The following is a 102,881-nucleotide window of genomic DNA, read 5'->3' as shown; positions in this document are numbered from 1 at the left end:
ACCCACAGGAGTAGGAAAATCAGGACACATCCTGATCCCCTCTTGCTCAGCAATCAGTTCCAGGATCTCCCAATAGATACTGATTCTGGACCACTGGAACAAGGGCTATCCCCCCAAAGCGTGAAAGAAATTTCTCAGGCTCCCGCTCATGAGAGGACTCGATTTTCCGCTCCACAATTAAGGAAGAGGCGTGTTCTTGTAATTGGGGATTCCCTACTGAGAGGGGTTGAGTCTAAAGTATGCCGACTGGACTTGTTGTCTTGAGAGGTCTGCTGTTTACCAGATGCACGCATCAAGGATGTGACGGAAAGGGTAAGAAGACTCATCAAGCCCACAAATTATTACCCTTTCTTGCTCGTTCATGTGGGAACAAATGATATTGCCCAGCAAAGCCCAGAACATATTAAAAGAGGCTACATGGCTCTGGGTGAGAAGCTGAAGAACCTGGGGGCGCAGGTTGTGTTTTCATCAGTTCTGCCTGTTGAAGGTCATGGCTTAGGAGGAGAAAGACGAATACTACAAATTAATGCCGGGATACGTAGGTGGTGTCGCCAGGAAAGGTTTGGATTTCTGGACCATGGCTTACACTTTCGAGAAGAAGCTCTTCTATCGGGGGGTGGTTTACACCTCACGAGAGTAGGAAATAATGTGTTTGGTGAGAGCCTTGCAAACCTGATCTGGAGGGCTTTAAACTAAATCCTATGGGGGAGCAAGACAACAACTTAAAGCCTTGTATGCTAACAATACCTGGAGATGAGAACAATAAAGATTTGCAGGGAGTGCCATGTATTCGAGGAAACATGAACTCACAGATACTATAAGTACAGAAACAAAAACCACAGGGCACATAAACCACAGATTCCGATGTCTGTACACTAATGTGCAGACTATGGGAAACAAGAAGGAAGAACACGAAGCCCTAATACAGGAAGGGGATTTTGACCTAATAGGCATTACTGAAACTTGGTGGGATGTCACTCATGATTGCAATATTAGGATTGAGGGGTACAACTTGTTGACAAAGTTGGGGCCAGAAGATTGAAGCATTCCTCGAGACCTTCAGATGGACACCCAAGACAGCAGGATGGCCCAAAGAAAGATGGACCTTTGTGCTGGGTCCCTATCTGAAAAGCCTGGCATGTGGCCTTCAAGGCCTTGCCCAAAGCAGAAGCGACAGATTACGAGCAGTCAACAGATTCTCGAGCATTTTGAAATATCTGAGGAGACTTATCACCAGATGTTCTGTAACAAGGCTTGGCTGAAATCAGAGCAGCACTGGGCCTTTGTCACTGCACTACAGGACATGGCATATTAGTGGCTGGGGCCATCGTCCACAGAAGCCAAGAAGGTGGCTGACAAAGTAGAAGAAAAAGGAGGAGTTAATTTTTATATGCTGACTTTCTCTACTACTTAAGGAAGGTTCAAACTGGCTTACAATCACCTTCCCTTCCCTTCCCCACAACAGACACCCTGTGAGGTAGGTCGGGCTGAGAGAGCTCTAAGAGAGCTGTGACTAGCCCAAGGTCACCCAGCTGGCTTCATGTGCAGGAGGGAAATCCCTCGGTCCATGGTCACTAAAGCTCCCTGGAAGGAGGGTACAATAAGACTGAAATGAGGGGGTCAGCCCCTGCTATACTTGCAGTCAGTTGGGCCACTTCCAGAGCGAATGCCCCCTCATGGAATGCGACCTGGGGTGGGAAGATGCCCTCCAAGTACAAGGGAGCCCAAGGGGGCTTGCAAGCCAGTGCAACCCTCCCTCCCTTAACTGAGGCCAAGGAAGTCCAGCCTGCAGGGGCAATATGGAGGCAGGGGGGCTTGTCACCAGAAAGGGGTGCCCTGGAAGAGTGCCACAACTGTTTCCCAACAGTAAGTCAAGGCACCTTACTGTACCTGGTGCAGAGGGAACAGTGGAGATAAAGGGCGGTGCCACTGTTACGCCAAGCACAGGGGGTCTCCTTTGATTGGGGAAATTAGCTGGAGACTAGGTAGAGCTATGCTAGAGGCTGGCGAGGGGACCTTTTAACCAATTCTGCCCCAAGGTGAGCTAGCCAGATGGAGAGCAACCTAATAATGAGGAGGCTTTTATGAATTTTAAGGGTTTTATTAAAAGTAATCAAATAGGGTAAAAACACACACAGAGAGAGAGAGAGAGAGACAAACAATTTACAACACTCACAGAGCTAAGAAAGTAAAGGTTTGAGATTCCCAAGCAGTTCATAGTCACCTTTCCTGCAGAACGAGGTTCCAGAAAGGCAGCTGCAAGAGGGGAAGGGGAAAAGGACTGCACACCAGGTGTAGGACTCACATCTTGTGTACATGGCAGCCAGCTACTGTGGCAAAATGAAGATATTTTATACCCAAGGAGAGGAGGAGGAGGAGGTATGGTCTCCCTGCAGTTGGCAATGCCTGGTGATTGCTGAGGTACTTGAGAGTTAAGTGTAGAGCATAGGATTAGAGATTTGAGGTGGGGTTCAGAAGGTGAGTCACTGAGGGCTTGGCTAGAGAAATGATGAGATTAGGAGTAAATTACAATAGCATTGATGGGATCTGGCAGGATGCCTGCCATCTACTGCAGGAAAAGTATAGAAATGCTAAATGCTTATCCATTGTCTCTTTGTCTTCTTCGGAGAGCTGCAACATTCCTTTCCGGGGAGGGTATGGCTCACCTTTTGCTGTTTTCAGCCCTGTCAGCTCGCTTCAGCCTTGCACAACCAAGATGGATGCCAGAAGACTCCTTGTTGTCTCTGGCTACATAGCATTGCTCCATCCTTGCACACTAGCTTTTGTCCTGTACCCCATGTAGGGGTGTCCCTGGATTGCCCAGAATCTGGTCTGATGTCATAACACCACATCCTTAGTTGTTGGTCTTGACTATGGATACCATGGTGTTATCTGGAAGGTCCACTTAAGAAATTTCAAGGATAATACTCATATGCTAGCTGTGCCACCAAGGTTGCTGGTAATGGGCACAAATAGTGACTCCTGCACTGCTTCCTGCTTTAACCTTTCTTCCCTGGTGATCCCCAACTGGCAGCTTGGGGATTGCACGGTCAGCAGTCAGGCTGTCAACACCATTTGTCATTCCCTGCCTAGGTTACACCAAATCGAAGGAATTTGTGTTCAACAAGTTTGTGTCCTTGCTTTATTCAAACTAAACACATGCACCCATGATTGTTTCCCCAGGCTGGTTCTTGCTGCAGGTGTAATGTAATTTCCATCCTGATAAAAGTGCTTCATTACTAAGACAGTGCCAGCACAACATGCAACCCAGTGTGCAAACATTATCACCTCACTAATTTCCTGGAACTGGTATTTCTGTATTTCTACTGGGAAGGTCTATTATCATATTTTTCTTTGACACATTACAGCAGAGGTGAACCTGAACATTTTATCTTCATTTGGGGAATGCACATCTCCTGCTGTGTTTGCCCTTGTGCCAGCTCTACTAATTAAATAACACAGAAATGCATCCACCAGTTTGGCACAGTGAATTCAGTGCATGCACTCATCTGATAAAACTTTCAACTTAATTACTATAATGTCTCCAATTTTAATTTTAACTTTTAAATTGGCTATTCAGATAAATAAGGATTGCACTGACAAGGAAATAATGTCTCTGCCATGTGTAAATGGCAGTTGTATAATAAAGATGCCAAGCTCGGTGGCAATGCAAGAGCATCACTGAAGTTATGTGACGTATATATTAAAAATGAAAGTTCTCAAGTCGTAAATGGCATGGACATATGTGGACTGAAAATTAAATTCTATACATTTGTTTACAATAGAAGACCCCTACTACAGTCTTTAAAAAGATAAATTAGGAAGCAAGAGGTACACCAAGACTGAACAGTCCACAATAGTTTGTACCACAAAACCTAATTCAGTACTCTCTGCTTAGTTTTTGCAAAGCTGTCTTATTTTCTAAACATGCAGTTTACAAAGGAAAACTGCAAGAGCCCAGCCTAGGATGTGGAAGGGCAGGGTATAATTGAATAAAATAAAAAAATACCAATGATTGTGCTCCTGAATTGCTCCAAAAGCCTCTTCAAATGCCCATATAGTAGGAGTCTCCACCACAATGCCCGTGGGTGCCATGGCACCTGCTGACACCTTTCCTGGCACCTGCCAAGTGTTTTTAGGAAGAGGGTGGGGCCAGGTAGGGATTTTGCCAAACAAGGCTTCTGAATGGCTGGGCAGATTTTTTAAAATGTTGCTTTGGCAGCAACTGCTACCACAGCACAAGGATCTACACTGTGTTACTGAAGTTAAGCTGTGGCAATCATTTTGTGGCTGGCTCCGCTGCCTATGGCAGTTATTTTGTGGCAGTCATTTTGTTGTCCAAAGTTCCCACAGGCTCAGAAAGATTGGGGACCCCTGCCATATAGGATCATGTTTAGGCCTATTTCCTCCCCACCACTGCTTTTCAGTTCCTTTATTTGTCATGCACCCTGTGTAAGGGATTATTAACAAACAGCAACTCTAATGACAGCTGCTACTCCACAGGCTCTAGAGTTTGTCCACAGATTAGTATAGCTGGGCATAACCATGAATCCACCTAATCCAACCTTAAGGTATCAGTCAGTGCCATCTACCTATTACTCCCCACTTTTTCTTCCTCCTAGATCAAAACCACAATGAGCCACAATGTGATAATAAGATACATCCATAAAATGTCAGGGGGATGAATAGTTCCAGATGACTTAAGCAACAGGAGCACAATAATCTAGACAAACCACAACGAGAAAACACTAATGTCATACTAACTCAGGGGTCCTCAACCTTTTTGAACCTGTGGGCACCTTCAGAATTCTGACTCAGCATGGTGGGCACAGCCACAAAATGTCTGCTGCAGCTTATTAGAGTCACACAGTAAAGATCGTTGTGTTGTGGTGGCAGCTGCTGCCAAAGCAATGTTTTTAAAATCTGCTCAGCCAATCAAAAGCTTTGCTGGGCAAAAGCCCCACCTGGCCCTGCCTGTTACCTAAAAACACTTGGTGGACAGCAGGAAAGGTGTCAGTGGGAACCATGGTGCCCACAGGCACCACACTGGGGACCCCTGTACTCAACTATATTGTCTAAAAGCATATGATCTCACAGATGAAATCTTTGATCTCTGTCATATTACCAATGCTAAGCATCAAAAAAAATTCTAAGGAACAAAATGGCTCCCAATAACATTGATATGAAACATGTAAGGTACATTAGAAGAGAATGCTTTATATTTCCATATGTTGTTATTCACTGATATAAGGGAATCCTATGGTGTTCATTGTATTTAGTATAGCTGTTGTAAATATCAAGTCTTTACAGATGCAACCTTCACATAATTTGATTGTAAGCAAAGTAAAATATCCCTCTGAAATTTAAAAAAAAGCCTCCCAAAGTGTGAACAGGTACTAGAAATCCTGATACTTTAGTGACAAGCACCTGATTTTCTGCTAGTTGCCAGCCAATTAGGGGTCTAGTCTGCCCAGCAAAAGACTGCAGTCTTCCCTAATGGGAAAAACCTCTAAACACCAACAATGAAACAGGCTACAGATATTAATAACACAACAATCTAGTGCTGGATTGTTTAGTCTGATAACATTTTATCCCAAATTAAGTTATGAATAACATAATTAATGATTCACTTATAGAAGCTGAAATCATTTTGATAAATATTACTTTATGGAAAATGGTTTATCAAACAATACTTGATTGTTGCAATCTGGCTAATTTTGCAAACTGGTTTTCCTTTTTGATTTTTACAATGCACTCTACAGTACTGCATAAGTTGCTTTTACAGCTATGTAATAGTTCATAGCAGTTATCTATTAGTTAGGTTTTAACTAAGGTTGCCAACTATGGGTTAGGAAATTCCTGGAGATTTTGGGGGTGGAGACTGGGGAAGGACCTCCGTGAGGCATAATGGCATATAGCAGGGGTCCCCAACCTTTTCAAGCCTACGGCCACCTTTGGAATTCTGAGAGAGGGTTGTGGGCACAACCACAAAATGGCTGCCGTAGGAGGTGGAGCCAACCACAAAATGTCAGGGTGTCAGGTTATGTATAACTCTAACAGTAACTCTTCAACATTCCAGGCAGAAGCTCTGTTTCCTTTCCTTTCCTTTCCTTCTATCCCTTAGAAGCTCCTTGATCAATTGATCTTGAGCAGCATATATCTAGTGTTAAAGGGATATAAGGACTGAAACAAATCTTGCCACTGACAATGTAGCCTTGGGGTCCCTATCACTTAGTAAAAATGGCATTATGTCAGTCACAGAGGCATTGGATTTGTATATTCAAAGGGGGGGAATATAGTGCGATCGAAGTTCCTCGTAAAAGCGGCATTCCAAAAGGGCATGGGCTAATGAGTCAATAGAGCCAGAAGAGCAAGGGCAGATCCTGTCTGAGTATGGTATATTCAGAATTCTGCCCTGCATTACCATAGAAGGGTTAGCATTCAATCTAGCCAAGCAAAAAGCTCTACAGAGACGAGGAGTTGTTAGATAATATGTATAGGCAGGCAGACCACGTGGAGGGGGTATTCCGAAGAACTGGGATGAACAGTCACGACGAGCACGAAAAGTAGTGCTGTTATAATCGAGCTCTTTAATGCGCTTTTTAATTTTGGCAAAAGCTTCAGTTTTCCCAAGATCTGATAACATATCCTGCGAGAAGCCCAACAACGCCAGTTTCTCATCTAAGATTTTTTGCCATGAGGATTTAAAAGGGTCATGCTTCAGAGAAGCTAGGAACCCCTCAGTGCTAAAGCACAGTTTAAGGTGTAGTTTAAAGGTGGCCAACCACGCCCTAGCTTCAAGTGACATTTGGCCAAACTCGGAACGAAGAGTAACGCCAGCAACACATCGAGGGGCATTTAGGAGTTTTCGTAAGAACTGAAGCAGTGGACGATCTATAGATTCATTGATGACTGTAATACAGATGGCAACACCAAAGAGGATAATTGGGGTAATTTTCAGGTTAAAAACCTGAATAGCCCCTGGAATATATTTGCCACCTTTGGTGTGAAAAAAATTGACAATAGCACCAACCCCAGGTTTAATTTTGTTGGACACTGCTTTTTGATGGGCATTCCAATTTAGGTTATGAGAAAACAGAATGCCAAGGTAAACAAACTCCTTGACTTGGTCAACCTCAAAGCCATCTAATACCCAGCGAAAAAGAGGCATTTTTCTCCTCTTAGTGAAGATCATAATCTTAGATTTATGATGGTTTATTTTAAGACCTTCCCTAGAGCAGTACTCAGAAAAAGTTTGCAAAGATCTTTTCAAACCAATTCTTGTGCGGAACAGGAGAACTGCATCGTCAGCATAGAGTAGAATCGGGGTGGGATGACTTGCAAGCTTTGGGGGGTGGCAAAACTCTGAGAAATTGGTTGCCATATCATTCAGGTATAAATTAAACAAGAGAGGAGCAAGGAGGCAACCTTGTCTAACTCCCTTGACCAGCTCAAAGGGCTCGGTTAGTTCTCCTTGGTTGCCACAGTGAACCTGAGCTGTGAGGTCGGTATGAAATTGCTGAATAAGCCATAGTAACCTCCTATCCATAGTAGAATGTGATAGTTTCAACCATAGCCTCTCCCTCGGGATGGTATCAAAAGCTCCCTTAAGATCCATAAAACCCGCATAAAGGGTGCCATTTCTGGGGGAGGAATATTTCTCGGCTAGATGGGAGAGCACTAAACAGTGGTCTGTGACAAACCAACCCCTTCTAAAGCCAATCTGTTCCCAGCCAAGGATGTCATTACTCTCAACCCATTCCAACAGCCTCTTTAATAAGTAGAAGGGATACAATTTGCCTAAGCAAGACAAAAGGCTGATTGGACGATAACAGCTTGGGTCAGAGCGCTGACCCTTTTTAAAGATTGATGAAGCTCTGTTTAACAGAATGCCTTTTAATCTGCACAGCCAGTCAGAAGTCCTGCCAGGCTAAAGCTGCATCTGGCCCTGCCCACATTCTAAAAGCACTTGGTGGGCACCAGAAAAGGTGTTGGTGGGCACCATTGAAGCAGTGTTTCATATGACTAGGCACTTATAATTGACCCCTTCCTGAGAAGAACTATGTTATCTTATTCAGCCAGTCACCTACTAAGCAGGACTCAACTGCTTTCTTACCGAAGTAAGCTTTTTATTGAATTGCTTCAAAAATATGTGTATGTATGTACAGTATTAACATAATGTAGTATATATGTATGTAGATGGTTACAAAGTCTTAAATGTTACAGAAGTTCAGACATTAAAAGTCTTAAACATATTCATGTTGCAAGCAATCTAAACAATCTCCATTTTACCTCTATATGAGAGTTTCAAACCTTAAACAGTAATATTATTTCATCTAGAAAATACAACAGTTACAGAAATCTTGTAAAATTGGTTAGTTCAATGAATAAGACCTGATTTAGTTAAAAGCATTTTAATTCAAAGTATCTAGAATATCATAAGATTAATAGGCATACGTTGCCCAGTTATGCCATTTGTGAAACTCTCCAGTCCATCAGGACTAAAGAGATCTGAGAGTCCCCAGTCCATGCTAAGGATGGGTAGACCTCTACGACCCTCCATTTATTATTGGAGTCTCTGATATTATGCAAAGATCAGAGGAATCTGTGTGTGAACCCCTAGTTCAGGCAAGTACTAGAAAGTTCCATGAACCTTTAATCCATGCAAAGATTAAAGAGTTCTGTGTGAAACATTAGTCTAAGGGAAGTCTAAGAACCTCCATGTCTACACAAAGACTTGGAAAGATCTTAGCTCCTCCAGTCCATGAGGACTGGAAGGCTTTAAGAGCCTTAATCCATGCAAGGATTAAGGTCTAAGAATCTACATCCCACACAAGGGATGGAGAGATCCATTTAGGCCAGAGGGTTCTAACCTGTTAGGAACTCTAACTCTAGGCTAGAAAGCTTCTTCTTTTATATCTTTCAAGATCAGATTTTTCCAACTTTATCTGATCTGATCCATGAAATACACTTCGAGGTTGTGCACAACTATCGTATGTTCTCCCAGGATGTTACCAAATAAGGAGTTCCTCTTTCATCAGGTCACCTGCTGTTCATTACCACATATGTTAAACAGTTAGTTTGTAGCTTTGTTATACCTCTATACTGGTTGGTTTTACTAGCATTCTCATCTCCTAAAGAATACGATAAAAATGAATATGTTCTTAACTTTTTACTATAATTCTTTCATATAAAACCTTAAACCCCAACATAACATTAGATCACTTATGTAATACCATTATATAATGTTCTAGACAGCTGTTGCTGACTAGTCATTGTTATATAACAGTTTGTAAAAATACAACTGGATAGATACCAAAGTGTAGAAATCCATAAGTGTAAGCACATCTACACCTGTTTGAGATAAATATCTAAAAGCTGGAAAAATCCAAGTACAAAGGAGTAGATATCTAAAAAGTGTAATTTTTCAAGGGCAAAGATATCCCAAAGCAGAAATATCCAAGAAAGTCCTCGACAAGAGTCTCTTGGCAAAACATGTCTAGGCTTGTCTGATTTTAAATGAAAGACAAGCCTCTAAAAGCATTTTATTAATTTCCAATAGGAAAACTACAAATCCATCTATTCCATGTATTTCTATAAACTTCTTTATGGCATATTTGTCTTAGCCCATGACACCATGATGCCCATGGGTGCCATGTTGGGGACCCATGCAATAAAGTCTACTCTCCAAAGCAGCCATTTGCTGAATGGGAACTGATCTCTGTGGAGATCAGTTGTAATTCCAGAAGACCTCCAGGCCCCTCTTGAGGCTGGCACCCTAAAGCAAAGACAATAAATGTTAATATTTAAACACAATGTTCAGTATTTACAACTTCTCACCTGAAAAAAGGCATTCTGTAGCAAAAAGATAACAGGCAAAAATAGAGATAATGAAAATGAAAGGTTGGGTAGCAAAAATCTGTGTTAGGTCATGGAGACTGTACCTTGGCTAGGGTTGCCAGTAGGGTTGCCAGGTCCCTCTTCTCCTCCAACAAGAGGCTTTTGCGTTTAAGTGCGTGTGCGTGAGCATGCACGCGCCGACGCACGCATGTCACTTCCGGTTTAGAACCAGAAGTGCCGCCTCACAAGGGGCCTTATACCTCTTAGGCCTTATACCTCTTTACCACATATTTTCAAAGTGATGTTAGGAAAATGATATTTAATGTATTTGGTCTCCTTTATAATTAATGCCCGATAAGAGAAATTTCAAAAATGTAATGAATCTAATATATGTATATTGTAGTGATGCCTGATGAAGACGAAGGGTCGAAACAGGGTGATACCTGGATCCCTGTAGGTATTACACACCTGGAGGTAGGCAACCCTAACCGTGGCAAACAATTTATCTGAAATGATCTGGATGACTGAATTTAGTGTTATCACAAAAAATGGATGTTGGGATCTTGCAATGAATATTAATAGTTGAATAGAATTTAAGAAATGAGTTACAGCTTTGACAGAGACAGATATATTTACTGTACTATTTCAATAACTAAATATTAGTGGGGGAAAATCAAACTAAAATGTTTAGAAAAGCTATGAGAATAATCTGAAGACTACAGGAGAAAAATGTGAAACTGTAAGAAACTAGTCCTCCATTTTCCACTATGTTGCTGCAATAGAAGCCTACCAACTATCCCCAGCAAAGGGAATGGCTAAGCAAGCCAATATAACCAACTCTGTTTTCCAATCAGACCTAGAGCTAACAACAGTCAGGAAGGGGGTATTGCTTATTTTTAGGTTTACAGTAGTTTGTGGTTTTTTTGTAGTCTATAAATCACTTTAAAAAGCATTATTTCTGGAAAAGTGGTACAGATGTGCCTTAAATAAACTTTGTTGTGAAGATATGTTCTCAGAATACATTATGTCAGAATATTAATGCCTCTACATAATAGAAAAGTGTATACCAAGACTCTATGACTGCAGTGTAAAGTAGGGCAAACAGAAAATTAAAAAGGCTCTTTTTTCCTCAGGGGGAGGGGGAGCCAAGACAGGTGGTGAGGTTCCAATACTTATTAACTAATATGAGGCTCCTCTGGAAAGTGAAATGGTTTGTAGCCTTGATAACCTAATAATAGGTCAAGAGTATGGCTATTCAAAAGTATGATTCAGAAAATATCTAGTACCCCTTCTGACCTTAATGTGAATGAATCAGATTATTTTAGAATGAAGTTAAAATATTCTCATAATACATAAAAATGATTCCAGATTTTGCCCAATTGTGAAATAGCTTGAATATATAAATAACAAGAACAATATTTTAAATTACTAACTGTGAAAATCTGAAATTGACAATTAGCATTAGGGTTTTTAGTAAGACAATTCAAATCCACGTGAATTTCCAGGTACTGGCAGAAGCATTTGAACAGTCTGCCAACTAGGTATCTGCCCCTGTACAGGACTCTGGCCAGAGGCTACATAATTCTCAAGAATATATAAAGATTTTGCAGCATTTTCTTGCAATATTCATAAATTATTTTTAACCCAACTCTCCTCAATGATGCTTTTTTGAGCACAGAAGCAAAACCAGGATTCAACAAAAAAAAAATGGATATCAGGTAAGAAAAAGAACAAATATTATATTAATGCTCAGAGCTCTACATATATAAGTTTCAGTAATGCACTCTCATTAAACTTTAAAAAATGAATACATTTCTTCAATTAGTATTATCATTACAAAATATAATTCTCTTGCCCTCAAGCTCACTGCTAGGTTTTAAGGCGACAAGAATTAACTGTGACTAAAATAAATGAATAACTCAAATGAAATGGGTTGGAAGAGAGGTGGGAGTATATGCATAAAGCACTAAAAAGAATGGAAATCACAGCATATTTAACTTAACCTAAATAGAGCACAAAACATTCGTTACCACCTGGAAGATCTCTTCGGTTTCTTTCAATTCTGCAACCAGGCATTTACCTCAGGTGTCATTTCGGGTGGGTTTTGTATGATCGATGGTATATAAATCTTTTCCTTGTTTCCACAGATGGTGTCTGGCAGGCTGGAATTTCTTCACAAAGACATCCATTGATATTGTTACCATGTCTTTCCTACAGGTACACTGGGGAAGACAGGAAATGGATATGTTTAAATAAATTTCTATGCAACAGGAAAATGCAAAACCAACCACCAAAGAACTCCATGCACCATTCACCCAAACTACCAAATTGACTTTGAAGTTTGCCAGGGCTCACTACAGATAGGAGAGGCTCAGTAAGATGCCGTTCAGTGGACTTTCTCTTTTCCTCCTGTGGTAATAGCTCACATATAAGATGTAAAGAATGCAAGGATGTACAGCAGCCACTATTATTGCCCATAGGGAAAGAACAAGTGAATAAGCAGCCGTTGCTACTCCTAACTAGAATAACCAATCACCTGCCTGCTTAAGCTGGGTGAGGGAGTGATCAGTGGTAGTAAGAAGGTTCTAGTCCATGTGTTCTCTCCCTCTCTGTAGTGTTGACAGCTAAGTTTACTTCTTTTAGAAGTCATTGCTGCTTGCCCACTCAGATGGACAAGTGAGCAAATATAACTGGTGGCAAACAGCAAACACTATCTGCTGTTGGCCTCTGTCAACATGTTTATTATCTTGTGTTTTAATGGATGTTAGCCACTCTGAGCCTGGCTTTGGCCAGGATAGAGAGTGGGATAAAACTCTATAAATAAATAAATAAATAAATAAATAAATAAATAAATAAATAAATAAATAAATGGAGAGGGAGAAAGAAACACTAGAAGCTTTGTAAACTTTGCACCAAGAAAGAAGAGGGTCCAATCTTCTAAGTGGCCCAATCATGCCACTATCCAGAAAGAGAGGGCAGTCAACAATGGCTGTTCCTGTGTGGCAATGGATTTGGGATTAGCAGTAAGCCCTCTTGTGGTTTTAGGCCTTGGCAGCTGCCTAATAATGCTCAACCATGGCACCTACTCTGGAACTTACAAAGATGTAGGTCACAAATAACCTGCTGCCTCCCTGAGAAATAGGACCTGATGCTTAATTTCCCCCCCCCCTCAAAAAAAAAACATCAAGTAACTCAGACCTGTTGAATTTATCTCTGGGTGGACCCACAAAGACCTGCCGGGGGCATCTCATTTTCCCTTCCCTGCTATTTCCTCTTTCCCCTTCCCAAAAGCCCCCATAGCCTCTCCCCATTTCCTGGTTCCTTTTCTCCAATCTAAGTTTTTCTGCCCCTATGACTTGAGCTATATTTATTATTTATTTATATTTATGCTTGAAGGATAGCATGACTGTAGTGGTTGCCGAGGAACATCCAAAATGGAAGCTGAGAGGGCATCAATTTCTTAAAGCTACAGGCTACAACTACATTTCTTAAATGTAAAAGCTATGAGAGGGAGATTTCAGGTTTTTCTGGGTCTTTTTCAGGTTTGTAGAAAGATCTGCTTTGACTGTTCATGGCTTCAATCTCTGGATTTAAGTATCCACAGATTTGGCCACATGTACAATTAAACATATTGACAACAAGTGGGGGACTCACATTTTCCCTTCCCCACTATTTCCTGGGAGGGAAGGCAGTATGGTATAGCTCGATCTTGTCAGACTTTGGAAGTTAAGCAGGGTCAATACTTGGAAGGAAGACCACCAAGGAAGGCTCTGCAGAGGAAGGCAATGACAAACTGCCTCTGCTTCTCACTTGCCTTGAAAGCCTCTTGCTGGGGTTGCCATAACCCGGATGTGATTTGACAGCACTTTACACAAACACACATACTATTCCCTTCTTCCCTCCCCGGAAAGCCCCCATAGCAGGAGTGGGGAATGTCAGGCCCGGGCGCCGTTTAAGGCCCACAAAATCATTTGGTCTGGCCCTTCGTGGGTCCTGACAGATCTCTAGTACAGAAGGATCTAAGACTGGCGATCCGCCCCCTCCCCTGGACAGAAATAGCCTCTATTCAAGGCAGATGTGAGTTTATTTTGCCAAGAAAATGAACTTTTTCCCCCCCTTGCAGAAGAGTCGTTAGCTACGGAGCTACTAGGACCGCCCAAGAAACTGAGTTAACCCTTTCCCACCCGGGCCATGGAGGAACTTATTGGTCGGCTAATTTTTAAGTTGATAATTTTGTATGTCCCGCGAATTATGTTATAAATCTCCAAATGGCCCTTGGGTGAAAAACGGTTCCCCACCGCTGCCCCATAGCCACTCATCTTTTCATGCTTCTTGCTCTCATTTCACCCAGCAGCTAGCCTACCTTTTTCTGTGCCCTGTCTTCAGCTTTCCCTTCTTCCCTCCATGTGGCAGCCTCTCCCTAGAAAAACTCTGGCCAAGTTACATAGTTCCAGTTACTTTTTTAAAAAGCCTTTTTGCTTTACACTGACCATATTAACTTTCTTCTGAAAGAAACTAAATGATGTTTAGCAATTTCTCTAAGGCAAAGATGATGCTTCCCAACACTAAACATTTGGCTCTCATTTCTTATTCCAATATATCTTTTTACAAAGGAAGGCAAACACTGAATTCCTGCTCTCCTCTAATCCCATGTTTGCAACCAAATTCTCCTTCAATCAATCAATCAATCAATCAATCAATAATTTATTTGCCTTTTTCCTTTTATCCCTTATAATTGATCTTGAGCAGCATATATCTAGTGTTGGATGGATATAAGGATTGAAACAAATCTTGCCACTGACAATGTAGCCTTGGGGTCCCTGTCGCTTAGTTAAAAAGGCATTATGTCAGTCACAGAGGCATTGGATTTGTATATTCAAAGGGGGGGAATATAGTGCGATCGAAGTTCCTCGTAAAAGCGGCATTCCAAAAGGGCATGGGCTAATGAGTCAATAGAGCCAGAAAAGCAAGGGCAGATCCTGTCTGAGTATGGTATATTCAGAATTCTGCCCTGCATTACCATAGAAGGGTTAGCATTCAATCTAGCCAACAAAAAGCTCTACAGAGACGAGGAGTTGTCAGATAATATGTATAGGCAGGCAGACCACGTGGAGGGGGTATTCCGAAGAACTGGGATGAACAGACGCGACGAGCACGAAAAGTAGTGCTGTTATAATCGAGCTCTTTAATGCGCTTATTAATTTTGGTAAAAGTTCAGTTTTCCCAAGATCTAATAACATATCCTGCGAGTAGCCCAACAACGACAGTTTCTCATCTAAGATTTTTTGCCATGAGGATTTAAAAGGGTCATGCTTCAGAGAAGCTAGGAACCCCTCAGTGCTAAAGCACAGTTTAAGGTGTAGTTTAAAGGCGGCCAATAATTTATTTGCAGTCATAGACCATCAAATAAGACACATTAATAGCATAGGTCTCTTTCAATTCAAACTGTGGTAGGCAAGCATGAAACACATTTTTTTTGTTTTTTGCTTTTTGTTTTTATCAACTATCCAAAAGAATTGTTTAAACTCTACATTTCTAGTTAAGCTATAGTTGGCTGCTAGTGTAACTCCAAGTTTTATGCTATTACACCTTTTAAGTATGCATATGTTGGAGTGGATGTTGGTTTTTACAGAAAAGTTTTATAGTAAGTATGTTCATAAACTACCTTGAGCCTGCACTTTGTGTAGGGAAAGGCAACCTAGACTATTTTAAAAAATGAATTAATACACACAAGATTCTATGGTTATATACTACTTGAAATGTGCCTTTTGGGTTGGGGCAATAGGACACACAACACAAGTACATTTGGGAAAGAATTTCACAAAAACCACATTCCAATATAGCAAATATAAATTTTTGGGTATATGAACTTGAGGAAATTTAGAAAGATGTATACATTTAAAACGAATTATGTTTCACTTTCAGCCAATGTACTCCTCTGATTTTAGCAATTTTTGGCATCTCCCCTTTTTTGTGAATTTGTAGTACACCTTGTTAATTCAGCTATTCATTTAAATTGCCCTTACTTGTCTACAACAACATTCTCACATACCCAAAGCACACTGGCTATGTAGCATTATGACATCATCCTATTCACTACATGTTCATCCAACTGCCTAATCTAAAGAAGCAGCAGCAGCAGCAGCCAACAGCAGAAACACTGGCACTGGGGGAAATAAAAAGGTGGGTGAACATTTGTATAGTCTAAGAGGGTTTGGGAGAAATGTTCACCTCACTGAAATGGTTAGTTTTCAGCATAGTCCTACAATGCCACAACTTCTGAAAGTGCTTTTTTAATACATGGATGTCATCCTTATAAAACGAGTCTCCAAGCAAATATTCCATGCATATTCTGTCAGGGCTGATGTCCTAAAGAAAGGATGTCATGGAAGAAATGAGTTTAGCAATACCTGAGTAGCTTGTAGTTTAGCCATGATATTATTTATGGGTGCCTATACATACACACCAGAGCATCAACATTTCATGTGATTTGTACTTGCTATCATAATTTGCTGGTTTACATTCTATCTTCTACTACTATTTCTCCCATGCCTTTCTAAACTACCCTGCTTTTTCCAATTGCTTACATTTTGAACTTTTGATTCAAAATTTCCCCTCCCCATTATTTTTTTCTAGATTATGTTTTGTTCATTTATAGCCAATCTGGAATTACGTTTCCTGCTTTCAAGAGTTGTGCTTCCAAAGCTGCTCCACTAGAACTCTGGTGAGCATACAATAATCATGCAAATCATTTGAAACCATTGAATAAAGCCACATGTAGGATCACCAACACAAGAACTAGGAGCTTCCGGCTCTGTGTGACACTTGCCAAATAATTTTTATTCTAGTGTGATAATAGACTACCTTCTTGATGATATTTATTTCAACTTTATGCTTCTCATGTAAAAAGCATTCTATTTTTCTAGAACCTAGATTATAAATTTTGGGAGCAATTTTGAGCAGGTCTACTCAGAAATAAGTCCTAATTTATGGAGGCTTATTACCAGGAAAGCCTTTTTTTTAATTGCAGCCATTTAATATCACCTAAAACTAAATGCAGACCTGGCATTTTTCTTACAGAGGCTGGGTTCCACAGATTCATATGTATACACTTCCAGACATCTAGGGGGTTCTACAATTTTCTCCTGCAACAGTAGTTCCTTTTGTTGCCTTAAATGCCACCCCATACGATATTCTTTAAAGAACACCATTTTGGGTGCCAAGACGCATTCCAGCTTGAAAGAAAGCCTAAAATGTTTTGGCATGGGCATAGAAGGTCTCTATATGTCCCTCTGGCTCAGATTTCCCACAATTTATGTTTGATAGAACTGCATATGAATTTGCAAAAACATCCCTGAAGTAGCCTGGAGTGAAACTATATTAAAATGCAGAAGTTGTATGAAAAAGTTTGTAACAAATATTATTAGAGGAGGTGCCATTAACTATTGAAGGTCAGCATTTTTAATCTGGACAAATTACATAATTTAGGTTTCTTACAGTACTGTCACAGTTTTGGTTCAAAATATATTTTGAAATATAATCCTCTCTCAGGCAGGCAGGCAGACAAATTCAAAGTAAAATATTTTCCATTTGTTTTTTGGTATGCAGTAAAAAATATCAGCATGAGAATCCATGAATAATAACTCCTCTGAAGTTCTATTCATACAATTAATCTTCATTCTCCTCTGGAGAAATAATGGTAAATGTTCAGTTAGATGTATGTTAAACATTGATATATGTTAAACATTGATGTGTGGAAAAGAAAGATCTGTGGAATTTGTATATGATGCAGACCACTCAAAATACATATCATAAAACAGGGCTAAAGGAGATTTTGGCAATAAAAATCTAATTCTCAGTTAACTAATGAATCAAAGCTTTTACTGAAGAATAAAAGTTAGACGTCGTACTCAATTATTTGTAAAGCTGCAAGGAGGCTGTTCTGCTAAAGATTCCTTCATTTATAGCCACCTAGTGTTTCACAATAACCAAGGAAGTACAAAAGATATACTTCTTGTTACAGCGGCTGTAACAGAGAGACTGTTACACTTCCCATATTACCTACAGAAAGAACATTTGACAGACACTGCTTGTACGTGGCAAGGATTTAGAGCATGCTGTTGCAATAGCCACTTCCTTAGAATCGGGAAGTGATATTTTTACACCAACCTTCTGGCAACTTGTAGGCAATGCTGCAGAAGCCTTTAATATCACTTATCCATTTGTACAAGCTTCAATAAAACAAGTGTTCCTTTGGTACAAAATCTTGAAAACTACACTGTTAGTTGACACAGCCAGTCACACACAAAAAGAAAGAAAAATATTCAGCTAGCCACTTATTCTTAGGATTTCCCCCTAAGATGTGAAAGATTAGGTTTGTTTCAGGGAAACAAATGCTAATATGCTACATTGAAATAGTGGTGCACAGAATAAATTTTTAAAATGAGGTTGTCAACATAATATTTTATGTTTCTATAATCAATCAGGGGAGACCAGAAGCAGATACATCTTCCATTTACTAATGAATATTTACTAATTCAATCCTTCTACAATATTGGTTTTTCATGAAGATTCCCTGAAGAAAAAGACAAGACCATTAAGTGAAATTATGCATTCTTGGTGGTGGCTATAGGGATTAGGGCTGTTGAAAAAAAAAATTCGGTAAAATTCGGATTCGGCAAAATTCAGCCTGTTTTTATTTGGGAAATGCTGAAGTCCGAACTCCCCACTTCGGGTCCGTGTAATTCGGCATGAGATCCGGAGTTCGGGGAAAAATTTGGCCGAATAAAGCCATTAATAACACAATCACGCCTTTCCGCGGCTCCAGGGGGGCATTTTTGGGGGTAGTCGTCCGAAACTTTCAGCATAGCTTCAGAGGACCCTTCTTGCAAGAACCCCCAAGTTTTGTAAAGATTGGGTCAGGGGGCTGAGATATGGGCCCCGAAAGGGGTCCCCCCTCCTTAATGTGCATCTCTGACAATGGGAGTTTGCAATTAGCAGAGCTTGCCACCCACGCCCAAAGCTCCCAGCCCCGACAAACAGCTGAGCTGCAGGGAGCAAGGGTGGATGTCTATTCATATAGAACTTTTTCAATATGCAGTAACTGCCACAAGAATTATGTAAGCAACCTACTGGAAATCAAAGAAACCTCCAGAGCTAGCAGAGTGGATTGCTAAACTGTTTGAGTTTGCCACAATGTCAAGACAATAACAAATTTGGTTCGAAGAAAGCCAATCAACTGATTTAAGCAGAGGTGGCAGCCATTTTCGATAAATATGCATGACTTAATAATTATCTTCTAAGAATGTCAGTGATGACTGGTATTTTAATGACAAATTTAGACAACAGATGTATACAAGATCACAGAAATCTTTGTTAGTTCACGTTTAGTTTAGTATAGATGTATTAGATATTATTTCATCATGACAAAATAGGTATAGTAACCAATCAAGGCTTATGTTTATAATAGGGCTTTAGATTAGATTTATGCTAATAGATTTATTATTAATAGTCTATGGATTATTCACTAAAATTTGAGTTTAATACAGGAGAGGTTATCAAATGAGTTATAAAATGGATGGATTGAACAAGCTTGGGCATAGAAAAATTATGAATTGTATAATCTGTTACTTTCCCCATCTGTTCCCCCCATTCTTTTTTCTGTATCCTCACTTAAAAATGAATTTTTTTAAAAAAATGAAGTATCGGGAAAAAATTGGTGCACTCCCCTAATGTCTACATAGCCATGTTATACAATGGAAAAAATGTATATCTGGATCCGAAACAGATGAAAACCCACTTGGAAAACCTTTATCAAAACAGTAAATATAGTTCCGGTTCACTTTGGAGTTTGCTTTGGTTTTCTAGCAAAAAGTACATGTTGTATTTTCAAAAGGTGAAAGCTATGCTTGTTATGCCCTTAAAACACACAGCCTCAACAATTAAAACAATCTTGCATTGTAAATGCTGGCTCATGGATGCTGTCTGATTAGTTCAAACTCTTTCCACTTGAAATTCTCTGAGCACAAAACAAGCTACAAATTACATTAAAGATAACTAGACATAAATGCCTTCAGGTAGAAAAGTATACTTTACCACAAGGCTCTCTATTGTTGTAGATATGGAATTCTGGATGCAAACACGAAATAATAAAAAGAATATTCATGAAACAAACAAGGTGACTCTGACACATATCTCCTCTCAACACATCCTTTCAAATTCTGGCATTAACCAGTATAGGCCAATTTCTTGTTAAGTGCACTGCAAGTGCAATTTCAATCACAAACACCTTTCCAGTGTCATAGCTGAGAAGGTGTTTGAACGGTTGTACTTCCTGTGAGTAAAAAAAGGGATAACCTGTGAACAGGAGCAGGCATCTCAGGGTTTTGCCACTTCCCTCTTTCAACCTGTATATCAAATCCTGTTTGCTTCTTCCTGTTTGAGCTCCCCATCCACACTTTGGCAGACTGGCCACTTCATTTGGTTGCTTGGTTCTAGTGTGTGCCACATTTCCCTAATCAAACATTTGTTCAGCACTGGAAAAGCACATTTTAAGGTTTTTCACACTGATTTTTAAATCTTTTCAGACAGCAGAGTAAGTAACTTTGCAACTGACACAAGGACTAGCCAGTGCTGAGTACAATCCAACTCTGACAAGGGAGAGGGGATGTTTCACGCTTAACACATGGGCAATCAGCATTATGCAAACATGAGCTGCTGAAAGCTGGAAGACCAAAGATTAGATTCTAAGAAAAAGCATGCACAAGGAATTGATGGAGCACATCTTCCATTCTTTCCCCTTCTTCCAGCAGTGCCCACATGCCCTGAAGGTTTTTTGTGAGGGTTGGAGCTCTCTCATGAACAAAATGTACTATCACATTATTTGTTTCATTTATACCTCACCCTTTCCCAATAAGGGGAAGGGAGATATGATTGCAGTGAGAATGAACAGTATAGCAAAATCTCTTCCTCTTCTCTCCTCCACTGGCAGAATAGAAGAGGAAACATTTTTTATTTTTTTTATTTATACCCTGATTTTCTCATAGTGGCTGGCAACATTGTTCTCCCCTCCTCCATCTTACCCTCATAATAACCATCCTGTGAATTAAGTTGGGCTGGGAGTGACAGGCCAAAGCTTCCATGGCAGAGTGGGGAATTGAACACATGTCACCTGGTCTGATGCTCTAGCCACTATCTATGGTTGAGACCATGAACATCCCATGGCTTCAAACATCAGTATGAGTGTGCTAGAATGTGCTAGGATGGCTACATTTTCAGTATCAATTGCAGAAGACAATCTAACCCAGCAATTCACTAAGAAGTGCCAGTTCGCTTGTCAAATCTGACATTATTAAAACAAAACAACAACAACAATAACAGAAATTCTAAAATAAGTCCTGCTGCATTTTTATATGAATGCTCACGAGGACATCTATGTTTCATTCATTCAGCAACATTTCTATAGCTTCGCTGTTATAGCACACTAATATAACTTTCTTTTTTTTAGTTATCCATTACTGAAATAGTAATTCCACCTAATAAATGATCTTCTTAGCCATTCTAAAGTCATAGAACAGAAATAATCTTGTGCCACACACCAGACACTCCTACAGTTTCAGGTGGAAGCTGTTGTTGCTACTACTACTACACACAAGTAGGGGACCTGCAGGGACTTAGCAAGGGCAGCTCATTTTCACCTGCTCCCCATCCCCCAGTATTTCTTCCTTCCCTTCTCTGGGCAATCCCCAAATTCTCTCCACTTTCCATGACCAGCCAACTGCCTTTTAACTGCCCCATCTTCAGCTATATTTATTGCTTATATAATTCATGTATACCCTGCTTTTCTCTTCAGTGGTGCCCAAATCAGCTTACTTTGTTCAGTTGTCCCCTCCTTTTTATCATCACAATAACCCTGTGAGGTAGGTTAGGCAGGGAGTGTGTGACTGGCCCAAGATTACCCATTGAGCTTCCATGGCAGAGTGTGGATATGAACCTGTCTCCCATATCCTAGTCTGAAATGCTAACTACTACACCATACTGCCTTTCATGAAGCAGCTGCCTTTGAATAGTAGCAAGCAGCTGGGCCTACCAGTGACTGTCTCTGGCCCTGGCCCCAATAAGTCTCCCTTCAAACCCCAAAGCAGGCCTGGGAAGGACCCTGACTTTCTCCCTACTGTGAGGGTTTCTTCTGCTCTGAGGTAAGGAGGGCATCTTGGAATGTTGGGTGATTCCCATTGCATGCTCAGGGAGGCAGGATCAAACCTCCACTTCCTGTCTCTTGGGCAGGAATCACCTGGCTAGCTCAGTTTCAAACTTTCTGAGCTAAAAAGGGCAAGAGTCCAGTAGCACCTTAAAGACTAACAAAAATATTTTCTGGTAGGGTATGAGCTTTTGTGAGCCACAGCTCACTTCTTCAGATACAGCTAGAATGTGAATCCCTTGGTCTTTAAGTAGAGGAACAGTATGTAAATGTGAATAGCAGGCTTGATTGGATTAGGTGTGATATGCAAAAGAGTCTGTGATGTCCAGGGGAGAGATTAGTGTGGAGAAATCAGCATTGCTAATGGGCCATGAATGCAAGGTCTTTATTCAGCCCAGGTAAATGCATTGACTTTAGTTTGAATATCAACTGTAATTCAGCAGTTTCTCTTTCCAATCTCCCTTTACAAAGGAATTTTAAAGGTTCACTCTGCTTGAGCCAATGTATGGATTTTGGGGTACTGGGGAAAGAGCTGAAGGCCAACTAAATAACCCTTGAGCTCTTTTCTGAAACACATCTTACTTCATCATTTCAGATTTGGAAATCAGTGACGTGTTCAGTTTGTACAGCAAACTGTAATTTCTGCAGCCATTTTCATTCTGAACAAATAGATGTATTATTATTTTCAGAGGATTTGAAGAAGACCTCTGGAAAGTTTAGCCTTCTCTCTTTTCTAAATATACTCATGTTCTTGTTTCTGCAGAAGAAAGGGTGGGAAGTGACTGTGTATTTTTAATGCAATGCTATTTGACAATGATCTATTTTTAAAAAACAATTTTATCTAAGTATTTCTAGTACTTTCCTGAAGCCTATTTAGCTATTTGTTCAGAAATATGAACTCCATTTTAAGAAATGTCAGATTTTCAAAACATTCATTTGATGACCAAAGAAATATCAGAAACGACAGAGCCTAAAAAACCATTTGTTTCCTACTGATCAGCATTCTTGGTGCTTCAAACTGACTGGCCCCCTCAAAATAGACAAAATGCAGACAAATTTGTGGTTGTCTAAAATAATAGAGTTGCACTTACCTGTAACTGCTGTTCATCTAAGTCTTCAGTGCAGGCACACATGGGGAATGCACTTGTGCAGACCAACCACTGGAGAATTTTAAAGCTTTTAATCACTGGGGGCACCATGTGCCAGAATGTGCAGGCATGGCCTCAGAGGCCACATGTAACTGGCATGCTGCACCCCCTCTCCCTCAGTTCCCCCTGAGCCACCAGAGTCAGGTTCCCAAAGGAGCTCACAGCGGGGCAAGAGGGAGGGATGTGTGCCTGTTGTGAAGTTGTGAAGATACCTTATCTAAAATTAAAAGGTTCCACACCTTCTCATATACAGTAGAAGGCATCTTTGCTTTTTTCCAGTACGAGGCAATCAGAAATTTTGCTGTCAGTAGCAGTATTGAAATCATTTCCCTTTTTTGGGTAGAGAGTTGTTGTATATCAAAATTTTCTAGTAGGACAATTAAGGCATCATGAGGGACTCTGTATTGCATGATTAATTCTATATCTTGCAAGATCTTGTCTCAAAATGAACGAACTTTTGGGCATGTCCACCAGCAGTGTAGAAAATGAGCTGAGTTGCCACAGCCTTTCCAGCATAAACCTGAGTGCCCTGGTATGATATGATGAAGGCGAGAGGGTGTGAGATACCACTGGCTCATGATTTTATAAGCTAGATCTTTAATGTTGGTAGAAGCTGATTTAAGAAGATACATCTTCCAAATAGATGTCCAGTCATTCTCAGAGATATTAGAATTGATTTCTCTCTGCCACTTCTTAGTATATGAAGGAATCAAAGGAGAGTTATCTTTAAAAGTTTTGTATAAAATTGAAATAATACCTTTACAATAACTTTGTCTATTCAGTATCAGTGTCTCAAATTTTGTCATTGGTCTTGTAATACTTGGTTGGATAGCTGGTGTTTGAAACAAATGCAATAATTGCAAATATTTAAACAAATGAATTTTACTTTCACCCATGGTATCTGGTAGTGATGACCTACTTTTTAATGCACCTTTTTCAGACAAGTCTTTTAATCTATAGATGTTTCTTTTTTTCCAAGTGTTATAGAGGCCTGCCTTCTGTCCAGGTGGAGAAAAGGTTTGGCTAGTTATTGTAGAAGCCAGTGAAATCTCTAGAGCCCAGACTTTCCTTCTATTATCCCAAATTTGTAGTGTAGTTGTAAGGAAGGGGTTCTGCTTTATTCCTTTTGGTCTTGCTGAGTCTTTTTTCCACACCAGGTCTTCTAGGGGGACTTCAGGGCTATCGCTTTGTTCTATCTGAAGCCATGGTGAACTATCGCTAGGTCCTAAATAATGTAGTATAGTACGTATTTGGGCTACCTCATAATAAAGATTAAGATCAGGTACATTTAGCCCTCCTTTGTTTGCTGGCAGCATGATAATATGAGAAGGGATTCTAGCTTTCTTATTATTCCAACATCTCCTTCTTTTTAAGGTTTAGTGAGTAATCAAAAATAACTGTCAAAGGAGCTTTGTCTGGTACCACATTATTGTCTTTACATCATTCTGAAAAAATTTCCCGCTTAAAACCATAGAACCTCTTAGTGGATGGTCTACAAGCCTGGAGAAGAATATCCTCCACCCCCTCTGAGAACTCTACCACTCTGGTTGGTGTGTGGATGGTGTAATCTCCCCATGGTCAGGTGTCAACTCAGGGGTCTGTGCCTAGCATCCCATAAACCAAACACGCTCAGGCAGGTGTTCCTTAAGCATGCTAATTTATTAAGAGCAAAAGACAGATCTACAGAAGGTGACTGCCTCCTGGGCAGAGAAGGGATCTAATAGAGTCAGTGCAGGTAGGATACAAAGAAAAAGGATTTTTAGGCAAAAAGCAAGACACAGTGAAACTATAGCAATGACCTGATAAGCTGCTGGTGAAACCATAGGAACCAGATAAGGATTCTCTCTCAGAGACTCCAAGTCAAAACACAAAGGCAGGCATGAGAACCTAACCTTGACAAGGAGCCAGCTGCCGGCCTTGAAAGGAAGCCAGCTCCTGGGCTGCAATTACCAGACAGATGCAACAGAAGCAAAAGGCCTGTCTTGTAGCACAGGCCTGACCTGTTACAGTAGCAAAGGCCTGACATCAGGAGATCCCTTTTCAAGTTTATTAATACTGTCGACTGACCAATCACGTGCCAACACATCAAAATTTCCAGACACAATAGTTTTGCACCACAGAATCACAGACTGCCCATACATGTAAAGGTGTAAGGTCAATAGAAGCAAACCCTGGTTAAAATTATCACATTAAAATTGATAAAATTGTAAAATATTCTAACAATCATTTTCTAATAAAGCTCTGAGTATTTTAATAGCAACAGTGCAGAACTTGGCAGTTTGAAGCATAAGATGAGGGTCTTCTCCTAATAGGAGCTTCTTTGCCAAAAGCTCAACTGACTCATCAGGGAATTTACCAAGTAGGGGGGAAATAAGCTTTGGACTAACTTCATGGTAGAATGGGCGACATCAGTGTATGTTCGATGGTTTCAATGTCCCCTGTTCCATGGTCAGGAGATCTGGACATTCTGGAAGAGGGATATACTGGCTCCTTGACATGTCCATGAGAGTTGTGAACCATATCTGCCTCGGCCACAAGGGAGCAATCACTATATAATCTGTGCCATCCACCCTCATCTTCCCCAACATTCTTGTGATTAATGGAATTGGGGGGAAGGCGTAGAACAGGGCTCCTTGCCAGGTGATCTGGAAAGCGTCACCCAATGACCCTGTGTACCTGCCCACCAGGGAACAGAACTTGGGAGCCTTGGTATTTTCTCTGGAAGCAAAAAGATCCACAGCTGATATTCCCCTGATTGCAAAAATCTGTGGCAGATAAGTGTTGTTCACAGACCATTTGTGATTGGGTGTGAATGATTGACTGAGAGCATCTGCCCTCATATTGTGTACACCAGCAATGTGGACTACCTGAATCATTGCCCAGTATTTTATAACCCACTGTCAAACAACCGTGGCCTCCTGGCATAGCCATCTGGGCCCCGTTCCACCCTGTTTGTTCAAATAAAACACTGCTGTGACATTGTCTGTGAAAATGAGGATGGAACAACCTGAGAGGATATCTGTAAATGAATTTAGGGCATAACAAATAGCTCTGAGTTCTAGCACATTAATATGCATTCTTGCCTCTATTCATGACCATCTGTCCTGCACTGCGTATTCCCCACATGTAGCCCCCCCCCAACCCATCAGGGAGACATCTGTGGTCAGAACCAACTCATATCCTGACACTCTAAAATCTATCCCTTGAGACAGATTAAGAGGATTCAACCACCAATCCAATGTGGTGAGAATAGGACAGGGAATGGAAAACCTCTTCTTCAATGTAATCTTTGCCTGTAGTGAGACAAAAACCAGAACTGAAAAAGGTCTCATATGTAATCTTGCCCACGGGAGGACAGCAGTGGTGGATGCCATTAGCCTTAGCAACCTCAGCACCATAATGACGGACTGAAAAGTATCGCACTTTAGTGTGCTCACCAGATTATGAATCTTTTGCTTTCTCTCATCCAGTAGAAACCCTTCCCTTCTCGAGAATCCAGCACTGACTCAATAAAATGAATCAACATACTGGGGGACAATCTAGACTTCTCCCAATTAACTACTAACCCCAGATGATGCCAAATTGCCAGAGTGAGTTGTGAAAGCAGAGCACATAATGAGATGACGCTACAAGTAGCCAAAAATCCGAGTAAGGGTATATGGTACATCCCTGTAATCTCAAGTAGGCTACCATTGGTGCCACGCACTTAGTAAAAACCCTGGGCATTGTAGAAAGCCCAAAGGGCAGTACCCTATACTGGTAGACCTCTGTTTCATAACAAAACCTCAGCAATTTTCTGTGTGATTGAAAAACGGACACATGAAAGTATGTGTCTTTCAGGTCTAATACTATGAACCATGATTGTGGGGGCAACAGTTGTAAAACTGATGAGAGATTGACCATATGGAATTTCTGGTCCTTCCAAGTGCCGATTTAATTTGCGGAGGTCAAAGTAGGCCTCTTGCCTCCATCTTTTTTATCAACTGAAAAGAAACGAGAATTAAAACCAGGCAACACTTCAGGGAGGTAAACTTTCTCAACTGCTCCTTTACTAAGCAACTTTTGCAACTCAGGAGCCAACTCGGGAATAGTATTTTGTACTGCATCAATGTAACTAACACAAGCAGGTGTTCCTCTAAATTCTAACTCATAACCTTGAGCCACAATGGCCAAAACCCATGCATCGGAGGTAATCTCCTTCCATGCTGAAATAAATTGGGACAAACGGTCCCCGAAAACCCCTAATTGGGTATGCTCTACTAGTCAGAATTGCTTCTGAACAGTTTATGGCTGATTCCCTGCAGGTTGCTCTGGTTGTCCTTGTCTAGGCCTAGAGGAGTTACGTCTCCTTGAATAACCCTGTTGTTGATGCTGGTAGGGCTGTCAAGGAGGAAACTACTGACGTGGCACATATCTCTGATCCCAATTATATGGTGTCCACTGTCTGGCATATGGACGTTGTTTGAATTGGGGAGAAACCGACATAATCCCCAGAGATTTGGTGGTTCGCCGATTCTTCTTAATCTGGGCAAGGGCCTCATCTCTCTTTTAGGAAAAGAAGGCATTACCCTTGAACAGAAGATCTTTGACACTTTGGCGTGTGTCTCAGGGAATGGCTGTAGATCTGGTCCACACGTGTCCTCTAAGCACCACAGATGTGGCCATATTATGTGCCACAGCATTCACACAATGTTTACTAGCATTGATTTGCTGCTTAGAAAGATGAATTGCCTCTGTTTGGAGCAACCTAAGCAATGGTCTCTTATCCTCAGGGAGGAAATCCGGGTAGGCAGTTATCTTTTCCCAAAGGAACAACTGGTACCCAGACATGATAGCCTATGTGGGACTGCACTAGAAGACTGCAGATGAATAACCCATTAATAAATTCATTTTAAATAACTGAGCCAACTGTAAAATTCTTTCCAACAAAACTTCTGTTGAGTTTACAGTCCTAAATTATTTTACTCACTACTTTATTCACGGACCTGAACACTTACACATAAAAAGATTGCCATTGTTACAATTTATATTTTTATATCCACTAAATATTTGATTCAGCTTCCTGATACTACTTCATTGCTTCATATTCAGTTGCAAAATCTAGATAAACTTCTGCCTATGTTAAATCCTAGATAATGCACACACACTATTGTTCAGCATAGCAGTTCTGTGTGAATCTCAGCACTGGCTCTCAAAGTTGCACTATATCTTAACATGAAGGTAACTGATAAGATTGGGCAAAGTGTTTTGTATGGTATGCCAGCTATTTTTAGTCTTTAAATGGTCATTAATCACTCAAGATGACAAAAAAGTTTTTTAAAAAAAAATACCAATGGTGTAAAATGCATCCTATTTCAGCTATGCATTCATTTCTCAGGCTCACAGATTTCTAAGGGGATATTTTAATACATATTTGCTCTTATCTGAAATCAGCCATAAATAAACTAGCTGATATCAGTTCAGTATTTTGGCAAGCAGTAAAGACCATTCTAAGACAATTCTGTCTCCCTCTGTGCAATTGGATTTCTGATGCCAAAAGAGACATCAGTACACAATACACAATAACAAAAAAGGCTATTAATATAGATGTGTAAAAAAGAAATCATGATGTGACAGCCTTTTATGTACATCTTGAAAAGTGGCTGCCTATTGTGGTCTATTCACTGTCAAGAGAGAAATATAAATATGTCCTGCATTCAGAATAAGAAATTCGAGAAAGTAGGCATTTAAAAAATGTACACTGACAGTGTGCCCTTAAACCAAATCTTACTTCCCCAAAGAAAACAAAGCATGAGTCTAAATATGTCTTGTAACCTAGTCGCAGGAGATAGTACGTTGTTGTTTTGCTTCCTAAAAGCTTTCCCATATATACACATGGCAAGCAGCTCTTATACTTCTTATACCCTTCCTGCTTGTTAAAGGAAGAAGCTGAGTGGGAACACTGCTTATGGTAAGGGGAAAACTAGTAGTAGCAGAGATTCCTCTGCTACATGCTCATCTTAGCCCATTACTCTTTGATCCCCCTCCTCACTGCAACATGAGCAAAGTGGCCCAGTCTCAGTAAACTGATTTCTGAAGACGGCATTCAAGGATATCTCTGCTCTGCAGGTGAGGATACAAAAGGACTGCTAAGGTCTGTGGAAATTTGGACAAAGTTGCAATGAATAAATTGTACTTACTCCTCACATCACAGTGCCTACCACGATTCATCCCTTCTTCATTCTCCCTCAGTTGTGAGGCACCTATTAATCTTCAAGTCTGTAGTGGCAAACCAAGACAGTGGTCAATGGAAACCTGGGAGAAGGATTTGTTTGGTCAAGGCAGGCCAAGCAAAGCATGAGAAGATGTATTATTTCTTCACTCTGGTACTGATACTTTGATATTAACACTCCAGCCTTTGGGAGAAGCTGGTGACAACAGATTATGGAGGTCAGAAGATTCATACCCACTCTTGGGCTCTTTGTGGTATAGAGTTGCCAGGCCTTGCAACCAGTGGGAGACAGGGTGGAGCAGTGATATGGAGAGTGGCCGTCAGCAACAGTTAATGTCACTTGCAGGAAAACTCAGACATGACACCATGCCTCTATGGAAATCACCAGAAACTCTATGGTAAAATCAGAGTTTTCAGCAATTCCTAGAAAGGAGTGATGTCATTTCCAAGTTTTCCCACAAGTGACATGATACAGTCACGGACAGTGAATTTTTCATTTTTTTTCTCCTGCTGTCCATTGAGAGTACTCACATTCCCTGAGACCTAACAGGCAGAGTATGCATTCATTGGTCTGTGGGAGTTTTGCACCACAGTCAGTGCACTTTTTAAACACACTTTTCTGGACCATTCTGATCCAACCTAGAACCACAGCACTTATAGTAGTGGATAGGGATGCATGACGACTCTAATCTCCCAAAAAAACACAGAAGGCCTTTCAGCCCGAAGTTCCCATTGACGAAAGACAGAGCAGCAGTATAAGCTTCTTTCTACGATGGCAGCAAAGAAAGAACTGAGGTGAGAGAGCACAGCAGCGTCAGGACATGTGACTGCCCTGGGCAGGAACGGATGTATGGCACCAACACACTGCACCCCCTAGTGGTAGAGCTGGAAAAAAAACTCTAGTATGCAGGCCTACACATATGCAGTCCCAATGGGGGACTGCACAGAATACCGAAAATGAATAGTGACATTTCTCAGCAATTGTAGATATCCTTCTCAATGCACCTTAGTTGCTGTGGTCAAACAGCCCACCAGGACTTGGAGAAAGTATCACCTCACCTCTTGACTGAAGGGAATGGGCAAGGGGGGTGCACACATGTGCAATGAAAATACAATTCCCACGTGGTTTGCCTGCTTATATTTATCTGACAACTCCTCGTCTTTCTAGAGCCTTCTGTTTAGCTAGACTGAATGCTAACCCCTCTATTGTTATGCAGGGCAGAATTTTGAATATACCATACTCAGACAGGACCTGTCCTTGCTCTTCTGGTTCTATTGATTCATTAGTTCATGCTCTCTTGGAATGCTGCTTTTATGAGGAACTTCGATCACATTATATCTCTCCCCTTTTAACATATAAATCTAATGCCTCTGTGTCTGACATAGTGCCTTTTTTACTAAGTGACAGGGATCCCAAGGCTACATTGTCAGTAGCAAGATTTGTTTCAGTCCTTATATCCCTCAAACATTAGATATATGCTGCTCAAGATCAATGGATCAACAAGCTTCTAAGGGAGAAAGGAAAGGAAAGGAAAGGAAAGGAAAGGAAAGGAAAGGAAAGGAAAGGAAAGGAAAGGAAAGGAAAGGAAAGGAAAGGAAAGGAAAGGAAAATACAGTTCGGATACTGCAGAGACAGAAGCAGACAGACTCCACTTGGAATTGGCAGAAGCACCTTGGGAATTGGCAGAAGCATCTCTTTGGGAATCTGATGTGGGATTGGAGACCTGCTGCCCTGTAGGAGTGCTTTCATGCCTCTACCTGTATAACTATAAATAAGAAAATCCTATGCAAAACATCATAAGTTTCCAGGGGTCTCTCCTCCAAAGGGAGCCTACCTAGGTAAGCCCCTGGAACTTTTCAACTCTTGGAAACGTGAGGTGTACATAACGCTATAAGCACAGCAAAAACATTTTAGCCTCTACTAGGTAAACATTCATCCACCATCTCATCAGTCGCTATCAAAAATCAGCTAAGTGATAATACTCATTATAAGATAAATGACAGGAAGGCAGAATTAAGGCTTACTTATGCTAAACATAAAATGTAGCTTAATAAAATATTCCAATTAAAGAGTATGAAAGGAAAGGAAAAGGGAGAATAGTTTACAGGCATGGGAAACTATGTCTCATGAACACAGATAATTTACTTGCAAGCCAAACTATTCAGATAGTTCAAAATAGATGTTTTTACATTCTTATCATTTACTTTAACTTGGGGAGGGCACCAGTCTTTGAATGTTTCACCCAAAACTGTCTGAAAGGCAATGATATATCCTAGAACAGGAGTCCACAACCTATACAAGCACCTTTGGAATTCTGACACAGAGTGGTGGGCACAACCACAAAATGGCTTCCACATGGGGGGCGGGGCATCGAGCTATGTAGAAGACATCCAATCGCAACTCTCTGCACCAATCTTCTTAAAAATCGCCGCAGTTAAATCCTAGCTAAGCCAAAAATATCCAAAAAGCTATGGGAAAATCGGGGGGGGGGCAGAAACAGGAAAAGCAACTTGAAATCGCCGAATTTGAAGCCTTTTCTGCGTAGAGGGCCTTCAGAGCCTTTGGAGTTCCTAGGCAGCCAGGCAGGCAAAATGGCCACCGAACAAGTTGTTGGAAGAAAAGTGCGAAGAACAAGCTCCAGAAGCCTTGGAAAATCAAATAACGACTGCCCTTCGCCAACTTGAGCACAAAATCGTAAGTAGGATGGAAGAATTACTCCAACCTATTTCTTCTTCTCTTCTAGAGCTCCAAAATAACTTAAAGCAAACAGATAAAACTGCAGAAACAGCATTAGAGCTGGGGATAACTGCTCAAGAAGAGATCAGAGCTTTGCAGTCAAATGAGGTCATCTTGAAAGAAAAAATAATCATTATGGAGAATAAACTGCGTCAAGATAATTTGAAACTTAGAGGCTTCCCTGTGAAGGTGGAACAATCCGAACCTCTGGAAATATTCATAGCTAATTGGTTAGCTAATATATTTAACTTGGAGGATGGGGTAGCTCCCTATATTGCTCAAGCATATAGATCAGGCCCCATTCCTAAACCAGACTCATCATTAAGGAGAGACATTATAGGGAAAATATCAGACAACCGAACCAAAAACAAGATTTACAGAGGCCAGAGCTAAAGGTTTTCTTCTTTTTAAACAGTCGAAAATCAAAGTTTTCCCAGATCTTGCACCGGAATCTCTTGCTAAAAGAAGAATCCTGAAACCCATCACATCCTCTCTTTCAGCAGCATCTACAAGATACAAATGGCTGCCTAATTCAAATATTTTTGTATGAAAAAACGGCCATATCTTCACAGCTGAAGACCTGGACTCAGGTTACAAACTCCTTCAAGACTTACAGATAGACATAAAGGAAACCTTGAATGAAGATCTGGCGAAAACTCAATCAACTAAAGGCTCCACAGAACTGAAAAAGCATTTCACACCAAAAAAATGATAACAAAACCCCAGACTGTTGAGCATACTTTAAAACTTAATTTGCGGCTTTTGCATATAATAACAAGCTTATGTGGTGCAGTTCAGGGTAGTTTGATCTTCTCCCTCCTTATTATAACCCCCCCCCGGCTACAGGTGTCATTATTGACCCTGTATTTTAATAGGCTAGATATCGAATTAAGTGCTTTCTACTGTTAAATAACAAGGGTGAGTTTAATACACCTATTTAATTTCTGTGTGTGTATGTTTGGGTATAGCCTTTTCCGGAGGGGCTTAGTTTAGTTTAGTTTAGTTTAGTTTAATAAGTAAATTGAAATTTAGATAAGTCTTTAAAGTTATAGAGTTATAATTTTGTAAGTTGTTATTGATGTCGCACAAAATAATCTCCCTCAACTGTAGAGGTTTAAATAATCGGATCAAGGCCAAGCGTATCCAGTCTGTGATTCGAAAAGAACACCCGGATATAGTTTTCCTCCAGGAAACTCACTTAAAAAATTCTAAAAAACAACCATTCCAATCAAAGAGATGGGCTGAGACATTATATGCTTATGGCACATCCAAATCAAGAGGAGCTGACATCTTAATTTCCAGTAATGTTAATTTTACCCTACAAAAAACTAGTAAAGACTATAATAGTAGGTATATCTTTGTTTCAGGCTTATTAAATGGCGTCAAAATTACTTTGGCACCAGTATATGTCCCAAACACCAATCAAACTCAATTCATTGAGAATGTTCTTATGAAATTAGAAAACTTCAAAGAGGGTGAAGTTATTATGGGAGCAGATCTCAATATTATTAACAACCCTCATTTAGATAGGTCTAAAATCACAAACAAAAAATATAGTTCCCCATCTGAGCTGGGAAACAATACATCAAAATTAGCCATAACACTTCAAACATTTAATATGATTGATTTGTGGAGAGTCCACAGTCCCAATTGCAGAGATTACACTTATTATTCCTCACAATTTGAGACATACACTAGAATCGATTATATCTTGATTTTTAAAAAAACATTACCTCTATTCAACTCGACAAAGATAGGACTAAAGTTATGGACTGATCACCACTGGGTTGAGACCACAATAAAAAATCCCAAAACCAATATAAAAAATTACAATTGGTCTCTCAACAGAAATTTGCTGACAGATGGCTCTATTGCAAAAGAAATCGAACTTGAAATAAAAAATTATCTAGACCTCAATTGGAATTGTGGAGTAGCTCTGCCAATAACTTGGGATGCCCTTAAAGCTGTATGAGGGGAAAATTCATTGCCATGGCCTCAGCAGTTAAAAAGAAAAAAATCAGATTAGACAAAACATCACAACTACTATTACTAATATAGAACATCTTCATAAGCAAACGGGAAGTAAAACTATTTATAAAAAATTATTAACAGAAAGGAAAAAACTCAAACTCTTGGAATCCTCCCAAATTCAAAAACACATATTATTTATGAAGCAGCGCTATTGGCACTCTGGCCCTAAATCATTAAAAATTTTGGCCTGGAGAACTCGACAGAAATTAAACAAAAGATTGGTGAGTTCCATCAAGGATGAAAAGGGCCATACCCATATGGATTCTAACTCTATTATAAAATTATTACACACATTCTATTCAAAATTATACTCTTCCCATAGACCAAACACTCAACAAATTGAGAACTATCTAAATACAATAGATTACACCAATCGCTTATCAGCTTACCACCAAAAACTCTTAGATCAACCCATAACCCCCCAAGAAGTTTTAGATAATATTAAAAAAATAAAAATTAACAAGGCGCCTGGAAATAACGGCTTTCCATCAGAATTTTATTTTAAAAATTCTCATTTACTCGCTTCTCCTTTTACAGAAGCTTGCAATATGGTAATGGAAAGGGCAATAACTCCCCCCTCCTGGTTGGAATCTGCCACAATTTTAATACCAAAGCCAGGAAAAGACCTCTCAAATCCATCCTCATACAGGCCCATTTCTCTTTTAAACCAAGATTCAAAAAATTTTGCATCAATTTTAGCGGCCAGACTGAACAGGTTTATAGGCAACTATATCAATACAGACCAATCAGGCTTCATTCCCCAGAGACAGTTAATAAACAATATCAGGAAAACCTTGAATATCATTAAATATTGCATAAATATTCGTGGATGAAACTATTGGGCATTTTGCCAGTATTTCAGGTTTAAAAAATAACTTCAGTGTTACTCCTCTGAAGATGCCTGCCACAGCTGCTGGCAAAACATCAGGAAAGAAAATACCAAGACCACGGTCACACAGCCCGGATAACCTTCAAGAACCAATTTACCCTATACATTTTTCACCTAAATCCTTCTCAACAATCAAAGAGAATTTTGACTACAAGTAGGTGTCTACAATTTGGAACCACCTAGGTTTGTCAATCGCTGTCAATATTGCTGATCTAGAAAAAATCAATATAACTAAAATAAACCAGAAACTCAACCAGTTATACTTGGAATGGCAAAGAATACAACTTTCCCTATTTGAAAGAATTAACCTTATTAAAAGTTTAATTCTTTCCCACTTTATATTCTTATTTAGATCTCTCCCATCAATGTTTTCTTACTCCTGTTGGAAGTATTGGCAAAATAAGATCCAAAGGTTCATTTGGAATAATCACAAACCAAGAATCTCACTAAATACACTTCGGTCTCCATCTGCGAAAGGAGGCCTAGATGTCCCGGATATCCGCCTCTACCATGAGGCTATTCACCTCAAAAATATAATAGTACTAATGAAAGATAAGCCTGCCCCAGACTGGTTAGACTTGGAATTCTCTGGCGGAACACAAATCTCAGTATTTGAATTCCTCTGGAATAATCCCACTGATAAACCAAATAGAACAACTCAGAATTCCTTTCTTAATTTGAGTATAAAGATCTGGGACAAATATCAACAAACTTCAGCACCCCATCCATCTAGAATATCCCCCTTTACAGGACAAAAATGGTTTAAGCCAGCTTTTAGCACTAATGACTTTTCTTGGTGGAGGACAAATGGGAAAATTACTTTTGAAGACATCATCAATGCAGGACATCTTTTAGATAAATCTAGGATTGAAGCTGGTACTAGCTCTAAGTTACCCTGGTTTCAATATTTCCAATTAAAATATTGATGTAATAATAAACAATTTGTACAAGCTTTTAAAAAAACCCTAACTGATTTTGAAACTCTGGTTAAATTACACACCAATAGACAAAAAGGCCTAATCTCAAAACATTATCATATTTTACTGGGGAAAACATTAGAAAAGGGAGTTATTACCTACTTAACTAAGTGGAACAAAGATTGTGGAAAAATTATTTTAGACAAACATTGGTCACAAACCTGGAAATCATACAGCTATACATCAAGAATAGTTTCTGTCAAGATGCAAATGGTGAAACTGTTGACAAGGTGGTATCTAACTCCTGTGAAATTAAACCATATTAATAACTCCTTCTCTCCAAAGTGTTGGAAAAAATTGTGGTAGTCTGGGTACCTACCTACATTGTTGGTGGTCATGCAAACACATTAATTCTTTTTGAGACGATATTCTAAGAGAAATCCTTTTACTCACAGGTTATTCCATACCAAAACAACCAGAACTCATATTACTAAATCAAGGATATGATCCCAACATTCCCAAGACTAGAATCCAGCTCATACAAATTCTTATTTCTATAGCAAAAATAATAATAGTATCACAATGGAGAAACAAAAATCCTCCCACAGTTTCTATGTGGCTGAATTGTATTAAAGACTTCCTGATTATGGAAAAAATACCAGAAAAAATACAGCAAATGGAAAACCCCAACCACGAGTCACTTTTCTTAGAAACATGGTTTCCAATCCTAGAAAAATTTGATATGTTGGCTTTTCCCGATTTTAAATACCTGTTTTAACTACTCAATACGTTCCAATGGGTAAAGGTTTAACCTACTATTCTTAAAGTCATTACCTCTTGATCCAATTTATCGTAATTTGTGATGTTGAATAGTTACGAATTGTATTGTATTTGTTTGTTTGTATGTGCGAGTTAAAAAAAATAAAAAACTACAAATTAAAAAAATGGCTGCCACATGATGTGGAGTCAACCACACAATGTCAGAGGGTGAGGTTATGCATAACAAATAGTAACTCACTCTTCCACATTCCTGACAGAATCTTTGTTTAACAGGATGCCTTTTTAAATGAACACACACAGTAATGCAGTGAAGATCCTTGTGCTGTGGTGATGTCTGTTGCTGAACCAACTTTATCTCCATAGCCTATCAAAAGCCCTGCTGGGCATAACCCCCACTTGACCCCAACCACTTTCTTAAAACACTTGGTAGGCACCACATTTGAGACCCCTAGCCTAGAATGTGTTTCCCATTTAAACCAGCGGGAAATATACATGGATATTTTTAACAAGTAACCCCCACTCACACACACATTTGTACATCTGTACAAAAAGTGAGGCTCAGCAACATAGTTTAGCATCCTTCTGTGATATGTACAGACCATTTCAAAGCATAGGTAGATAATCAAACATTTGAAAAGACTAACTAGAACCTGACATGCTAATTTTGTATCCATGCAGCAGATTTCTGAATTGGGAGATCATTCAAATATGCAATTATCCACCCACAGTCTTCTGTGGTTCAGCCTAGTAACAGATACATAACATGCAGCTGCTGACAATGTACAGCAATCCTTAGTTTTCAGCCTTCATTTCTCTTCCATATTAAAATCTTCATCATCATTTTGGCCTGCATACAGAAGCAGATACACTAACAGTGCATACCTGAGATTCGGCGTGCATGGACGGCAGGGAGGAGACGCTGCTGCGCCGCCTCCTAAAGCTGTTCCCTGCACACTGAAACACACCAAAAAAGCCTAACGCTGTGAGTATCTAATTAATGCTAAAGTCAGGAAGCAAGGTCTGGAAAGGAGAGTGACCCAAAAGAAGAAGAGCAATAGGAAAGGGCCAGAAAGAATTTCAAGGGATAATCAAGACTGGCTTCAATTGCAGCCTTGGATTGCCCATATGCCACTTTTGCGGCATGCTCAGTCATCATCTCTACTATGATGAGTATCGAATCAACCCTGGCGATCAATGGGGTGACAGATGTCGCAGCCAGATCGCCCTCACATCCATACGATGAGTATCAATGTTCAACTGCCTATAAAGAGAATAACATCCATGTTCCATTTAGAAAAAATTATACTGTCTTAATAGGAGCAGGAGTGACTCAAAGAGAGAGAAAATTATTATACCTCATCAAAAGCATGTTGAGTAGTTAGAGAGATACATGGTGAATACTCAAAGAAACAGCTTAAGAATTCATTCTAAACTTTTAAAAGGAATTTATTTATATGTTTGGAACGAATTCAGTCCTAACTAAGTTAATTCTCATCTAAAACCCAAAGACAATACAAGCACCTCCTCCAGTATAAGAATCACATAGCTGTAGACTTGTCAACATCCAGGTACTAACTGGAGATCTCCCGCCATTACAACTGATCTCCAGCCAATAGGGATCAGTTCACCTGGAGAAAATGGCTACTTTGGCAATTGGACTCTTTGGCATTGAAGTCCCTGTCTCCTCATAACCTGCGCTCCTCAGGCTCTGCCCCAAAAACCTCCTGCCAGTGGCAAAGAAGGACCTGGCAACCCTACATAGCTGGTAGTATAAATACAGAGGCCAAATTTCTTCCTTGTTCCTCCAGTAACAGAACAGAAGAACATGGCAAAGGCTGTCTAGTCTTTTAAATAAATTATTTGAATCCTACTGTCCTGTTATCCATTGCCTTAGTTCTGACCAAATGTAGGGCAGGCTCATTGCTTCAGTTTTCACTTTATTATCAATATCCATTTGTTGGTTTGTTTTAGCTCACACAGCTGCTTGAAACAATTCCAATACACAAAAATAGCATAACTGTCACCTAGAGCAGCAATACCCACATGCTCTAGCACTGGGTTGCAGGAGCAGCTGGCTGCAAGCATTGGTTGTGGGGAAGAATCCTACAGCTCTAATGCTTAAGTAGGTGCATTTGACAGCCTGACTCTACACAGAGAAGGCAGCCCCTGAACAAAATCCTATTGATAGTTCTTTTTCATAATATTTAAAATATGCTGACACATGAGTATGTAAGATTCTTGTCATATAATCATATATTGCTATAACTTAACATTTGTCATACATCTCCCCTTCAAATCCAGGTACTGCATGACAATGTTAGGTTACAGCAAAATATATGATTACCCAACAAGACTCCTATACGTTCAGCACAATAGCATGTGTTGGCATATACTGAATGTACATCTTAGTTGATTTGCTCAATAGTATATAACTGACAAAAAGGACAAAGTCAGTAACAGTGAAATCCTATAGCTAGGACTGTATGGTAGATGTATTAGATATGTTCATAGAAGCTGAATATCTAGTCATCTCACAACAGCATAAAGGTGAACAGGATGAACAATTCCAACCTTCTTACTAGAGACTAATGGCATTAGACTCTAACACAAATGTATTCTTCCCCCAAGTTGTCTTTATTGTTTAAGAAACAAAAAAGATTTGACTATACCATTTTACTTTGCTTTTTTTTAACAAGATTTCTGGGGTTTCATTCTAAGGTTACTTGCATTTCTAAATAGGTTGAGTAAAAAAAATGTTTCCACTTTTATTTTGTTGTTGTGATTTCACCTCTCTCTACCAAGTTTCAATTATTTACAGTCAAGTCTGATAAAAACAAAGTTGGCACTACCAGCTACCAGCACGACAAGTAAGGAACTTGCGGGGGTGGGGAGGCTGGGGGAGGGTGCAAGTGAGCCTCACACAACCACACACAATAAAAGAAACACTCGTCAAACCTTGTTTGATGATAGCTGTCGAAGAAGTTTTAGGGATGGAAGCCAACAAGAAAATACAAGAAATACTTCTATCGAACAACACGGTAAAAGCTCGAATTGAAATTATGTCAAATGACATCGAGGAGCAGCTTGTTTCGAAAATAAAAAATTCGCCATGTTTCGCTTTGCAGTGTGATGAATCGACAGACGTTTCTAATTGCAGTCAGTTGCTCGTATTTTTCCGCTTTTTAGACTACAACAACACTATTAAAGAGGAATTATTGATTTCGCAGAAATTGGAAAAGATGTCAAAAGGTATCGACGTCATGAATATAATAGCGGAGTATTTTGAGAAACATAGCATTATGTGGGAAAAGCTCGCTGGCTTCTGTACGGATGGCGCTCCAGCCATGTTAGGATCACGCTCCAGTCTAGCAACATTAATAAAACAGAAGAATCCTTCAGCAATAACAACTCATTGTATCATGCATCGTCAGGCATTAGCTTCCAAGACTCTTCCTAAAAGCCTTGTTAATACCATGGAAATGGCCATAAAAGTGGTCAATGTTATTAAAAGCAGCTCCTTAAATACACGTCTTTTTAAAAAACTGTGCACTGAAATGGACTCCAATCATGAGACTCTTCCACACCGAAGTTCGTTGGCTATCGAAAGGCAATATGCTGGGAAGGTTATTTGAACTAAGAAAAGAGGTTGAGCTGTTTCTAGCCGAGAAGAAAATTAAAGATTTACTAGAGCTGTTTTCTGATTCGAAAAGTCAGATGCATTTGGCTTATCTTGTGGATATTTTTCTCACATTTGAATAAACTAAACTTACAGTTGCAAGGTTCTGGAAACATAAATTTAGCAGGTGTGGGAAACATTTTTATATTTGAAGACAAACTGCGTCCTTTATTTGCAAACTTCAATTATGGGTAGGCGAAAACAATTATTCTGTGTTTGTGACATTAAAAGCACTGGTCGATGATAGTAAAGATGACATGATCACCGCGAATATATAAGACAACATCAGAAGTCATCTGCAAATGCTGGTCGATGAATTCCACCATTACTTCCCGGAATATAACCAGACAGAATCAAAAGATACCCAAAAGTTGATTCGCAATCCTTTTAATATTGCTGTTGAAGAAGTTGCAGAAGAAATCCAGGAAGAGCTCATTGAATTCCAAAATGATAGGCACTTGTAAGGATGCGTTTGAATCAGTTTCTCTTGAAGAGTTCTGATGTAAAAAAGCAATTTCATATCCTACAGTTCGGGGATTCACCTTGCGATATCTTATACTTTTCTCCACAACTTATTTATGCGAACAAGGGTTTTCTGCTTTGCTTATGATTAAGAACAAGACCAGAAATCGATTGGAAGCAAGTGATGATATTCATGTAGCTCTGAGCAACAGTATTAGCCCCAGAATTGTCCAGCTTGTAAAAAGGATGCAAGCTCAAAAATCACATTGATTTACAATTAAAAGTTCTCTATTATAAAAAATATATTCAAATATTACCGTATTCTAAGTTTAATATTTAACTAACAGTTATGATTAAAGTTTATTTTCAAATTCTCTGAATTTTTATTTTGAACCTTGGGGTCCCTGCACCGAACAAAAAAGTCTAGTGGTCCCTGGTCAAAAAAAGGTTGGGAACCACTGATCTAGAGGGAAGGATTCTCTCTGGGCTCCATTTGTTTAGGATTTAAGATCTTTTTAGTACTTACGAGTAGTATGTGCCATATAGAACATCTTGATAGTCTTCAAGTTAAATTTTTCAGAAACGTGCTGGGTATTCTGCGATGCATCCCCTCCTCCACTCTATGGCTAGAATTGGTGCTCCCAAACCTATCATCTATTACATATCAATCTGTTATTAAATTTTGGTACTCCCTCTTTGAGCCATCAACAGCTCCTGATATGTTTCAGTTGTTAATCTCAGATATATCTGTGTCCACCTAGACTAGTAGGTTAGACAAAAGATTTTCCCTTCCAATAGAGTGACTGAAAGCTGCAAGGAATAGTATTCGGAAAGCAAGCTGTAAACAATTACAAAATAAAATCTTAAATGAGGATTGGTCCTTATTGTTTAAGAAAGCAAATCATAAATGTTCACCTCACTTCTTCAAGATACCTTTTCACAGAACTTTCTCCTTGCCAGACTATTTCTGTTGGTTAGAAATCCATAAACTTAGACGAGCTTTCTTATTGGTGAAATGTAATGACTTAGACTCAGCGAAGACAAAAGGGTGATACAATAAAATTATTGCGGAGAATTCAAATGCTCCTTTTGTCCAGATAAAGTAGACCCCCTAGTCCACATTGTTTATCATGTCCACAAAATAATACTGCACAAAATCAATATATCACTCCCTGGATAAAACAGCTAAAGACACTTTCTGAGAAGGGGATACTGTGTTATCTGTTGTCAAGTAGATCGGTCAATTGTGTGAGAAATGTGGCAACTTTATATTGTCGATTAAAAATTAAATTTCATTCCCCCACCTTTTTAACTGTGAGATAGTAGATGAATAGTCAATGACTGTTAAATCTAGGAAAAGGAAAGAGTAGTATGTAATCTCACATTTAACAAAAAGGGAAAAATACAAAATGTAATATTTTGATACCACCATGTCACCACCTTTTTACTGGTGATTCTGTACAAATTTATTATTTTTAAAATTAAAATTAAAAATTTAATATGTTTTAATAAATAAATAATTTTCACTTGGTTCAAGGTAGCTTACAATAAAAATTAAAACATCCCCAGCTAAAACCAAAGATAAAATAAAAAGCACCCAAGCCCTCCCCCCTTAAAAAAATCCCTGCTGTTCAAACCTGCTCAAATGCCCTAGCAAACAAGCAGGCCTAACAGTGCCTCCTGAAGATCTCCAAGGAAGAGACCCCTCTCACCTATTCATGGAGCCCATTCCATAGAGCAGGAGCCATGATGGAAAAAGCCCAGAATCTGGTCAATGTCAGACAGTGCACCCTAACAGCCAGTGTGGTGTAGTGGTTAACAGTGTCGGATCAGTATCTGGGAGACCTGGGTTGGAATCCCCACTTGTGCCATGGAAGCTCACTGGGTGACCTTGGGCCAGTCACACTTCTGTAACCTCATTGTTGGACTTCTGCAATGCACTCTATGTGGGGATTTCCTTGAAGACAACCCGGAAACTACAACTGGTCCAGAATGTGACAGCCAGACTTCTGTTGGGGATAGCCACCAGGACCCAACAAGGCAGCCTCAGCATATATGTTGAAATCCCCAAGGACAGTCATCCTTGGAGTTCTCAGTACCAAATCTGTCACCACCTCTGACAGTTCATCCAGAGATCTGCTGGTAAACTAGGCAGACGGTACACCAGCAGGATCCCTAATCTGTCACTGATGCCCAACACAAGATACATACAATCAAAATTGGCCTCTGTCTGCACTGGGCACCTAATAATGGAACAGAAATGCTACCCACCCAGCTATCATTCTGTTCAAGGTTGGTGAAGGACTTTATACGCAGCCAATGTAAGCTGTGTCAGAGTGACTACAGAGTCATCCAAGCTTCATCAGGTAAATTTCCTCCACAAGTTTTAGACACTAGGTGAAGAATATCCTGTTCACTAGTTCTTAGATACTTCATTGAATATTGGGATGTTCCACTCTAAGCTATATTGATTTTATTATTTATTTTTGTTGGTATTAGTTGGCATACCACCTTGGGCAGAAAGACAATCATTTGTTTTAAAATGTCTAAACGTCATTTGCTGCTATTAGAGCGCATGCCTATCTAATTTGTTCACTTTAAGAATATTTAGCTTACATGTTATAACAGGTATCTTTCACTGACAAAATATTTTGATTCATGTCATTCCAGGAGCAACCATTTATTCAATAACACAAAGAGAAGGTATAATATTGCAAAACCACAACTGGGCTCTGTAACCAACTATTGTGGTGGAGGCTCTTCGCTTCACTGGTGCGCTCCTGTTCAGGACTTCACTCTGCCTGGAGCAGAAGCCTTATGGTGCTATGCAGTGGTTTTCTTCGGGGCTCTGAGGGGGGAAGACAACAAAATCCTTTCTGTAGTGAATTATATAGAGGGATTCCTCACCCCCACCCTCCAAAACCTGTGCTAGTACATAAAGTCTCAGGGCTGATTGACAGTCACAACCTGAATACAGTATATGCTTAATTTAGCACAGTGTTGGACAGTAGGAAAGAAAAAAGATGTCCTTTCTATTAGGGATTGATCGGGGCCCCAGTTCCTGTAAAGGGAACCCCGATACTTAATTTTCTGCTACCAAATCAGAGGGATTGGATCGTTCCTCTTGAACTATGAGAATTGAGATCACACACACGCACAAAAGAGGCAAGACGCATTTGTCTTGAAGTAAAACAATCTTTACTCTAACTCAGGGTAGGGAAAAATATCACTGGGATACAAAACAAATAATTCTGTCTACATTCTATCTTCCCTATACTTGCCAAAACCTTTGGCAAGGCACTAAGCTTACTTATGAGTAAGCACCCTTAGCAAAAGGAGAGCCTCCATCCTGCCTGGTTGGCAGTCAAGCAAAAAGTGTGCAACTACTTTCTCTTCTAACAAAGAAATCGAAAGCAGTTGAACATGCAAAATAGTTGTATACGTGACCCTCGGGCACGATTGCAATGGCCACCACAAACTGGCCATTTGGTCAGTTACAATATTAACCCCTTAACTGTCTGAGATGTAACAAAGCTCGCTCTCTAATACCCAACACTTTCATCCCTCCTGAAACCTCCCTTTCTGCACTAAATTGCCCAGGTCCAGAGCTGGCTGAACAGCTAGCCCCAAAGTAGCATACCTAGAAGAATGGGATATTTAAAATCCCTTTCCCTGTGCTGTATGGCAACAACTCCAGGTGAAATCTGGACAAATCACACTTCCCCTATAGTTTGCAGCTTGAAGGCATGTATCCCATGACCCTTCTTCTACCCTCCCCCAGGATTTTTTTAAACTGCTAGGCATATTTTTTCTTCAGAACCTAAAAAACCCTGAGGGCAGGAAAGGGGGGCATCAATTAGAATCCTGAGATCTTAATTAATCTCCCCAAAAGACTATTTAAGATGTAAAAAAAACCACACATTCCTAACAGGCTTCTGGAGAGACAGGGTATGGAGATGGGTTTCTTTTCAATTGAATGGCCCCTGAGCAGTCTGAATATTCTATGCAAAGTACTCTGGCACACTGGGGTAGGGTATTAAGGGAATCATGGAGAAATCAGCATATTTCTGAATAGGCGTTCCCCTGTGTATGAAGAAACTACTCTATTAACTGTTAGTGGCCTTGTTTTGACACCCTATTTATTATCACGGGGTTACCCATTTTGCTAACTAAGTTGATGGTAATTGCTTGACATCCATAAAGTTATATATGTTGGATTTAACAAAAAAACAAGAACTGTACTTGTCTAGTCCAGTGTACATTTCGAATCTTACAGTCAAGGAAATAAAGAAGTCATTGCCTGCCACCTAGAAATGTATGTGGCAGGATGCACATGTGTAAGAATTTATTGTGGGGAGGGGATTTATAGCATCTCCTGAAACATGGATGATGGGATATAAGAAACAGCATAGAGAATTCTGTCTCAGAAATAAAATAAATGAATTCGGTCTTAGAAATAAAAGCTAGAATCCCTGCTGTGTAGAAAAGTCTGGAAAAGACATCTATATTACTGCGAGTGCATATAACCAACAGAATCTGGATCTGGGTCACTATCTTAAATAGATTTTCAAATGTCATTAGTACAGCCTGTTTTAGAAGCAGCTTGTATTTAAAGCAATAGGAGGTGTCGTGGTGAAAAACTTCAAAGAAATTTCCAGCTGTTCATGGTTCATGCAGCTATACAGACAGACAATTTTGGACTTAAACTCTAACCGAACCTATTAATCATTACACAAACCAGTGAAATACTTCTCATTATGGCTAGCAAAGGCACAATGTGGTTTTGTATATATTATATGTGGGACTGGAGGCAACTGCGTGGTCCCTGGGGCTCACTCCGAGTCAATCCAACCCTTCGCTGGTTGAGCAGCCTCGGCCTTGGATCACTCAGAGGGAGAACTTTCCTCCTCCGAGGTTGCCAGGGTGGTTGCCTTTTATGCCACTCGACAGCCGGCAGCCTCCTCATGGGCCTCCACTCACCAGCTTTAATAGGGAGGCCCCCATCCAGCCCCACCCCCTGCCTGGTCCCAGCCCTGCCCCTTCCAAGGCCATATAAGGCCCCTTTCCCCTCAGGCTCTCTTCCTTCAGAGAACCCATGTGTGGGCCACCTTGCCTGGTGCTGCTCCGCCTGAGCCCGGGTGCCTGTCAGCTGTTTGGCAGTGGGCTGGTTGAGTGCATGGGAGGATCGCCAGGGTTTGCCTCCAGCTGCAGGAGAAAATGGGAAGGCCTCCCATGCCTCTCCTGGAGGCTGGCAGGCAGGCCCACTTGTTGTCGAGATGGGGGCGCTGGCCTCTGCATTGCTCTGTCTACATCCTTGCTGACACACCATAGCTCCTGCCTGCCTGGCCATCACTTGCCTAGGTCTCTTTCCTCCCCCTGGAGTCAGCTGTCAGGTAAGCACCAAGAATGGGGGGTGGAGGTGCCACAAGTCCTGGCCAACTTGGCACCCCCCACACGCACACACACTTTCTGTGTGCTTGGAATCACCCTCTGGAACTTTGAAGTTTTGAGACATATAGTCAGCAGTGACATGCTGAGACCCCGGTCAGTGGCGGACTGTGAAACTGATGGGAAGCAGAGACACATACCACCTTAGGACCTGGTCATTATGGTCATTCATCCTATTCAGCCAGAGAAGGGGGGCATGGTCTGTGACCAGAGTGAAGGAGTTGTTGGTTACGTAATACTAGAGGGCACCTATGGCACAGTTTACAGCTAGGGCCTCCTTCTCTATGGTCACATAGTTTCGTTCTGCTGGTTGAAGCTTTCTGCTAAGGAACAGGATGGGATGTTCCTGTCCCTCCGCTTCCTGAGCAAGGACTGCCCCCAGACTGAAGTTAGATGTGTCAGAATGAACTATAAACAGCCAGTTAATTCAATTCAATTTATTAAAGTAATTGACCCGCAAAGCAAATATTCAAAGGAATTAACATTGCTGAGACTATTGATAATTTTCCAACATGGCCACCAATCGAACAATCAGAGATAAGAAACCTCATAGGATCCTTGAGGTTAGAGAAGGCACCAGGAATAGATTTAATACCTTCAGATTTAATCAATAGAAACACTGATTGGTGGGCTCTGGATTTGACTACCTTGTTTACAACAATATATAAAACTGGAAGAATCCCGAAATGGTGGGATGTAGCAATAGTAACTCCCATATATAAGAAGGGTAATAAAAACGATCCACCTAACTATAGTCCGATAAGTTTATTAAATACAGTAAGTAAGCTGTATGCGAAACACCTGCAGTGGAAGCTTAAGGAATGGTTGGAACAAGGTAAATATTTAGCAGAAGAGCAAGGAGGGTTTAAGAGGGGAGATCGACCATAGTGTAATATTATATCATCTAATAGCTAAATATACTTCTCACTTCACCATATCCTTGTATGCTGCCTTTATAGATTTCAAATCTGCTTTTGACTCAATCTCACGACCTATACTTTGGGAAAAACTAAAGAAGTAATGTATAGATAAACAACTCCTTTTCCTTATCCATGCTCTGTATGAAAATACAATCATTAGGGTAAAGTAACTCACAGGGTCATCTTACGTACCCCATAAAAATAGAGAAGGGGTCAAACCTATAGTAGCACCTCAATTCTTTAATTTTTATATTAATGACATAACATCTTGGGAATTTAGATTTTCACCCCCCAAAATTAGCGGACAAACACATTTCTTTGCTGCTGTATGCAGATGACCTAGGCCTCTTTTCAAGGATCCTACTGAATTAACAAGGGCATTGCATTCCTTAGTGGATTATTGTTGTGAAAATCAGCTAGAAATTAATCACACGAAAACAAAAGTAATGGTCTTCAGAAAAAAAAACCTTAGAAATATACTTGGTATCTCTCCTGCTACCAAGTATGTTTCTAAGGTTTGTTTCTGTAGACCATTACATTAGCCAGAGAGAGAGAGCAAGTTAATCGACTACTGGAAGTGACAAAACCGTTTGTTTCTCCAGAGACATTATTAGAAATAACCCAAGAAGGAAGAAGACAAGCTGAAATACTTGCACTCGGTGGAATACCATTAGAAGAAGAAGAATTACCAGAAGAGCTGAAATTAGATCAAGCAACCAGTTCAAGCTAATATGGAGAATTTGAAGATAGTTTCAGTTAATGTAAATGGACTAAATTTGCCTGCAAACAGAAAAAAAGATATTTCATAAATTAATTAAAGAATCAAGTGATTTAGTTTGCATCCAAAAAACACACATCATCATCATAATTCCGATAGATAGATAGATAGATAGATAGATAGATAGATAGATAGATAGATAATTTATTTGCGGCCCTTAGCCAGATAAAACAAGATAAAACAGGAAACATGGACTAAAATACTCTTACAAGCAAAAAATTACAGTCTGAGTCTTATACACATAAAAGGAAAAAATTACAACTGAGACACATCTGTCATTTGGGCTAAGAGACTGTTCTATGGCATCGAATTTTTATTGCTGCCGTGCAAAATTTCGCAACCTGAAGAGTGATTGAAGGATTATCCCCTTGTAGGAGTGCCTCAGTCCTTTCTCCTGTCCTGTCAGGTCCCAAACTCGATAAGAGGGGCTCAATTAACTTCAAACGGGGAGTAAGACAAGAGGGTGGAGAATCGAGTTGTGTTCCATATAGCATTTGTGCTAGCGTTTTCGCCTGATAAAGTTTACGTGCTGCTGGAATATAATGTGTCCCTTTGGTCCGGAGAAATTGATTATTAATCGAGCTGATCTTTCCCCCAAATTGGCTACATGGGTATTATGGGCCAACTTGGAACCAGATGCCTGGATTGTCATTCTGAGATATTCCTTTATTGGCATAAAAACACAATACAAAAAGGGTACAAAAGGAATGGAGATATTAAAATGTGCCCTTTATGGCATAGTTAAAAGACAGTTACATCAAATAGCGCTTTTTGTAGATACTGCCATCTAATTAACTATTTGACAGGCTTTTAGAACAAAGTTTAAAAACTGTGCCACCGTCTCCAATATATGAGGCAAACGATTGTTCAATAAATAGGAAACATTAAAAGAATCTGAGACTTTCTGTCTATTAACCAACAGGGGGCTTAAAAGTTCGATACGAGTTTCTGTGTAGAAACTACAATAAAATAAGACATGAGCAACTGTTTCAATACAATTGTTGCCACAAGGGCAAAGCCTGTCAGACAGAGGAATTTTCCAAAATCAAGTAGCGCAGATGGCAAAACATTAAATCTGGCCAGAGAAATGGCTCTACGCTGAGAAGGATCACACAGGTGAGACAAGTATGGGAGGGCTGATAAACATCAAAAGGTACCCCTAAATTTAATGGGGAGCATGTTTCATTAGCAGCGCTGTTTAAGTCTTGACGTCCTGTATCTAAGAGTCTGCATTTTATCCTTTGAAAAGCTTCTGCCTCAGTAAGCATAAGCAAGAAGTCAAGGTTAAAGCCAATAGTTACTATCACCCAATTAGTCTTTTAGACAAAGCAGCAAAAATATATGGAAAATATATTTTTCAGAAACTAAAGGACTGGGTTTCTGAGAATCAGATTCTACATCCCCACCAAGCAGGCTTCAGGAAAGGTCAAGGTACTTTAGATAATTGTCAAATGCTTCATCAGTTAGCCCACTCAGGTATGCATGGGCCAACAGGAGCACTATATATGGCCTTTGCTGAGTTAGCAAAGGCCTTCAATTCCATCAATAGAGATCAATTATGGGAGAAATTGGCAAAAACGAACATAGACAAAAGACTGTTGCTTCTCCTAAGAGAGCTTCATTTGGACACATTCAAAAATTAGAGTGGGCACCTTGGGCTCACTAACAAATGAAATCTCATCTGGGAAGGGAGTAAAACAAGGGTGTGTTTTAGTACCCCTTCTCTTCAAGCTAATGGGTCCAACTTTTGCCGCCCAGTCTGTTGGCCAACAAAAGCTATCAATATTGTTGTATGCAGATGACATGGCTTTAATATCTCTAACTAGAGTTGGTTTAAAAAGGCTCCTTAATAGCCTGGGTGGGTGCTGTAAAGAAGAAAAACTTTCAATTAACTACACAAAAACTAAAGTAGTGGTTTTTAGGAAAAGACCAAAAAAGTTTCCTTGGTATATGCAAGGCACCCTGATTGAGCAATGTAAAACCTTTAAATACTTGGCCATAACCTTTAGCAAAACCTTGAATTGGAATGCCCACCTCTCAATCATTAAGTCCTCAGCCTTAAAGATTATAGGATCTATCATGAGATTTTATCATACCAGGCAAAGATTTCTCATAGATCTGGCACTTAACCTCTATCCCAGCAAAGTCATTCCTCATCTAATGTATGGCGTCGAAGTTTGGGGGTGGAAAGAGCAAATTTTAACTAACTTGGAAGCTACTCAAAATACATTCCTGTGGCACATTTTGGCACTACCAAAAGGAACACCTGCGGCCTTGATGGGGGCAGAACTTAATATTCCCTCGATTAAAGCCCGGGCTCAGTTTATCATTTCAAAGATACTGAAAAAGTATAATTTAAATAACATCAATTCACTCAGCTCTAGGCTTGTCACCTTCTCAGTTGCCCTTTGCCTATGATGTACCCTAAATATCATAATTTGCGGAACCCTAGGTGGCTTTTATTTAGATTGGCCTTTAACCCGGCGTCCTGAAGCACTCTCAGGATGTTCTCCAGGTGTTGTAAGTGGATCTCCCAATCGGGGCTATAGACGAGGATGTCGTCAATATATGTCAACATGTACCCCTGGCACTAGGCCAAGAACTGGTCTATGAGCCGCTGGAATGTTGCAGCTCCTCAGTGCAGGCCAAAAGGTATCACCGTGAATTGGAAGAGGCCTCAGGGGGTCGCAAAGGTGGTCTTCTCTTTTTCCTCAGGGCACATAGGTATCTCTGCGCATATACCTACAGCTGCTGCCTCTGTCCCCCGCCAGCCGAGAGGTAGCTGTTCTGAACCGGCAAAGATGCCAGCAGCTGCTCAGGGCCCAGCCCAGCCAGCAGGGGCTGCTGGCAGCTGCCTGGAGATTGGGACTGTATGTGGGGGGTTGCTGCCTCAGCTGACCAGCCCAGAGTGGGCTCTGTCACTGAGATTGAGAGAAAGGGGGTGGCTGCCTGTGCTGGTGAGCCTGGAGTGGGCTCTCCTGCCAAGATTGGGCGTGGGGGGAGGCAGCCTCAGCAATGGAGGGGGAAGGAATTCCACCTCCACAAATTTCACAGGCTCCCACTTGTATCTTCTGTTTGCAACAGCAATAGATGTTCATGTTTTAAACAATAAAAATTGAATATGCTACAAGGAACTAGTGGACTGGCTTCCGTCTTAAGGTGGGTCAGATTTCCTCATATTTTTATTGCTAAAACAGCTCTAGATTTGCAAGGAAGAGTTGCCTCTATATATTATTGTAATAGAATAAAAGGCTGTCTGTTTTCGTGCAACTATTTTCTTCCTCAGTGAATGCAATGATTTGATTAAAAAATGTCAGGGAACCCAGCAGAGTTGAGATTTTCTCCATTAAGACAGCAAAAGAAGGGGAAAGGAATGACACCAGACTATAGCCTCAGAGAAAATGCATCAAATAATATTTCCTTAACATGCTCTAATAGATTCGAACAGAGAAGAGAATTTGAATTGGAAATTAATCTTTATCAGCTGTCACAAATTTCCAACACCATTAAAATTAAAATCTTTGATGTACATGATACAACCTATTCTTATCCTTCTACATAAAGTTTAGTATGAAACAAAATTCAATATTATATTACTTAAATTATCTTGTGGTAAAGGTTTAATAAATCCTTTTAATGCCAGTTATAGTACTGCTGATGGGGGTGGGAAAATTACTTCCTTTATACCCCGTCTTTCTCCCCAGTGGGGACCCAAAGTGGTTTAAATTGTTTTCCTCACCTCCATTTTTCCTCAAAACAACCCTTTGAGTTAGGTTAGGCTGAGAGCATGCCACTGGCCCAAGGTCACCCAGTAAGTTTCTGTGGCAGAGCGGGGAATCAAATCTCTCAGATTCTAGTCCATTACTCCAGCCACTACACCATACTGGCTCTCTGCAGAGCTGCAGAGTACTGGATCCTGTCCAGAATAAGCAGCCCAACCTCATCTGCCAGGAAGGACCTAAGCCAAAAGCCTTTGAGATGGTACCCCAAAGACAGCACCCCTGAGACTTCACCATCACTTGCACCACCAAGAGATGTATGATCTCCCGTCACTCCTTGCCTGTAAGGCATTCCATTCTGCAGAAAGGGCATCGAATAGGGGGAGGGGTCAGTTGGACCTGGGATGTTCTCAGAACAAGATCTCTATGTTCTGTCCAGGGTTACTAATATGCCTGTCTCTGACCAAATCTTCTTTTTGTATGATCAGCTCTTGGCTGACCCAGGACTGGGCCTTATTAACCAACTGCTCTTTTAGCCAAATTTGAACTTTAGCTGGGTCTGTCTCACTTAACCTTCTATCTGCTTGGCTCCAGTACTGGGCAGTATTACACACCATGCTACCATAATTTATATTTGAATGTGACAGACACTTTTCTACGTGGCCTTCTTGCTGATAGCCGAAGATTGTTCTGCAGTTTTTAAAAAAATATTTTTTTATTATTTTCTTCATTTAATATATTAACATAAACATCAACATCTATTTACTAAAACAATTGATAAAGTGGTAAAAGACAACAAAAATAGTAGTAATTTAAACTAAAACTTAGAAGGACTTCCCCCTCACTCTTTTCCATCTAAAAATAAATTGTATATACTTTTGCTAACAAAATTAATCCCCACATTGTTTAATTAAAATATACTTATCTTATCTTGTTAAAAGTTGTAATTTCAATACCTTAACGTAACCATCATACAAAGTATAAGAAAGAGATTAAACCAAAGAATATCCTTTAAACGGTCCCATTAAAAATTGGTTTTCACAGTAAATTCTCCACACCTCCCATTCCCCCCAAAATTGTTCATTATTGTTCTGATTTATCAAAGCTGTAAGTTTCACCATCTCTGTCAATTCCAGCATCTTATTGATCCAGTCATTTTTGGTCGGTATCTCGCCGGACTTCCATTTAGCTGCATATATCACACGTGCAGCGGTGGTGGCATATATCAAGAAAGTTCGATGAGTAAAAACAGTATCTGGTATCATACTTAACAGCATCATTTCAGGTGTTTTAGAAATATTTTGTTGTAAAATCTTCCTTATCTCATTGCATATCATCTCCCAAAATTTCTGATTGTTCTGCAGTTTTTTTTTTTTTTATAATTTTTTTTATTAAATTTTACAATATAAAAAAAAGAAAAGAAAAAAGAAACAAGAAAAAAAAATACATATATAGATATAAAAGGGTATTCACATAACATATTGAATACATTTCATTTTTTAATACATTCATCAAAAGAAAAATACCCTTTCCCCCCACCCACCAAAAGTGACCCATCACCATGACTTCCATAGAAGTGTCCGGTAGCTTTATTTATTTATCTAAATTCTAATATTGCTTAAAGAATAATTTTCTATAGCTCACTAAATAACAAAGTAAAATCCATTTTTGCCAACTTATCCCAATATGAGGTAGCCTTAAACCATGTTAACTTAAATTCTTCCAAATCATTTCCATGCAGAATTTCTGTTAATCTAGCCATCCTCATATATAACCACACTTTCTCTCTCCATTCTGTAATTGAGGGTTTACTTGTTTGTTTCCATACTCTCGCTATCACAATCCTTGCAGCAGCAAAACTATATTGACAAATAATCCTATCCCGATCATGAATATCGTTTGTGGGTATTCCCAATAAACAAAATAATGGTTTTCTTTTCACTTTACTATTAATCAAATTATTTGTTTCTTTTATTATTTTTTTCCAAAATTTTTTGATTTTTTTACAAGTCCACCAGACATGCATATAAGTTCCTCTTTCTTTTCCACATTTCCAACAGATTCCTTTATCTTGACTGTTCATTTTAGATATCATAAATGGGGTTATATGCCATCTATAAAACATTTTATAGAGATTTTCTCTAATTTCATTAGTTATTGTAAATTTAAACTCCCTCTTCCATAAATTTTCCCATTTATCCAAGTCTATATTGAATCCTAAATCCTGCATCCATTTGATCATGACTGGTTTAATTCTTTCTTGTTCTAAATTAATAGTCATCAATAATTTATACATCCTACCAATCAATCCTTTATTTCCTTTATCTAATATCTTTTCTAACTCGGATTTATTTTTACTGAATCCAAGTTTACTATCTTTATTAAAAATATCTTGTAGTTTATAATATAAAAACCAGTCTTTTATATTTAATTCTTCCCTGCTTTTTAAAGCCCATTTACTCTCCTTCCATTCAATAATACCCCTATATATCTCTATATCTAAGTTTAATTGTTTTCCCCTCTTCATATAAGCTTCTATTGGATTAATCCACCCCGGGGTCGTATTTTCTAAAGTCTTCTTATATTTTGTCCAAATTTGAAATAACCCAGCTCTAATAATATGAATTTTAAAATCTCTGTTTACCTTTTCCTTTTCATACCACAGATATGCATGCCAGCCATATCGAAGATTATACCCTTCTAACTCTAATAATCGATAATTTTCTAATTTAATCCAGGTTTTTAACCAGAGAAAGCAGGAAGCCTCATAATATTGTTGCAAGTCAGGTAAACCTAATCCTCCTGTTTCTCTTAATTGAATCAAATTTTTATACGCTATTCTATGTTTTCCTTTTCCCCACAAAAATTTTTGAATATCCTTCTTCCAAATTTTAAAAACTTTGAACCCCTTAATAATCGGTAAATTTTGAAATAAAAAAAGCATCCTGGGTAATACCATCATTTTAATCACCGATACTCTACCCCACAATGATAAGGGTATTTTTTCCCAATTTGTCAAATCGGTATTTATTTGTTGCCATGTTTTTTCATAATTATTTTTAAATAGGTTAAAATTGTTAGGAGTTAACCATATTCCCAGATATTTTACTTTATGTTCTATACCAAAACCTGTTACTCTCGCTAATTCCTGCTGCTGCAAGAGTGTAATATTTTTAACCAATATTTTAGTTTTATTTTTGTTTATTTTAAAGCCTGCAAGTTTTCCGTAAACCTCAATCATTTTGCTCCATTCAGCTATCTGAGTAATAGGATCAGTTAAAAAACACACTAAATCATCTGCATATGCCTTAACTTTATAATGATTTCTCCCTATTTTATAACCTACAATCTCTGCATTCATTCTAATTTTTCTCATCAATACCTCTAAAATAATAATAAACAACAGTGGTGAAAGGGGGCACCCTTGTCTGGTGCCCTTTTGTATTTCAAATTGTGATGATAATTCTCCATTAATTATTAGCTTAGCAGTTTGACAAGTATAAATATTTCCAATAACCTTTTGAAATTTATCACCAAAACCCATATATTCTAACACTTTCCTCATAAAATTCCAATTTACATTGTCAAACGCTTTTTCTGCATCTAAAAATATCATTGCAAAAGGTGTATTATCAAATTCTGCATATTCTAGTAAGTCTAACACAACTCTAACATTTTGATTGATTAACCTCCCCGGAAGGAATCCTGCTTGGTCTTCATGTATAATACTATTAAGAATTTTCTTCAATCTATTCGCTAAAATCATCACAAACATTTTATAATCATTGTTTAATAATGATATTGGTCTATAGTTTTTAACTTCCATTAAATCAGCGTTTGGTTTAGGTATTAAAACTATATTTGCTTTCTTCCAGGTATTTGGAATGGATCCTCCCTGTATACAATTATTCATAACTCTCAATAAATTTGGTGATAGTTGATCCATAAAAGTTTTGTAATAAAGATTTGTGAAGCCATCTTCTCCTGGTGCTTTGTTTAATTTACTTTTCTTTATTACTGATTTTAACTCCTCTAATGTTATTTCTGCATCTAATAATTCTTTCTGTTCCTGTGAGATTTTATCCCATACAAATTGTGTTAAATATTTTTCTATCTCTTTTTCTAAAACTATTCCCTGTGTATAAAGATTAGAATAATAATCTATAAAAGTTTCTGTAATTTTTTGTTTATCTAATAAAATTTTTCCATCCTTCCTTATTTTCAATATTGGCTTTCTCCTCTCTTTATGTTTAAGTTGCCATGCTAACATTTTGCCTGGTTTATTTGAATGTTCAAAAAATCTTTGTCTATTATATAATATTTTTCTTTCTATATCGGTAGTTAATAAAATCTCATATTGTTGTTGCCAAGTTTTTATTTTATCAATCTGTTCTTGTTTAAGTAATTTGGTTTGTGCTTTTCTTAACTGTATTTCCGCCTGTTTAATTTCCTCCAGTATTTTTTTCTTTTTTGACTCTCTTTCTCTAAACCACCGCGAGTTTTGTTGTATTAAAATGCCTCTTATCACTGCTTTCCCCGCATCCCAGACAACATCTTCAGATGTGCCTTTATTTATGTTATCTTGAAAATAATGTTGTATTTCTACTTTTATTTTGTCTGTAATTTTCTTATTTTTTAATAAATATTCATTAATATGCCAAGATTTGTTTTTCTTAATTCCCAAATTCATTTGCAACAACAGTGCATTATGATCTGAAAGAACCTTCGGTAAAATTTCAAGGTCATCTAGTTTGCATATAATATCTTTAGATAGCCAAATCATATCTATTCTAGAGTGAGAGTTATGTCTTGAAGAGTAAAAAGTATATCCCTTTTTATTACCTTTTTTCATTCTCCACGCATCAAACATTTCCCATTGTTCTGTTAAATGATCAAAAATACCAGGTATTTTACCTTCAAATTTCCCCTGTTTTTTTTTTGCTGATCTATCTAAACGAGGATCTGTTACTCCATTGAAATCACCCATCCATAACAGTTTTTAAGCTAAAGGATAACATGATTAGAGGAGTTAATGAGGTGTTACTGTGCCTAATAAGAAAGAATTTTCATACATATAGTGTAGTTACCTAGTTGTACTGCACCTCACACTGCAACATCTCATGAAGCTTTGACGGTTTTCTAACTTTCAGAAGTGGCTTCTGGATGGCTATGAAGGGATGAAGCAGCAGGTGCTAGAAAATCCTTTATATGTATATAGCACTTTAGATCCCAGCTGTTTCACTGACACTATGGCGTTTATTATGAGGGATTTACAAAGACATTATTACATAGTAACCTGTTATTGTAAAGGGGCAAATATTGCTGGCATGCAGGAGTCTGTAGCAGAAGGGGAGAAAGGGGGAAGTTGCCCCCATCCTCCACCATTGGAAGTCCCTTCCTTTAGCGAAAAATAAGAATTGGACCCCAAGCCATTTTTTACAAAAAATACTGGATTTTCCATGACCTGCTTGGTAGCAATGCAACAAAAATTGTCCACAGTTATCATATAAACTAGCATCTAGTATGGATGATCATTATAGGATGTCTGGACCCCCTTCTAGAGCCATCTCTGGATTACCTAAAAGGGGGGAAAAAGGAGAAAAGAAGACAGGAGGGAACTATTTTATGTGCATCCTAAGGCTCTTTAGTAAAAAGAATAAAGATCTATGTCATACTAAAAACAGTTATCTTGTCATACTGCACAATTTGCAAGTATTTATACACCCACTCCAGTCTGATAACCTAAAGAGAAAGGACTAGAGACAGACTTTACCAAGAGAAAATTAAATTCTGCCAGTAACTTTGCATAACAGTGCCATACTCTGTATTCTATCATTAATTTTACTTCAATTTTTCTCACTACAGATCAAATGTTAAAAAATCTTAAAGTACATTGAATCCAGTCCTCAGACATTAACATCAAAGAGTTTTACCATGGCAGAACTTCAGACAAAAAAATTAGGTCATTTTTACACATTCATGAATTTTTTCTGAACCATCTATATATCTAATTCCCAAATGTACTCCCCGTCTGCAGATACCTAAATCCACAGATCATGGCAACACTTATTCCAAACAGATCTTTCTGCACTCGAGGGACCCCTATATCTGCAGAAAAATCGGGGGGGGGGGAATGTAAAAGCATTGGGTGGGTTTACTTTTTCCCCAAATTAAATAAAGCACCTGTGCATGCACAGGCAACACACTTACTGGTGAGGAGAAGAGGGGCCCTTCTATGGTGGCATCGGAGCCCGGGAGCCGCTCCACTGGACCCCTTTTTGACACACACCTTAACCTGGTGAGGGGCTGTGTATGTGTCAGAGAAGTTGAAAGAAATACTAGCAGAATCACTCAAGGTGGAATGGTCACAGCTGAGACACTGGATTAAGATGCATTCACCTCCTTTAGAAATCAATGACCACATAAGCAGGAGAGAACATATAGTTCCTATAGTGATGGGGGAGGAGGAATCCTGAACGGTTGCTACTGGGCAACAGCAGTAGTGGAAGGTGACACTGGCAGAGGATCCATCATAGACAATGGCAGTGCCACTTCAGCTAACCCTGGTTAGTACTGTGCAGAAGATGTCCCACCGCCCTCCCACCGCCCCCCCCCCCTTGCCGAGCTGGGAGGAAACCTCAGTATTCAGGCTAAATTGCCGTGTTGGCACTTTGCGATAAATAAGTGGGTTTGGGGTTGAAGTTTGGGCACTCGGTCTCTAAAAGGTTCGCCATCACTGTCTTAGGGGGAACCTATGATGGAATGATTTGAAAACTCGAAACAACCAACCTATGCTAACTTGAAACCTCTTGTGGAACTGGTATTGTATGCTCTTGAATGCCTTACCAAACTTGCCTAAGCTGAATGTGTAGTTAGAATAAGCTTTGTTATTTTTGTTTACTTGCCTCACTGAACCTTTGCTGTAAAACTGCACTCTTCTTAATAAACCTGTTAGCCTTTAAATTGGCATTTGTGACTTCTTGCTTTTTGGTGGTTCCAAGCTAAATCTATGTGCCTGAAACCTTTGGCTTGTTACTGTATTTTGTAATCTCTTTTGGAAGTAACCCACCCACCCCTGCTGGGTCTCTACCTTGCGGGGCGAGTTTGCTATTGTGGTGCTAAATAGCTGGCAGAAGCTTTGCCCTTAGGCTCTGCTAAGTGTAATACTTTTGAAGGGCTGGTGGCAGATCTACCTGCTAAACTCAGAGAGGAAGCTCTCTGAGTGCAGCGCTTTGTGTGAGCAGCGACTTTTGTCTATTTGCCTAATTGGGACCCTTTGCCTGGCGGAGGCTGACAAGGTGTCCTGCAAGTGGCAAGGTTGTCCGCATTCTGACCCAGATAGGAGACTCCCACTCCTTGGAGCTAGGCACTGAGGGGTGGAACTCCTTGACAATATTTAAGAGTGAAACTGTTCACCCATTTATAGAGGGAATAGGAAGGAAGCACAAATCTCACACTGAACTGGTTTATTGAAGTTGTTATGCAGCTGTTTCTGATTTACCACACTGATACCCTGATCCTCAATTGACTAGGACTGTATAGTCAGAAAGAAGTTGATTTTAAAAACAAACCCTGAGAAGCAGAATGTGGGAACAAGCAATCATGAGAGGCAGCAATTATAGACAAACAAGGTGAACAAGGTCTACAAAAGATCTACAAAAGAGGTTCTACAAAAGGTCTGGAATTTATGCCCTATGAGGAGAGACTTAGGGAGTTGGGTTTGTTTAGTTTGGAGAAGAGAAGGTTGAGGGGAGACAATATAGCCATGTTTAAATATTTGAAGGGATGTCATGTTGATGCGGGAACTAGCTTGTTCTCTGTTGCTCCAGAGACTAGGACACGGAGTAATGGATTTAAACTAATAGAAAAGCGATTCCACCTAAACATTAGGAAGAACTTTCTGATGGTGAGGGCTGTTCGACAGTGGAATGCGCTGCCTCGGAGGGTGGTGGAGTCCCCATCTTTGGAGGTCTTTAAGCAGAGGCTAAATGGCCATCTGTCGGGAGTGCTTTGATTGTGGGATCCTGCATGGCGGGGGGAGGGTTGGGGTCACTGGGGATGTGGGGAGAGGTAGTTGTTTATTTTCTGCATTGTCCAGGGGGTTGGACTAGATAACCCTGGTGGTCCCTTCCAACTCTATGATTCTATAATACTGATGATATTCGTACAAATTCAGTACAGTTCTAGTTCCTAGTGTGAAATATATTTCACATTCCTAAATCATAAAAGAAGGTGTAAATACTCCAGGCATTTACTTGATAAATTTCGTACTTGGCTGGAGCAAGAAGAGATGATAGCGCCGGAACAAACAGGTTTTAGAGAAGGCAAATCTACAAATGACCACTGCCTGCATTTGCAGTACTTAAGTGAAAAATACTTAAGTACTTAAGTGAAAAATACACCTCGAAGGGCCATGTATGCAGTTTTTATTGACTTAAAAGCAGCCTTTGATTCAATTTCAAGGCCTAAACTTTGGCAAAAGCTAGAAACAACAAATATTGATAGAAGGCTTCTGGCTCTCATTCGTGTGATGCACAACCATTCATATCTTAGAGTTAGGTGTAGCACAAAAGGTCATCTTACAGATCCAATTAGGACAAGGAAAGGAGTTAGACAGGGCTGTCTTCTAGCCCCCATGTTGTTTATTTACTATATAAACAATATGGTTAATTATCTAAATGGCAGGAACTTTCATTCCCCAAAACTGGCCCATTGACATATTTCGGTGCTATTATATGCAGACTTTGCAGTGTTGCTAATTAGAACCCCAACAGGACTCAGGAGAGCATTAAATAGATTTTCCGAATATTGTCAAATCCAGCATCTCCAAATAAACTATTCTAAAACCAAAATAATGTCCTTCGGGAAGCGCCCAAAGACTTGGAAATGGAAATTAGACGGAAATGACATCCAGCAAGTAAACTCCTTTAAATATCTGGGAGTGGTAATACAGGCCTCAGGATCCAATGTTTCTCACTACAACTATATTGCGGACCGAGTGGAGAGTTCTGCCTGGGCTATAATTAAATTCTTCCATTCAAAGGGTGGTCAATACATTCTGGCCGCCTTAAAGCTGTACCAGGCAAAGGTTTTGGCGCAATTAACGTATGGAACGCACTTAGGGCCAATAGGCCCAGGCATGAAGGTTTTGGAAAAGGTGCAGTCCAAATTTTTATGTGCAATTCTGCAAGTACCGAGGTTCGTCCCAAATGCTTTGATTTGATTGGAGACAGGTATGATGAGAATTGAAGCCAAAATCCACCTCATGTCCTTTAATATGTGGGCTAAGCTAAATGAACAAAAATCTGGACTCCTTGCATTGATTAGTCAAGACACATATCAATCCAAATGGTTCGAGGAAGTGCAACTAAACTTAAGGAAACTAGGGTTCTCACCCCAGGATTTATTGAAAATGAGTGAAGAGCAGTTTAAAAAAATAGTTAGGCAAAGAGTAGAAGACACTGAGAGGCAGCATGACCTTGCAAGAACGCCTGGTTTTATAGCCTCACAGGAATCCAAGCATTTGATGAGGGCAGCCCCATATCTGATGACATTGGAGGTGAATAAATTTAGAAGAGCTTTCACGTTAGCCAGGTGTGGAGCTTTGCCATCGGCTGTCGTAGAAGGCAGATATAGGAAAATCCCCTTCTCCAAAAGAACTTGCCTGTGTAATGGTGAAGAAATTGAGACCCGTGAGCATACCTTACTGTATTGTCCTCTCCATCATGAGATAAGAGTCAAGACTATCTAATTTTTAAAAACAATATGGGTCTTCGGTTCTTGTAGGTTATCTGGGCTGTGTGACAGTGGTCTTGGTATTTTCTTTCCTGACGTTTTGCCAGCAGCTGTGGCAGGCATCTTCAGAGGAGTAACACTGAAGGACAGTGTCTCTCAGTGTCAAGTGTGTAGGAAGAGTAATATATAGTCAGAAGGGAGTTAAACTCTCTTCTGTTAAAGTTGTAAGAATGAATAAGGCTTGGCTTCCTGTCCTGAAAACCTCCAGACTAACAAAGACTACAGTCCACAATAGCCATGCGGATTAGCTTTGGATTCCACATGTTAACAGATCACTTCAGGATACAATGGTTCCACATTAACATACCACACCCTCATTAGCACATTATCTTGATACTTACAGGACAATGATTAGTACATTACCTTTAATACTTTGCAGGACAATGACTCAGCTCCAACCTAACTCCCTTCTGACTATATATTACTCTGCTGGCGAAACATCAGGTAAGAAAATACCAAGACCACAGTCACACAGCCCGGATAACCTACAAGAACCAATGAACTCTGACCGTGAAAGCCTTTGACAATAATATGGGTCTGTCTGATGAAATTCGTACTCATTGACTTTTGGAAGATAGTAACCCATTAATCTCAAGATGTGTGGCTGAACTTTGTGCCACTATATATAAGGCATGGAAAGATGTAAGTCATAAATAGTAAGTGCTATTAGATAAACCTTTTAGAAGTTAGAATATGGTCCATTTCAGAAATGGGATTTTATTGGGATCGTGTCGATAATTTTTATTTATGGATTTGTTGAGCAATTAATATTGTTTTATGGTGATCGTATGTTATTTTGATTTGGTCAAATGACTGTAAATTAACGACTGATTGACTGGTTTAGTTCCTAGTGTCTACAACAGGGGTCTCCAGCATGATACCTATGAGTACCATGACATCCATCAAGTGTTTTTTGAAAGTGTATAGCATCAGAAGAGGCTCCTGCACAGCAGGTTTTCCGATTGGTTGTGTAAATTAAAATAACATTTTGACAGCAGATGCCACTACAGTGTAGGTTTTAGTATCTCTCTCCTCTTCCCCGGTGCATTTTTTTTAAATTACTCCTCTTGTACCCTGTACTTTGGGGGGAGGGTATGTGTCTCCCAATCTCCAATTGTGCCCATTTTGTAGTTGCACCCACTATCCTGTGTCAAAATTCAAAAGGTGCCCACAGGTTCAAAAAATCAAGTTAAAAGAACCTTTTCTTTTAGTTACAGACAGAGAATATTTGGAAAATTATTTATTGAATTTATGTTCTGCCTTTATAACAGCAGGCAATGCACAAACAATTCAACTGCATAAAATGTTGTTAAATACAACATTGCAGCCCACAGGAATTAACTAGAATATCAAAACAGATGCCCAACACACATCTGACTGATTAATGAACATAAAGAATAATGTAGAATACATGAAAGAACTGGTTACAATTTGCACTTCCAAACAGTGATAAATTTCTGTATTTATACATTAAAGTCTGGGCAGAAGCTGCCAGTTTTTCAGTTAACTTAAACCACATATTTCACAGACAAGACTGTCATAAAGCTTCACTGTACCATTAAATAGTACTAATTGTGTTACCCTGAAAGCGCAATGCTTTTTCATCATCTCATTTGCATGCTATATTCTGTGCATATATTTACACAATGTCCTTATAGTTTAAAGTTCTATCCAATGGTAAAGAACCTTTATTGCCTACAAATCCATGAAGTTATATTGCCCTCTGCTGATGAATGGGTAAAATTTGATATGAAAGCAGAATACAGACCCTAATAGACTTGTTCAGAATAACTCTTCTTAAATGTGGCATTATGAGGATATTCAAGTATCTGCTCCTCTAATGTATTTCTAACAGACAGCAAGTGTCAGTTCTGTTTTAGAAGGGAAAATCACAAGATATAGTAAACAAAGTAGATCTGAAGAGAAGGAAACATGTAATTTGAGACTTTTCTGCTTCGAGATTTAGAAAATATACTGATCAAATTTAATTCTAAAATATAGATCCTTCTTGAAACAACAAAGAAGTACTGAATTATTTACTGCAGGGATTTCCCCCTTAAAGCTGTATGCTCATTTTGCAGTGTTAGTAGAGTTGGAAGGAGATACATAAATATATTGTTTAAAAGAGTAGGCTTGAAAAGGCTTAGGACAAATGTGTGTGGTGGGGGCGAGGTTACATAAGAACATAAGAAAGGCCCTACTGGATCAGACCAAGGCCCATCAAGTCCAGCAGTCTGTTCACACAATGGCCAACCAGGTGCCTCTAGGAAGCCTCAAACAGGACGACTGCAGCAGCACCATCCTGTCTGTGTTCCACAGCTCCTAATATAATAGGCATGCTCCTCTGATACTAGAGAGAATAGGTATGCAGCATGACTAGTATCCATTTTAATTAATAGCCATGAATACCCCTTTCCTCCATGAATATGTCCACTCCCCTCTTAAAGCCTTCCAAGTTTGCACTTATCTATAACTGTAATTGATCAAGTGTCTTCTGTGCAGGCACTCATGGGACTCTGCACGCCAGCCTGCGCACACATAGTCCCAATGTGTGCCCACAGAAGCCATGCTGATGAAAACTGGGTTGCACTTACCTGTAACTGTTGTTCATCAAGTGGTCCTCTGCACAGGCACACACTGGGACTGAGTGTGCACAGGTGGGCCTGTGTAGTCCCATGTGGGACTGCACTGAAGACACAATGAACATTTAGTTATTCATACAAATTATTACTATGCAGAAGACCATTATCATATTGCACAAATAATTTTTAAGAATCACCAGCTTTATTATGATTGCATGTAGCACTGATGTAGCTTTTATATCTAAATAAGACTGGGCCTTCTTTATAATAGGACTTTCCCACTCATTTACCTTATTATGTAATAAATAATAATAAATGCAGTGAAGGTCAGCAAGTGGAAATCTCTAAAGGAGGGGGGTAATTGGCTCCCCCTGTACTCTCCTTCAGGTGTCAAGCTAACACTTCTGTGCCTTTTGCCTAGGCAGGAATTTTTCTAGTTATTTTTATTATACTTTGTCATTTTTCTTTTGGGTCTTTTTGTTGCTAGTCTATAATATTGTTTTGAGTGGTTTACTTTTCATTTTACTTTTTTATCAGCTGATTCCCTCTCAATGTAGCTAACAATCTGGAAAGATAGGTGCAATCAAATATTTAGGTTACTATTTATAGTGTACAATCCATTATTATTATTACTTCTCAAGCTGGGCAATTCATTTAGTACTTTATTCACATGAGTATTCCGTAGATTCCCCAAGTAATCATGGAAGAGTATACAGAAATATCTGTAATTGTGTATTCTGTTCTGGCCTCAAGGCATTGAACAAAATCTTGGGGGGCGGGTGGGGGGAGACTGACTTTGAATACAAGTTACCAAATAGCAAGAAGCAACCCCAAACTTAAGCAGGGCTGCTTTCGCGGCTGATGAACTGGAGACAGGTGAGGGGAGGAGGATGCTTCCCATCTCCATTGGCAGAATTTGCTTTCAACTGGGCACCAATAGGTGGTGGTGACCCTGGAAGCCCAGGCCTTCATTTGGGTTCACTCCCTGGTACTTAGGGGGCTGCTGCTGGAGAACTTATAGTCTTCCCTCCCTCCCACTTACTTGTCTCATGCTCCATCTGGCTCCATCTGGCTCTCTCTCTCTCTCATCCTTCCTTCTTTCCCTCTTGCAGCTTTTGTATTCTTCCTGTTTTCATGACTCCTTCCAGTTCCCATTTCTCCATTCCACCCCATATTTCTCTCCTTTTTCCCTTTCATACTCTGCCCTTCCTTCTTGCCTCTCTTGCATGCTCATTCCTCCTTTTCCCAATTCACCTTCAATGCTGAAGTGAAGATGCAGCTGCCATTTGGGATTACCAAAGTTGCCTAGGCAATCAAAAATGGCTGCCAATATCGCATGATGATATCTTGTGAGATGTCAGCATTTTAAAACAATTTAAAATTTACTCTGCTCCTGTTTGTTTTACATTGTAAGATTTTTCTGCAAACATGGGGATTTCCCCAAGTTTGTAGAAAGATCTCTTTCTCTGTACATAGCCCTAATCTGCAGCTTTGATTATCTATACCTATATTCAGCACTGGATAGTCTAAAATTAAAATATAAAAGCACCAACAAACGCTCCTTATATGCATACATTGCTTATTATATGTTAATTTTCAGAGAGCTGGATCTTGGATTTAGGGTAACAACTGTGCCCTTGAAAACAGATCCTTTCCCTGGACTGGAGCACAAGCACAAGAGACACAAGTTATATTTTTCACTGTAATATACCCAAATTCTAATTTAATTAACATGAATTCTTTGCATGTTCATTTATGGAATAACTCTGGAAAGTAAAACAAGATGATCAGAAACTAATTAAAAATAAAAGCACAGCTCTTTCACAGCAATATAAACAATCCAAATTACATGATTTAAATACAGCCAGTTTTAATTAAAGAGATCACATTAAATTTGTTTCCTTTGAATTCCAGCAAACACAAACTTTAAATGTTTTGTAAAATGTTCAGAGTGACACAACAGTGAAGTATAATTCTGGATTATTTGTAATGAGCAATTATACCTCATCCATACTATCTGAACGTAACAGCATATTGATTCTACTCCCTGTAGGAGTTCAACTGCAGTACATTCACTAGTAAACATCCAACATAGTTTAGTCTCAGTGCTGATTCTGCATAAATGCACAATCTCATCCATAGACTCATTACTAAGAACCATATTATTCAAAGAAATTAATTGCCTCTCTTTAGAGGTACCACTGCTTTCAGTTTCAAAAATACTCCTGGTATTGCTCTGAATCTGTGAGTTATTCAGCTTTCCTGGATGAGCATTTACTGTACAACACTATGCAAGGCCAGAAGTGGAAAAGAACTGAGAATTTATCACACATACTGAATAAAGTAATATATGTGAGCCCTATAAAAATGAGATTTAAATACAACATTCTAATAGTTTTCATTATTGATTTTAGAATAGTAGGTAATACATAGTGCAGTTCTAATTTTGCCCAATTGTAATGCAAGGATGAACATAAACTCCTACAATTAGGCCCCTCTTGCTGGTCCTATTCAATTCAATCTTTTTATTTAAAAATTACAATTTGATACACTGATTTTTACTGAGAATGCAGACATCATCACACTATATGTATTCTTTCATTTATTCTTGCATGTCTGTTCCGTAGTGCTCAGGTCATGATGGGGCTCCTGCAGTGGCCTAGAAAATTATATACAGAAAACTCCCACAAAAATTAGTACATACTACACACACATATAAAAAGCAGCCAGCAGGCTCAATTTTTCTAAAAATGAGTCAAAAGCAAAGACCTCATATTCTTCTACAAATGAAATGCCTTTCTTTGTCTGTGGAAGCATTCAAGGGAATTAGTCATGTGTACTTCTCTGAAGAGAAAGATCCAGAAGAAGGGCATCACTACAGTCCATGGGCATGCTCCAAATAGATATTTTAGACATGATCATTGGGATTTGTTTACTTTCTCTCCTTTGCTCATACAGACCTCCAAGCCTGATTTTCTGTCTTCTCTACAGTTTGACTTTGCTACTGGCTCTCCTCATCTAGGATCGACCCAATTGTATCCTATATAAACAGCTGGCCCTTGCCGCTTCCTCCTTTGTTTTCCAGACCCAGAAAGAACATACCTTTCCTTTCTGATCCCGGCCTGTTTGTTCTACACTAGGAGATTAAAGCATTCCCCAAACACACTTTTGCCTGCCCTAAAACTACACAAGTCATGTGAGTTGCTGAACCACCACATGACACATGACATGTAGTCCTGCATTTCTCCTGTTGGGTTTAGGCCTGTTGATTCAGTAAAAACCGAACCAAAAAAATACTGAATAAATGCCAATTCGGTAAATTTCTGGTTCAGGTTTACCAAATCAGCAAAATCCGGGAGGTTGGCAAAGCCGAATTTGCCATTCCCGAATATCCGGCTTTTTTAGCAATGTTTTTCGGCAGCTCCTGCAAGGGCATTTTTGCCTGTAGAGGTTCCAAATGTTCAGGGTAGCTAGAAGGGACTCTCCTCGCAAGAACCCCCAAGTTTGGTAAAGATTGGGTCAGGAAATCGGGAGTTATGGGGTCTGGAAGGGGTTGCCTCATCTTCCTCCATTTAAAAGCAATGAGTGGCTGTAGGCAGATTCTTTAGAGCGATCTATGCATCACAATGAAACAGTAGGGCTTTAAACAGGGGGGGGATTCGCCCAGTTCCTCAATAAAGATACAATGTATCTTTAATGGAGGAAGCTATTTCCTGTGTTTTTGCAAGGAGAAAGCTCTCTTTGGTGCAACCTACCTTGCCTGGACAGCTGAACAAGGGGGAGGGAGGGGGGAATTTAACTCCCAGATAGTGGCTAGCCCTGAGAGAAGAGTGTTCTTTGGCCAATCACAGAAACTGGATTCTTTTCTGTGTTTTGGCCAAAGGCTATACTACCTAGTGCAGCTGTTGCTCACACACAGAGAGAGTTTGTTGTGGTGCAAAAACCTTGGCTTTTGCTCCTGCTGCCTCATCCTGAGCGGACCTGGTGGATTACACCATGCTTCCATGGGATTATTTCCTGCCTCCTACATGGAGGAGAACTTGAAGAGAAGACATCTAACAGACCCTATCATTTTATTTCATTTGGGGATTCCCCCCCCCTAAACTTGGCTGCATGCAAGCAAGGGGAGGGGTTTCTGGGACGGAATTCACATTGGTTTCAACACTTTGTAGTTGTTATTGTTCATAACTGCTTAAATTCCTGCTTAATTCCTTTTTGATTCCTCTTTAAAAGTGTTAAAGGTTGGTTTGGCTTGTTTAAGTGTTGCCTGTTTCTTTCTGTGTGGGGGGGAGCCATTTTACTTGGCTGCTGGTGGGTTTGTGTATCATTCTAAAACTATTCTTTTCCAAAATGATCCTTTGTAAAGATAATATTTATTACAAGGTACAATTACCCTCCATATCAACACCATTATTTTATCACTGAAGATTTTACACACATAAAGACAGCATTACGATGACTGAAAAGTAGGTTTTGAAAAAGAAAGCCATATTTCACAATGAATTACTACTGTGAAACATGTTAACACTTCTGAAATACAGCACAATACAATCCACAAGACATGAAATGATGAGGAAAAGCAAATTCATCACTCAAACACACTGCGAGGACTTGATGTCTGTGCCTGAAGTGCACAAGAGTGAATCTCCCTCTTCTATTTTAACTTAATTGCAACATTCAGTTGGAAATTAGTGCTGAAATAATCAGTGGGACTTGCTTCAAAGTAATGATTTAGAACAGAGTGCAATCTCATGGGGACACCATATGATAGCACTACCATATGAAAGCTGCTTAAAATTTCTCTACATGATAGTACCTTCATGTATGTTTCCCTTCATGTATGTTCTTTAAGTCCTACATATTTGTGATTGTGAGTTATGTGCATGTTTAAGGATGAGTCTCTCATAGCATATTTTTGCTGTGTAAAACACCAGAGTATTGTTACCCCCAGCAAATCCCTGGGGCTTCTGCAGCAAATAGCACAGATAGATTGATCAAACCAGAGAATGATAGAAATAAAATGCAATAAAATCCTCTTGTGATGAGACCGCCAGGTAATCATAAGAAACAGACACATCCCTTCATCAATAGCTTGTCATGTGACTCCATGACAACTCACCACACCCAGAACAAACTGAATGGCCAGTGCTTGTGGGATAATAACCTAACATTCCATTCCACCCAAGGATTGTCAGATGAATGAATCAAGTCCTCAGTCAACAGCAAAAGACCATTTTTTAGATCAGGGGTCCCCCAACATGGTGTCCATGGGCATCATGGTGCTCGCCAACACCTTTTCTGGCACTGAAGTGTTTTTAGGAAGTGGGTGGGGTCAGGTATGGTTTTTGCCCAGCAAGGCTTCTGTTTTTTTAAAAAAGTTTATTTGGATCTGCACAGTTACTGATGTTAAGCTTTGGCAATCATTTTGTGGCTGGCTCCACTTCCTACAGCAGGCATTTTGTGGCAGCCATTTTGTGGCTGTGCCCACCATGCTGTGTAAGAATTCCAACTATGCCTGCAGGCTCAAAAAGGTTGGGGACCCCTGATTTAGAAAACGTGTATGTCATTTATCTAGAGACTGGCTTGATGTGTTTTACATCTAAAACAATAATACCATTAACACACAACCATTAAAAACAAAGCAATTAAACATGCCACAAAAACAAGTTGACACCAATCAAACAAGCCACTAAAATATAAGTCAAAGCCATTAAAAGAAGCCAGAATATAACAGCAGCCTAAAATGTACATAAAGTGATCCTCAGGCCAGAAAAGGACAATAAAATATTTTAAAAATAAAAATCCTTAGTTAAAAGCCTCAAGTAAAAAGGAGTACTTAGGATTGTACTGTTACTTAGATGAATTGAGTTACTCTCAAGTGCATGAGTTTGAACCCAAGACGGAACTATTTTTAAAAAATTAAAAAAGTTACAAGTGGCTTCATAACCCCCAACAAGTTTAGCATTGTGGAAATACTATCTGGCTGTTAAACCAGGACTCAAATTGCCATAGTGCCTAGAAATTCTATTGCAGCACCTAATATTTTCAGCAATGATTTTATTGTAATGTCTTAGCAATTCTCAGGGGGATTACAAAGCTTGTTTGTTTTCACATCAGAATGTTTTGTTGAATGACAAAAATAAGTGTGTGAAGTTGTCATTGCTTGTTCATATGTAAATTTAATTTTATGCCATGCATGTATTGATTTCTTAATCAGTTGCTTTCTATACTGACTGCAATATTCATTTAAATGGGGTTTTAGACCACTAATGGAATTATTATTTTAAGCTTTGAATAGGCCATAAAAATTAGAACCTATAATTTTTATTCACATATATTTTGCAACAGTTTACAAATATGATTTCCTGTTTTTTATTCATGCATACAGTTTATACACTTTATGGCACAACATACATGGACACATCTAAATTGTCTATATATTCAAACACCTTTATTCCCTTAAGTTAAAAAAGTTTTCAAATATTCAGCTACACAAAAAATAAGACCCTGTAAAGGTAAAGATAGTCCCCTGTGCCAGTACCAGGTCATTATTGACCCATGGGGTGTCTTCACATCATGACATTCACTAGGCTGACTACATTTATGGGGTGATTTGCCATTGCCTTACCCAGTCATCTACACTTTACCCCACCTGAATTCAACAAATTAATTCTGGATGTAAAGATAGAGGTTACCTTGACCTATAGTAAGGAGAGCAACTCCCCCCCTCCCAAAAACTAACACTGGGAAGTCAGTAGATACAAAACATACGTGAATGCAAAAGTTTTCTTTTCCATAAAAAAACAGACTTCATGCATTATGAACATAGAAACATACAATAATTAAAAATAGACATTTTGTTTTTCTCCCATGTTTAACATCATTAGAAATTGAAACATATATTGTATCTTATGCATTCTTATTACAAATATGTTCGTATTTTATGATTCAGCAGCCTTGATTTGTGGGGTGACTTTTCCGCTCCATTTAAATTTGTAAAAGGTTTTGAAAGCACTCTTGACTATGCCTTGAAGAATTAGAAAAATACTGATTTCCAGGATTTGATAGTTTGTCACCTTATCACATAGGGGTAGTATGACATGTACTACCATGGCTGAAGTTACCTTTAACATGCTTTCTACATACAAAACAGAAGTGTGCCTCAGTCTACTGCAGATATGAAATAGACCAGCTCCCTCAAAGTTCTGCTCAATTTCTCAGATGTTTGAAAAAATAGACTTGTCTTTATGAAAATCACCATATGTGGTCACTCTATAGGATGTACATGATAACTAACTGGTAATGAACAAGCACATTCTGTGCTTGTAATGCCACATTGGTGCCAAGATCTAGATTGGTGATAGTAATATCTTTCATTATCAAGGCAGACAGCTATTTAGACTGTCCAGGAAGAAAACAGTTGCACGTGGAACTGCGTCTGAGCAGGCCTGCCTTCAGTAGAATTTTTCTAGCCTCATAGCAACAGCAGGATATGGCCACGGCTTAGATTCTATTGGATGATTTTCCCACCCAAATCATCCTATGACCCAAAGGGGGGCACCCCCTCTCCCCTCAGTTCCTGGATGCAGCTGTGGGTTTCTGCAAAACAGATAAAGACAGTAAGAGAGCCCACAGTGGGGCAGGATGGGAGGAATGTGTGTCTGCACTGAAGACTTCAATGAACAACCATTACAGGTAAGTGCAACTCTGTTTTCATCTTCAGTCATTCAGTGCAGCCCCACATATGGGATTTTAGCAAGCTACTCACTGTGGGGGGTGGGAGCCAATCCTACTGGAACAAGGATTGCAGGACCGCTTTCCCCACGTCAGCCTCCTTTCTTGCCTGCAGGTCCATAGTGCTTTCCGAAGGTATCCGCAGATGACCAGGTTGCAGCTCTGCAGATGTCTACCAATGAGACTTTGCAATGATACACCGCTGAAGGCTCACATAGAATGCACCCTGACCTGCAAAAGACAGCTCTTTCAGGCGGCTTTGTAGGCGGACCAGATGGCCGAGACAACCCACCTAGCAATTGTCTGTGCCCATTTCCCCTTCTTGGGACCAGCATAGCAAATAAATAAACCCTTATCTAACTGAAAGGATTCTGTTATTTTAAGGTAATATAACGGAGCCCTCTTAACATCGTGGGCATGCAGGGCCTTCTCGGATTCGTTAGAAGGCTCAGGGAAGAATATAGATAAAGTGATACTTTGGGAAAGATGAAATTTAGAAACCACTTTGAGAAGTAACTCAAAACTAGGGTGTAAAACTACTCTTTCAGGGAATATTTGCAAAAAAAGGCAAATCAGAATGCAGAGCAGCTAGTTCACTCACATGTCTGGCTGAAGTTATTGCCACTAAGAGAGCAACCTTCTGGGAGCAATCCCTTAAAGGTTCAAATGGGGAACCTATAAGCTTGGCCAGCACTAAGGAAAGGGACCATTGAGGGACCAATATAGGGTGGGGTGGAAACATGTTCAAAAGACCCTTCATGAACCTCTTGGACAATGGGTAAGAAAAAATTGAAACTCCCCCAATCTGGTCATGGTCTGCAGAAATAGCTGCCAAATGGACCACAGAGGATAGGCCCTCCTGTGCCAAATGTAGCAGGTACTCCAAAATAACAGATAATGGGCATGTGAAAAGAGACCCACAATGGTTCCTAGATTAACCCTCAAACGCACTCCACTTCGATGAATAAGAGTAGCGAGTTGTAGGCTTTTGTGTCTGTAGCAGGACCTCTTGTACACCCCGGGAAAGCAGCCCTTATAGATACAGCTCTATCCTTAGGAAGAAAGGCTTTAGCAGAGGTGGAGTCCAATATGGCCCCAACAAAGGCTACTCTCTGGGAAGGAACCAGATGGGACTTCTCCCAATTAATCAACAACTCAAGCCTAGTGCAGGTGGTCACCACTAAGTGTATATGCTGTTCCAGGATGTCCCGAGATCTGGCTGTGATATGCCAATAGTCCAAGTATGGGAATACAGAACAGCCTAATATTCTGAGGTGGGCCATGACCATGGCAACACACTTAGTAAATACCCTAGGAGCTATGGAGATGGTAGAGGGCAGAGAAGTATATTGGTAGATGTCAGGCCACCTCCCGAACCTCAGGAATTGCCTGCGGCTCAGGTGGATAGAGATATGGAAATATGAGTCTTTCAGGTCCATAACACTGAACCACACATCTGGTGGTAGCAATTCCATAATAGAAGGGAGAGAAAGCATTCTGAATTTCTTAACCATCAAAAAAAATATTTAAACTACACATGTCAAGTATAGGCCAACAGCCCCCATCTTTTTTATCCTCTAGGAAAAACCTAGAGTAGAAGCCCCAATCATCATTGGAAGAATGGACCCTTTGGACAGCTCGTTTCTGGAGGAGCTCCTGTAACTGGTCCAACAATTCAGCCATGGGGTGAAACAGCAAACGTTGAGGGAAAACACGGGGCTAACTGAGTGAACTCTAAAGAGTAACCAGAACATATAATGCGTAACACTCAAAAATCATCACATATTTGTTCCCACTCCCGATAAAACAGGCTAATCTGTTACGGAAAAAGGGAGAAGATTCTTGAGCACAGGCGGACAGTCAGAACTTTCTCCTTTGTTGGTGCTGGTCCTTGTGCACATTCTGAGAGAGAGCAGACCCAGGTCTAGGCCTATTAGGGGGGCTACACTTGTTTCCCTGAAGCTGACAGTGGTTAAACTGTCTAGGATACGGTTGTGATTGCTGAGGTTGGTATTCCTGCGCTTGATAAGATGGGGTGGCAAAAACTTGATGTTTTGGTTGGCATCTTTCCCTTTATGTATTAGGCTGTGGGAAGACCCCATAGGACCTTGCCATCTGTCTATCCATTTTTTTCTCTTTTAGGAACTCATTAGTTCCAGACGTAAAAAGGGTGGAGCCCTCAAAGGGCAGGTCCTCAATTCTGGCCCTCGTCTCAATAGGGAGGGAGGTAGTCCTCAGCCAGGAATATCTTCTAAGGATGACAGAAGAAGCTAACAACCTAGTGGCCATATCTGCAGCATGTTTCCCTGCAGCAATCTCTTGGAGGGAGAGCTTAAGAGCCTCTGATTGGAACTACTGGATGGCTGTCTTAGCCTCCTCAGGTTTACCATCAAAATGGAGGGCCAGCTTCTCCCACAAGAAATGTTGGTAGGCCCTATAATTGTCTGGTAATTGACAATGCAGAAACTTAAGGCCGCAGAAGAGTACAATTCAGCCAACTGTATCCAACTGCCTACTCTCTTTGTCTGAAGGAGCGGAGTGTTGTCCAGAACTCTGCTTGTCCAGACCTCTGCAATTCCTTCGTAACGATGGAGGAAGGAGATGGGTGAAGGATCAAGTAGGAACAAGATTCTCAATATTCATCATGGTTGCTGGTTTTGACACTGGCTTGGACAGAATGGGGACAGTAATGTCCTGTAAGCCCTCTAAAATAGGAAAGACAACAATCTCAGGCAAATCTGCACTTAACAAACCCAGAGACAAGATTCTGAGTAGGTTACCTATTATATCGATATCCAAGGCTTTTGCCATGCATATCATCTGCTCAACGTGTAGGTGAGCATCCTCACTCGGTGAAATAGGCTCTGGATCATGTTCATCAGGGAAGGTCCCAGAGGCAGTTTCAGAACTGAGAGCTATCAGATCCTCCTCATAGGCCTCAGACTTAGCATATGAGGATGTTTTGGCAAAGAAGTGGTGATATGTTTGTGATTGCTGTGGGACACTCTGAAAAGGTCTCCCTGTGAAATCCAAGCCCCTCTGGTGGCAGAATTCCATCCGGCAGATCCGAGGCAGTCGAAACCAAGATTGTTGGAACTGAATACTGAAGTGCTCTGACGGTAGTAGATGGAACTGATGGAACTGAGGCTGCCGGGCCCACCAGAACCAAGCCCCCCCCCCGAAACTGATGAAAACAGAACCACTTCAGTGACTGTAGAGTAGGCCATGGAGGCTGGTGAGGCAGAAGCAATCTCAGTGGACACTTAGGTGAGTGCACCGGGGTCAATCAGGACGAGGCGGGTCATTGTGGAGTTCTCTCGACATCCCCACTCGTGCGGTAACTATCATGAGGGCTTTCTCTCACAGTGCTGCTTTGATGCGAAAAGCCCTATCAGAGCATGCCTTTGGGGTAAATGTTTGGCAAATCGCACAGGCCTGCACATTGTGTGCTTTGCCTAGACATAGCAAGCACTCCTGGTGTTCATCAGATTGCAGCATTTTCATCATGCAGCGGGGGCACTTTTTGAACAGAGCCTTGGAGGCCATTTTCACTGATCAAATGAAGGTTGGAGAAATGACTCACAGGTAGGTCAGCACAAGCTAACTCATCACCGAGATCCAAACACTCATAAGAACATAAGGAAGGCCCTGCTGGATCAGACCAAGCCCCATCAAGTCCAGCAGTCTGTTCACACAGTAGCCAGCCAGGTGCCTCTAGGAAGCCCACAAACAAGACGACTGCAGCAACATTATCCTGCCAGTGTTCCACAGCACCTAATATAATAGGCATGCTTTTTGGATACTGGAGAGAATAGGCATGCATCATGACTAGTATCCATTTTTACTAGTAGCCATGAATAGACCTCTCCTCCATGAACATGTCCACTCCCCTCTTAAAGCCTTCCAAGTTGGCAGCCATCACCACATCCTGGGGCAGGTAGTTCCACAATTTAATTATGCATTGTGTGAAGAAATACTTCCTTTTATCTGTTTGGAATCTCTCACCCACCAGCTTCAGCAGTTGATCCCGTGTTCTAGTATTAGGAGAGAGGGAGAAAAGCTTCCCCGTGTCCACTCTCTCCAAACTTTGCATAGTTTTATAGACCTCTATCATGTCTCCCCTTAACCGCCTTCTTTCCAAGCTAAACAGCACTAAGCTAAACAGCCCTGGTTTTATCCACTCTTCATAGGGCAGTTGCTCTTGTCCCCTGATAATTTTGGTTGCTCTTTTCTGCACCTTCTCAAGCTCTGCAAGATCTTTTTTTAGGTGTGGTGACCAGAACTGTACACAGTATTCCAAGGGTGGTCTGACCCTTGTACAAGGGCATTATGATAGCAGAAGTTTTATTCTCTATTCCAGGTAGCTTAAGAAAAATAACTTAAAAATAACCTAAATCTAATTTTCACCAGCTCTTCTTGCAACCAAATTACTGAATTGTATAATTGACAGAGACATCTCAGTTGTAGTACTCAGCTTCCCAATGACCTTGTTACATATGCTACAGTACCAGAAGAAGTCAAATGGCACAGGTAAAAGATTACACTTTGAAATTGTAGATGGGTAGTCTTTGTACAGTAAAATGGCATCAGTGTTAAGGCCTTTGAACAGTAAGGCTTTAGAAAGCTAACAAATGTCAACAACTTTTTAAAAATTGTACATAAGGGATTATAATGTTCTTGTATAATAGATAAACTTTGTAAGATCTTTCATTGCCCCCCCACAAATCAGTAAGATGGAGTATTTATTGTTACAGTATCAATGTTTTTTGCCTGCTAAAATTTCAGCCAGTTCTAACATTTTATGTATTCAGATGTAAACCATGGTACTACAACTACCACAAGCGAAAACTCTTCTACTGATAGCACAAGTGAAAGTGGCTATCCTCAAGACATTTTTTAAAGTAAAAAATCAACATAAATAACTTTTCTTCCCTTTAGAGATAGTCATAGGTGCTTGAGGCTGCAATAACAAAAAAAGAAAATATCTTCACAAATGTCTCCAAACAGTCAAGCTGAAAATCTAAACCAAAGTTTCATTTAACAGCCTGTCAGTTTTTTGATGTGAAGCTAATGAATGCAGTGGCAAACAAATCCATCAAACCTAACATCAAAACAACTGCACTTCATCTCACCAAAGGGAGGGAAATGAAATACAACCTGCAGGCCAGCACTTTGATCTAACCTATCCAATACACAAAAAGTCTCTAAGCAGCTACTACTACAGAATATGCATGAGTAATTATGGGCTTACATTTCAAAAAAGGAGCTAATAATTTTTAGCAAGCAACATTTCAGAAGAAAAAGCTGGCAAATATCTTGCTTCAGGTACAAGTTAATCAGTTAAATAAGAGATCATCATGGGGGGGAATCTTTTGAAGTTCACTCAAAGTATACATGTTGCTACAGCAATCACTGTGTCGTTAACCCTGATATATTAAAACAAGGAAAAGACATGGGTATTATATCTTATAAAAACTGAATATTGTTTATAATTAACTACAAACTCTGATGTTGTGAATCTGTATGCTCTCTCTGTATTTCACCCACTGAAATCAATGGTAATGGTCTTCACATGACCATAGTCAAAATGAATTGGCCCTTAATGCAGCACTGCCAAGAACAATGCCACTTCAAGGTCCCAGGAAGCCAGGTAAAGTGCTGGGAATAACAGCAGCATACCTGGAGATGTTAAGCTTCCAGAAATTTTGAAGCCATGGGGGGAGGGGGGAGAAACAAAATTAAGCAAAACATTTTTCCCATTTTGTTTCCCAGGGGAAAAAATACAAATTTTGGGGGAAATTGAAATATGTAACACTTACCGTCCTATCAAGCATAAACTAATTTTACCACTTTAATATAAAATGCTTAATTTATAACTTGCTTAGCATATAAAATCACAATATTTGACATATTTATGGAATTTAAATTTTATAGATGCCTTAGTTTGCTACAAGCAAAATTGCAAAAACACACAATACTTGATAGAAAAATGCAAGCTGATGCACTCTGTGCTACCTTAGCACACACACTTTAGTTTCAGGTAGATGCCATCTTCTTCCTTTTATGGCCACTGGTTAGAGAGAGCTCAGTTCTCAACAAACCTTTGAGAGTTCTTCCCTTAGGTTTTTCTGCCCCACCTCCTCCTGATCTTTTTCCTCCTCCAGCAAAGCAGGGCAATAAACTAGTAGTTACCCCATCTGTGTCCCAATGGTTTGAGAGAGGTGAAAAGGTCAACCACAAGAGAACTGTCAGGTCAAAAGGACAACAGAAGACATGCAACAGCTGAGAAGAAATTAAAGCCCTCGTGATGCCCTCATAAAATTAGGTATCCTTCTAGGTGCAGAAATGCATCTTGGATTTAATAGCTGTATATGTCTAGTAGGCTTGTGCATATTGATAAACCTGAACCAAAAATAACCCCCCCCCAAAAAAAATTTCATTTTGGTAAATTTTCGGTGCAGGTTTACCTAGGGCTGTTGATTCGGTTCGGCCCAAACTGAAAAACAGCCGAATTTCTCTCAATTCGGCAGTTTTTTGGTTCGGACGAACCGAACTCAAAAAGTTGGGGAACCAGGGAGCCGAATTGGCTGAGTTCGGGGTGTTCCTGAATTCGGCCAATTTGGGCCCTTTCCCCCACCCCACGCGCCTTCAGGGAGCTTCCCTGGAGACGCGCGGGGTGCCTTTTAAAGAGATCTGCGCCTCCCGGCCGGGAGAGAAATGGAAGCAAAGAAAAGTCGCCGCAGTTCCACAGAAGGGAAGGTAGATAAGGCCGGGAAATTAATGAAGAGGGCTTCGTGGGAGACTTGGAAGGGGAGTCCATCATAGGGCTGTTAAAAAAAATGGTAAAATTTGGATTCAGCAAAATTCGGCCTGTTTTAATTCAGGAAATGCTGAAGTCCGAACTCCCCCGATTCAGATCCGTGCAATTTGGCATGAGATTCGGAGTTCGGGAATAAATTTGGCCGAATAAAGCCATTTAAAGCACATTCGTGGCTTTACGCGGCTCCAGGGGGGTATTTTTTGGGATAGAAGTCCCAAACATTCAGGGTAGCTTGAGGGGACCCATCTTGCAAGAACCCCCAAGTTTTGTAAAGATTGGGTAAGAGGGTCCCGGGCATGAGCCCAGTCTCTGCGCAGCCCGGGGAGAGAACGAAATTCACACAGTTTTCCTTTTGGCAGCAGTTAGTGATGAATTGAAAGATGATGAAATAATTGTGTATGTGAATCATTTGAAGCAGCTTTATACTGCTTTTATGGAAGTTCATTTCCGTCATCTGCTGGACATGGATATTCCGGCCTGGGTAGTTGATCCATTTGCTGAGAATGCTGCTGACGTTGATGTTTCTTTGCAAGAAGCGCTCATAGACCTACAGTGATATAGCAGCCAAATTAACTTTCAATCAAGAAAAACACCATTTTTGGATAAAGAGTGCAATATCTTAAATGTTTCCACAGCTTTGGGATAAAGCAAAACTGTTTTTCATGGCATTTCCTACTTCATATTTGGTCGAATCAGGTTTCAGTCATGTGAATTATTTACTCATCCTAACGCGGAATCACCTTAACATAATGGACAGAAGTGATCTTCGGTTATCCCTGGCAGCAATAGAACCAGATATAAAAAAGCTTGTTTCTGCTCATCAAGCACAAGGGTCACATTGATCGAGAAATACTTAAATTATAAGTTTTTATGTAATTGTATTTTGTATAAATTATAACAATTATAAATAAAACATGTTCTATTTACAAACAAGTGCTAGAGAACCTGCGAGTGAGAGACCAGAACAAAAATTGGTACTGCTTGACATGTAAAGTTTTTCTTGAATGTAATACCGGTTTTGACAAAGATTTATTGAAACGGCAGATTATGACCGGGAGCCATAAACTCCTTGTAGTGCTGCAGTTTTTTCTTGGGCTGATTTATTGCCCTGTGATGTAATAACATTGGTCTCGGGCTGATTCCTTGGGAAAGAGTGACAAGCAAAAGTTTTATTGAAGCTGTGACCATGTGCGGACTCTGTATCTAAACACAGGTTTCGTTTCGGAATACATTTTGTACCTTCAGTGTGCTGAAAACCTAACACATGACTTTCTTCATTGCACTTCTATGCATCATTTGCAACTGTGGATTTTTGTATCGCTGTAATCTTGTGCAAGGAGCCCCGTGGCACAGAGTAGTAAGCTGCAGTACTGCAGTCCAAGCTCTGCTCACGACCTGAGTTTGATCCCGATGTAAGTTGGTTTCAAATAGCCGGCTCAAGGTTGACTCAACCTTCCATCCTTCCGAGGTCGGTAAAATGAGTACCCAGCTTGCTGGGGGTAAAAGGAAGATGACTGGGGAAGGCACTGGCAAACCACCCCGTAAACAAAGTCTGCCCAGTAAATGTTGGAATGTGACGTCACCCATGGTGGTAGAGGCTTTGTTTTCCCTTCTATGTGAACATTGTTGTTTATTAGCGTGTTGTATTCCCTTTTTGTGGGGTATTTGTTTTTTGTAAATTTCAGTTTCCCAATAAGAACTGCATGTGTGCGTTTTCTGTGGCTGTTTATGCTTCTTTGTTCCTTGGCTATTTACGAACAAAACATTTAAATAGCTACCTTTCTACCAATAGGACGGGGGGCCACAGGCAGGAAACAAGATTGGAAGGGGGCCATGGTCAGAAAAAGGTTGAGAACCACTGCTTTAGAATGTATCGGGATATAAAGGATATCCACAACCAGGGTAGATCTGCATACTTTTGTTGAAATATTTGAACAGTAGAGAAGAATCGTAAAGTATCCCTGTAACCCCCATCCCCCTCATCCTTTTTTATGTTTATCCTTTTATTTTATTTTTTAAAATTAAAAATTAAAAAAGTGGAGTAGCCAACCTCCAGGTGAGCCCTGGAGATCTCCTGAAATTACAATTGAACTCCAGACTACAGGAATCCATTCTCCTGGATAAAATGGCTGATTTGGAGGGTGAACGGTTTGGCATTATGGTCCCTTCCCTCCCCAAACCCTGTCCTTCCCAGGCTCCACTTCCAAATCTCCAGAAATTTTCAAGACAGAAGCTGGCACCCCTATTCAAGAGGGCATTTTCTTTAAAGGTAACAGGGCTACATGATAATGGAATGGTTCAGGAACATGCTTTTATAAAGGGACCTGGACTGTGCATTACCTGTTTGCTGATATATATTATGCTGCTCTCAGAGTACTGTCTTCTACTTATGTAAAACAATGCACAAAACAGTGTTACATATCATGTCTGATACTTTATGCTTCATTTCAGATTTCTGTAGTCCTTGTCCTATTACATTGCATATCCAATGGTTCATTCTATTGATTGCATTGACATACAGGGTGAAAACGCATGGTCGCTTTAGCCTCCTTCATTCCCTGTTTCAGCCAGGATTCAGCCAGGATCAAACGCATGTTCGGCAAAACGCATGCGTTCGATCCTGGCTGAATCCTGGCTGAAACAGAATAAAGGAAGCTAAAGCAACCATGCGTTTTTGCCGACAGTGTGCAATCCATCCTGAGTCTCAGTGAGAAAGGTGGGCTATAAAATAAATAATATCAGTGACAAGGCACAAAAGTGCTCTTGGTCTAACCTCTATGTTCCAAAATGTACCTTTTAAATTTTTATTATTATAATGTTGGAGGTGTAGCACTTTAAAGACCAACAAGATTTTTGGGGTATGTTGAAAATGAATATGATATGCAAAGTTCCTCTCTTGTTTCCTTGCCTTCCACTGAAAGAGTATTATCACCTTTTGATCAATTCAACACTTTTGTGCTATTTTTGTTTCAGGTGTTATAATCTGATGACAGAACCAGCACCACATCAGCAATGTAGTCTCATCTATATGCTACAGAGCTGCAGCAGTAGTATAGATTGCTCTATGGTATCATTCAGATATCAGAAGTGGCTCCACATAGATCATACCTACTATTACAGTGAGCACAGCAATCACATGCGTATGACTCTGTGGTTTTAAAAATTTAGTTTTTAAATTACCTTTTAATGTGGGTTAATGGGCTGGGATCTCTTTTTTTTTATAACAATTTTATTGGGTTTTATAATACAAATTTTCCATGATAATAAACAACAATAAAGGTAATATGGAATTCAAAATTCTAACTCAATGTTGTTATAGTTTCTTAAATTCATAACAACAACAAAAAACAATTAAAGGAAAATTTATGACTTCCCCATCACCTCTGTCCGCCTCTTAATAAAGTATTCATCCCATTGTAATTGGTCTGATCTTAACTATCATAAACTCATTTAACTTTCATAAAACATCTTCTAAATATAAATGATTATAACTCTTGATATTAATTGTGTCCTCTAGATCAGATTAATAAGTATTCTTCCATTTTCCCCAGTTTTAATTCATATTCACAATATTTCATCCAATCCTCCCATTCCCCTAAAAATCGAACATTGTCTTTTTCGTTTAGAATGGCTGTAAGTTTTGCCATTTCCACCAATTCAAACATTTTCACAATCCAGTCTTTTTTCCCGGGTATGGGCTGGGATCTCAATAAGATACTGGTGTGCATGGAAAAGACATTCCATGTAGCCAGTTTCATCTCTGCACCACAGCAGTTCACAAGCCTAAATGGCTTGTCTGATGAGCTGGGATCTGCTACAACAAAGAGTAGACAAAGACTGTAGGGATTGATCCTTGGGTAAGTTCTGACCTGGCCCAGGCTAGCCTGAGCTCATCAGATCTCAAAAGCTAAGCAGGGTCAACCTTGGCAAGTATTTGGATGGGAGCCCTCCAAGGAATATCAGGGTCATGACATGGAGGCATGCAACGGCAAACCACCTCTGAACATTTCTTGCCTTGAAAACCTCACCAGTGGTCACCATAAGTCAGATGTGACTTGACAGCAAAAAAAAAAAAGTGTTACAATACAATGAGCAAGCTGTTGAGCTGTCCAAAACTCTTTATGAGACTGGATGTTCAGTTCATAAACACAATAAAAGGGTTGGGGAGAGAGGTAAAAAAATGATGTAGTGGAACATGATTTGAATGAGTTTAGGTCTACAGTTTGAAATTTCTGCAATAAGAAAGGAATGCAAATTCTGCATTAAGAAAGGAAAGCAAAGCTATACATATGGTTTGCTCCTGGTTAAGCACTAAATATTCTTTGGGTCTTGACCAAAGTGATTTTATTATATTCATATATATTCATTTATTATATTCATACCGTTGGACATGGCCAATAGTGTTCTTGTGGTGAACAAACATCCCCCTTTTCCAACTATTCCATTTTAAAGAATTTCTGTATTAGGAATTGCTATTGAAAAGACTACAAAGTTCAACAGTTAGTAGTTGTATGTTTTCTTTTCATGTTCTTCTTTTTACCTTTAAAAGATATGTAAATAGATGGGGGCACTGCAGTCCCTTTAGACCACTTCTTTGAAAAGATACTGTAAGATTCTAGTGATGCTATAATAAAAAGGACATTTCATAATGAAAAGGGAAATTAGATCAGGTGCAGAAAGTTTTAGAAGTTGAGAGGAAGAATAAGTCAAAATTAGCTATGTAAGCTTGTTTGGTAAACACCCTCTTGGAAATAAGATCCAGAAGCTCTCTAAAATATTTTTGCCCTAAAATAAAAATAAAAACTCTCCCACAAAAGACTCTATTCTGGCTTTAGACAAAGCAAGCAAGGAACATGGATTATTTTATTTTGCTTCTGGGACTAAAATTGATAACATTAATCTTAATGAGTAACAAAAATGAGAAATATATGCAGAGAGGGCAAAGAAATAGAACTGTTGTTCTGAATTGTCTTTCATGTACTTTCTGATTCCAATTATTTCCATTTGGGGAGAAGACAAATCATGATTCTTTATCTAGCTCCTTAACATATCACCTTCTGACCTTTCAATTGCAATAAGAAATGGATGACACACTTCTCCAGGTAGGTTTTGCATAAATTTCAGGAAAATGTACTCACACAATGAAAGAGATTCTATCAGTGTAAGGGTTTTTTTCACTCCAGAAGTCAACAGCACTTGAGAAAGACCTTTTGTCAATTAATTAGCTAATGAGGAAAGAAGACTGCAGGACTGACAATAGTACAGCTTATGTTATATTAAAATGTTTTGATTACATCATCTGTAACATTCAAAGTCCCTAATCATCACTGGCAAGATAGACAGGAAGAAAGTGGGCTGACAGTGGTGCTTTGAATGGATGAAAGCTCATGAGCACATGTAAATTTTCAAATTATGAGCACTCCTTCTACTGAAGAATACTATTAATGTCTGCACAGAAGGTTCTTCATCATAGCTACATTATGACTTGAAACAGTGTAGGCCAAGAAATTGCAAGGGGGTAAGGACTGAACTAAATATATTGGCTTGAGCTAAGCAGCCAGCTCCTTGATTGCAGGCTTCAAGTTCATCCACAATAAGACCAGAATTGCACTAGTACCATAGCTGAGAGATGAAAAAGCAACTAGTTCTGACATAGTCAGAGAGTCATGATAGCACGCCAGATTCTTAAAATAAAATGTAGTTAGCCTTTAAGATGCCACAAGACATCTATTTGAAATATTTTTTTCCAGTTCCCAAGTAAAGGACCACTCAATAAAACATGACACAAATGCTAAGAAAAACAAAAAGCTCCTTAATCCACATCCCTACTCCATATGAATAGAAGCAGAGGCTCTGCAAGTCTTTTCCTCTTACTCATCTTAGCTGTGCATATCCATTACAAGACAAACATAGGCAAATGAGAGAAAGCAATTAAAAAGGTAAAGGTAGTCCCCCTGTGCAAGCACCAGGTCATTACTGACCCATGGGGTAACGTCACATCACAACATTTACTAGGCAGACTAAGTTTATGGGGTGGTTTGCCATTGCTTTCCCAGTCATCTACACTTTACCCCCAGCAAGCTGTGTACTCATTCCACCAGCCTCCGAAGGATGGACGGCTGAGTCAATCTTGAGCTGGCTACCTGAAACTGACTTCCATCAGGATTGAACCCAGGTTGTGAGCAGAGCTTTGACTCCAGTACTCCAGCTTACCACTCTGTACCACAGGGCTCCTAAAAAAAGACCTCTACCAAAGCCTCTGTTGCTGTAACCTTGCCTGGATCTTTGCTTGTGTGGAGACGACTCCTTGGAAGGAGCCAATTCTGCTACCACTGTAGCTCTTGCATAGTTCAAAATATGGCAGATATTTAAAAAATTGGTGCTGACCAGGGACATACATGAGGACAAAGGGGGAAAGGACTACACTTAAAGCTGGAAATAGGCAATGGTTTCCTACAAAGTTCTCTTTTGGGGGGAAAAGGACTCTATACAATAGCAAATCTTGGCTATGGAAAACCTACGTGCTTTGATTCTGATCAAAGTAATAGTTTTTATAGACTCACTATGAAGAAAACAAAGATTTATTCAAAACAGGAAAAATAATCAAATTGGTATGTAAACATTTATGTTCAGCACTTTTAACGTCTGCATACTGTTCCTAGTTCAGCACAAATATTGCCAGCTCAGCACCAATGAAAGGAGACCCCAGCAAAACACACAAAGTAATTGTCACTGTTTCATCTGTTTTACAAACATTAACAAAATGCACTCAATAATTCAAAATGTTGTCCACAGAAAGCCATAGCTCCAGCCAGCTCCAGCCAGCTAAGATTAATGTAAACTCCGTAGGTATAACAATGAAACCCACAGAAGTCTAAAGAAATGTCCCAACTGCCCTTCCATCAAACCTAACACTGGATGCTTGACAAAATATTATGGTTAAGGACACAGAAACATCTGTACAAGTATTTGTGTGTTAGGTGCACAGAACAGAATGTTCACATTAATAGGACAGAATAATTACCTGAAAGTCATAGCACTTCAGAAAGCTGGTACAATATACCATTAACTGAAATAATTAGTGTATCAAAACAGATAGAAGGAAACTCCTCACATTTGCAAGCCTAAAACATGTTATCATTAATCCCAAAGATGTCTCTAAATCCATCACAGAGCCAGCAACATTTAAAATCATGATTTGCTACTTTAAAACTTTTGCAAGTTCGTACTGCAATTCTGTCGTCATATTATGTTCATACTTCAAAATGCAAATTTTTTCTTTTAACAAATTCTAGTTAGATATAGGGCTGTCAAAAAAAATTCGGTACAGTTCAGATTCGGCCGAATTTGACCCTTGTGCGTTCGGTACGTGCCGAAGTCCGAACTCCCCCGCTTCGGATCCCCGGTAATTCGGGGGGATCCGGAGTTCGGGGGAAAATTCGGCCCCAGCGTGCCTTCAGAGGGATTCCCTGAAGGCGCGCGGGGGCCCTTTAAACTGATCTGAGCCTCCCAGCTGGGAGGCACAGATCAGTTTAAAGGGCAGCCTGCCCCCCTTCAGCGGGCTCCGCTGGAGAGGCTCGGGCTGTCATTTAAACTGATCTGTGCCTCCCGGCCTGGAGGCGCAGATCAGTTTAAAGGGCAGCCCGCCCCCCTTCAGCGGGCTCCGCTGGAGAGGCTCGGGCTGTCCTTTAAACTGATCTGCGCCTTGGCACAGATCAGTTTAAAGGTCAGCCCGCCCCCCTTCAGCGGGCTCCGCTGGAGAGGCGCAGGCTGCCCTTTAAACTGACCTGCACCTCCCGGCCGGAGGTCAGTTTAAAGGTCAGTTTAAAGGGCAGCCCGCGCCTCTCCAGCGGAGCCCGCTGAAAGGTGCGGGCTGCCCTTTAAACTGACATGTGCCTTCCGGCCGGGAGGCACAGATCAGTTTAAATGACAGCCCGAGCCTCTCCAGCGGAGCCCGCTGAAGGGGGGCAGGCTGCCCTTTAAACTGATCTGCGCCTCACAGCCGGGAGGCGCAGGTCAGTTTAAAGGGCAGCCCGCGCCTCTCCAGCGGAGCCCGCTGAAAGGTGCGGGCTGCCCTTTAAACTGATCTGCGCCACCCGGCCGGGAGGCACCGATCAGTTTAAATGTCAGCCCGAGCCTCTCCAGCGGAGCCCGCTGAAGGGGGGCGGGCTGTCCTTTAAACTGATCTGCGCCTCCCAGCTGGGAGGCGCAGGTCAGTTTAAAGGGCAGCCCGCACCTCTCCAGTGTAGCCCGCTGAAAGGTGCGGGCTGCCCTTTAAACTGACCTGCGCCTCCCAGCTGGGAGGCTCAGATCAGTTTAAAGGGCAGCCCGCGCCTTTCAGTGGGCTCCGCTGAAGGGAGGCTGAATTTGCCGGATTTATTCGCGAACTCCCGAACTCGCTGAATTCGGCCCCCCCGGTTGCCCGCCAGTTTTGAGTTCGGATCCGTCCGAACAGAAAATCACCGAATCAGGGGAAATTCGGTTGATTTTCAGTTCGGACCGAACCGAATTGACAGCCCTAGTTAGATAGCTTAGTTATTAGTAATGGAGTCTGACGTACCAATTTAGCCACTTTTCCATAATCAATCCATCGGATCATTGCAAAGTTTGTTGACTCTACACAGTTGAAACCATGGTTAAACCCTGCATGGTATCCATATGGGAAAGTGATCATAAATTTTCCTGCCTCCTGGGTGATCTAAAACAAAAAGACAATGTGTCAACATGCCCTCAATGCATAATCCATGCTTTCCCTGAGATTTTCCTTTTGCTTCTTCTTTTGGAATCTTTCCCAGTGCAGATGCATAATTGTATCAATCAATTAATCAATCAGTCAATCAATCAATCAAACAACATCTTTATTGGCATAAACAAAATGATACTGATAAAATTTGCCAAACAAACAAGGGGCCGCAGTACCTAGGATAGCTGCATAATTGTATATTCTGTTCTTTACCTGTGCAGGTGTATAACTCTGCTCTTGATACTGCATGCATGATTCTGCTTTTGAATTACAGATATCCCCAGTTCTTTAAGCTAAGATCTTCCTGCACACTTCTTGATTCACAGGGCTATTCTTTATTTTCTCAAAGAACTAAGTGGACTAAAACTGGTTAAACAACATAAAGCAGGAAATATCACTACCAGAATTAGTGCTATTCAATTTGTTCATAAATGATCTGGAATTGTGGTTGAACCATATAGTGGCCATGTATACAGATGCTACCAAATAATTCAGGATGGTGAAAATGAAGGCAATTAGCAAAGAGCTCCAGGAGGATCTCTCCAAATTGAGCCAATGGGCAAGAATGTGACCAGTACAGAGGAGTGCAAAATTTAGTTTAGCTTATTCGATTTATATGCTAGGGCAAATACTCAGAGATCTTTGGGTTGTAGTCAATGAAAATGCCTCAGTGAACGGAAGTGGTGAAAAAGTCACTCTATGCTGGGGATTATTAGAAAAGAGACTGAAAATTAAATGGTCAATATTATTATGTCCTTTTAGAGATCTATGGTGAGGCCTCTTTTGGAATACTGCATACACCATATCTTAAACGAAGATACTGCAGAGCTGTAAAAACAATAAAAGAAGGCAACCGAGACAATGAAGGGGTTTGAGCACCTTTCTTATGAGAAAAGGGAGGAGCTGGCATGCACTTGGCAAGCACAAAGGTCCCAGGTTCAATCCCCATCATCTCCCATGGATAGGGTTGGAAATACCTGGAGATTTTGGGGGCAGAGCCTGAGGAGGGCGGGGTTTGGGAAAGGGAGGGACTTCGATGCCATAGAGTCCAATTGAGTGGCCATCTTCTCCAGGTGAACTGATCTCTGTCAGCTGGAGATCAGTTGTACTAGCAGGGATCTCCAGATAGTACCTGGAGTTTGGCAACCCTACCCATGGAAAGGATCAGGTAGCAGGTGATGTAAAAGCTTCTACCTGTGACTCTGGAGAGCCACTGCCATTCTGAGTAGACAATATTGACCTCAATGGACCAGTGGTCTGATTCAGTATAAAGCAGCTTCATGTGTGTACCAGTATAGGAAAAAAAGCTGATCATTGGGGGTGGGTATGATGAAGTATATAAAATCATGCATGGGTGGAAAAGGTGGACAGACAGAAATTTTTCTCCCTCTCATTTAATACTAGAATGCTGGGGCACCCAATGAAGTTGATGGAGAAAAGGAAGTATTTGTTCACTCAATAAGTAATTAAATTGAATTCACTGACAGTAAACATAGTATGGTCATTAGCATGGCTTCAAAAGGGGATTCGGCAGATTCATGGAGGATCAGTCCATCACAGGCTACTACCCGTGATGACTAAAGGGAACCTCCGCATCCATAGGCAATAAATCTCTGAATACCAGTGCTAGGAGACAACATAAAGGAAATGGCCTTTGCATCTGAGCCCTCTTTGTTGGTCCTCCAGATCAACAGGTTGGTCATTGAATTAAATGGACTGATCCAGCAGGTCTTTTCTTATGTAACAGTTGTTTGACTTAGACTTAGTCTACATAACAGAATTTACAAAAAATAAGCAATAAAATGATGCCCTTAAAAAATGAGTGGGAGATTTCAGTATTAGGCATTCTCTTTCTTATTTTGGTTATTAAAGAAAATATTTGAGAGAAATGGAGCAAGAAGGTACAGAATAAGAATTCAACAATGTATGTGATACTTTCTCATGGTTGCCCACCCTCCCTTCCTCCTTCCATTCTGCCCAAGCACTTTTCAACAGGCACTTTCCATGCTTCTCTAACCTATTGGACACCTGCCCAAACAGGTCCTACTTTGCTAGCATATCAGTAAACCATTTTTTCTAATGTTGTGGTGCACTAGAGTTCTCTACCTAGTCTGCCTTCTACTGGGTTTCTTAATGAAATGGATCCTGATGAACTGTTTGGGCTCTAGAAAGAACAACAAGTATAGTGCACCTGAGCTGCCTTGAAAATGTTCTTCTAGGACCAATAACTCAAGCAATGTTATATTAATGCTGGAAAATATGTCTTCAGAATGAACTTATTATTACCATTGCAAAATATGCATTTGCCTTGAAGCAACAATTTGAAATACTAATGTTATATCAGTGTCATGACAGTGTATGAAATTAGGAACTAGAATGAATCATTTCACAACCTTCTAACATCACACAAAGCTACCCTATAAATTCAGAAAATGATTTCTTCAATATAAGGCTTGACCTTTTTCTAATTAATAAACTTCTCTCGATAGGTCTAGCCCCTGACAATTTACTAGAAATGAGCTTGAGCAGAGCAAAAAATATGGTTAGTCAACGACTTATAGACATCGAATTGCAGAATGAGAGGACCCTTCTTCCAAGTCCATATAGATTACTAAAGACTGGGGGGAATTCTTTTAGGCTTCTTATCTTACGTCCATTACTTTTACTAAATTTCAATGGGCTTTTTCAAGTGCTCCTTTTAATGCCTTTCCATCAAGTTTGCTCAGCGGAAGATTCCAGCATTTACATTTGAGTCTAGGTTGTAACTCTGATGTTGAGACAATTACCCATACTTTATTGTATTGTAAATTTTATCAGGATGTCAGAAATAGGCTGATTTTGCCCTCGTTGACCAGAGTTTTTAGACATTCAAATTATTTTATTAATTATTTACTTATTAATTATTTACTTTACATTTCCTACACAGTGGCAAAGTTTTGTTACACTGCCAATAGAGTGCGGAGAGCTCTGGGTAGCGTAACAAAATTGTAATTCTAGCTCTGTTCTGATCAATGCCTGGGAGAAGGAGACTGTTGTCACTGGGTGGAATTGCACTCCCTGGAAGGTGCTCGGCTCCAGAGTCCATTAGAGGAAGTTGGGGAGTGCAGTTGTGTCCCGATAGCCTTACTGCAATCCTCCCGCTCTGATGTTCTAATAGGGGACAAGAGTAGGGTTCCCTTAAACTCCAATGTCGGTGACGGGGGTTTCTTATGGCTCTAGAGTTCCTTTGACGTTGAGCTGTCCTTTGACGTCGGGGAGGCATGACATAGAGGGGGCCGATCCTGGTCCATGGTCATGGGTGAAGCAGATTTCTCAACCTCCTTAGACTTAGAAGTTGAAGATGACTATCGCCCGACTTCTTTTCTGTCAAAGTCTTGGTCTCCAATTTCTTCTTCTTCTTTGAAGAAGAGGTTGTAGAGGAAGACCTTTTAGGAGAACCTTCAAGGAACGGCCATAAGGACTGTTCATACAAGTGGGCATTTAGCTTTAGGGCCCTATCCTGCCTAGCTCTTTGGGTGAGCAAACTGCAGTGCTTGCAGGATGCCACTATATGCCCCTCTCCTAGGCAGTAAATGCACTCACTGTGCTCGTCGATCTGAGACATTTTCATCCCACAGGATGAACACTTTTTGAAAAGTGCCATCTCGTTCTCCATGAGAAGAAAAGGAGAAGAAAAAGAGTTTTTGGATACTCACCGTGAAGGCTCCTTCTGCTCTGAGGTACGGAGGGCATCTTCAGAGTGGGTGTTTTCCTTCCCTTGCTTTGGGAGGCAGGAACAAACTTCAACTTCCTGTCTCCTTAGGGGAAACACTCCCTCCTCCTCAGTTCTAATACTTTCTGAGCAATGATCTTTAACATTAGACAGGAAGGAAGAATAAAAAACATAACAACAAATCACCCAGCCCTTCAAAAGGAACCGCGGTTGTTGTTCCATTGGTTCCTTTTGTAATCTTGTCTATAGTGGAGGAGGGTTTGAAAGGAATGTAAGGGGACATTGCCAGAGAACCCCTTGTGATCCTTATGTAGGCTTTTAGGTAAGGACTTCTTTTTGTCCTTGCCCTCAACCAAGATAACTCTCCAACTTCTCACCAAAGAGTTTCTTCCCTTGGTAGGGGAAACCCATTAGTACTGACTTGGATCTATGATCCGCTTGCCAGGGACGGAGCCACAGTGCCCTTCTGGCTGCTGAGTTTGTGGCCCTAGCTCGAGTCACAAAGGACATAGAGTCCAAGGTGGAGTCTGCGAGAAAGGTCACCACCCTCAGGATTCTAGATGTGCCCTCTAGGGCATTCTTATTATCCTCTGGTATGAGTTGGATTAATTTTCTTGTCCACACCATTGTGGCTCTGGACACCAAGGCAGAAGTAATGGATGAGCTAATCGCTAAAGCTGAGGCCTCATGAGATTTCTTACAGGCCAGATCTGCCTTTCTATCCACCTGATCCTTTATCATCCCTGCACCTTCCTCAGTGACTAAATCGAAAGAATGGAGTGCTGTCCACTAGGGGAACCTTGAGCAGATCAGTGGTGTTACTAACCAAAGTGTAAAACTTCTTTGTGGTCAGGGGGAACTGTTTACTAGCCATTGGTTTGTCCCATTCAGCCTTTAGCAGGGAAATAAAATAATCTGATGCCGGCATTTCTCTGGTTGGACCGTCATGCATGTGAAAAAACTCTACTGAGCCCTTCTTTTTCTCTGAAGGCTGAGCCTCAGAGTCATCCGATTGGTCGAGGGCCACAAGAGTCATAGTCAGGAGGAACTGGAAGTCCTCTGCATTAAAAAGCCTGGTCTGCTTGGGCTGCATAACAATGTCCTCTCCATCTGAGGAGAATTCCCCCTCCTCCTTGCCTGATTCCTCGTCACCTGAGGAAATGGGAGAGGAGCTGCGCTCCATTGGGCAGGGTGTGCGTCTTCTCAGGCTTTTAGAGCCACCTTGATAAGCCAGTGGCTGCTCCCTTGGCATTGTTGGGAACTAACTCCCCCCCCCTTGGGCTAAAGCAGTCTCTGCCACAGCCATGTGCGAGCCTTGAATGGAAGGGGCCGGGGAGCTTTGAAAGGAAGGGACTGGGGAGGAAAGCTGCACAACCTGCAAGCCTTCAGAGAAGACATCTTTAATCAGAGCTGCAAGCTCCATTCTTAAATGGGCCAATAACCCTGTCTCAGCTGAGGGGGGGAAGAGTAACGATACCTGTTGCCGCAGTCTCCAGACCGATACGAGTAGCCAGTGAGATGCCAAAGTTAGAAGCAGGCGAGACGCCTTCAATGGGAACGTCCATCTGGGCGGTCTGGGGGGGAGGGAGAAACAGCAGCCGCCATTGTATTCTCCTGGCCACTTTGTAGAGACAGTTGTTTAATGGTCTGGGCTTCAGATCTTCTGGAGGTGGCCAATGAGCAGGCAGCAGAAAGCAGGCTTTTGGCACTTTTACTTTGAATCAAGTCAACTCGCTTTCTCTTGTCGCTCCCACTTCCCCCTTTTTTACCTTTCCCTTTTAAACCACCGGAGTGGCTGCAAAAGGGTTGATCCTGATCCAGTGGCATTGCCACGATAAGGCCAGGATCCAAATCCCCTGGGGAAATGTATTGGTTCGCCATCTTATTTTGGCAGGAAAAAATTCCTTTCCCCAATACTAGCCTAAGTAGAACAAAAATAGAAGCATAGATTAGGAGATAGTAAGCTTAGAAGCTTAGTTAAAGGTAGAATGAATGAAAATTAAGAAAAGGTAAGAAAAACAGGACAGTAGATGGTTTCCTAGAAACTAGCTAGCTGAGAGCTGCAAAAAGGCTGCTCTCCCATTGCGAGGCAGGAATCAAAACTGAGGAGAGGGGTATTTCCCCTAAGGAGACAGGAAGTTGAAGTTTGTTCCTGCCTTCCAAAGCAAGGGAAGGAAAACGCCCACTCTGAAGATGCCCTCCTCTCTCAGAGCGAGAACACAAGAGCTTACTAGACATGTTCTATCTCTTGCGGCAGCGAAGAAAGAACTAGAGGGATGGCCACTCACCCCTCCCCATCACATGACTGTTTTGGCGGGAAGAGCCATCGACGGGGGAGGGGAGCGAGTGGCAAGAAGTTTCTAGAAGCTTTCCAGCATAAAATTCTCTGCATCTGGACTGTGCATGTGCAGTTCCCATGTGGGACTGAACAGAGACCATGCCGATGAACTGAAAACTTTGGAAGGTCCCTGCAAAGCAGATGCTCCTGGCCCATCTGCTCCAGAACTGACCCTTCAGAAACCTGGACTGGGAGATCCTCCAGGACTTGCCCCTGAGGATCCTGAAGAAAAAGCTCCTATGCCAGAACTTCCCTCGGTCTCTCCAGGTCCTGAGGCAATTAAGTGCCAGTCCAGGACTCAGTTGACAAGGCCACCAGAATCGGCCTCCACTCAGCAGGAGAGACAGAGGGCTCTTGCTGAGATAGCCCAGCAAAGGTGCAGTGCCAAGCTGGCACCCCTTGCTCCACCTCCTGGGCCACAGCATGGTGGATGTAATCTTTTACAGGACTCTGGCCCCAGTTAAGCCAGGATAGATGAATACCAGGTGCTGCTTCCAGAGAAAGAGGAACTGCTGTCCTCTCAACCTTTTAAAACTTTGGGCTGAGAGGGGAAGCTGCTGGATTGACCAGTCCATTAGGTGTAAGCCTGTGTCCATTGTTCAGCTCCTTGCCTTCAGCTCCTGTTGACACTCAAGCCTCACTTTCCAAGCCTGAGGGCACTACCACTTGAGGTGACTCGACTGGCAGAATACAGGACACTGGCCCTAAATCAGAGGGCTGCCTCATGAGTACTACTTTTATCAGGCAAAATTAAGAAAGAAGAGCTGCTAATGTATGGTTACGTGTATTTGTCATGTAACTGGATTTGTTTAATTTAGAAGAACAAACTATTTAAAGACACTAAGGGCACTTTCACACATGCCGAATAATGCACATTCAATCCACTTTCAATGCACTTTGCAGCTGGATTTTACTGTGTGAAACAGCAAAATCCACTTGCTAATGATCATTAAGTGCATTAAAAGTGGATTGGATGTGCATTATTCAGCATGTGTGAAAGCGCCCTAAGGCAGTGGTACTCACTCCACATTTCACGGAGAGCCACACTTGCATCTAACAGCAATCAAAAGAGCCACATGACTACTGTATGCCTTGTGGAACACATACACAATCATAACATGTAACTATTAATATTGTGTTTAACTACAACTTTTTTATTACCAGAGTACCTCTGTGCATGTAGGATTGTCTCTCTCCACAGTTGTTGAAACTTAGCCAGCCCTTGTGCACCTGGAGTGAGAGGAAAGGCTATTTGCATTCCTAGTCCCTCCCTAGCATGTGGCACAGCAACTCTGGTGAAAGACTGAGATTGCCAAGGTGGCCAGAGGAGTGGTTTTACTCACTCTCTCTCCTACTGTCAGCTTGCTCTCCCCCTGGCAGTTGCCCTAGTGCTGACATGAGAGCACAGAAGCTGCAGAGAAGTGGGGTGGGGTATTGCAGAGGATGGGTCCTTTACCTCCATCCTGGAATGAGGCCCACAGCTCAGGGAGGCTCACTGCTTACCTGTCCTCCAGAGGCAGCTGGTTCAACATGGGAACCACCTGCCAACCACAAGCCATCACTTTCCTGGAATGTGGGAAGGCTGCCAAATGGGCAAGAACCACAGGTAGTATTCCTTCTGAGCCACAGAGTAAGCATCACAGAACGAGGGTGCCTTAGATACTTTACATTTCTTTTTAGTACTACAGTAAACGTATAACAATATACCTAATATGAACATATATGTAGTCAAATTATTACCTACATCATTACAATAAAATATACTTTGGCTTTATATGTACATATGAAAGAAAACAAATATTAGCAATTTTCTTGAAACCTTTTTTATGCAGGATGTTTTGTGTGTGTGTGTGTTCTGATGTGATCTGTGTAATTCTTTCTTTGTACGATACATGTGTGCACATACAATTATATAACTTAATCAACAGAACAATAAAACAGAAAGTTTATACCAGATGAAAATAATATGCGATATCTAGTTTAAATATATATGTATGATTGGTAGCAATTATACACTTTAAGCATAAGGACGCAAATATGAGTGTATGCACACAGATGTACATGCTGAGATCACGATAGGAATTTTTAAGAGTGTGGTGAGAGTGCATATAAGTATGAACATTTTCTGTGCCAGCAATTCCCAAATTTATCTTGTCACTCACCCCCTCTGATGACAGTTTAGCAGGTGTGCTATTGCAATAACTGGCAGTTCAGCTGTCACCTGGTAGGCGTAGGCTGGCTTATCAGTGTTCAGCACGTTTCTAGTTCTATCACTCTAAGCCACAAGAGATCACAGCCTGATTCTTTCTATTCACATTCGCACAGAAGCTTATTAATTAATGCTACAGTAGGGTATACACTGCTCTCTGGTGGCACAAGGTGAAACAAAATTATATTTAACTATTTGAAATGCTTAAATGGAATTCTAGAAAGTCCAAGGTAGTGGAATAAGGCAAGCTCTGTGCACTGAATACCCTTCACTCTCTGTAAAAGTTAATCTGAAAAGGTTAATAGGAATCCATCTGACTATACTATTTGATAGCCTTACCATTTCTGTATGCTGGAAGATGTATTGCTCTGACTTGTGATTGCTCAACAGAAAATGAAAAATCTAAATTGCATGGCTTAGCTTATATGTAGGATATAAGGTGTATGAGGAAAATGTGCCATATAATGTATGAATAAAGCAACTATATATGTATGTAAATCATTTTTAAAAACTCAAAGATGACACTCAGATTTCCTTTCATAAACTGTATCATGTATCAAATGCTGAACCTAGGGGTATAGAACCCACACACTGCAGCAAAGTAAAGGCTGGGGTGATGTTTGTACAAACCTGGGTCAGCTCCCAGGTTTGCACAAAAATACAAAAAGATGGGGGACCAACTTTGCAAAGCTTTAAAAATGTTTACTTACTGACGGAGGGGGGAGAGAGAGACTGATACCTTATGACACTATATAATGAGATCTCAGCTGCCAATTGCAGGTTGCTTAGCAATGCTATATACAACCAAAAGCAGCCAGAGTGATTGCAAGGTGCTGCTACCAGATAGTACAGGATAACAGGAAAGGGAGGACGTGGTGGGGAGGGTGGCAGACTCACTGCTGGTTGAGCCACGCTGCCTGAATCAAGTAGGTAGCCCCTACGAAAGAGATCCTTTGTGCCGGTATGAATTGTGGCTTCTCCCAGTTGATTGCTAACCCCAGCTGCATGCAAGATGACAACACTAGCCTAACCTGTGTCTCCAACACCTCTGCTGAGCTGGCCATGATGAGAGGGAAGATGGAGCACCCCAATGTCCTAAGGTGGGCAATAACTACAACAATAGCCTTTGTGAAGACTCTTGGGTGGTGGGTACTCCTAATGGTAAAGAGGCATACTGATAAATTTCAAACCCTTCTCTGAACCTAAGAAACTTCGTGTGACTTTGGTGGATTGAAATATGAAAGTAGGAGTCTTTCAGGTCCATGAATTCAAATCAAGTGTCCCTTGTCAATAATTCCATGACTGCTGGGAGAGACACCATTCTAAATTTTGGAACAAACAGTTATTTATTGAGATTACATAAATCCAGGATGGGCCTTTGGCCTCCATCCTTCTTATCTATAAGGAAGAACTCTGAATAAAATCCCCATTCCAGGGACTCGGGGAGACTAGCTGAATTACCCCTTTTTGTAAAAGTTCCCTCAGTTGAACCTATAATTCTTCCATAGGGTTATCTATGGCTCTCCAGCGGGGAAAACAAGGGGGTAACTCCTTAAATTCTAACAAATAACCAGAACTAACAATATGTAAAACCCAACTGTCATTACAGATCACTTCCCATTGAGGTAGATAATGGTTCAATCTGTTCAGGAAAAAGGAGCACACCACCCGGACATACTCTGCCCGTCAAAATTTACAGCCTTGTTGATGCTGCTCCTTATGCGGAGGTGGTGCAGAACCAGGCCTTGGCCTATTATTAGGCCTCCTCTTGCCCCCTTGGGGCTGAAAATGGTGATATCGGTGAGGATACTGTTGGGTCTGATGCTGCTGTTGTGGATAGTTCCGAAGCCTTTAATAAGGCGAGAAGAATCCCTGCCTTCTCTAAGTGTGGGAGCGGTCTCTGTTGGTGCTGGTGGCAGAAAGGACACCATATTCCTTTGCTGTTTGCCTATCTGCTTTCTTTTCTTTTAAAAAATCATTAGTCCCAGAGGAGAACAGTGTTGTGCCCTCGAACAGGAGATCCTCAACCCTTGCTCTGGTTTCTATAGGCAGGGCTGTGTAGCTCAGCCGGGAGTACCTTCTAAGTGTAATGGCAGAGACCAGAGTCCTGGTAGACACATCTGCTGCATGTTTCCCTGCAGCAGTCTCTTGCAGTGAGACCATTATCGCCTCTGAGTGCACTAATTTAATAGCAGCTTTTGCCTCTTCTGGGAGATTCTCTAGGTGGAGAGATACTCCCACATAAACAGCTGATATCCTCCTAAGATGGTTTGGTAATTTGCCACATGGAAATTCAGTGCTGCGGAAGAATAAACCTTTCTCCCATTCGCATCCAGCCTTCTACTCTCCTTGTCAGAAGTAGAGTGTTGGCCCACTTTCTGCTTGCTCTGCATCTCCTCCGTAACAATGGATGAAAGAGGAGGATGTGTGGAAAGAAAAAACAGTGTTGCTTACCTGTAACTGTTGTTCATCAAGTGGTCCTCTTTGCAGGCACACATGGGAACTGCGCATGCGCAGGCCAGCCTAAACGGAGACATTAAGAAAGCTTCGCTTTTAGCCCAGCAACAAGGATTGCTCTCCTCCCTTCTGGCAACAGTCCTTCCTGCCCTTTCGGACACGTGACGGAGGGGCGGGGAGCATCCGTCCCTCAGTTCTCCTTCTGCCACCGTGGTACCCAGACCCACCAGGCAGTGAGTCAGCCCACAGCAGGGAAGGAGGGGGGATGTGTGCCTGCAAAGAGGACTACTCGATGAACAACAGTTACAGGTAAGCAACACTGTTTTCATCTTCGTGGCCTCTATGCAGTCCCACATGGGAGATTAGCATGCTTACTTACTGTGGAGGTGGGTGTGGAAGCTGGTCACTGCAGAATGGCACTCAACACCGCTTTCCCCACAGTAGCATCCACTGTGGAATCGACATCCAACAGGTAGTGCAGGATGAACATCGAAGGCGTGGACCACGTTGCAGCATGGCAGATGTCCTGCAAATCCACATGGGAGGCAAAGGCAGCCAAAGAAGCCTGAGCTCTGGTTGAATATGCGTGAACTGAAAGTGGACACAGCTTTCTTGCTTCAGAGTAGGTCCTTTTAATGGCCGAAACCACACACCAGGACAATGTCTGATTGGAGACACTCTTACCCATGTTGGGCCACGCAAAACACTCGAATAAAGACATCTTTATTATTACAGCCAGAGGCCAGCATAAAATATAAAATGTATATCCTTTGGTTAAACCATACAGCTTCCACTTACATCATTTCATCCATGCTTACTAGTGTGAAGATTTATCCATAAGATCTTTATTCATCATTAGTGCTTTCCGTTTCCAACAGACATAAGAGCAGAATTTTGTTACGGAGTGTGAGATAAAATTAACCCTATCTTCCAGAAGCTGTACCTTTTCTCCTTTGTATTTTCTTTTCTTTTCCCCCTCCCATGTTTTTCCTTTTTGTACCCCCAACCTCCAAGGGAGGCATCAGTAAACAGTTGAAAATCATGAGAGGAAACCCCAAATTACATGCTCTTTAGAAGGTTGCCAGAGTCCAGCCACCACTGTAGAGACCTAGTTACTCTCCAAGGAATTGACAACATTTTCCACTGTGGATTCACATTGATCTTAAAATTACGAATAAACCAATTTTGTAAGGTTCTCAGGAGGAGTCTGGCCAGAGGCACTACAGCCATATTAGAGGCCTTAGGTCCTATGAGTTTTTGCACCTTCACGGCAGGTTGGTACCTGCAGGCGATCAACTGAGAAGCTAGGCAAACGATAGAGTTGACTCTAGATTGGGGCAAGAAGGCCTTGCCCACCTTGGAATCCAAAATAGATCCTATAAACTCAATAGATTGAGAGGGCGCTAACCTTGCAAAGACTTAGCAACATTAGGCCTAACATTTGTAGGGTATTAAGCACCAAGGCAACTTGGGTGGTCAATGTCTGGCAGAAATCTCCTACTAAAAGTCAATCATCTAGATAAGGGTAGATGGTACACCCCTGCAAGGTCAGATAGGCAACAACCTCTGATACCACCTTAGAGAAGACCCATGGTGCTGTAGAAAGACCAAGGGCAACACCATGTACTGATAGTGCTCATTGTTACAGGAGAACCTGAGATATTTCCAACATTGAGGTTGTATGGAAATATGAAAATATTGAGGTCAAGGACTGCAAACCACAATTTGGCTGGAGGAGGGGAAGGATCTCTGGTATGGACAACATCCAAAAGAAGTGAGCTCTTATGAACTTTCCTCCATTCTTCTTGTCCACCAAGATGAAGTGGGCTTAAACAAACCACCAGAACAAGCGCCAATGCGAGGTCAGCATCAATCTGGCGCATCGAAATCAGCCCTTTAGAGGCCAAAGGGCTCCAGCCCCAAGCAATCAGAGTCAAGGAACCTCTAGGGGATGATGCCCCTTTCGAGGTCAATGGAGCTGCCGGCCCACCAGGTGCAGGCTTAGAACTTGACTTCTTTGAATGTTTGGAGCCTGATGATGAATGTTTCTTCATCCTGAACTCCCTGGGGAGTTCAGACCCCGACTTCTACGAGCTCAAGGAGAGGCCTTTGTTGGAATGAGGCGGAGGCATGGACACCAAAGACGGGGATTTGGATCTCTTGTTCCCCAAGTCCTGAACTCCGGGAAAGTTCATGGTCCTCCCCCAAAGGGCAGCCTTGAGCCTCAAATCCCGGTCTTTGCAGGTATTAGGGGTGAAGAGGGCACAAGCATGACAAGAGGACAAGTTCCCATGTGGGATTGCAAAGAGGCCACGAAGATGAAGAACACGTATCTGGCTTGACCTGTAACTGTGAAACTAATTTATAATTTAAAACCTTCTAAAACTGTAAAGTGAAACATATTACAAAAATTAAGGATCTAGGTGATTTTAGATATTTTAGTGGAAAGAATGGAAATTGAGCATGCTAAAAGTCAGTTTTGTCTGAATGCAATATTTCATCAGTCACTTTTGAAAATCCAATTAGCCAAGTACTGCAAATGAAGACTGATATTACACCCCAACCCTGAGCATATTTCCTATGAAATGAATGAGCTCAGTTGCACTGAACTCAATTCTAACTAAGTTTAGAACAGGGCTATGGCGATACCTATGTGTACTAACAGTGCAATCCTAAGGGGGGAAATGGGCTTAGGAGATGGCATGACCTCAACGCCGGTGTAAATGCCACTTGCGCCGTTGAAATGGGCACTTATGCCAGCACTGGGCCTGTGGGCCACTTATGCCAGAGCCGGGGAGCTGTGCAGAAGCCCCATGCATGCACGCCAGTACAGCCGTGGTGGCAGCACAGCTGTGGTACAGGGACTTGCTCCAGTGCCAAAGGAGGCGTTCCCTGAGCAATTTCACCCGGAACCACCCCCTTTTGCCAGCATGAACTTATGCCAGTAAAAATGGGGATGCAGCCCATGGAACTGGAATTTGGAGAATTTTCCTGGTCGGCTTGCTGGCCATGGCACAGCAAACCACTCAGGAGGTAGTGTGGCTGTGCCGTGGTTGCTCCATCCCCAGCCACAGCACAACTATCCATCCTTAGGATTGCACTGTAAGAGTAGAATCGTAGTCATTATACAATAAGTAGCCAAGATTAAGAATTTTACTGTTCAAACACTTACACTCATGCAGAGAACAATCTGAACTCCTTAAAGGAAAGGTGGAATAAAATTGCACTAGAGAAGTAGGAAGGAGGAGGATTTGAGGTACACTCCTTCTTTCCTTTTCATGTCACTTTGCTTCTATATCTGTCTCCACATGATTCAGTAAGTGCCAACAATGTTGCTTTAATTCAGTCCCTGAGTTGAAATCCATGTCTTAATAAATTGTGCTTCCAAGCACCCTGTTCATACTTCGATATACTGAATAAAGAACATTTTACTGAAAACTCACTTTGTTAAAGGGAATTTAATATTTTTTCAAAATCGAGGGAGAAATTAACATCATCTTATGGCGCAGAAAAGCATCACATCCTTAAGAACTGCTTGGAAAGAATCCTAAGTAAGGTAAAGGTCCCCTGTGCAAGCACCAAGTCATTCCTGACCCATAGGGTGACGTCACATCCCGACGTTTACTAGGCAGACTTTGTTTACGGGGTGGTTTTCCAGTGCCTTCCCCAGTCATCTTCCCTTTGACCCCAGCAAGCTGGGTACTCATTTTACTGACCTCGGAAGGATGGAAGGCTGAGTGAACCTTGAGCCTGCTACCTGAAACCGACTTCTGTCAGGATCGAACTCAGGTCGTGAGCAGAGCTTCGACTGCAGTACTGCAGCTTACCACTCTGCGCCATGGGGCTCCTGGAAAGAATCCTAGTAAAGCCAAAAAACAAAAACAGAGAATTGTATCAGACACAATAAGTATAGATCATTTAAATTCTTGCTAAATTGATAGTATACAATAGTATACTATTCATAGTATACAATAGTATAAAGTATACAATTATATATTTTCAGTCTAATTACATTTCTGTCAAAATTGGACATTAAGGTACTATGTTCAGGAAAAAACGCCTTTACTTCAGTTCTGGATTGTACACTACAAAGCACAAACAGAAGGAACTTGTGGAGATGGACTGTCTTTGCTTTCCCCTTCACAAACAACCCCCTCTGACCCATGAAAAGCTGATGCAGGGGACAGGGGAGCCATGTTGACAAACTGACATATAGCATGGGGAACTGCTACAAGGAGGAGGACTGAGTGAAATTATCTCTTTCTCAATTGCACAAGAAAGACTTCAGCACTGATTGGGATATGTTTGATCACCAAAGCAATCACCTACAGAGTCAGGATCACTGGGAATTGGGGGATGTAAATCAGGTCCACCATCCCCATGTTTTTGAACCTCACAGGTAAGCAGATCTACATGCAGAAAATTACTTCCACATGCAAGCTGGTATGTCTAGCCCAGGAACAATGTTTGGGGTGTATTTCCCTATCCCAGTTGTACTCTTTTTTTTTTTTGGCTGAATGCAGAGAAAAGTGGCTTTAGAATTCTTAGGGCATTATCACCTGTACAGCAGTAAATAATTTCTCCAAAATACAGTGTTGCCACTGACAGTTTGCTCTCTGTAAAATAAAAACAACAACAACCGCAGAAATCTATGCATTTTCCCATTGGAATAGTTTTTGCTACCCCAAACGCATTTAATGTATGTGTGTATGTTTTGCCATCAAGTCACAACTGAC

General features: G+C 40.6%; 1 long non-coding RNA gene across 1 annotated transcript; it reads right to left on the bottom strand.

Annotated features, from left to right (window-relative positions):
- Positions 1-11,918: 11,918 nt before the first annotated feature.
- On the bottom strand, positions 11,919-101,694 carry LOC130492914 (uncharacterized). The gene is made up of 3 exons (XR_008933895.1): positions 101,589-101,694; positions 87,247-87,384; positions 11,919-12,062 (listed from the first exon to the last, which is right to left on the bottom strand). It is a non-coding gene; the product is annotated as an uncharacterized LOC130492914 (long non-coding RNA).
- Between the last annotated feature and the right edge of the window lie 1,187 nt (positions 101,695-102,881).

The sequence above is a fragment of the Euleptes europaea genome, unplaced genomic scaffold, assembly GCF_029931775.1.
Source record: "Euleptes europaea isolate rEulEur1 unplaced genomic scaffold, rEulEur1.hap1 H_2, whole genome shotgun sequence".
NCBI lineage: Eukaryota > Metazoa > Chordata > Lepidosauria > Squamata > Sphaerodactylidae > Euleptes > Euleptes europaea.
This window is presented reverse-complemented; position numbering and strand designations above follow the sequence as displayed.